At 50.7% G+C, this 130,389-nt stretch overlaps 42 protein-coding genes across 42 annotated transcripts in view; 22 read left to right on the top strand and 20 right to left on the bottom strand.

Moving 5' to 3' along the window:
* BDW70DRAFT_166592 (putative general amidase) overlaps nucleotides 1-1,112 on the top strand; it is a gene marked incomplete at its 5' end in the record, with an annotated part of 1,861 nt that extends 749 nt beyond the window's left edge. The window contains 3 exons of the mRNA XM_073742029.1: nucleotides 1-661; nucleotides 710-794; nucleotides 843-1,112. The exon at nucleotides 1-661 is cut by the window's left edge and continues 749 nt beyond it. Coding sequence (XP_073597601.1) covers nucleotides 1-661; nucleotides 710-794; nucleotides 843-964 — 868 coding nt within the window. The 3' untranslated portion in view covers nucleotides 965-1,112. The remainder of the gene's footprint in view (nucleotides 662-709; nucleotides 795-842) is intronic.
* A 516-nt stretch (nucleotides 1,113-1,628) lies between these two features.
* BDW70DRAFT_166596 (beta-glucosidase) lies at nucleotides 1,629-4,212 on the top strand. The gene is made up of 5 exons (XM_073742030.1): nucleotides 1,629-2,210; nucleotides 2,275-2,994; nucleotides 3,043-3,197; nucleotides 3,256-3,662; nucleotides 3,747-4,212. The coding sequence occupies exons 1-5, from the start codon at nucleotides 1,686-1,688 to the stop codon at nucleotides 4,151-4,153; spliced, it is 2,214 nt and encodes a 737-aa protein (XP_073597602.1). The 5' UTR covers nucleotides 1,629-1,685; the 3' UTR covers nucleotides 4,154-4,212.
* Nucleotides 4,213-4,410: 198 nt separating this feature from the next.
* Nucleotides 4,411-5,540, bottom strand: BDW70DRAFT_158403 (cytochrome P450; the record flags this gene model as incomplete). The annotated part of the gene is made up of 5 exons (XM_073740508.1): nucleotides 4,411-4,563; nucleotides 4,612-4,740; nucleotides 4,791-4,883; nucleotides 4,954-5,037; nucleotides 5,103-5,540. 5 exons carry the CDS (start codon nucleotides 5,538-5,540, stop codon nucleotides 4,411-4,413), a joined length of 897 nt encoding a protein of 298 aa, XP_073597603.1.
* Nucleotides 5,541-7,868: 2,328 nt separating this feature from the next.
* On the bottom strand, nucleotides 7,869-11,417 carry BDW70DRAFT_149001 (uncharacterized protein; the record flags this gene model as incomplete). The annotated part of the gene is made up of 3 exons (XM_073738944.1): nucleotides 7,869-8,574; nucleotides 8,620-11,324; nucleotides 11,370-11,417. 3 exons carry the CDS (start codon nucleotides 11,415-11,417, stop codon nucleotides 7,869-7,871), a joined length of 3,459 nt encoding a protein of 1,152 aa, XP_073597604.1.
* A 1,118-nt stretch (nucleotides 11,418-12,535) lies between these two features.
* BDW70DRAFT_22845 (Zn(II)2Cys6 transcription factor domain-containing protein) lies at nucleotides 12,536-14,164 on the top strand. Its single transcript, XM_073743546.1, has one exon. It carries the CDS (start codon nucleotides 12,941-12,943, stop codon nucleotides 14,132-14,134), a length of 1,194 nt encoding a protein of 397 aa, XP_073597605.1. The 5' UTR covers nucleotides 12,536-12,940; the 3' UTR covers nucleotides 14,135-14,164.
* A 497-nt stretch (nucleotides 14,165-14,661) lies between these two features.
* On the bottom strand, nucleotides 14,662-15,940 carry BDW70DRAFT_158406 (zinc-dependent alcohol dehydrogenase; the record flags this gene model as incomplete). Its single annotated transcript, XM_073740509.1, has 4 exons — nucleotides 14,662-15,177; nucleotides 15,232-15,401; nucleotides 15,468-15,755; nucleotides 15,829-15,940. The coding sequence occupies 4 exons, from the start codon at nucleotides 15,938-15,940 to the stop codon at nucleotides 14,662-14,664; spliced, it is 1,086 nt and encodes a 361-aa protein (XP_073597606.1).
* Nucleotides 15,941-16,158: 218 nt separating this feature from the next.
* Nucleotides 16,159-17,746, bottom strand: BDW70DRAFT_158407 (glycoside hydrolase family 76 protein; the record flags this gene model as incomplete). Its single annotated transcript, XM_073740510.1, has 4 exons — nucleotides 16,159-16,779; nucleotides 16,841-17,100; nucleotides 17,157-17,612; nucleotides 17,671-17,746. The coding sequence occupies 4 exons, from the start codon at nucleotides 17,744-17,746 to the stop codon at nucleotides 16,159-16,161; spliced, it is 1,413 nt and encodes a 470-aa protein (XP_073597607.1).
* Nucleotides 17,747-18,448: 702 nt separating this feature from the next.
* On the top strand, nucleotides 18,449-21,028 carry BDW70DRAFT_149004 (putative glycosyl hydrolase; the record flags this gene model as incomplete). The annotated part of the gene is made up of 1 exon (XM_073738945.1): nucleotides 18,449-21,028. The coding sequence occupies one exon, from the start codon at nucleotides 18,449-18,451 to the stop codon at nucleotides 21,026-21,028; it is 2,580 nt and encodes an 859-aa protein (XP_073597608.1).
* A 98-nt stretch (nucleotides 21,029-21,126) lies between these two features.
* Nucleotides 21,127-22,917, top strand: BDW70DRAFT_133065 (M20 family metallopeptidase). The gene is made up of 2 exons (XM_073736263.1): nucleotides 21,127-22,826; nucleotides 22,874-22,917. The coding sequence occupies exon 1, from the start codon at nucleotides 21,197-21,199 to the stop codon at nucleotides 22,529-22,531; it is 1,335 nt and encodes a 444-aa protein (XP_073597609.1). The 5' UTR covers nucleotides 21,127-21,196; the 3' UTR covers nucleotides 22,532-22,826; nucleotides 22,874-22,917.
* An 88-nt stretch (nucleotides 22,918-23,005) lies between these two features.
* On the top strand, nucleotides 23,006-24,150 carry BDW70DRAFT_133066 (MscL family protein). The gene is made up of 5 exons (XM_073736264.1): nucleotides 23,006-23,133; nucleotides 23,190-23,333; nucleotides 23,402-23,602; nucleotides 23,698-23,842; nucleotides 23,896-24,150. The coding sequence occupies exons 2-5, from the start codon at nucleotides 23,197-23,199 to the stop codon at nucleotides 23,962-23,964; spliced, it is 552 nt and encodes a 183-aa protein (XP_073597610.1). The 5' UTR covers nucleotides 23,006-23,133; nucleotides 23,190-23,196; the 3' UTR covers nucleotides 23,965-24,150.
* A 712-nt stretch (nucleotides 24,151-24,862) lies between these two features.
* Nucleotides 24,863-26,241, bottom strand: BDW70DRAFT_166602 (aquaporin-like protein; the record flags this gene model as incomplete). The annotated part of the gene is made up of 2 exons (XM_073742031.1): nucleotides 24,863-24,881; nucleotides 24,923-26,241. The coding sequence occupies 2 exons, from the start codon at nucleotides 26,239-26,241 to the stop codon at nucleotides 24,863-24,865; spliced, it is 1,338 nt and encodes a 445-aa protein (XP_073597611.1).
* Nucleotides 26,242-30,060: 3,819 nt separating this feature from the next.
* On the bottom strand, nucleotides 30,061-31,892 carry BDW70DRAFT_158412 (putative amino acid transporter; the record flags this gene model as incomplete). The annotated part of the gene is made up of 8 exons (XM_073740511.1): nucleotides 30,061-30,144; nucleotides 30,212-30,355; nucleotides 30,433-30,630; nucleotides 30,698-31,056; nucleotides 31,123-31,454; nucleotides 31,529-31,601; nucleotides 31,666-31,679; nucleotides 31,741-31,892. 8 exons carry the CDS (start codon nucleotides 31,890-31,892, stop codon nucleotides 30,061-30,063), a joined length of 1,356 nt encoding a protein of 451 aa, XP_073597612.1.
* A 2,617-nt stretch (nucleotides 31,893-34,509) lies between these two features.
* BDW70DRAFT_158413 (uncharacterized protein) lies at nucleotides 34,510-36,702 on the bottom strand (the record flags this gene model as incomplete). The annotated part of the gene is made up of 1 exon (XM_073740512.1): nucleotides 34,510-36,702. The coding sequence occupies one exon, from the start codon at nucleotides 36,700-36,702 to the stop codon at nucleotides 34,510-34,512; it is 2,193 nt and encodes a 730-aa protein (XP_073597613.1).
* Nucleotides 36,703-40,814: 4,112 nt separating this feature from the next.
* Nucleotides 40,815-42,889, bottom strand: BDW70DRAFT_133069 (major facilitator superfamily domain-containing protein). The gene is made up of 6 exons (XM_073736265.1): nucleotides 42,629-42,889; nucleotides 42,362-42,580; nucleotides 42,046-42,301; nucleotides 41,721-41,984; nucleotides 41,311-41,643; nucleotides 40,815-41,248 (listed from the first exon to the last, which is right to left on the bottom strand). Exons 1-6 carry the CDS (start codon nucleotides 42,763-42,765, stop codon nucleotides 40,976-40,978), a joined length of 1,482 nt encoding a protein of 493 aa, XP_073597614.1. The 5' UTR covers nucleotides 42,766-42,889; the 3' UTR covers nucleotides 40,815-40,975.
* A 3,041-nt stretch (nucleotides 42,890-45,930) lies between these two features.
* Nucleotides 45,931-47,152, top strand: BDW70DRAFT_166606 (Aldo/keto reductase family-domain-containing protein; the record flags this gene model as incomplete). Its single annotated transcript, XM_073742032.1, has 1 exon — nucleotides 45,931-47,152. The coding sequence occupies exon 1, from the start codon at nucleotides 46,004-46,006 to the stop codon at nucleotides 47,150-47,152; it is 1,149 nt and encodes a 382-aa protein (XP_073597615.1). The 5' UTR covers nucleotides 45,931-46,003.
* Nucleotides 47,153-47,381: 229 nt separating this feature from the next.
* BDW70DRAFT_166608 (Zn(II)2Cys6 transcription factor) lies at nucleotides 47,382-49,728 on the top strand (the record flags this gene model as incomplete). Its single annotated transcript, XM_073742033.1, has 3 exons — nucleotides 47,382-47,463; nucleotides 47,605-48,528; nucleotides 48,575-49,728. 3 exons carry the CDS (start codon nucleotides 47,382-47,384, stop codon nucleotides 49,726-49,728), a joined length of 2,160 nt encoding a protein of 719 aa, XP_073597616.1.
* Nucleotides 49,729-51,009: 1,281 nt separating this feature from the next.
* Nucleotides 51,010-53,058, bottom strand: BDW70DRAFT_166609 (uncharacterized protein; the record flags this gene model as incomplete). Its single annotated transcript, XM_073742034.1, has 1 exon — nucleotides 51,010-53,058. One exon carries the CDS (start codon nucleotides 53,056-53,058, stop codon nucleotides 51,010-51,012), a length of 2,049 nt encoding a protein of 682 aa, XP_073597617.1.
* Nucleotides 53,059-57,649: 4,591 nt separating this feature from the next.
* Nucleotides 57,650-59,471, bottom strand: BDW70DRAFT_22998 (mannitol dehydrogenase family protein). The gene has a single exon (XM_073743549.1). It carries the CDS (start codon nucleotides 59,344-59,346, stop codon nucleotides 57,838-57,840), a length of 1,509 nt encoding a protein of 502 aa, XP_073597618.1. The 5' UTR covers nucleotides 59,347-59,471; the 3' UTR covers nucleotides 57,650-57,837.
* On the top strand, nucleotides 59,472-60,434 carry BDW70DRAFT_22997 (uncharacterized protein). The gene has a single exon (XM_073743548.1). It carries the CDS (start codon nucleotides 59,598-59,600, stop codon nucleotides 60,228-60,230), a length of 633 nt encoding a protein of 210 aa, XP_073597619.1. The 5' UTR covers nucleotides 59,472-59,597; the 3' UTR covers nucleotides 60,231-60,434.
* A 4,244-nt stretch (nucleotides 60,435-64,678) lies between these two features.
* Nucleotides 64,679-66,765, top strand: BDW70DRAFT_166610 (putative MFS lactose permease; the record flags this gene model as incomplete). Its single annotated transcript, XM_073742035.1, has 9 exons — nucleotides 64,679-64,795; nucleotides 64,844-64,913; nucleotides 64,963-65,010; nucleotides 65,058-65,160; nucleotides 65,217-65,458; nucleotides 65,512-65,832; nucleotides 65,879-66,136; nucleotides 66,201-66,552; nucleotides 66,621-66,765. The coding sequence occupies 9 exons, from the start codon at nucleotides 64,679-64,681 to the stop codon at nucleotides 66,763-66,765; spliced, it is 1,656 nt and encodes a 551-aa protein (XP_073597620.1).
* Nucleotides 66,766-70,215: 3,450 nt separating this feature from the next.
* Nucleotides 70,216-75,098, bottom strand: BDW70DRAFT_166612 (phosphate transporter family-domain-containing protein; the record flags this gene model as incomplete). Its single annotated transcript, XM_073742036.1, has 9 exons — nucleotides 74,865-75,098; nucleotides 73,699-74,808; nucleotides 73,535-73,633; nucleotides 73,145-73,483; nucleotides 72,084-72,153; nucleotides 71,908-71,996; nucleotides 71,549-71,832; nucleotides 70,984-71,431; nucleotides 70,216-70,918 (listed from the first exon to the last, which is right to left on the bottom strand). Exons 1-9 carry the CDS (start codon nucleotides 75,038-75,040, stop codon nucleotides 70,216-70,218), a joined length of 3,318 nt encoding a protein of 1,105 aa, XP_073597621.1. The 5' UTR covers nucleotides 75,041-75,098.
* Nucleotides 75,099-75,644: 546 nt separating this feature from the next.
* On the bottom strand, nucleotides 75,645-76,215 carry BDW70DRAFT_158422 (uncharacterized protein; the record flags this gene model as incomplete). The annotated part of the gene is made up of 3 exons (XM_073740513.1): nucleotides 75,645-75,740; nucleotides 75,827-75,999; nucleotides 76,074-76,215. 3 exons carry the CDS (start codon nucleotides 76,213-76,215, stop codon nucleotides 75,645-75,647), a joined length of 411 nt encoding a protein of 136 aa, XP_073597622.1.
* A 5,795-nt stretch (nucleotides 76,216-82,010) lies between these two features.
* admA (ADAM family of metalloprotease ADM-A) lies at nucleotides 82,011-84,350 on the top strand (the record flags this gene model as incomplete). The annotated part of the gene is made up of 3 exons (XM_073738946.1): nucleotides 82,011-82,086; nucleotides 82,179-83,205; nucleotides 83,282-84,350. The coding sequence occupies 3 exons, from the start codon at nucleotides 82,011-82,013 to the stop codon at nucleotides 84,348-84,350; spliced, it is 2,172 nt and encodes a 723-aa protein (XP_073597623.1).
* Nucleotides 84,351-84,443: 93 nt separating this feature from the next.
* Nucleotides 84,444-85,411, bottom strand: BDW70DRAFT_149016 (bZIP transcription factor; the record flags this gene model as incomplete). Its single annotated transcript, XM_073738947.1, has 2 exons — nucleotides 84,444-85,174; nucleotides 85,243-85,411. The coding sequence occupies 2 exons, from the start codon at nucleotides 85,409-85,411 to the stop codon at nucleotides 84,444-84,446; spliced, it is 900 nt and encodes a 299-aa protein (XP_073597624.1).
* A 2,210-nt stretch (nucleotides 85,412-87,621) lies between these two features.
* Nucleotides 87,622-89,352, bottom strand: BDW70DRAFT_166614 (uncharacterized protein; the record flags this gene model as incomplete). Its single annotated transcript, XM_073742037.1, has 3 exons — nucleotides 87,622-88,849; nucleotides 88,907-89,086; nucleotides 89,123-89,352. 3 exons carry the CDS (start codon nucleotides 89,350-89,352, stop codon nucleotides 87,724-87,726), a joined length of 1,536 nt encoding a protein of 511 aa, XP_073597625.1. The 3' UTR covers nucleotides 87,622-87,723.
* A 1,751-nt stretch (nucleotides 89,353-91,103) lies between these two features.
* BDW70DRAFT_158426 (uncharacterized protein) lies at nucleotides 91,104-92,090 on the bottom strand (the record flags this gene model as incomplete). Its single annotated transcript, XM_073740514.1, has 1 exon — nucleotides 91,104-92,090. One exon carries the CDS (start codon nucleotides 92,088-92,090, stop codon nucleotides 91,104-91,106), a length of 987 nt encoding a protein of 328 aa, XP_073597626.1.
* A 2,020-nt stretch (nucleotides 92,091-94,110) lies between these two features.
* Nucleotides 94,111-96,821, top strand: BDW70DRAFT_166616 (Six-hairpin glycosidase-like protein; the record flags this gene model as incomplete). Its single annotated transcript, XM_073742038.1, has 11 exons — nucleotides 94,111-94,181; nucleotides 94,236-94,364; nucleotides 94,411-94,473; nucleotides 94,521-95,543; nucleotides 95,590-95,665; nucleotides 95,726-95,880; nucleotides 95,940-95,997; nucleotides 96,058-96,463; nucleotides 96,524-96,547; nucleotides 96,610-96,660; nucleotides 96,715-96,821. 11 exons carry the CDS (start codon nucleotides 94,111-94,113, stop codon nucleotides 96,819-96,821), a joined length of 2,163 nt encoding a protein of 720 aa, XP_073597627.1.
* A 486-nt stretch (nucleotides 96,822-97,307) lies between these two features.
* Nucleotides 97,308-97,755, bottom strand: BDW70DRAFT_158428 (CVNH domain-containing protein; the record flags this gene model as incomplete). The annotated part of the gene is made up of 2 exons (XM_073740515.1): nucleotides 97,308-97,552; nucleotides 97,611-97,755. The coding sequence occupies 2 exons, from the start codon at nucleotides 97,753-97,755 to the stop codon at nucleotides 97,308-97,310; spliced, it is 390 nt and encodes a 129-aa protein (XP_073597628.1).
* Nucleotides 97,756-99,086: 1,331 nt separating this feature from the next.
* BDW70DRAFT_133081 (uncharacterized protein) lies at nucleotides 99,087-99,362 on the top strand. The gene has a single exon (XM_073736266.1). It carries the CDS (start codon nucleotides 99,095-99,097, stop codon nucleotides 99,323-99,325), a length of 231 nt encoding a protein of 76 aa, XP_073597629.1. The 5' UTR covers nucleotides 99,087-99,094; the 3' UTR covers nucleotides 99,326-99,362.
* A 1,517-nt stretch (nucleotides 99,363-100,879) lies between these two features.
* Nucleotides 100,880-102,307, bottom strand: BDW70DRAFT_166617 (uncharacterized protein; the record flags this gene model as incomplete). Its single annotated transcript, XM_073742039.1, has 1 exon — nucleotides 100,880-102,307. One exon carries the CDS (start codon nucleotides 102,305-102,307, stop codon nucleotides 100,916-100,918), a length of 1,392 nt encoding a protein of 463 aa, XP_073597630.1. The 3' UTR covers nucleotides 100,880-100,915.
* Nucleotides 102,308-106,557: 4,250 nt separating this feature from the next.
* BDW70DRAFT_166619 (Zn(II)2Cys6 transcription factor domain-containing protein) lies at nucleotides 106,558-108,038 on the top strand (the record flags this gene model as incomplete). The annotated part of the gene is made up of 5 exons (XM_073742040.1): nucleotides 106,558-106,715; nucleotides 106,774-107,108; nucleotides 107,148-107,361; nucleotides 107,486-107,560; nucleotides 107,660-108,038. The coding sequence occupies 5 exons, from the start codon at nucleotides 106,558-106,560 to the stop codon at nucleotides 108,036-108,038; spliced, it is 1,161 nt and encodes a 386-aa protein (XP_073597631.1).
* A 1,197-nt stretch (nucleotides 108,039-109,235) lies between these two features.
* BDW70DRAFT_158431 (uncharacterized protein) lies at nucleotides 109,236-109,791 on the bottom strand (the record flags this gene model as incomplete). Its single annotated transcript, XM_073740516.1, has 3 exons — nucleotides 109,236-109,406; nucleotides 109,482-109,679; nucleotides 109,780-109,791. 3 exons carry the CDS (start codon nucleotides 109,789-109,791, stop codon nucleotides 109,236-109,238), a joined length of 381 nt encoding a protein of 126 aa, XP_073597632.1.
* Nucleotides 109,792-111,260: 1,469 nt separating this feature from the next.
* BDW70DRAFT_158432 (uncharacterized protein) lies at nucleotides 111,261-111,873 on the top strand (the record flags this gene model as incomplete). The annotated part of the gene is made up of 3 exons (XM_073740517.1): nucleotides 111,261-111,329; nucleotides 111,411-111,614; nucleotides 111,688-111,873. 3 exons carry the CDS (start codon nucleotides 111,261-111,263, stop codon nucleotides 111,871-111,873), a joined length of 459 nt encoding a protein of 152 aa, XP_073597633.1.
* A 1,236-nt stretch (nucleotides 111,874-113,109) lies between these two features.
* BDW70DRAFT_23083 (uncharacterized protein) lies at nucleotides 113,110-114,078 on the top strand. The gene is made up of 4 exons (XM_073743552.1): nucleotides 113,110-113,265; nucleotides 113,342-113,546; nucleotides 113,634-113,887; nucleotides 113,943-114,078. Exons 1-4 carry the CDS (start codon nucleotides 113,263-113,265, stop codon nucleotides 113,976-113,978), a joined length of 498 nt encoding a protein of 165 aa, XP_073597634.1. The 5' UTR covers nucleotides 113,110-113,262; the 3' UTR covers nucleotides 113,979-114,078.
* Nucleotides 113,936-115,535, top strand: BDW70DRAFT_23114 (aldo/keto reductase). Its single transcript, XM_073743554.1, has 6 exons — nucleotides 113,936-114,253; nucleotides 114,304-114,314; nucleotides 114,375-114,432; nucleotides 114,483-114,664; nucleotides 114,753-115,122; nucleotides 115,171-115,535. Exons 1-6 carry the CDS (start codon nucleotides 114,179-114,181, stop codon nucleotides 115,321-115,323), a joined length of 849 nt encoding a protein of 282 aa, XP_073597635.1. The 5' UTR covers nucleotides 113,936-114,178; the 3' UTR covers nucleotides 115,324-115,535.
* Nucleotides 115,351-117,333, top strand: BDW70DRAFT_23098 (haloalkane dehalogenase family protein). The gene is made up of 3 exons (XM_073743553.1): nucleotides 115,351-116,302; nucleotides 116,368-116,552; nucleotides 116,618-117,333. Exons 1-3 carry the CDS (start codon nucleotides 115,748-115,750, stop codon nucleotides 117,285-117,287), a joined length of 1,410 nt encoding a protein of 469 aa, XP_073597636.1. The 5' UTR covers nucleotides 115,351-115,747; the 3' UTR covers nucleotides 117,288-117,333.
* Nucleotides 117,334-118,388: 1,055 nt separating this feature from the next.
* BDW70DRAFT_158435 (tyrosinase family protein) lies at nucleotides 118,389-119,570 on the top strand (the record flags this gene model as incomplete). The annotated part of the gene is made up of 3 exons (XM_073740518.1): nucleotides 118,389-118,724; nucleotides 118,802-119,209; nucleotides 119,292-119,570. 3 exons carry the CDS (start codon nucleotides 118,389-118,391, stop codon nucleotides 119,568-119,570), a joined length of 1,023 nt encoding a protein of 340 aa, XP_073597637.1.
* Nucleotides 119,571-120,357: 787 nt separating this feature from the next.
* BDW70DRAFT_149024 (uncharacterized protein) lies at nucleotides 120,358-121,483 on the bottom strand (the record flags this gene model as incomplete). The annotated part of the gene is made up of 3 exons (XM_073738948.1): nucleotides 120,358-121,215; nucleotides 121,284-121,360; nucleotides 121,414-121,483. The coding sequence occupies 3 exons, from the start codon at nucleotides 121,481-121,483 to the stop codon at nucleotides 120,358-120,360; spliced, it is 1,005 nt and encodes a 334-aa protein (XP_073597638.1).
* Nucleotides 121,484-121,955: 472 nt separating this feature from the next.
* Nucleotides 121,956-122,915, top strand: BDW70DRAFT_158437 (uncharacterized protein; the record flags this gene model as incomplete). Its single annotated transcript, XM_073740519.1, has 4 exons — nucleotides 121,956-122,069; nucleotides 122,189-122,352; nucleotides 122,408-122,666; nucleotides 122,727-122,915. 4 exons carry the CDS (start codon nucleotides 121,956-121,958, stop codon nucleotides 122,913-122,915), a joined length of 726 nt encoding a protein of 241 aa, XP_073597639.1.
* Nucleotides 122,916-123,132: 217 nt separating this feature from the next.
* On the top strand, nucleotides 123,133-123,623 carry BDW70DRAFT_158438 (uncharacterized protein; the record flags this gene model as incomplete). Its single annotated transcript, XM_073740520.1, has 3 exons — nucleotides 123,133-123,374; nucleotides 123,421-123,450; nucleotides 123,548-123,623. 3 exons carry the CDS (start codon nucleotides 123,133-123,135, stop codon nucleotides 123,621-123,623), a joined length of 348 nt encoding a protein of 115 aa, XP_073597640.1.
* A 1,016-nt stretch (nucleotides 123,624-124,639) lies between these two features.
* Nucleotides 124,640-125,636, top strand: BDW70DRAFT_158439 (RTA1 domain-containing protein; the record flags this gene model as incomplete). The annotated part of the gene is made up of 3 exons (XM_073740521.1): nucleotides 124,640-124,793; nucleotides 124,860-125,102; nucleotides 125,182-125,636. The coding sequence occupies 3 exons, from the start codon at nucleotides 124,640-124,642 to the stop codon at nucleotides 125,634-125,636; spliced, it is 852 nt and encodes a 283-aa protein (XP_073597641.1).
* Nucleotides 125,637-125,716: 80 nt separating this feature from the next.
* BDW70DRAFT_23134 (ankyrin repeat-containing domain protein) overlaps nucleotides 125,717-130,389 on the bottom strand; it is a 5,284-nt gene continuing 611 nt past the window's right edge. Inside the window, exons 3-4 of the mRNA XM_073743555.1 lie at nucleotides 129,582-130,349; nucleotides 125,717-129,528 (exon numbers count right to left, since the gene is read on the bottom strand). Coding sequence (XP_073597642.1) covers nucleotides 125,739-129,528; nucleotides 129,582-130,349 — 4,558 coding nt within the window. The 3' untranslated portion in view covers nucleotides 125,717-125,738. The remainder of the gene's footprint in view (nucleotides 129,529-129,581; nucleotides 130,350-130,389) is intronic.

The following is a 130,389-nucleotide window of genomic DNA, read 5'->3' on the forward strand; positions in this document are numbered from 1 at the left end:
AGGCAGGCTTCCATTTGCCGGCCAGACCCCGCCTGGAAGGATCGGCATGGCAGGAGGAATAGCAGTTTCGACCGGGCCCCTTTGCACATCCACAAGAGACGCAGACCTTTTCTTCAGGACGGTGGTTTCATCCCATCCGGAGAATCTTGATGATAACTCCCTTGGATTCCCTTACCTCGAACCGCCAAAGCTGGTGTCCCCGCTGACGATCGGGATCCTCCCAGAGGACCCTGCTCTCCCTCTACATCCATGCATGCAGCGGACCTTGATTACCGCGACCCGCAAACTTGCCGCAGCTGGCCATCGGATTGTGCACTTGCCTAAAGAAGAAATCCCATCACTCATGGATGCTTGTGACCTAGCCTTCCGCTTCTTCAACATGGACCCTGACCGCACCCCGTTGCGTATCGTGAAGGATGGCGGCGAGCCCTACATTCCGTCCCTCAGCATGATATACAACGTGGAGGGCACTGACCCCGAGCCAACCTTGCGCCAACTCTACGATTTGAACGTTGCCAAAGCCCAAGTCACGGCAAAGATGCGGCAGGCCTGGCTGAAGAACAGAGTTGATGTTGTCTTGGCCCCTGCCTACCAGAGCTGTGCTCCTCTCCACGATACGTACGGCAAGAACATTTACACGGTGATTTGGAATATGGTTGACGTAAGAAACTCGTTCTACTGATAAAAAAGAATAAACTAAGCCAAATAGTATCCGGCCTGCCTCATCCCATTTGGACATGCTAATAAAGCCGCCGACGCCGAGTTTATTCGCGACGTGCAATATAGCCCTGATTGTATGATTTTTCACCGCTGCCGCATTCAAAGATGCTGATGAGCCGCAGACAAACCAGACGAAATCGAGGGCGCACCATGCCACGTGCAGCTGATAGGCAGGCGGTTGAAGGACGAGGTCCTGCTCCAACATGCAAAGGTCATCGAGATGGCCTTGGCCGATGAAAAGTAGACTCGGAATTCCCGAAAGAGATACCGTCCGGAAGAGACAAACGGGCGCGGGAAATTGCTCTGAAGGATTCAAATGCACTTTGTTTACCACCTGCAAGACAACTCTTCATTTGTAAGGGTATTAAAGTTTCCACCGGCGCGGAATGTCGGACCAGAGACCTTGTCTTGGATCCAACAGCACATTTGCCTAGCCCCGGCTGTTTGCTGTCTATTGTGCCATGCAAGGAGCTGTCTACCAGCACATACCCCAAGTTCTTAGCCTGGTCTTGGGTCGTAGATACCCCGCAAAAGCCCAGACCTGGGGCACACTATTTCACACTGCCGGCCCGAGACGATCTACAGCCAAGGCGGATAAAAGCAGAAAAGGCAGCTGGACCGTAGGGTAGTATTCGTCTGCTCGTTGGTTTCTTGTTTGTCTATTCCGCCCCCCTGCTCGTCCTATCCAACCACGACTGTGCCCGCACGCAGTCCTAGCTTAGCTAGGGACGGCGTCAGCCGTCTGCCTTTGCAGGCGCGGAGGACGCGGAGAATGCACAGTAAACCTGCAAATTACAGTCATGGCGCCACACACGCGACGGCATTTTTGTTGTACCGGTCTTGTGTGGTCTCGGCCAGCGCACATTCCTCCGGGCAGAGGTATTTAATGTCCGGAAATTGTCCCCTCTGATGGACCTGAGCTCTTTCGGGGTATCTAGTTAGGCCTTTGTGTTGCTCTGTCCACAATGCGCTCTCTAATTAGATCCGGCGCCTTAAATGCGTTCCTGGCAGCGTCCCTCGCGACGGGCCAGGCCCTAACATGGGACGAAGCGTACACTAAAGCAACATCTGACCTTTCGCTATTAAGCCAAGACGAAAAGGTCGGCATTGTAACTGGTGTGACCTGGCAAGGCGGCCCTTGTGTCGGAAACACCTACGAGCCAACCTCCATCCCATACCCCTCTCTTTGTCTCCAGGACGGACCGCTGAGCGTGCGATTCGCGAACCCTGTGACTGTCTTCCCTGCTGGGATCAATGCCGGCGCTACATGGGACCGCGAGCTCATTCGAGCAAGAGGCGTAGCCATGGGAGCGGAGTCTCGTGGCCTCGGCGTCCATGTTCAGCTTGGTCCTGTCGCTGGTGCATTGGGAAAGATACCCTCCGCTGGACGCAATTGGGAGGGTTTCTCGAATGATCCGTATCTGGCAGGGATAGCCATGGCAGAAGCGATCCAGGGGATGCAAAGTAGTGGAGTGCAAGCCTGTGCCAAGGTATGCATATTCTTCTGCTACGGGAGTGTGATATGATGTGCGATGCTGATTGTCCGGTGTCCAGCACTACCTTCTTAACGAGCAAGAGTACAACCGCAACACAATTAGCTCAAATGCCGATGACCGCACAATCCACGAGCTCTACCTATGGCCCTTTTATGACGCCGTCAAAGCAAACGTCGCATCGGTAATGTGCTCGTACAACAAGATAAACGGGACTTGGGCCTGTGAGCATGACGCGCTCCTCAATGGGCTGCTGAAAGGCGAGCTAGGGTTCAAGGGCCATGTCCTCTCAGACTGGAACGCACAACACAGTACCGTCCAGAGCGCGATTACCGGCCTCGACATGACCATGCCCGGTTCTGACTTCTCTACTCCTCCCGGGTCGATCTACTGGGGTGAGAATCTAGGTGCCGCGATTGCAAACGGGTCCGTCCCTCAAGCAAGACTCGACGATATGGTTACGCGAATCCTTGCTGCTTGGTACCTTGTCGGCCAAGACCAGGGCCATCCGCCTGTTGCATTTAGTAGCTGGGATGGTGGCGCGGCAAGTGTGAATGTCACAACGCCGGAGCACGGGGAACTCGCGCGGACTATCGCGCGGGATTCGATCGTGTTGCTGAAGAATACGAATGGTTCCCTACCGCTGGCAAAGCCGGCTAGTCTTGCGGTCATCGGATCGGACGCGATTGTCAACCCAGATGGAGCGAATGCCTGCGCAGATCGAGGATGTAATAAGGGGACTCTTGCGCAGGGGTGGGGGAGTGGGACGGCCGAGTTTCCTGTATGCCCTATATTGCACTGGGTACTTTGGTAATGCTAACTGCTATAGTACCTCGTCGCCCCTCTCGATGCAATTGAGGAGAAACTCGCCGGAGCCGGGACAGCTATTATCACCAGCACGACAGATGACGCGACTTCCGGCGCTGAAGCTGCTGCTGCTGCGGAGACGGCCATCGTCTTCATCACCTCCGATTCTGGAGAGGGGTTCGTGCTCTATCGCTTCCCTTCCTCCTTAAGGTCCTTCAGACTAATATTCCACAAGGTACATAACAGTTGAAGGCCATGAAGGTGACCGCAACAATCTTGATCCCTGGCACAATGGAAATTCGCTCGTGCAAGCTGTCGCCCGCACGAACACCCCCACCATTGTCGTCCTGCACAGCGTTGGCCCCGTGACACTGGAGACGATCCTCGCAGAGCCCAACGTCGTGGCAATCGTCTGGGCCGGTCTGCCGGGCCAGGAAAGCGGACATGCCCTGACGGATATCCTCTTCGGTGACTACGCGCCAAGTGGGAAGTTGCCGTTTACGATCGGGAAGTCGGAAGAGGATTATGGGGCTGACTGGACGACAAGTCAGGTTGATGACTTTGCGGAGGGGTTGTTTATTGATTACCGCCATTTCGATCAGTATGGAATCGAGCCGAGATATGAGTTTGGCTTTGGGCTATGTATGTTTTCCCCGTCAACCCACCTCGTGAACATCTGGCTGGCGAGTGTAGATCGAGTGAGCTAATGTATTTGCTTGTGCATAGCATACACGAGTTTCAACTATTCAACCCTCTCAACGTCTATATCAACAACGCCCGGCCCAACAACAGGCGAGACGAGCGTCGGCGGTCCGTCTGACCTCTTTGCTCCAATTGGAACAGTCAGTGCCTATGTAGCGAACACCGGTCATGTGGCCGGTGCGGAAGTCGTGCAGCTGTACATTGGATATCCCGACTCCGCTCCGTCAACACCACCAAAGCAGCTTCGTGGTTTTGACAAGCTGCACCTCGTGCCTGGTGAAAGCGATATTGCGACATTTGAGCTTACACGCAGGGATATCAGCTACTGGGATGTTGGGCTGCAGAAGTGGGTAGTAGCGTCGGGGACGTTTGAGGTCTTTGTGGGTGCTTCGAGTCGGGATATCCGGTTGACGGGAAGCTTTACTGTCTAGTCTCGCTGATGCCTTCTCGACCATTGTGAATGTACCTTAAATTAAATGCGGTATTTGGAGCTCCAGGGTTTGCAAATAAAAAGATCAAGTAGCCAATATGGTTGAATCACTAAAGCTTCTAATGACAGGCAATAATCACAGGGTACAATATCTATCCATTCCTGACTAGTGCAAATCCACTGTCAAGCATCTAGAATGCGACCCCAGCACCTCTAGCGAAGACCATCTTCTCTCTTAGATATATAACACGGCCACCCTTACGGTACGGCAGTGAAGTACGCCATATACTTCCAAGACTGGCCAGGGTTCTGCTGACGGGTATCGTAGTCGCGAACCAGTGTGGCGATGACCTTTGAGAGTTCAATCGTCGCCAGATGACGCCCAGGACAGGAGTTATACCCGTGCCCAAACTATACGGCCGTTAGTTCACGCAGCTGGTTTCAAGATAACAAGCGCACCGGCATGAAGTACTTCTCGATCCGTTTCGCCCGCTCTCCTATCAAACGATCCGGATTGTACTCTGCCGCGTCCTGGCCGAAGAGCTCTATGTTATAATGGACGACCCACGGGTTGACGCTCAGCTTTTTCTTCTTCTAATCAGTAAATTGACCCAGCATCTGGAGCAGAGAGAGCTTACGTCTTCAAAAAAGTGGCGCTCGCCGATGCTCAATCCACCCTTGGGTGCTACCCGCGCAAGGCCAAACGGAACTGGGCTGAATACGCCTAGGGACTATTTGATCTATAGGGGATGAGCTTTTGTCTTGAGAAAAGAGGGATGGCATACGCAGGCCTGAAGGTACCCCATGTTCTACGATAGGGTCATTGCATCGTCCCTGGGCTCTCTCTGCGGCGATCTCCGCGCGCAGCGTTTCCAGATACTGTGGCTTGCGAAGCATATGGTAAACAAATGACTGCAGTGCAGCACTGACAGTGTCAGCCCTGCGCCGACCGTCCCAGTAGCCACGGCTTGGACGTGAGTGATCGTCATTCCGTCTGAATGTTCCTTCAATGTCCGCTTCCAGTGCTCTACCATGTCGTTGCGCGCATGGGGATTTGTCTCACGCCGGTGGAGAGCTGCCATGGCGGTATTGAAGACGTACTTATTGGGCAGCAGATTCAGTTTGGACAATAGAGGATTGCCAAGGGTGAGTTTGTGCAGCCACTGGAAATATCCTGCTGCCGTGATATAAGCATTCAGACTGCGCGAGTTAGCGATTGAGCCGCCTATATCTTTTCCATTCTCGATGAAGCTGAAGCGCTGGGAGAAGACGACTTCGCCGACAATGTCGAAGGCTAGATAGTTGAACCAGTGGTCAAACTCGAAGGGCTGCTGTTTGCCGGAAAAATGGTCGAACTTGTCTAGCATCAGATTGATCGTCTCGTTCATTTATCTTTCAGACTTGATGACATTTGACAGAGTATATGCAGAAGCAACATTCTTCGCAAGTACCATTCGTTTCTGGGATCAGTCGTGGACATCGGTGTTTGGACTCTATGATCAGGCAAGGCTAAAACCTTATACCAGAGTGCCTGTCCAGAAAAGTTGGATATGAGCTGCACAGAGGATGGCCAAAAGCATACCTTCGGAATCGGATTCAGCAACAAGGTCCGTATAGCGTCGGGATGGCAAACGCTAACTTCATCATGTGCGATACGAACAAAGGGACCTAGCATTGTTAGAGGTGGTACAGACAGCCTGATGACTTTCCATATACCGTGTCTTTCATGCTCCCAGATACTCCGGGTGTTGATGTCTCCAACGAATATGCGGATAATATGCCACAGCCGAGTGCACGATGCCAGAAGGGCCTGGGATATCCCTCAGTAGGGAGTGATATCGTCGCAATAGAAGTACGCTGACAAGGTAAAGAATCAAAATCGCTGAGACAGTGCTCAGGTCCAGAGAGAAGATCGCAGCAATGGTGAGAGTTGTAGCCCAGAGGATTGGATAGACTTGAGCATATGAAGCCGGAATACTGGACTAGATAGAGTTAATGATACAATGCTTCATAGCCAGGATTGCATTAGCTGCGTTACATCTCGGGACCAGCGCTCGCTAGTTCGCCACTGGGCTGTCTTAGCCTGCAAGTTAGGGCTGGGCTAGAGACGCTAGACACGCAGCTGCGGGTGACGGGTCGACGGTGAGAAAATTGCTATGAGAATAGGGCGAAGCAAATAGGGCGAAGCAATGATCTTTTCCGCATAGATATTGCCTGCCAATTCAAGTTAGTCCAATATTTGGTGTTGAAAGACATGATCATAGGGTAGTTGATAAGAAACGTTAATGCACAAAAGACCTTTATTAACTCCTAGGGATAGCCATGCTTCCAATGGCGAGGGCAGGTTACTGAAAGGTAGAACCCGGCATACAGAGCAAATCCTAGATTGGAATAGTAATTATGGTCATAGCGCATGCAGAAATCTCCCAATTGCAGTATGGCGTTTGACGCCTGTAAGTGGGAGAATAAATCTTTCCAATTAGGCTTACTAGGGCCCGGACAGGGTATGCTAGATTTAGAATATCTACGTCCACAATTCAGATACTATGAACGGGAAACTTCACACAAAAGTGTCATTTATAACTTGTTACATATGTAAGCAAGGGATTTCGGATAGACCGTAGCTACCACTATCTCAATAGTTGCAGCAAGCTCTAACGTAAGTAGATGATTCGGCGTGACCATTTGGCATGCATGGGATGCAGATACGGAATACTCCTGCTCAACCGTCCCCTACCTGGAGTAAATCATATATGAGCGCCTTCAGATATCAAAGAATAGCGTTCTGAACTCGACATGGCCTTGTGCAGATGCAATAAAACGACGGCGTGCAGCTGTCACCTGAGACGATCGAAGTTTTCAAGATTCTTCACTCTTCATATTCATTCAATTTGCGTTAATTAATAGGTTTAACCAGGCTCGACAGCCTCGTTTCAACATTGGTTGGCATCGTATTTCCACTATTGTTTTGTCTACTATTGCGCTTGGAATACATTAACTGTTCATGCGCATGTGGAGTTTTTACCCCCAGGTTCACATTCGACATTCATTGGTACCAAGTCTACTAGAGACTGTCTAAACCAGCACGTATCATGAATTATTAAGAGCTTAGAAGGCTCAAGAACTACTGTGCTCAATCATCAGCCAAGCAGCTTTCAGGTCAAGGTTCAATGTATTGGATGCGTGAGAGTCTGGTTCGAACTCTGACCTCGGCTCTTTTTCGCGCAGGGGCTCAAGCCCTAAGGCGTGGACCCCTGCCACTTCGCGGTAAAGGTTATGGAAGGGTCGATCCTGGGGTTATGGCAGCTGCGCTGGATGGATGGGAGGAAGAATGGAATGGGACAATGCAAATTTTGAGGACGACGACTGAGAAGACAGGAGGGTTGTGCTGCTTTTCATACAATCCTTTCGTCAGCAGACGCCAAGCAGTGCGTCGGTAGATTATTACCACACAATCAAAAGACACAAAGACAAAGAGATGACTGACACAGGGACGCCGCCGTTCATTGCTAAGGGCTGACGGGAGCTCGTGTCGTTCCCGCAGGCGAGCGCGTCCCCTCGAGCTGCCACGGCATCGAGGATGCTCAGTCGGTAAATCAAGCATGAGTTGTGCTAAGAAATCTGAAGAATCAGGTCCATTGTGGTCTTTGATAGAACGGCTGTCAGTTATGTATTTGCATAACAAGCAAAAGCAAGCAAGAAGCGACGTAGCACCATTAGACATTATTTTCACCAAATTTTTCGATCGCAGGGCTCTGCACAGTATTCGCACGCGCAGACTCAAGCTCATCTTCCGAGTCACTGGCATCGTCATCGTCGTTGCCATCCTTCCGCCGCAAGGCCTTGATCTTCGCTCCCAGCCTCCTTGCCCCTCGACTCGCCGGCCGATAAACCATCACAACCGGCTTCCCAACAAATTTTGCAATAGCATGAAACCAAGCATCCGGGAAGAGCCTAACAACGACAGCCCACGGCAGCGAGATGGCAGCCACAAGAATGCAGATAGCCCATTGCTCATCATGGATTCGAACAATGCTGAATGCCGCACCGCCGTAAAAGGCAATCACTATCTGACAACCAACCATGATACAGTTGATCCCGATAAAAAACCAGTTCCGGTGCAGGCCGGTAAAAATATTGAACCTGTTGTCGAGGCGGCGGTTGTTAAACTCGTTGAAGATCTGCATCCACACAAAGGTGTTGAAGACGATTGAGCGGCGGACGTCATCGGGATAGTCGAGGAAGTTTTGGCGAGGCCCAAAGTGCAGAATCAGTGTTACAATGAGCTGGAAGATGGACTGCCCAATGATCATCTTCCACATTGTGATTGAAATTAGCGGGGCGCCACCTTTGATGGGCTTACGATTGAGAATCTCCTCTGTGGGCGGATCCGTCGCCAACGCAAGAGCGGCGAGAGAGTCCCTGATCAGGTTAATACATGTTATAGGGAATACGGAATAGACTTACATAATAAGGTTGATCCAAAGGAGCTGCACCGCAGTCAGGACCGACCGCATCTCACTGTCTGCCACAGAGGAGATGAAGGTCAAAAGCACGGCCGTAATGTTGACAGTGATTTGGAACTGGAGAAACTTGCGCACGGCATCATTTACGGCACGTCCCCACATCAAAGCCGTGAGAATACTGGAGAAGTTGTCGTCCATAAGCACAATAGCTGAAGCCTCCTTAGCCACTTCTGTCCCTGCAATACCCATGGAAAATCCGATGTTGGCAGCTTTGAGCGCAGGACCGTCGTTCGTCCCATCTCCGGTCACTGCAACGATCTCACCTAAAGCCCTTAACTTGGTGACAAGGATTCGCTTGTCCTCTGGTGAGGAACGGGCCAATACCTGCAAGCGCGGGAGGACCTCGTCGAACTCGGCATCAGACAGCGTACGAAAGTGCGGACCCTCCATGACAATTCCTCCAGTGTAGATACCACAGTCAGTTGCAATGGCTTTGGCGGTAACCATGTTATCACCGGTCACCATCCTAACAACGACACCAGCATGATGACACTTGGCGACAGCTTCTGGAACTCCAGGCCGGATGGGATCCTGGATACCAACAACGCCAATGAAGGACATGTCCTGCAAAAGCAGACCGAGATCAGCCTGAGATGAATCATCAGGGTCAACTGCATGCCTCGGCGGCCACTCTGAGAACTCCCGGGAGACCAGAGCAATGGTGCGAAGTGACTGCTTCGCGTAGTCAAGGATCACTTGTTCGAGACGTTCCCGCTCACTCGACACCAAGTCAACCGGGCCGCTCGGCCTCCAAACGGACGAGCTGTATCCAAGGAGAATTTCCGAGGCACCTTTGACGAGGAACCTGTACTTATTATCTGACAACCTGATAACAGCGCCCATACATTTCCTTCCAGAGTCAAAGGGCATTAACTGCACGACTGTCGCGTTGGCTCGTACTTCAGCAAGTGGGCCCATACCTAGAACATTGCGGGCAAACCCTAGCAAGGCCGTCTCAGTCTTTGAGCCAACAAATCCTGGAACCCCGTTCTCCTCGCCTTCAAATGCAGTAGAGTTGATCGCGACTGACTCGATGATCATGCATTTCTGTTGTGGGCTAAGCAAACTTGCAAATGCAGCTGACCGGCGTGCTTTTCCAGTCTGGTTCTTGTCGTCGAAGTCCTCGTCTCCGAATGTGCCAGTCACCACTGTCATTTTGTTTGTTGTCAAGGTACCAGTTTTGTCAGAACACACTGTCGTTGCGTTGCCCATTGTTTCACAGGATTTTAGCACGCGAACAAGGTTGTTGAGTTTCACCATCCTCGTCGTGGCGAATGCTAGCGCAAGAGTGACTGCCAATGGCAGGCCTTCAGGGACAGCAACGACAATTACTGTAATTGCGACGATGAGAATGTCAGTAACCTGGGATGCCTTTTCCGTACCGCTACGATCGTTGCCGGACAATCCTCCAAGAAAGCGGAAGAGAAGGATCAGAAAAAGGAAGATGGCAGAGCTTGCTCCTAGCTTTGCAATCGCACTCGCAAGCCGATCCAGCTTTTTCTGCAACGGGGTCGGCTCCATATCTTGACGCATTGCCATAAGGATTTTGCCATAGCTCGAATTCACCCCGACAGATGTGACGAGACAGGTCCCGACACCTTCGAGAACCTTGCTACCGGAAATAATGAACGGGTCCATATCCTGTTGTTTGGTATGTCCTTGCTCCAGTAGTCGCATCACTTGCTCCCCACCTGTCTTCTTGAGCTGGTCTGACTCGCCAGTAGCTGAAGACTCGTCGCACTTAACGTTGTGCCCGTCGATGAAGATTCCATCCACAGGAACCAAGTCTCCAGGTTCCAAATGTAAAATATCGCCGACCAACACCTCGTGTACAGATATTCTGACTGCCTTTCCTGATCGTATAACCGTGACTTCGCGATCCTCTTTCTTTTTGTTGAGCTTGACGAACGCCCTCTCCTTCTGGTAATCGTTGAGCGAGCCGACCATGACCACAATCACTATAGCAACACAAATGGCACATCCTTCCACCCAATCCAACGGCATTCCAGAACCAGGCTCATGCTCCACCCCGAACGTCTCGTATAGTCCCAACGCCAGAGATATCGCCGCGGCAGCCGTAAGTAAAATTAGCACTTTGTCATTGTATGCCAGCCACATCAACTTCCACAGCGGTGTCGCCTTTTTCTCTGGTAAAACATTCTCCTTAAACACGCGGATCCTGTCTGCAAATAGCTCCTTCCTGGACTGTGTATGTTTCTCGCCGCCAGCTGCCTCAGTGCTGAGCCCGGCGCTCAAGTCGGTTCGAAGTCCATTTGCCAGACCCGGCAATCCACCCAAAGCAACAAATGCAGGAAGCGACTTTGGGTTGAGTAGTTTGTTAAGCTGCCCTGGTGAGTATGCAAACGGGTTGTTGTCGACGTGAAAGTCCGCCTCGGTTCCTGGATCAGGGCGCAAAGCGCCTTCTTGCTCGTCGGATGAAAACACGCTCGGCGCTGTACTTGAAGATAGTTTCTCTTTTCCTTTCGGGACTTCGAGGCCGGCACTGCTGGTGGCCATGGTGCTTCCGCTCATCGCTCTATCCCGTCCAGTAAAGTCGCTACCGATCGCGGTCAAATTGCTGTGTGACCGTTCGCGCGTACCATAGGGACCCTGACTCGGTATATCACATTCAGCTGTGGGTGTTTCCTATACATCATTAGCGGCTGAGAGTAACACGGACGAGCAGCGTACAGAAACGCGATCGAAAGTTATCGCCGGAACAGACCCTGGCGACGCCATCTCGTTTAGTTAAAGCAGGCCAGACAAAGCAGAGCTTCCATTGGAGACAACAACCAGCAAGCTAGCGAGATTCAGGATATCGATGAACTTTTAGTAAGTGATGAGCATTGCACAGCCTCCTTTAAGTGCGGACAGGATTGGTTAGCCAAGCAGTTCCAAGACTACGGAGCGGACTCCACTCCGCGAATGCAGTAGGGCCTCGAATCTCAATCTTTGTCAATTGTGCCATCTTCAGCGACGAAGGTACAATCGGTTCTAATGCGTGCAAGGAATGCTGCGGAATATCCACCGGTCCCGGCTTCCGCCAGGGACTTGGGTAGCTCTCTGACCACGGTGCCATATGAGATCGACTAGGGTTATTGCTCCTACACTCGGCAGGACTCCGTACGACGGACGCTGTGGTGAGGAGCTGGAGCGGTGCGTTGGCCGGTTTTCTCTATGATTGGCTCTATGAGCTTCTCGAGTCAGGGTCCAAGAAACTCTGCTGGGTTTTGTTGCTCGCGGCCTATGTCATCTCTCGTGGATTCTCCATGCTGCGTTCTTGGTTGTTTCATCCCACCCATGTCACCAAGCTGCGATGTGCATGGATCGCTACAGAGGTGGCAACGAGTTCTTCCCAACTGCTGCTATGAGCCACTACCGCGCTTCAGTGTAGCTGTCCGTTTATTGCTGTCAATATCACCGGCGACTTGCCTGTTTCTTGCGTTAAACTGAACGCTTTGTATCGGCTTTCCCCCTCAAAGTTGTGCAACTTCGTAGGCCGAGTCAGGAAGGTGCACTTTGTCTTTGGGAAGACGCCAAGGGATTATCGTCTCAGCCCGCATATGGGGAACATCGGAAGTAGAAAAACAGCACCTTATCTATGTTTGGCCGAGGGTCGTGGGTCAGAATTCTCAAGGTATGACAAGCGCAGCATGGCGGTTCGTCCTCGCCATACTCTTAAAGAGTGGCCGTTATCAATGATACTTTGTACTTTCGCGTAGGGAAGCCGCCGATTGTCAATGGGTTGGTTTGGACTGAGTCGAACCTCCTGTGACACTTCTTAGTCATTTTCCTGTGCAACTTTCGGTTGCACGACCATTATCGTTGTTTTCACCCAGACAATTGGAGTACCAAGGCGGGCCGCAACCTACCCTCAACATCGCCAACACATGCACACCAATTCTTGCTTGTCGATTTTGTCCATAGACAACGGAGCCCATCCGCATCTTTGACAATATCTGATCACCGCATCGTCCTGGATTTGGCGGACCTTTCGCTGATACAGGAATAGTGAATACTCATGCGGGGGTGGACGGGTTGAGAGCTAGGAGGGTGGCAGTGCAGCGGGGGTTGAAAACAAAACCTGTTGCTCCCCCAGTCAGAGCCTTGCAACTCAGCGCATGAGGCGTGTTTGGCTCTTTTGCTTTCGTTTCTGGTACACGCTCGTCTGTCTGCTGATGCCACGACGCCTTCCGAACTCGGACAGCACTTCGACCAGACTATTATCCTTGCGCCATGAGGGGAGTTAGACATAGTTCGTTATGAGTGTATCTCGGGCGTCAGCAGAGCCAGGGAAGTCTCTTACTCAGTCATCGAGTGAGGCGGGTTCTGGCCGAGGAAAGACGGTCACATCGGCATGCGAAAGGTGTCGAAGGAGAAAAATTCGTTGTGATGGAGAGACGCCATGTGCTACTTGTCGGCGGTTTCGGATCAACTGCGTGCGAATACAGAAGAATGATACTCAAGCGTTAGAACAACGCGTCCGCCAGCTCGAGGCGCAAATCGCTGAATTCACGGCTGGGATATCGAGCACGCAGGGTCAGGAGGCAAGTGAACATTCGACACAGACATGGCCGAATATTCACGTAGCTACCGATTTCGGCTCTCCGGGACCGGCCATATCCATTGACGAGCTCGGCCAAATCCAACCTCCGACATTATCGCACTTGGAGATACCGAGTATTCAAGTCGTCGACTACGCAGATACCGTCTCGCCTGTATCTCCAGTGTCCCCGGTGTCGCTGTCCCAATCGCCATTACTTCGCCCGCTTGCTCCTACTCAATCGAGACCGTTAGACAGTGTGGACAGTCTCCGGCCTCCTGTCACTGTAGCGATCTCGCCTCCGATAGCTGCATGCCCATCACCGAACCAAAATATCATGCCCTATTTGTCCCCAAGAAGCCTGCCTGGGCCATCAAGATCGCGCAGTTCCTCAATTTCGTCGCTCGGCCTCGACGCGGATTGGACCTCTGCACCGGGCGATCTCTCCGGACTTGGCCTCGAGAGTGACCTTGACCCGAGCATTTTCGATCTGTCACCAGTCTCGCCTAACATGGAGACTTCCTGGACACCAAGCAAGTTCGAGGCCGAAATGCTGCTGGATATATTTTTCGACCGCGTTCAGAGCTCACGACAAAATCTCGCACCTTATCCCTTGAATCGTGGCCAATTGTTCGAGTTCCTTGACATTGTTTACTCCCCGCATTTTGCTCATCTCGGCGGTGTTTGTTCGGTGTCAATGGCTCGCTTCCATGTGTACATGGCGATGGCGGTTGGATTAAGGATGCAGGCGGAGGGAAGAAGCACGACAATGCACATGTTGCAGAGCTGCTATCGGCTGGCGATGGAGGAGACGCATTCACCGTCTTTTTGGAAACAAGCGTACTCGCTAGAAGCTGGGATACTGGTCATGCTATTCTCGCAGGTCAGCAGCCAGAGTTTGGCTGGAATATAGAGCCAAACAGAGTAGACACGACGAAATGAAATATAATGATACCAGTCATGCGACAAGGGTTTATATTATATGAGAGATCCACGATATCTGTTCTCGGTAGAAAAGAGCCGGATGGGAGAACCGAGCACTTGTGTTGGTCGTAAGGTCACCTGATGTCGCGTCCATTTTTGGCAGGAACTGCCTCTCCAGTTGAATGTCGGCCCTTCTACTTCATGCTCATTTCTTGTAACCATAGCTCAAATTGTTCAATAAAAGTCTTCATTATAGTATCGCGTCAACGTAATGGCCACACTGCTCTCCCTGCCGCTGTCAACTCACACAAAGACGGCCACTCTGGATACAAAATATAAAATCTCTACTTAAACACAACGTGACATTGTGGTATTGGGTAAGCCGCCAACACTACGTTAGCATTGTGGAAATCTCTTCTAACTTCATCAACCTGTCTTTCTTGGGAATACCTGGCTTCTACCGGTCTTCATCACAGAGAAGCATCAATCTGAATTGCGCTCAGGTACACGGAGTAACTACTGGTTAAAATCAACCACCATCCGCCCCGCAACAAGCCCCTTCCTCAGTCTATCAACAGCCTCAGGCAAGCGCTCTACCGGCCAAACCTCACAGATCTGCTTCAGTTTACCCCTTCGTGCGAAATCCAACGCCTTGATCGTATCATGCCGACTGCCAACCAGCGTCCCTTGTATCCGGGTGTTCCTGAAGAGCAGCAAGTTAGGGTCAACGGGGATACTCATGGTTCCGGCAGGCGCAACGCCAATACACATCAGAGCCCCGCCAACGCGGGTTCCCAGGTATGCCAATGCAGTGGGGTACGCAGCTTGTGCTGTGACGAAAACACCGTGCCCGCCTATCCCGTCCGCGACTTCAACCACGGCTGCGGCTGCATCAGGGACGGTCTTGAAGTCGATGAAGGCCTCAGCGCCCATCTTGAGCGCTAGATTCCTTTTCTCATCGCCAGTATCGACAACAATGGGGCGCATGCCCATCGCTGATGCCAGTTGGACGCCCTGGATGCCGACACCGCCCTGACTTTGTCAGTCCTGGAGACCAGGCATACTCATACGATAAGAGCGACATACACCACCACCGGGGAAAACAGCCCAATCGCCCGCCTGGAGCCTCGACTCTACCAGCGAACGGTATATCGTTGACGCGCTGCACATAATTGGCGCGGCGATCTCATCAGGGATCCCCTCAGGTATAGGCGTTGCATATCGCGCGGGAGAAACGATGTACTGCTGGTACGTGCCTAGCACCTCCCCGTGTCAATAAACCTCATGTCTGAGAGCCCACCAGAAATTTTGAGGATGCGCACCAGGAACCATCAACCCCGTATGCACAGCCCCCGCACAGTACGTTTCTTTGTCGCTCCAGCAACTGGTACAAGCTCCACACGTATCCATCATCGGCTTGATACCGGCCCTGTCGCCGACTTTGAAGTTCTTGACATTCTCGCCCACCTTTACGACAACCCCGGCGCCCTCGTGACCTGGGCTTCTGACCCCAAAGGTGCTCATTGAGATACCGAGGTCGTCCAGCATGTAGTGCACATCACTCTGACAGAGACCAGTGACATTGAGCCTTATCAGGATATCATCTGCTCCTGTAGGGGAACGGTAAGCTTTGCTGGGACTTGCTAACCGTGGATGGGAGAAAGTCGAGTGGGAAAGTCATACTTGGTTGCGGGACTGGGACATCCTCGACTTTGACGGTGAAATTTGGGCCTGGGTTATAGATGACCCCTGCTTTGCAGTGGGTGGGAATTTCAAAGGGGGTGATGGAGCTCATGCTGCCCTGGCGTGTCCTAAAGTACTGCTGGGATATAGTCCAAATCGCGCTTTTTACACGAATGCCGTCAGCAAGCGAGGTGAAGATATTTGCTTGTTATATATAGACCCGCTATACAGAAAGAGACCCTCGGCTCCCCGCTTTTCCCCCTCCCCTTCCCCTCCTCGCCTCAGCCCACTCAACGTTTCCTCCAATATGGTTAAGACGCATACCCCGGATCAGGATTTATTTTCGACTATACGGTAAGTGCCTGGATCATGCACCGCCCACTTGACACTCCAAACTATGCACCCCGCCATGAAAATCGTCACCAGTGCCGCACCCACTCGGTCCCCCGTCTCAATCTCCCTCACCAACAAAGCAGGCGTAGGCAACGGGGGTTCTGACCCCCCAGCCGGATCTCCAATACTCCGCCCCCCTTCTTCCCTGGTGACGGGCGGCTCAACCTTCTGGATAAGCGTCGACTGGAGAACCTCCAACGCCGCCATCTGGATCCCCACATCCCCACCTGCCGGTCCACCGGTATACTTCTGCTCTGTCCACTTAAGTGAGCATTCTGCGCCGTCACTGCCACCAGTACATGTTTTTGCGGCCGCAAGCGCCGAGGAACGCAGTTTGGGCATCACCATGTCGTATGTAAAAGGTGCGAACTGGGTGCTTTGTGCCATCCAGCGGGCCAGGAAGCCCTTGAATGCGCGCTGGTCGACTTTGCAAGTGTTGATGAGCTCGCAGGCGCGTTCGTACATTATGTCTTTGGACGAGGGGGAGTCGGCGAAGAAGATATGCGCGGCGTTGATTATGCCTTCTGTACGTTGCTTCCATATAGGGTCGCCGTTTGTCTACTTGCTTGTCAATACCCGGAGAGACGAGGATCGCATGGTGAAGACGAAGGGGTCCTACGTAATTATACATAGCTGCAGCACCGAGAAGATAGACGCCCGCATTATACGTCCATTGGACATGGTCGAAGTTGGTGCAGTTCCCGTCAATGCTGGCCCCGTCGTAGAACGAGTAGTCGTCCGTCATGAATCCAACGGCATGCGTCCAGTTCCAAACTCTTGTTGCCCAGTCAGCATACGTCTGGTTCCCTGTGTACCTGGCCAGTCGGGCGGCGAGGTTGAAGAAGCATCCGTTTGAGATGGTATTCTTGTACATGTATCCTAAACCAGGGAAATCAGCGCCAGAAGCCGGGAATATAGAAGAATAGGCAACCCACCCGCATTCCACGTAAAAATCTGCCATCTCAAGCCACCACCGCAATTCTCTGTATCCCATCTCCACGCCTGTGTATTGAACGTTGCCTGTGCCATGGCAAGCCAATCCGGTCCGGGGGTTCCGTGTCTGTCCCGCGGCATGGGGAAGTTCCTCTCTGCCGCACTCATGGCGGCAAATGCCCAGAAGCCTTGGTCATCGTTCCCTTCTGTCCGTGTCTGATTTGCGGGCATAAATGACCCCGTTTCACCGGCCTGCCATATCAACGCCTGACTTGTGATGCTGTTCCATCGGCTGTCACCCGTGTAGAACCAGTAGTCGATCAATGCGTTGAACATTGCCCCTGCTTCCCACCAGTAGTACGGATTGGGGAGATTTCCAGGCACGTCGCCGGGCTTGTAGCCCGTATAGTGCGAGAGCATGTTCTTCGCAATGGCGTAACATGCTTTCTTGACCGAGACTGTGGGGACGGACGGGCGGTTTTAGCAATGGTCGCGTTGGGCGGGAAGGCAGCTTACCGGTGTTGTCTAGATCTAGTTTGACCCCCTGGACAGGAACTAGGAAGATAAGCACCAGATTCCATAGTATCTTCATGCTGGACTGGCTGCGGGCGATAGCAGGCTATACACTGGGGTTGTCAAAGGGAGAGATGGATCAAGGGGTGGGACGACTGTGATCGCGGCGTTGTTGATCTCAGGCATTTCTGGGATGCGACAGGAATGCTGGACCGGCGGAATCCCACATGGTTTGTTGGCCCCGTCGAATCAGTCGAGATAGAATAGTTTCTGACAGCTGACTTACTTCATGAAGCCGGTCCCGCTGATCATGTGTGGCCCGGTGTAGGTTCGGAATAGTATTCCTGGTGCTGGATGAGCCCTAAATTCCGGCCCGGCTGGTGGAGTGAGCGGCCAGTTTCTGAACGCTGGTTCCCAGACCGCGCTCTCAAGTATATGGCTGTCATAGCTACCTTGACTGAGCGCTGGCTACCGTCTATTGGGTGTTTTTAATGTATTTCATACTTGTCCGCCGCAGTCGCGAGAGAACCAGAGACTTTGACTGGATATGCTTGCAACTTTCGAACAAGCTAGACAATGATTGAACAGACGTTAATGCAGGCCCAGTTGGATGTCTCATAGTAATTCGTCATTGCTGATGTCGGGCTCAGGCATCTGTTGTGCAACAGTTCCTGTATGGCTAGCACCTTCCTCACTCGAGAGCGTTTACGACCCCTCTTCTCTTTCCAACAGACCATCTCGAATGCATTTTCCTGACATGATCCAGCATCTCACAGTATCCATGGCCCTTAAGAACCGCATCGTGATACCGGGATGGCATATCCAAAACACCGAGGTCCTCCAGGGTCCTATCAGCGGCTGGTCTCTCCCCCATGCCGACGTCTCGAATTGGTCTCGCATCGGCCCTAAAGGGACTGTCATGGGCGGATTGATAGACAGCGGGAGGTACAATGAACAGACACTATTCACGTCTGACACGCTTTCGACGATCGAGAAATCCCACTTCCAGTCTCCGTGGCTGTTCCGTGAGGAGTTCTCAATTCCCGAGCTGGATGCAGGGCACCACGTCTTTCTTAACCTGCACGGGGTGAGCTCCAAGGCCGATGTCTTCATCAACGGGCAGCTGATGGTCTCGCATGAGGACCAGAAGGGCGCGTATGCAGGCCGTACGGAGGAGGTGACGGCCTTTATCCGTCCTGAGGTCAACTGCCTTCTCATCCAGGCATGGCCAACCGACTACCTCAAAGACATGGCCATTTCGTTTGCCGACTGGAACCCAGCGCCTCCTGACAACGGTATGGGAGTCTGGCGCCACGTCGCTATCAAGATCACCGGCCCTGTTTCAGTCTCGCCACTCCGCGTCACTTACGTCCAGGATGAAGCTAATCCGCACAACCGAGTGACCGTAACTGTCAAGACTGAGATTGAAAATCACGAAAATACCCCTCAAGATGTCGCCGTTCACTGCCAAATCGCGGTACCCGGCAATTCGCAGAACATCGCGCTGTCTCGCCGAATGTACTTGCTGTCACATAGCAGCTCAACCGTCGCACTAGAAACGACCTTGGAAGATGACCAAGTGCAAATATGGTGGCCAGCTGCTTGGGGTCAGCAGCCACTCTACCGGGTCGACCTCAACGTCTCACTTCCACCAAGCTTTATATCAGACTCCGCTTGGGCCGGGTTCGGAATCCGCAAAGTTGAATACACACTGAATGATCACGGCGACGGCCAGTTTTTCATCAATGGCCGCCCTTTCCAAGTCCGCGGTGCAGGCTATGCTCCTGACATTTTTCTGCGTTTCGACGCCGAGCGAGTTGAGGCGATACTGCGTTATGCAGTACATATAGGGCTCAATACCATTCGGCTAGAAGGAAAACTTGAACATTCCATACTGTATGGAGTAGCGGACCGTCTAGGGCTGCTGGTGATGGCAGGGTGGGAGTGCTGCGACAAGTGGGAAGGCTGGACATATAATGAGGATGTGGACGGGGTCGAGGTATGGAAGGACGAGGACTACAGGATCGGCGAGGCATCCATGCTGCATGAAGCTGAGATGATGCAAACTCATCCATGCATGCTCGCATTCCTTGTTGGCTCCGATTACTGGCCTGATGAACGCGCGACTGCAGCCTATCTTAATGCCCTGAACCGCATGGACTGGTCGAATCCTGTAATTGCGTCTGCCAGCAAACGTGGCCACCCGCCGCAACTCCCCTCCTCGGGCATGAAAATGGAGGGCCCTTACGACTGGGTGCCGCCTGGCTACTGGTGGGGAGACCGTCTTGGTGCAGCATTTGGTTTCGCATCAGAACTCAGTGCGGGTTCTGGAACGCCCGAGCTGAGTAGTCTGAGACGGTTTCTGTCCGATGTCGACCTTGCATCGCTATGGGGCAAACCCCAAGCCGGACACTATCACCAAGCGCCGCCGGGCAGTGTGTTTCATAACCGCGAGATCTATAACAGGGCCTTGAAGAGACGATACGGCAGCCCGACAAGCCTGGAGGACTATGTGTTCAAGTGCCAGGTCATGGACTATGAAGCCACCCGTGCGCAGTTCGAAGCGTTTGCCGCGCGTCAAAACGCTGCTCGTCCGGCGACGGGCGTCATCTACTGGATGCTCAACAGCGCCTGGCCGAGTCTACACTGGCAACTGTTCGACTACTACCTCTACCAGATGGGCGCATACTACGGAGCTAAGATAGGCGCACGGCCAGAACATGTCGTCTTTGACTACCAGTCAAGCAGTATCTACCTGATCAACCACTCGCTGTCTGCTGGCGCACGCCGGATTACAGCTGAGTATATCGATCTCCGTGGGAGAAGACTGTATCACCGCGAGGAGGCAGTTGAGACCACTGCGATCACGTCCAAGCAAGTCTTCTCGATCCCTGCAATCTCGACATTGGCGACGGTGGCCTTGCTGCGCCTAGTTCTCTCTGAATCTGACGTGGAAATCAGTCGGAACGTCTACTGGCTCAATGGCCGTATGGACAGACTGGATTGGGACAAATCAACCTGGTATTGTACGCCGACTACACGCTATGCGGACTTTACTTCGCTGAGCCAACTGGAGCAGGCTAAAATGGATACGAGTATTGATCTGCTCGCTCATCCAAATCCATCAATGAAGCAACTTCGAGTACGGCTACAGAACATGTCAAGCATCCCTGCCTTTTTTGTTCGCCTCACCGTGCACGATCCTATGACCGGCGAGCAGGTGCGTCCAGTCTTTTGGTCCGATAACTATATCACGATGTTCCCAGGGGAGCAAGTGACGGTGACGGTGGGTTTCGAGGCAAATGAGTGGCGGATCACCGTGAAGGGAGGCAATGTTCTCGAGAGGGAGATTACAGGTTGATTCTTGGCAGTGAGATCTGGGTATTATTAAAGAGCATAAACTAGCTGGGAGTTGGTTAGTTATACTATACAAATGACTCATCAGCTTACTCTCCAGTCTGCCCCACACTCCAAGCACGTATTAGTACACTTTATAAGCTCGTCGTTTCCCGCGGTGAAGGCTGAGAGAATGATCCATCACCAACACAGTGACAATCACCAGCAAAAACGTCGACCAACTACTCCCACCATGGCCCAGACAGCTACACTGATCTCAGAGATCCTGCGGTCCTCCCCTCTGGATCTGGTGCCCTACGAGTCTCTCTACAAGCATTTCCACGCCAGCCCAGAACTCTCCCTCCAAGAGCAGCGCACCTCTCAGAAGATTGCCGACCATCTTGCGTCCTTCAATGCGTACGAGATCCACACCGGTATCGGTGGCTTCGGTCTCGTCGGGGTTCTCAGAAATGGCCCGGGCAAGACAGTCCTCCTCCGCGCAGACATGGACGCTCTTCCCGTCAAGGAGGAGACGGGTCTCCCCTACGCCAGCACCGCAACTGTGACCGACGCTGGCGGGGTCTCAAAGCCTGTCATGCACGCCTGCGGACACGATATGCATATCACCGCTCTCCTCGCAGCCGCCGAGCAGCTGGTCCGTGTCCGCGATAGGTGGAGCGGGACTCTGGTTGTCCTCTTCCAGCCCAATGAGGAGCGTGGCGCCGGCGCCCAGGCAATGGTCAACGACGGGCTATACGACAAGATCCCCGTTCCCGACATTGTTCTCGGTCAGCATGTCATGCGGCTGCGCGCCGGGACCATTAATTGCAGAACGGGAACCATCATGGCCGCCGCCGATAGCATGAAGATCACCGTCTTCGGCCGAGGCGGGCATGGCTCCCTCCCGCATACAACTGTCGACCCGGTGCTCCTTGCAGCGCATATCGTGGTCCGATTGCAAGGCGTCGTCTCGAGAGAGCTTGACCCCGACGACGTGGGCGTACTTACCGTGGGAAGTCTGCAGGCTGGGCAGACGGAGAACGTCATCTCTGATAAAGCGGAGATCGGGATCGACTTTCGCTCCGTCTCGCTCGAAACGAGAGAAAAGATCGTGGGCGCGGTGAAGCGGATCGTGATGGCGGAGTGTATGGCGTCCGGCTCACCAAAGGACCCAATCTTCACGCCGACGAGACGGTTTCCTCCCACAGTAAACGAGGGTGCGCTTGCTTCCAAACTAGCCGGGTCATTCTCGGCACACTTTGGCGCGGATTTTGATCCGGACACCCCGCGCACGATGGTTGCAGAGGACTTTTCGATCCTGGCGACGGCCCGTGGTAGACCATCTTGTTTTTGGTTTCTGGGTGGAATCGACCGAGATCTCTGGGATGCGCTCGTCAAGGATGGGAAGGAGGGCGAGATTCCAGGCAATCATTCGGCGCGCTTTGCGCCCGCTATCCAGCCAACACTCAAGGCCGGGGCCGAGGCGTTGGCTGTAGGTGCTTTGACGTTCTTATGCCGGGGGGATTGATTGATAGGGCAAGAGGCAGCATGTCAATGCGAATGCTATATTAGAGTATCGTCTGAGAAATGCGGCGGGACATGTTCTTGTCGAGTATAACTAATTTTAACGCCATGGAGTACAGGGATGCTGATACATGTGACTTTGCCAGCCCTGGATGGACCCTGCTAATGGTCGTTCCGGACCTGGTCTGGTCCAGTCGGTGATATGAGGGCCCATGACCGTGCCCGGCTGAGAAGATTGGCTCTGAAAGCTGCGTCTGGCCTGGTATTTACTGCCTGATATGGGGCAGCTGCAACAATATCTGATCGGGTTAGATATCTGCATACATCTGGCACATATAAACCGTACCGGCCACGCCGCGTGCTTAAAAGGGACACTAGGTTCGACTCACAATCCTGGTATACCAATGTAATTAACTTATATCAAATGTCAGCTCACAATAGAACTAATTAGGCACCAACCTTAGGGACGTGAAATGCGCCTCGATGATCGTGCCAAAGCCACGTTCCTAGCCGCAACTACGTCATCATTTCATGTCCTCAAAACCCGACTCCAAACCCGACTCTAATCCCAACAGTTCATTTTTCGTCTTCCACTTTTCTATCAAAGTAAGCCATCAATATCAGTATTCCATCCATCAGATCTATTCCTGATCATTAGTGAGCTTCAAGATGCGCGGTCTGGAAGAACGCACCTCGAAGATAACCCGCTTTGGCGGCGAAGCAAAATCCCATATCCACCGCGCCTGGGACGGGTTTATTGATTTCGCAGCCAGGGATAATGTCCTTGAGGTCGCGCTGGGTCTGATGTAGCCCTCCCCATCAAACGCACTTTTCACCCCTATGGTCAGCTCGGTTGTACTGACGCGGTGGATAGAATCGCACAAGCCTTCAACAGCGTGGTTAGCTCTTTCGTCACAGACATTGTTCTCCCGGTGATCTCGCTCCTCCCCTTTATCAATCGTAACATGAACGCAATGTTCGCTGTGCTCTCGAAAGGACCAAACTACGACGAGATGGGCGGGTACAATACCCTCGAGCAGGCGTGGGATGACGGGGCGCTTGTTTTGGCGTATGGGTCTGTCCACCCCGCTGAGAGCCGGTCCTACTTTGCATACTGTCTAGTTGGATAGGTATATTAGCAGAGAATTTCAACGGCTGATAGGTTGATAGTCTCTTTCTTGAACAAGTGGTCAACTTCCTCGGAATCAGCTTGACGCTTTACACATTGGCGCAAATCTACATGTTTGCCTCGCATGACAAGATCATCAAGAGGAGCGTGAAGTGCCGCTATTGTCGGAAATGGATCAGTGAGAAGGTAACCTTTCCGTTTCCTATGCTTGAGCGAACGGCACTAATATTTGGCAATAGGCGTTACGATGTGTCAACTGCTCTAGCTGGCAAGATGGAAGGGAGGACGTCCATGCCGACTCGTCTTAGAGGACTGGGTTGGGAATAGAGTTCTTTGATGAAGGGTAGGTGCTTATAAGGGTTGGATAGTTGACAGTATTTTAGGAATGGCTGCGGTTTATTTACTTCTCTCGTCTGTTTGGCTGACATCCACAACCGAACTAACTCTGCTGAGGATTACCAGTATTTGATTATCAGGACCGTGGATGATAAAATGTATAGAACTTCGACTCCTAATGAAACCTAAATTTTATATGTTTATTATCTGTCTACCATAATAAATTACGGATCTCTAATGTACCAGTCTGATGAGGGCCTATAGCATAAACATTATAAGGACCGGCCATGCAGTATCCCTGGCATATCTCACCTACCTCGCCTATCAGGCACTCACCAGACTTGGCTGCGAATACATGCTGCCCATAGCCCCCAATCGGACTTGAATCGCGAACCTGATTTCTTAGACAGCCGAGGCGAAAACAGAACAGCGAGTCATATAGCCTGGGTAGTCCAGCCCGTATCAATGCAGTCATGGTATTATTCTGATGGATGGTTGTTTGTTCAAATACTGGAGTGGAATGAATTATAAACAAGCATTAAGGTAGGTTCAGGATAGGCCAAAGCAACTGAGATGGACCGTGTATAATATCTCAAGGTATAAATATGTAAGCAATAAAATGTTTTTAAAACCAATCCGACGCCGCGCTATGCCGTGTACTCATAACCGTATATTATCTCAGGTTTAAACCCATTTCAACCAGAAAGCTTCTATTCAAGAAACCACAGTTGGATTCTTGGAGCGAGCGTCTATTCAAACTCCTGTGCCGCCCTCTCCAAATCCGGAATCTTATCCTGGCCCACCCCCATGCGCTCCCTCGCATTGCGGTTCTTGAGAATAAACGCCCTCTTGCGCCGTCGTGGCGGATAATTAATCGGACTCTCGCCACCTGTGAAGATGATAAGATCATACATGAATCCCCCAAACAACCCCCCAAGGATATCGGCCACCCACGGGCCCCAGAGCCACCAGATATGGTACTCGGTGAACATCTGGCCGCCCCAGCCTGCCATAACAGTGACCAGGCGTGCGCCGAAATCGCGTGCTGGATTGAAACAGCCGCCGGTGGTGTAGCCGAGGGCAAGAATAAGGACAGCGATCATGATGCCGATAATGAAGGCTTGCATACCGGCGCCGGGCGGAGCATTGGAGTCATCACCCAATGCCAATATTGTGCCGATCAGGATAGCTGAGCCGACGAATTCGGTGAAGAAAGAGGCAACGGGCTGGACGAAAGGCTTCGGCGTCACCACCATCGCCTGCTTCGCATCCGTCTGGGACTGAGGGACTTGGCTTGATGCAGCGAGCTGCACGATGGCATCGTGATAAAGAGCATATGCGATTCCCGCGGCCGTGATAGCGCCGATGACCTGCGCAATCGTATAGGTGAGGCATCTGCGCGCCGGAAACCCACGCCATATCCACATGGATATTGTGATTGCAGGATTCAGGTGACCACCAGAGATACCACCAGCAAGGTAGATGGCGACCATGAACCCAAACCCCCAAGCCGCTGCGAGCGACGGGAACGAACCTGCCTGGTTGGACGAAGTGAATGTGGACAGTCCCGCGCAAAGGCCGAGCAGCATGGCAACGGTCGTCCCCAGCCACTCGGCCAGTTCCTGGCGTACATAATGCCGCATCTTGCCCCAGTGGTTGAAGAAATCCCGATTGTCATCTGTCGCCTCCTGAGCTTCCGCCTTGCCCTCTTCGTCCGCCCGGTTCGGAGGCTCGAAGGCCGGTGCTTCTTCGGCCGCCGGCGGGCGCGGTGCGTTCGCGTTGGGGCGCGAGTAGGTTCCTCCTGTTCCCTCCCCCCCATCTTGAGTATTCCCTTCTTCCGGTCGGTCTTGTGGTGGCTTCTTCCTCTTGCCCCAGCGCCCATTTCGGACAACGTGGGGCAATGGTGATGTCAGACTCCAGACTGGTGCATCCTGCGCCTTCCCATAGTTCGGATTGTGCGCTCGGTAGTTCGGGTCGATGTACGCAACACCCTGGTTGCGGCTATACTGTGGCCCGGCCAGTGAGTAGAGCGTCGGGTTCCCGCCGCTGCCGTCGGCTTGCGTCTGAAACGTGTTCTGCGAGATGGTGCGGTCGGAACTGTGGTTTGATGTGGCTGGGTTGGCGTTCAACGCCGAACTGTTGAGACCGCTGCTATTGGCATTGCCAGCACGAACATCCAGTCGCGGTCTGGTTTGAGACGTCGAAGTATCGTTGCGGTCACGCGAGGACGCAGTGTGCTGCCGCGACATGGTATATTCGCGGAGAAGGGGAACACCGGGAAATTCGAGAAGAGTTTGGGGTTTATGACACTAAGAGTCCAATGAGCTCGCAGGGTCTATACGCGTTTTATATTCCTATGTCAGTATTTTCTGTTGGATGAGGGTGGAGCATTACATCACTGGGCAGTCACCGAATCGGGCCCTATCCCGGCCAACTGACAGAGAAAGGAGTCTCGACCGGAAGAGTTTTTCTAACAGATGAGCCCAATAGAGCCCGCATTACCAGGCCATAAACATCGGTTCTTGACTTTGACCCCTTTCGCAGCGCGGTGGCCAACGCAGGCCTACCTCTTACAGGGTAATAGGCTACGAGCGAAACAATCGCTTCGGCTAAAAAGTCTGACGCAAACGATAGGTCAAGATCAACGGCCTGAGAGCCGAGTTCAGGACCTAGTTGGATCGTACTAGGATGTCAAAGTTGGTAAGGGCGAACTGTCATAAAACCCTGATTAGCTACTGATTACCTACTGTGCTGATATGCGCAGCCTAGAAAGGGACGGTAGTACCACGAAGTCAAGGAGCCCTGATATATGACGCCATCATGCTTTTGATAAGGCTCCACCGCCGACTCATCGGTCTGGAATCGTGTCCGATTGGCGGAATCCGGCCCTGAATTCTGATTAGAAGCTCGGGCGAAACGCGGCTTGCCGGATGGCTTGCTGTCATATCCTTCTAAGTTTGCCAGGGCGCCGGGATGAATTCCCCGCTACCTCCTTACTCATGGTCCAGCTCAAGGTCAGGTTTGGATCACAATAGTAAAAGAGTTTGGGAAAGGCGATTGATTAGAGCTGCACCTTTCGAAATTACCCTGACGATGGTCCCTTCCAGTTATAGACTGCTGCAGATATCCCGTCTCGCTTTAGCCAATGTGCTAACGGGCTAGGAGTTGATGTTATTGTGACATTAGCGAACCAATGAAGGATGGCATCCGCTCGTGCAGAATATGTATGCTACTGCCGCGATGAAGTCCCACCATTGAGGTTTTGAGCTCCTCTGTTCCGACAGGGGGCGTTCATTGGCGGGCATGGGCCGATGGTATTCATATCTCGGTAGGTAGGGGTATCCAACAATCCAAGACACCATATCGCATTGAATTTACACGTATCACCTACGTATCTACAAGCGTTCGGCTGGGATGGACCTCTCTACAAACGTTGCAGTGGCTCCGCGAGACATCAACTGTAGGATACACCCTGGCCATTGTATGTGCCTCTACGGAGATTTTACCAGGAGCTCTCATCATTGTAATTTCAGATACTATCAGATTTTGGTTAAATGTTGACGGTTATGTGGCATGCAGACATCAGCGAGAAACCTTGCAAGAGCAAGCTGGTCAAGCACTAGACATGGAGGGTTTCATTGCCACGGCTTATTGGAGACTTCATTAGAATGGAACCATTTTGGGGAAAGAAATGGCGGGGTATAGCGGGGCAAGGCTGCTGGCAACGTACTCTGAGTAGACAGTGTGGCATATTCTGACTCCGCAGTGCCCGTCTCTGTGCTGCATGCTTCGCATGCTTCCCTAAGAGGGCAAATTTTGATTTGGATGGCGGGATTTCGTGTTTGGAACATATAATAGGGCCGGATCCTGGGAATATATATGCTAGCAGTACTCCAATACACATCACTTTTATGCTCACCCATATTCCGGCACTGGCTGTCGTTTAGTATGTCAACGAGTAGATCGTCAAGTGCATTAATTATCTAAAGAACTAGGAGTAACTTCGATGAGCATCAACTATAAATACACACTGATCAAACGATTTCAATATTGATCCGATTGCATAGCGGGGTGGTGCAAACGGAGACACCTTGCACCTCTGAGTCTATGAGATATCCGACACTGTCAAGGCGGAAAAGAAACTCTTCATGCCTCACCCAAAGCCCTAACATCCTCGCCGTCTCACAGATAGGGGGTAAAAAAGCACGAAGAAATACATATTAACTATCTGTCCAATCAGCCGCCAAACGCTGGTTCAGATTTGATATCACCTGTTTGACAAAACTGAAATATCCTCGACTTATCCTAAAACCAGAAACAACTGGTTGAATCGGACTGCTTATAGCTCCACTTCCACATTTATCGTTACGCGCCTAGCCACCAAAAAATTATAGATGCATATAAAGTACAAAAATGGAATGATGGAGTGACCACTTCAAAACTATAGTCTGCTGCAGGCTTGAACTGATACCAGGTTATTGAACACTTGCATGTCGAAAGGCCATCAGGACTGCCGTGGAAATGGGCGAGGATTCTGGTCAATTGTGTCTGGCAGCTACGACATAAAATACTCAGGTGATTTGTCGGCTGCCCTGCCCGAGTAAATCAATAAAGCCCAATAAGTCACTTTCGAGAAATATTATTTGACAGTACGTATTAATTGGGACACAGCTGCTCTGCCGAATCACTCGTATTCGAATATTGCCCTTATGCTGTTGGGCGACACTGGCATCATGATGCGATGAGCGGTCCTTATGTTTCACCTGGCTGCAAGCAAGGCTCTGCCATTACTCAAACATACTGAACACAGTCTGTATCTTTTGTCAGTGATGATTTTCGAGATACACACCAATAGCATCAGCTGGTCCTAGTTAATAATGCATGCTCGAGAGGAAGACCATCGATGTTGCGAGCATATATCCTCACAGCATGACTATCCCATCATACGACCAGGTTCGTTTTTCAGACAAGATGACTTCATTCTTCGGCCGCTGATTCATCAGGCTGTAAACGAAGTCTTGTACTCTATCCCGGAGGCTTCTTCGCCTATGTAAAAGGGATATACCAACTCTACAGAAATAATGTCACCGACCTCATCTAATCCCATCGTGCAGCATATGATAAAAAATTTATGCGGTGATTCTGTAAATATTCAATGGCCGGCATGTAATGCTTGGAAGTTATTATTCCGTAATACACAAACTGGTTCACGATTGATCACTTCTCAAATCGTGCTCTAACATCTCGCTGCTTCCGCAGGTTTCATCATAATGAGCGAGTTCAAAAGACGTGATTAGACAATATCAATCGCCTGCTCTCGCCTTCCGCAGGGGGTTTGAAATCAATAATTAGAACGCCCTCGCAGGTCTGCAAGTATATGCTCAATCTTCCTTCGCGCTTCCAGCAGCACATAGATTTAAATGCATTGTCCCATAATGAGTCTCAGGAATAATTTAAGGAAACTTTGTAGTGTGTATGGAATAGTCGGATTTTTAATGTCGTTGATACTACTGCCCAGCAGGACTTTTTCTACACGATTCTTGTGTGAAGCTTCAGTAATATGCTTTCTAATGTAGTTGAATTAAAGAATTTTTATCTCTACTCCCTCGCCTGGCTTATAAATTACTTGAACGAGTAAGTGGCTATCCTTTCAGAAATAAGACAAACTATAGTAAATATAAGAACACTTCCTTTGCCAGCATTGCTGGAGTTATTGAAGGTACATTGTTTATGCCAAAGCCTCCTGCAACACCCTTTGGTTTGCTAAGAACATATGCGGAAGAGCCAACGGTACTGTAGCGGCTGTGGCTGAGTTTTCCTTAGCGAAGTTACTTAGAACCAGTATACTTATGTCTAGTGGAGTATTATCTCAATTAATCACTATATCTCTTATCAACCAATAGCTCTCTAGGAACGTATTGCAAATTTCAGGACTGCCTTCATTATTTCCTGTGCGTATCTGTATTATAATTGTATCGTGGTCCACAATAAATACCTGATATAGTAGAAAACGTCAAGCGTATACCCTGATCCTTACCATAGACGGGCAATATGCTCAGAACCTGCGATTATGCATTGCTGGCGCAGGAGAACGTGTTGGTAGAAGCATCATCATGAATTGCCTTGCCAGAGACATACAGACCGAGGCCGCACTGTAGTAAACAATCGGTCAGTAACTGCAGATGATATATTTGTGACGACTTTGATAAGGTTACTCACCATGCACCCGCCAATAAGAACAATCAGCACGTTTATGATAGCGAGGCAGATCTTTCTGGGCGAAGAGAACCACTTCCCGTAGTTGATGTGCAGCCAGTATACACCACCAAGTCCGTAGCTAAACCAACTGGCGAAAAGAGAGCTCTGCGATGGAAGAACAGGAAAGCATTAGTTACGGGAAATCACATAATTGGGCGGATCACAGCTGTAGCAAGACTTACGATAAGACTGAGCAGGTCGCTGAAGACCGGGATCGCGTCCGCAATAATCCAGGCAATGATCCAGCAGGTCAAGCCGATGGCAATCCAAGAGCCAACCGACACGAAATCCCTGCGATGCATGCGGTCTGTTCCGCGGAAAAGGCGGACGTAGATGTACTTGAGGCCAATGTGGCCGTTGACCACGCCGGCGCCGACAATCTGGGATTGATTAGTTGCAAATTCAGAATAAAGAGAAATAACCTAGTAGAGAGGGCGTTAGACGTACCGTAGGGATGGCAATACCGTACGCCACTTTTTTCAGCACGGGGCCTGCAGAACCCAGCGCAGGCGAATCGACCGTCTGGCCGGCATAGTAGTAGATTACGACGGCGGCAATGGTGTAGAAGATGATCTCAAATGTCTGCAGCATGTACAGAGCCTTGGGAAAGTCCCTGGGCTCTCTCATTTCAGCCAAAAGACCAAAGAACGCCACGTGGGCGCAGTAGGCGAACACGATATTGGTCACGGCGGTAAAGGCATGGAAAAGGTCGGTGTCGACGGTGGCCTTTAGGGTGGTAGCTGCGCGGCCCTGGACTCCAACACCAACCATGGTGATTATGACGGCAGTAAAGATACTGGCAAAGGCTGAACCCGTCAAAGTTGAGCCGTCAGTATGTTATATGCTCTGGAGAGAGGAACGGATGCACGTACACATGCAGGAGATATAGGTCATGTTCTTCATGGTACGGGGAAGCGAGCCGAGCATGCAGATGACGAATCCAACAGTCGTGAAAACCATAGTGCAGGTGCCATGCTCAGTAATGGTGTTCATCATGACGCTGAAGGTCAAGATGTGGCTGCCCATGATGAAGATGGAGAAGAGGAGTTGGCCAATGCCGAAGAGCTCCCGTCCGAATGCACCAAGCAAGACATCACCAGCGTCGGCCAGATTTTGGACGTGGGGATAGCGCTGATGGAACTGTCCAATAACATAGCCTGTGTACGTTGCGAGGAGTCCCAGTCCAATGATCAAGACAAGTGCGCTAGGATGAACCGTTAGCTCGCGTGGTCAGTATCGGTCCAGGGACGTCTATAGACGTCTCTCCAGCACACTTACGGAGCAAGCCCCAGCTGGGCAAGAGTCGCTGGCAATGACAGAACACCGAGCGATACTGATTCGGCGATCATAACTAGGTTTGCCAGGATTAGATATTGCTCCGCCCGCTGGATGCAAAAGAGATGCCATGAACTTACACATCCCAGTCTGCCTGTAATCGGGCCATACTTGTAAGACAAACGCTTTCAGCCTATTTGAAGCTCTAGACTTACCACCACTCCATAGTTTTGTACTTGACTTCTGCGTTGGACTCATCTCCAAATGCGTCCACGTAACGCGGCATCTGGGCCTTCTCGTCCTCTTCCCTCCATCCTGACTCTTCGCCCAATGGACCAGGGACCGTGCTGACTTTGTCATGGCTCATTCTGCCGGGTCTGAGTGAGTGCAGATGAAGTCTTCTGGGCCAAAATTCTCTTGTCTGGCGAAAATAAAACTCTTAATAGCCGCACCAACCCCGGAACTCGGCCAGATTTGCAAAACGCGCCCCGCGTGAGACAGCTTATCAACGCAACAACGCAAGATAGTGTAATAATTAATGGTAAAAAAAAGTTGCAGAAAATTCAAGCCTTCTTGTGTGTAGTTAAGCATCTCCCAATGAGAAGCTTGGCCCGGGGATCTATTAGATAACCATTAGTTAACGGAAATCGAGCTCCACCCCGACTGTAGCCGCAATAATGACTAACGCTATGGTCGTGCCTGCATAAATGCGCTTAATCAGGGGTGTCTGTGAGCATAGAGTGCATGCACCTGCGAGACACGAAAATTCTAAAACCCTAGCGCCCAACAAGCCGTCCAGTTTTGGTTGGGGCAGCCTTGAGTGGTCCACAAGGCCACCAAGTGCCAGCACTAGGACATTTCCTTTTAATCAGAAAGACGCGCACGAATTGTATAGCTACACAGCTCCTGAGTCTACGGGATCAAGGCTGAGTCTGAAAGTTTGAGTTGAGCCCAAGAATGCTAGGGCATTGGGTTTACAACTCTGGTAAGAGATAGCGCTGTCGCTGCCAGAAGGCGATACGTAATCTACCATCGCTTATTCCATGCACGAGAGATCGACCTCGTGCGATTTCTTTCAGGCAGACAAAGGTACAGCTCCTCCATGTCCATAGAGAGAGGTAGCAAAAGAAGCCCCGAACAGCAACTGAAGTGCTGAGTTTTATATCTCGCTGTGAACTCATGGTGGGGCATTTGCCGCACCATCCATGGCAGCGATACCCCTTCTCAAGTTTATAACATATACGAGCGTGGGACAATACGAACCAAAGCTATCTAGCCTATGTAAGGCGATATCAATAATCTGGTGTTCAAAAACTAATAAAGGAAACTAGAGGATGCTCTATCTAGCAATGTTATCTCTAAATATCCTTCACAAAAAAAAAGTGGCAGGTCTAATTCCATACTATATATTACACCTTGCTCTAGAGCAAGCAGATTATGCATCATTATTGCACTACATTCCCATAGGATCCTCATGCCACCTTAACCAGAATGTCCCGTGACACTCATCAGCACGAGGTGAAAGACACTGCCACCCCTCCAAGCCCTTAGCAACACCTTGAATAATTGTCTCAGTCACCCTCTCATCTGCACCTGGAAGCTCAATCAGGATTGAGACCCATATCTTGCTACCAGCCCGTGGCCGAGACTCAAAATTGCTGTAAGCAAGGACTGGAATACGCACAGCAAAGACTTCGAAGACCGTATCTTCGATGGTGTCCGATATCCTGAGTGCGTAGTCAAATGGGACCTCAGACTCCAGGAAGACTGCTCGAAATGAGACTGGGTAAATGGAGGCTGTCATTGGTCTGATTGTAGACTCGGGGTATTTGTGATGGATGGAGAGCAGTGTAGCCACGCAGGAGGGGCACATTGTTGATGGCGTAGTGCAGGGCATTCCGGTTGTTGATCGCGAGGCTGTAACAGGATTTGAATGAATTTATATCGATGCTGGTAGTTGGAAAGAGCAGTAACCGCAGGAAATAGACGATTCTAGCTTTGCTGGCAAGCTATATAAGCAGGATCGGAACAAAGACTTGTACTGCTCTAAGAAGTAACCTCGAATCCATATAATGCTGTTCAGGCATTAATTGACATGCCTTTGCTTTGTGCACTATGATTGGGCTTTGTTTAATTCACTCTTCACCGTCCTCAGAATTGCTCTGCTCATCGGTCACCCTTTTGGCTCTCACCACACTGAAGAGGCAGACAGAGAATCAGATGCACATAGCACTCATATGTCATCCTTGAGATTGAGCCCTAGTCAAGACAACGAAAGCCAAAGATAAACGAAACATTTTTCATCCAGCCAGATATTCTTCCTCAGTACTTAAATCTTGGGGGTACCGCTTAGAGTTAACGCCCATGCTACACAGTATATCTATGATCAAGCAAGGAGGGATAGTATAAATGATGTGGAATGTATGGGAAACTGAAGAATTTTTCGAACCGGAGAACATTAACTTTGTACATTTGAAGAAGCTGTCGACAGACTCAAGCCATTCCTATAATCTTATATGTCGGTGGTAACTAAAGATGTCGTTTGGCGGTTTTTACATTCAGACGCTCATATACGCTGGTAGTTAAGTAGTGGTGTGCGAAACCGTACCCCAAGACGGATGCCGCAAATTCCGCAGGTTGCTAGGTGAGAATAGGTACAGCGAAACATTCTTCGAGCTACCTCTTTTGGTCATGCTTACTCGATTCGTTTTAGAGTACAATGAGTGGGTAAAATTGAAAAAATTCTTTGCGTATTCATTGATGTCACGTCGCTAATCAACGAACAAACCCAACATCCGAAAGGCAAACAATGCACGAATAGCGAATTAATATACCAATAAAACGGTCGCGACGTTTTTCGGAAGAAAATTCGAAGGCGCAACGAGAGAGACAGGTCACTCTATAATCAAGCTCTGGCTTCCTGGAGAAATACTCGGACGGTCGACTCTAGTATGGCCATTCAGCTCACGCTCTCTAGACCTAGGTTACTCGCCGCGTTCCCATGAAGTTTCAGTAGTATGATGATGAATTGGATGTGTCCTAGCCCACCACTCCAGACGGTGCAGAGCATGGTGGGCTCTAATATGCTCCAACTTGATGAGCTTGACACTCTTCGGCAGCGACTCAAAGATCTTCTTTTCGATCATGCCAGCCCTCTCAATCTGCCCGGGGAAGTCCATAAGAATTTGTATTTCGCGGAGCTTGACGTGTGTCTTCTTGATGTGCTTCTGTTTCTTTTTCTTCTGTTTCTTTGCCCACGAGTACGGCGAATAGAACACCATCTGAATCGTCCCAGAACCCTTGTTGTCGTAAAGCCTGGATGTAGAGCAGGCTCGACAGTGGTGTAGCCCTTCCGTCGTGATGTCGTACCAGTGTCCTGATTTACGTCCTGGAATGGCTGACCGTCTAACGGCTGCATGGAGGTAGAAGTGGCGCGTTGTATATCTGATGATACGTTTGTGCAGGTTTCGGACAATGGCAATCGCGTCATCAGAAGTCCCAGTTAGAAGACACTCGACGATAACGGGGTGGATGTTGGGTCGGCACCCGAGATACCTGTCACTCACGTTAGGCCGGATGGCTTTCAGGACATTGCGACACTCGCTGCACAGTGAATTCATTGTGCTGCATTTCCGCGAGTTCGTGCTTGAGGCTGATTTCGTCTCTGTTCCGCGCTGGCCTAATGACTCGGCACTGGTCTTGTGGTGCGGCGAGGACGGGCCAAAGTAAGGTTTGTCGCGGAATGCTGGGTGGATGTTCGATTCATCTCGCGATGATGAGCGAGAATCACATCGCGCACAGATTGAATTCCGCGATGCTGTATATTCTGGGAACTGATTCTCCTGGCACTCATACCTGGGCGATATAGGCGAACGGTGAGACGAAGCAGCTGGAACCTTGGACGAATGGCTCAGCAGTATAGACAACGCCATTAATGTAGCTTCTCCGTCACCTTCCGGTTCAGAGGCTTGGTTTTGATAACCCGCAGGGGGGCGGGCGTAGACGGCTTTTACCTCCTCAATGGATATGACAGGAATCTTTGAAGAAATCCTGGAGCTAGCGACCGACGACCTGAGAGATCGTTGCTCTTCAGACTCCTTTCGAGCGCAAAGTGCGCATTTGGCTTTGGTCTGCTGCTCAATGTAATCATCGTTGGGAACGCGTGACGAGAGACGAGGGCTGGACGTGGACTTACTGCTACCCTGCTGCTCCCCTGATTCATTTTGGTTGCAAGCTCTTTTATTCTCGTGCTGCAGGATTGCTTCTCCATGGATGCAAACAGGTCTTAACAGGTGACAGGAACTGGCAGCAGAATCTATGCGAGGTCCAATAGTATCACCAGGAGACGGCCGAGACCACGCCCTCGGCTTGATACTGGCAGTGCGACGACAATGTAGTGCATCATAAGTCTCGCGATTGATCGTCGGCCGCAATTGGCAAAGGCTTGGAACTCGCCGCTTGCTAGGGAGGTCTGCTTCTTCATTGACAGGGGTGCGAAACTCGCGGCTAGAACCAGCTTTGAAGGACCTGTGAGGAACCATTTTCTCCTGATCTGGCTTGCCCAGTGCATCAAGCATGGAGCCCTGAAAGTGCGGCTGTCGGGTTGTACGGGTCCCTTCCTCTGGAAATTTATCGTCAGCTTTTGCTGCCGAATGCAGGAGGACCCAGGATAACTGTTGAATGTTTGCACCCGGTTTGGTAGAAGCCTCATTCACTTGAGGACCAGAGGGCTGTCGTCTTGGTATACTAGATTTCTGAGCTGCAAAACTCTGGTCATTGTTGTTGGGGACCCCTTCGGAAGTCGTCCGTATATTAGAGACAGATGGTTTAGCAAAAGGCTCCGTCCCCCCATGCGCTTCGTTTGCCATATACGGTGCAGAAGACTCTGCGTGTGGTGTCGGTGCGTCACCAGGTACCTCATGGTGTACGGACGGAACCCTTGTAGAGGCAATGGGGGATGCACATTGATGGCGGATGTTTCTGCCCCGTCTGCCGATGTATAGAGGCCGCAGTGAACCTCCGTCATCGCCGTTCGCAGGCGCCATGGATGGTTGTCTACGGGATATTACGGACACCCGGCCTCCCGGCTGAGCGTGCTCCTGCCGCTTGCTGATTGAAATGGGCCTGACCTGCTCCTCGTTCTCGGAGACGTCGTGGAGGTCTCCTTGTGAAGACATCTGGAATGGTTGAGAGCTACCTGTGTCAATTCTAGTACTTTCTATTAGTTGGTATCTACCATGGTAGTATGATGTGCATCAAAATGAAAGGTCTTTAAGTATTATTGATAATCAACTTAGCTACTGCTTTCTTCATATCAGTTATATAGCCATGCACATAAAGCACTATGATTGCTTTGGTTGCTTTGTATAAACTTTACACAAGTATACTCTTTCATATTTATACAAACGAGATGGCACGTATAGCAATGGAAACATCACTTTATTGAATAGATCTTGGGAGATGCTCATCTTCATAGCTTGGTTGGTCGATATTGTTCATATGCAAATAATACCCTTGCTATTGTCAGATAAGGCCAAAAGAGTCCTTCTTAGGAGTAGGGCTCAACAGGTCCTAAGGATATTCTGAGATCAGACAAGGAAGGTAGGATGAAATGCAGAAGTAACTTGACAATGTTGGCTATCTTGGTTGTTCCGAAAATAAGACACGAAGTACAAAACTAATTACATAGTAAATGAGCGTCCTTAAATACCTTGCTCCATCATATCCCTAATATGCCGGTATCATACTCCCATTATGTCCCGATCATACTTCCAGTATGCCCTTCATATTGTAGATATGACCCTAGTCCCCTTCGGGCCTTAGCCTCATATTGCCAGTATGACAGCTCCGGGCCGTCATTCTTCCGATATTGTCACACGCTGTCTGCGGCGCAGCTGGTTGATTGGCTGACGTCGTTCAGTCACTTCTGACAGCTATGTACTCCAAGACACCATAACAGCCCTTGCATGTTTCAACTCGACGTAAGCAGCATAAATTTTACAGTAACGATCTGGAAGTCTATAAGTAGATCCGCAAATGTGTGAGCCATATCCAATAGCGGGTCAAAAGCGCAAAGTACTAGATAAGAATTGAGACCACGTATTAGCCCAAAGCAGGATATACAAGGACAGCAGGACGCTTTCCTCGCTGTGCACTGGATCATAGAGAAGAGACCTAAAATAGACAGGGTTTGGAAGGCTGCCAGGAGCTGACTGTGGATTACCTCTTCCAGTTATAATACTACTCCAGCACTTAAACACAATGCATTTTTTTCCTGTACGCTGACCATACAGGAGGATTTCCGTAGTCAATAGAGACCCCGATTTATAGCCAGAAATACACTCGCTATCAATAAGACGAGCTAGATGATTCAGAAAATGGTAAGAAAGAATGAGCAATTGGAGCTCAATGCTCAGCTGGATTCACTCAGATATTCTCCGCCTTAGTACCTACACGCGGCCGAAAGGGTGGTACAGTAAATATAGTAGTGCGGGAGAGGAGAGGCGACACCATTGGTGAGAAAAATGTTTTAAACAAAAAACGGATGGCAATAAATGTGCGAGAGGAGCATTACAGACTCATACACAGCTTTTGCATTGACAAACAGTCCATCAAGCAGTATGCAACTCGGGCATAGTTCCCGCAAATTTTCGAAAGGTCGCGGGCATTCTTTCCTTGCAAAAGTTCTCCTTCAGCCACTGCAACCGATCCCTCGTGGCGTAGTCAGGCATATACTCATACTCCCAGGCGCCCATGGCAATCTTTGCGCCGAACTCCTTGATAAAAGCCTCGATCTTCTTCTCATCAAACTCCACCTCCTTCGGCACATCAACGAGGATCGAGATCGGCGTCGTGATGTCTCCCTCGTCATTCTCCTTAGTGCGGCCCATTAATCTAGTATAAGTTGTTTGGCAATCGTAACGCATTCTTTCCACATGGTCTGGGGAGCTTCGCAGAGCATGTTGACGGTGGCTTGACATGCAGAGCTCGATGGCACAAGAGGAGATTTCTAGTGCCTGAAAATGCCCTCTTGATCTTGCTCATATGTTGATATTGATATTGACAGAGAGAGGTGATCCGACACGAGCCTTCAGGAGGCGTAGAAGAGTAGGCAGAGACTCATGGTATTTCACCCTCCTCAAGCGCCATAGGCTTGTTAGGTGAATGATGAACCCAGACCATGGATAACAAAAGTTGTTTGGTGGTATTACCTATTTTCTTTGGTTCCCTGGCATCCCTGCTTTTCCGCTGCGACTTTTGATAAACTTTTGGACGAATTTGTTCTCTTACTATCCATCTGGGAATTACAAATTATTGCGCATATATGTGCTTACCCTATGCAAGGACTGAAGCATGCCCTCCGAAACTGCTGTTATATATGGAACTAGGACTTGTGATCGCAGGTGGTCAGGGTTACAAGCATCTGCTGTAATGAAAGCTGCAAATCCCTTTGATCATTTAAACGGAGCCTTCTGGGTTTTTTTTTTATGTCGTTGAGTGAAATAACCACTCTTTGTTGGTTGGGCACGCTGACCTAGGGCTACATATTAAAGCATTCAGTTTATGCATTCCGGCCATGAGCCCTCGAGCCCTCTTACTTCATCTCATGATGAATAACAAAGCTTAGAGGTCGATAATACTGTCTATGCATTTACAAACAATCAAGGACCAATGCAGCGATATATACATTGTTTAAGAGAGACGATTTTTCTCCCTCCCTCTCTTATGTGGCAATCAACCTCCCATTATTGGTAGAAGAACGTGAAATGAATCTATTGTAAGCATTGGTTGCGCTGGCAACTGATGGAGAAGTTAAGAGGAATAACAAAGCACAATGAAGATTAGAAACATGCAAGTAGAGGTATATACTGCTGAGGCCACCACCTGCAAGCAAGTAGCCGATCAGGGCCGGTGCCTATGTATCCATTCATACTCTCCGTTCTTCCCCTCCGTTCCAGACCTAATAATAGCATACTTCCGATTCCCTTGGACAACATTTTCATTCATCCAGATAAGCCTTGCAAGAGCCGCATGCGAAGAAGCATACGTCTGCACCCATCTCACGGTGCCCTCAGGCTCCGGCATACCCACCTCAACGTCAAACTCTGGGAGTGCCGCAAAGAGCTCCTGAATGTCCTGTGGCCCAAGATCAATATCAATGGGAAGATCAGCCAGGACCTTGACAGAGGTAATCATCTTGCCGTCCTTACTAGTGGGGTCGACGTTCGCCTTGACGTGAATCTGAATCGGGTGCCGGATTCCGCCCCCGATACTGTTCAGAATGGCCGCGTAAATCGTGGCAATAATTTGCTTTTCATTGCGCAGGCACGGAACGGGAATTTAATGGCTAGGTTCGTGGAGAATATTAGGGGTTTTGTCGCGAGGGGAAGCTCAAGGGACTTTTCGCGCAAGATGGATATATCTGATATATCCCTGATTGAGCGAAGGAGAGCCGTGCATTGGGGGCACATGTTCTTAGAAGATTGGCAGGGGGAGGGCATGGTAGCTATTCTGGATGTCGGTTCGTTGGTTTGGTATGAAGTAGCTTGGATACCGGTAGTATCTTGCTGTGTTGGTAAGAGCGCTAGGTTGATGACGATGGTAGTCCTAAACAGGGGATCAGAGACTTATATGTTTCCTTATCAGGCTGCAACAACTGCTAACGTAGCTCAAAGAATCCTAGATGAGGCTTGTCAGTTCGTTCAGGGCAACAAGGCTGTGGTCTGTAAAACGGCCTTCGTTTCCATCAGAGTGACCAGATCTGCTACAGGCAGAGCTTGGTCGGTTTATGGTCTGTGATAGGCTTGTTTAGGTGTCTTCATTTCACCCTTTTGTCATGCCATGAATGGTCTTTCTCGGACACGAAACTGTCAAGAGTGCAGACACAAGTTCTTCGAGGTAGCCTTTTATACCAGAGGCTAGATGCATGAAGAATCCTTGCTAACCCAGGAAATGGCCAAAGCACTTATACAAATAAATGTCACTAGTCTGTTGACTTGTTGGTTAACAGAGAACAGATTAGTTGTCGAGTCTGAGAAGGCATTTTTCATGTTCCCTACAAGCCATTGACTCAGGGCTTAAGAAGTCTCATAAATCAAGATATTATTGTCATTGTTTCAATCTTCTAAACCGAATCAATTCGATGCCAACTAAATGACTGAAGCAACCTGCAGTGATAGTTTTCAGAATATCCATGTCAAACAGGCTCTAAAATGTAGGGGCCCCAATGGCTCTATTCTCACCAAGCATCTTGTTGGCGCCATTGCACAAACACTATTGATCTATGTGACCAGAATAAAGAGACTAGAGTCATGGAATTGAATCCGCTCCGGATTTAACCTGCTTATATCAGTGACTATGAGGCTGACCCCAAGTGGGGGACTAGGCGAAGGCTGGAAGTTGGTAAAAAATATCGTGATGAATCAGGCCTTACTGCCGCCTAATTCTACACTAATAAACATAGCGAAATTGCAAGAGCTGCTTATCGGTCTTGTCAAGAACGGCAGCATCCAGCTCCTCCAGGGCGTCATTGGTGTCTACATGTCCAAGACGGTCCCGACGCCGGTTCTCCCAGATAAGATAATATCTCAAGCCAAGGGCAAGAACTAACGATACCCCGAAGCAGATAAGCATTGCTAGAAACCCTGATGGATACGACGGGGCTTCGTCATCGAAGAAGAGATGCGGGCCGGCGACATTGCCGGCGCAGTAGCCGATGAAGATCTGATAAATCATGTCAACAGAGACTTTACTTGAGAGGCTTGATATGGGATGCATATTCATACCAATGCGTTAACTGTAGTTTTCTTCGTAAACCCGCCGATATTCCCCGTCGACATGGCAAGCGTCAACGGGAAGTTCACGCTATAAGCATTCGCAAGACAGTACCCCATGAACCGGGCCCAGACATTATCGGGCGTAATCTGTCGGGCCATTGCGGCACCCCCAATTGAGAGCGCGCTGTTCCAGACCATCCAGTATGTCCGGCTGTTTTCGAACCATGAACAGCCTGCGGTGGAAAGATGGACGAGCACACCTTGGAAAACGTAGACTATAATCTGAACGAGCAGGGTATTTAGCGTGCTGAAGCCAAAGCCTTCGATTATAATGGAGCCGAACTGGTGACATTTATTAGCCAGGTTCCGGTGAGTAAGAATGTACGGGTTAGGGCTCGCTGCAAGCCCGAGGGGCTTACGTTGGAAACGCCGCCATTGGGAATCGAACACGCGATTTGGACAAGGACTAAGGCCCAGCATTTGATGTCAAGAAGAGCCTCAATGAATTGGTCCAGCTTGAATTTGTCGTTTTTTATCCCTGTCATGTTCTCGCTAACCCTTGAAACAGCCTTGCGTCGGTCGTCTGCGCTGAGGAACCGCGCGTTCATTGGGGTGTCCGGGAGCCACCAGAAGAGAACAAATGCCCAGGCAATGGTGACGGCGCCAAATATCAAAAACACCGCCTACAGTCAGAAGGTTAGTCAGGGGCTATTTGGTAACTGCGCAAGTATAAAGGGATACTACCTTCCAGGGGGCAATGCTTCGGATGTGACCAATTCCGTATGCCACGAGCCCGCCAAAGATTCCGGCGATGGTGATTCCTTGGAACCAAATGCCATGGCGAAAGGGCTGTTCGGATCTCCTGTACCACATTGAAACCACGATACTGAGGCCAGGGGCAATGGCAGCTTCAGTTGCGCCTAGGAAGAACCGAACGGCGATGAGGCCTTTGTCGTTGAAGGCCAATGCCATCAACATCAGAACGACACCCCAAATAATGCTGATACAGTAAGCACTATTCCAACGACTGAAGCGGTGAAATTCAATGGTATCAACGCACATTGAAATAGAAATCATCTTGCCAACTGGGAACCGAAGCAGCAGGATAGCTGCAGGGTAGGACGCAGCTAGGTAGCCGAAATAGTAAATACTACTCGCCCAGGAATAATCCGTTCCCTTGAGATTCAGATCCTCCTCCAGCCCCAGAATGGCTGTAAAGCTCATAGCGGATTTGTCGAGGAACTGGAACATGTATGACACGGCCATAATGGGGAGTAGGCTGGTTTCAGGGATAAGCGAAGTCGGACCACGGCTGCAGACAACATACTAGAGGTCGATCCGACGTAAAATCCTCTTGTCCTCTTCTTGACCCAGCGACTGGAGTTCAACGCGGCCTGGCACGCATTCCTTGACTGTCTCGTTGGGATCTGGTCCCTTGGCCTCATTTGGAAGTGTGTCAGCCATAATGGTAGCAAGTAGGAGCTGGATCTCCCCAGTCCCAGTTACGAGGCTGTGATAAGTCAGGCTTCAAACAAAGGTCAAGACCTAACGAGTTGAGGATGGGTTGAGTCCAGAGTGAGGTTTGCAGCCAGACCGTGCAATTTATGCGGGAAGCGAATTTCGTATCGCAGCTTTTCCCGTATTCACACGACCGTAGCACTACGTGCCAAGCACCTTATCAATGGTACTATAGGCAAGGTTTTCTAGCCCGCTCCCTAGTCTTCGTGGGGTGGTCATTTCTAGATAGCGTATAGTTTTTGGAGGTGTGGTCACACTTGGTTTGCTTTATCGCTCGGCACTCCAAGCAACAGTCACCTTCCACTCCTGCAGCCCGAGAAAATGAATCTCCACATTAGCATTCCAGCCTCATGTTGTTATTTAATAATAACCAACGTACCCCTATCAAAATTAGACTGATAGCTAGCCCTGCAGGGCCAAGAACCTCGACCGTGCGCAACGAATGACGCCCTAGTGCCAAGGTTCCCTACGGCAAGGCTTCGGCAAAAGCTTCACTCTGACGGCAGCCCCCAAAAGAGGATGACGGCTCAGACGGCAGGCTATGCGGCCGCGCCAGCACTGTGCTCAGAAAACGGCGCCTCGCATTAGCTAGAAATTGGGCTGCGGCGCTACAGGTCACTGCTTTCCAGATACCCAGTCCGACTGGTGAATTTTAGATGCAGCGACACGTGCTGCTGGCTGTAAGTCAGCGCTGCAAATGCCAAGTATTAGGTCTGTTATATGCGAGCCTCGACGCTTGGCTGGATGGGGTCGTTGTCTGGGGACTGCGAGGGCGGGAGGTACATGTCAGTCGACGATTGGACGAACAATCCAGAGTGGAAGACTTGGAGCAGAGCCATGCTGGTAGCTGATACTCCCAACCAATCCCTAGCATTCGGAGAAACGGATGTTGGTCAAGGAAGGCTGAGCGTTTGGCTAGCAGCCATGGAGCCCTAGGTAGTATGGATTTCTTGTGGGAGAATCCACTATCGTCTGCCTTGCCACTAGTGAGATAATGGCAGAGCCCGTATCTTCACCCGCGAATATGTTTAGAGAGCTGCGAGAGCAGTCTGTCGTTCTCTTCTATCGTTCTCTCACTAACCACCCAGCCTAGGCTTGGTGCCTTTCTTGGCCAAGCTCGGCGTTGCCGTTGTCTCCAACACACTATCGATACTAACCCGAATTCCATTTTCGATATCAGCAGCCAGGTTCTCGTACATAGTAATCCGCAGATAACCGTACCCATTCATATATGCTTGGGAACCGCTGCAGAAGCAATACCAAACGTCCGAGTCTCAATACAAGACTGCCACTCTCTGCAACCCTCTCCGGCCTTTTCCTATCGGTGCATTTCAATAGGTGCGGCTAGCATCCTCACACATTGAGATATTTATCAACCTTACAGCTATCAATGGTGGCCTTGCGGCGGAAATATCTGTGTCCAATACGGGCGTTGCAGCAGAGAGACTGGCATCGTCTACTTCAACAAATGTGGAGGAATCGATCAGAACTGGAGACAAGGGAATCAGCCATGCCAGGTCTGAGTCTGATTGCGCGCATGCAGAGGAAACCTGCAGATCAATGCTAGTGAGTGGAGAGGTGTATTTGATTTACTCCTAGTCCCCGCTCCCAACCAACCAGCTTCCCTGCTTCAGTCTAGCATATACTCTTGAGTACAGCTGGAAAGGATGAAGCTGAAGAATTGTGGAGTATATCAGAAACCTTCTCCGTCCGCTGCACTCCTTCAATGACCCAGCAAATACCGACTCTTTGCATTTTTCAAGTGAGAACATGGTTGCTGACTTCAAATCCCAACAATCTTCTGGACAGACCATCCCACCTCCCCTGTTACGAAGAACAACACTTCAGATCTACAAAGCTCTAGCCACGGCACGGAAGGTGATCGGTTAGTTGCACTTACCCCTGACCTAGACGAGGACTACTTTGACAGCGTCACAAACACCCTGGTGCAAATAAGGTATATGTACTTACTTAGCACCCAATCCACACTACGGCAAATAAACGATGACAAGTCAGCGGAGCTTGAATCGGCTCAGAGCCGGAACTAATGCAAGACACTCCTGTGGCATAACAGCTCTAGCAAACTACTGATTCTCCTGGAAATGATCCTACGACTGGATGCACAGGCGAGCCAGGGACGCTCGTCGTGACATGGGGACCCTCTGCAGCGCTTGTCGAATAACGTGCTCAGGAGCACAGGGCACCGGGTAGGTGATGCTACATTGCCCTGCGTCGCGGTACCCCATGCCGATCTTTTTGGGGATCAATCCGGAGCGGAGTCGTCTGTAGGGCTGTATAGACTTCTGTTCTGAGGGTGACTAGTATGTTTAAACCCGTCTCATGTGGGGCTGAGCTGTATTTCGGTCTTGATTATTCTCCATTCTATGCATTCGTTTGATTACGGCAGTGGCAACGGGCAGGACTTGCGCTGCTGCTGCAGACAACGCGTTTGAAGGTACTTCGTTCGCGGGAATTGCGGCTAGCTTACCGTGAACATTGTAGCCTTGATATACCGATCTGAAGGTCCATTATGTGGATTTTACAAGATTTACAACCTCATTCCTCTCTCATCATCTTTCCTTTCTTTCTTTCTTTTCTTTTCCTTTTTTCGTTCTAATCTATTTTAATATTCTTATCTTCTTGCTTACTGCGGCTATCCAGAAAACGGTGATCAGGAATGGCTGTAGGTGGTAGATAATATGCGTACGTCCTGGCTGGTCAGAGATATATACCGGCTATCCAAATACACTGTTATCTCGAGAAAAGGGTGGTTTTTCTCGGCCGAACATATCCTAGGATACAATGAGTAGGAATAAAAGAGCCTATGGGTGAAGAACAGGGATGACTGTAAGCGTAAATCACCACATACAGACGGTTTCTGTTGACTCGAGAAGTCTTGTAGCGTCTGGATAAAGGGTGGGCCCGGCTAAATTCACACGGGGAGACTCCACACCCCGCACATAGCCTGAATTGCCGTTGGCGGATAACCTTCCGTCTAACGGGAAGTATAAACTTTGTGAAACCCTATTGGATGCATTTAGCCGCGCTTTTTTTGGGCGTGCCGGAGATGCACCGGGACATGATCGGGCTGCTCCAGAAGAGGTGACACTGGGGATGTGCGGTAGCCTTAAGAAGGTGCCCTTCCACTGCGGAAGTGTAGGCACTACTGAAGTGTGGGCCTACCATGAGTTGGGGGGTGTTCACAAGTTCACCGTCACTAGACAAACGCAGTATGGCAAATCCACCTCGAACGCCCTTAAGCCAGCTGCTGCCGCCGCTTATCCTTGGTGGAGCGGGCTTCAGCTACCAACACACGCAGAACCCGAACGTCGAGCAGACGAGAGAGGTGGTGAGCCGCGCTTTTGAACAGGGGGTCCGCGCCATCGACACGTCTCCGTACTATGAGCCGTCAGAGGCGCTGCTAGGCGAGGCGCTCTCGCACCCAGACTTCACCACCAGATACCGCAGGTCAGACTTCATCCTCATGACCAAGGTCGGCCGTGTTAGCGCGACGAAATCCGACTACTCGCCAGACTGGATCAGATCCTCGGTCGCGCGGTCCCTTCAGCGGTTACGCACGAGTTATCTCGACGTGGTCTTCTGCCACGATATCGAGCTCGTCGAGGAGGAAAGTGTCCTAAAGGCGATCGGGGTGCTGTTAGAGTTGGTCGACGCCGGCAAAGTGCGTTACATTGGGGTATCAGGGTATCCGATCGACACGCTGGCGAGAGTCGCTCGCCGCGCACGGAAACTATACGGCCGACCGTTGGATGTAATCCAGAACTGGGCACAGATGACGCTCCAGAACGACCGGTTAGAGAGAGAAGGACTGCAGGCATTTAAAGAGGCCGGTGTCAACTGCGTCTGCAATTCCAGCCCCCTTGCTAGCGGGCTCCTGCGGGGAGAAGGCGTGCCGATCGCTGCCCTGGGGGACTGGCATCCAGCTCCGGAGGGACTGCGTAGAGCGGCACATGCAGCGGCCGTCTATGTCGCCTCCCAGGGGGAGGTGCTGGCGCGTCTTGCACTTCGATATGCCCTTCGACGGGCGCAGCACTGCTCCACGTCAGATGTGCGAGTGGGTACGATCATGGGAGGCACGACGGTAGCCGAGATTGAAGAGAATGTCACGACTGCACTCAAGGTCCTGCAACGGAGCAATGGGAGGTTACAATGGAGCAGCCAGGGGATAGGAGGGTGGACGGATAATCGCGATGCGCAGTTAGACCAGCATCTGTCCAGGGCCGTCCAGCAGATCCTAGGGAAGTGGAAGAATTACAGCTTTTCAGACGGGAAAACTGAGCGAAAGGAGGACGTGGTCCAAACGAAGCTATAGACCGAACTAGACTATTCCTTGACAATGCCAAGCGGCCGTGATGAATTCAGCAAAGAATTGCATGTCTCCCTTAGATTAACCGGCAATGAGGTTAGTCTCCCGCTATAATAAGCACTATAATAAGCACTGACAGCCCCCGCATTCCCGCTTTAATGGTTCCGCCGCGCCCCCTCCTCTCTAGAGATTTAGCGGATGGAATCGCCTTGCTCTGATGGATCCCAGTCCGACAATGCCGGATGGCGGAAGCCGACTGCGCGTCCTGCGTGCCTGTGACCGTTGCTCTCAGTCCAAGCAACGCTGTGATGGCCAACGTCCATGGTGCGTCCCATCCCATCTCAGTCCCAAATGTCCCGGTGGCTAATAGCGCCCAGCCAGCGATGCACGGGTTGGTGGCTTTTGACCCCGCACTGGCTTGAAATCTGGCGTCTAGGCTACTAATTTGAATTCGCCAGAGAGAAACACCTCGTGCCATTATGAGAAGCTCGTCCGAAAACGAGGTCGGCGCCGTCGAACGAAGCCCACTCCGTCCGCTCACAGAGCCCTCGCACCCGGTCCTCCCAGCTTGCACGACCTGATCAACCATACGGAGCTGAACCCTTCACCAGACTACCGGGAGAAAGTACCAGACGAGATGCAGCGGCGGAATACCAACTCGTTGAGCAGCCCTTCGTACACCGAAGACGATTCGGCACGAACAGTAGAAACAAGAGGCACTGGGGATAGGTCCGCCCTCGTTGAAAAGAATGACCATCTTCGGCTGGGAGGCGGCCTGCCCACGGTTGAAGGGCAGCGAGAGTCTCCATTCGCTCAACTTCTTAGCCCGTTCCCTCTGCAGGATGTTCTCTTCGGAATGCCAGGGCGCCCGAATAGCCAGGCTGCCTTCACGCCTCCGATGGTCACACCTCCAGTTGAACACTGGCTGGATAGGACAACGTCCTTTGCGCCGAGCATCCCACGGAGTATATGTCCGTCAATACCACATAATCCCCAGGAGGGGCTCGGACAGGGACTGGTTCAGGGGCAGTGCTACCCTTGCTTGCACCATCTGATGCCCTATCTAAAAGGAATCCTCTCTCCGGAGGATGCTTCTGAGATGCTGGAGATCTATTTTAACGACCAACGGAACCCCATCTTCAAAGCCTCTTCGCCATACACGCTCACCCACATAATACACCCATCGTCAATTCTCCATCCAACGTCTCCGCGACCTACATCTTCCGTCTTGCTTCTGGTCATGCTCCTTTGCGTGGCGCACACTGCGGATATCAAGATCTTTGATCCGCCTGGTGCACGGCAGCGCATCGTCCTGGACCTCTATCGTCTGGCGCTGGACCTCTTAGAGCCGGTGGATTGGGACAATTACTTCAGGACATCAGGTACGTCGTCTGCAAGGGTCAATATGGATCGCTGATTATTCTGTAGATGGTTGGCAGTTTCACCCTCGTGGAGGATTCACTGACAAGGACGGGCGCTCCTCGGTGTCTCACGCCGCCAGGACTGGGCTGATACCCGACTTCCTAGGGTCAACAGATGTCATACTCGCGATCGTCATCCTTGCCCTTGTCATATCTGGCGGCCATTTCAAGGCTGACTGTCTGAAATGGTGGTCCAAGGCCATCCGGCTTACTCGGGCCAGTGGGTTAAGCATGGAAGACCAGGGAATGCATCCGGGGAGCATCCCTAGTCAACCACATTATCCGCACAAATCACATCGCGAATGGGTGATTGCAAAAGAAGAACGCCGGAGACTGTTCTGGCTGATCTACTGTCTCGACCGCCATCTCGGCCTCTCGTTGAACGCAGCCGTGAACTTCCCTGAGGGCACATTCTGCGTCGCAGAGCCACTGCCTGAGGCGATATGGCAGAGCCTAGAGACAATACCTCTCACCTCACTTCCCCCACCTCGCCTTGGTCCTCCGTCGAGGATATCGGGTTACGGCTTCTTTGAGTACTTTCTTCCCCTGGCGACTGTGCTGGGTCATATTATTGACCTCCACCACATCCAACAACATCCCCTGCTAGGCGGCACCATAAGCCAGGCGGCCGTCCATAAGATCGAGGCGCTCATATCCCAGCGAGAGCAGGATCTCGCGGAGCTGAGGGCTCATCTCGAGAATCCGCTGCTCAGTCAACGACCGGTCGATCTATATAACACACATAGTCCAGGATCAACCGTCGACTCGAAGAAACCATTGGTCATTGCGTACAGCTCCCACATGCTCCACGTGTTTTACATCTTGCTACACGGGAAATGGGATCCGATATCCATGATCGAGGACGAAGACGATTGGATCACCTCGGATAGTTTCCAAGCATGCGCCTCTCATGCCCTTAGTGCGACAGCGGCCGTGCACCAAATCCTCACCTTAGACCCGGAGCTGACCTTCATGCCGTACCTGTTTGGTATATATTTGCTGCAAGGGAGTTTTATCCTTCTTCTGTTCGTCGATCGGATGCCCGAGCTGGGGTTCAACAAGTCGGTCGAGGAAGTGTGTGAGACCATCATTCGCGCCCATGAAGTGAGTGTCGTGACGCTAGACACCACATTCCAGGTATTTTTCCCTTCCCATCCATAGAAAGACCAGTCTAATGAGGACAGAAAAACATCCGCAAGGTATTTCGGTCGATGCTGCATGATGCGCAACAGACGGATCCACAGTTTCGGGAAACGCACAAGGCCCGGAGAAGGGAGATTTTGTCGCTCTATCGCTGGACGCGGACTTCGCATGGGCTGGCCTATTGAGTCTTGATCTCTCTGTTCCGGCATGATGGTGGGCATCAACCATGTCTGGCAGAGCCTGGAGTATTTCCCTTGCTATTTTTTGACTAACTCGTGTGGCGCCCATCTTCTGGAAGCGGCTGGATTGACCTACAACGCTCTATTCGGATTGGTCGACATGAGCGCTCTCACGGCTCCTGAATTATTGCAAAAGTTTTACGATAAGCCAAGTGCCTGTGAAGCATGAGCAACAGGTCTATAACTTGCACCCATAACCAGCAAAGTTCTCTGGGACAGCAGACGCATAACCCACCGGCCATGCCGTCTACTGAACAATCTACACCTAGCCATGGACAAAATCTCAGTGTTGCTGTGAATGGATCATTGCACATTTATTTCAAACATGTACTCCTAGACGCCAAGACCACCAGGGCACAGCTACCGGATATATCACATACTGAACATATCCGAACAGGTACTTCACAACGCAACTACCGGTGAGTACCCTACTGGTATCAAGAGGCCACTGATGAGCTTGCATCTCAGTGGCTGATGAGACTGCAACCAACCCTAGTCGATCTATCATTCCGATGCCATCGTACACACCGCGGACGCGATTCATTCAGCATAAGACCACATTTCTTGTTAGGAAGACCCAAAGACACAACCCGGTCATCCACCGTTGTCACAGGCTTATACTGAGTTTAATTCCATTATTGCACGCGCGATGGTGAGGAGCGCTCCAGCATGTCTCAGCGCTTCCTCCTCGACCTAGTCAGAACAGATGTCGAGGCGGGCTGCCAGGTAGTTTATTTCTTTTCTAATGCAAATAGGCGCTCCGTCTTTCTAGCAGTAGTACGAGAAAGCCGAATATTCCCTTTTGTCCCCATGGTATCTTAATATGACCTAGACTTGCTCAAATTTTACTGGCAAGAATAAAGAGATTCACCTCCCTGCTCATACCACGTTCAGGTAGAAGGAAATTTCCAAATCACTCGGACTGAGGCACGCCCTATTGTAGATATTGTGGAAGACTTGTTATGGATGATGCTGATGATTTTCGATCTCAATTCCGAGCACATGATACTAGCGACATGCAATGCACTTAATACTCTTTTATTTAACCTACTGCACTCGTTCAAGCCTCAAATTCACTATAAGGAACCAGCAAAGGCATCGAGTCCTCCCAGATGGAGTCCGTCAACACCTGCTTATTCCCTCCGTCTGCATCCATAATCATAACCTGCCCATACGGCTGGAATGTATCATCATACAGGGCACACTCGTATTGAAACCCAAACATTCCCGTTGAATACATAATCCGTCCATCATAGCTCCAAACAGCGTGCGCATCATTTCCCCCGCTACTCGTCAGGACCTTGAGATCTGTCCCATCCGGCTTGATCGTACAGACATCGTAGTTGTAAACACCCGTCTTGCGCGTGAAAACAATCCGCTCCTCGAACCCTGCGGGCGAAAAGAATGGGAGATTGTCCCACTCGTTCGTGAGAACTGTGATATTACGAGTATTCAGATCCAAGACCCTCAGTCCAAGCTGACTCTTATCCCCGTTCGTCGAGTTGGCGCCCCAGACACGGAAGACGATCTTGCTGCCGTCATGGCTGTAGGAGGGGAACCCGGAGTTAATGATGGAGGTGTTCGCGATAGAGGTGTTAGATACAGTCAAGACTTCATACTCAGACCTGTTTGCCGTCGCCCGCACAAGCCATCCCCCGGTCGAAGCCCGCGACTGGAACCAGGCGCCCTCACCGAAGACGAGCCACTCTCCATCCGGGGACCATGATGGCTGGAACGCGCCCGCAAGACCCTGGGAGACGAGAGACGACGAGACAAGATCACTCTTCGCATTGTCGTACGCCATCCTTTCATCTGACGCATCAGGCTTCATCGTAACGATAGACGAATTGCCCAGCTGTTTCTCTGTCATGGCAAGACGATTCTGGTTCGACATCTGCGGGAAGACATCGGTGAAGCGGTAATCCCAGTCCTCGTCCCAGGAGTAGAGCTCCTTCGCCATAGGCCGTATATCCCAGCTCGTCTTCTCGTACACTATGTATTGCCCATCTGGAGACCATGCTGGGGAGCGTATCGTTTTGTTGAGGTAGACTCCGTCGGTCGTGTAGATGCCCTCATTCGATGTCCCCTTCAGATGGTATCCGATCGTGTTGTTGGAGAGGTACTGCGGGAATGCCTTCACGCCGTCGCCGTCGACTTCAACGCGTCGATCTTTGCCGGTCTTGAAGTCGACTGAGACTATGACTGAGCTGGTGCTGTCGATTGACTCCGGTCTGTGCGCGCCCCATGTTGCTTCTCTCGTCATCTCATAGTACACGATCCGCTTTCCGTCCGGCGACCATGACGGGGAGCCCAGGGAGTATCCAGGTTTCGTGGCGAGTTGTCTGAATCCGGACCCGTCAGCACGCACGGCGTAGATCGAGAGTTCCTGCGTGTGCTCCCATCCACTGATACCGAGATACGTGTCGTCGCCGTGTCCCCGCCAGTCCGTATTACGGTCCGAACTGAATGCGATCCATCGCCCGTCGGGCGACCAGGAAGGTCGAAAGTACCCGTTCATGAGCGTCTCGTTTACCGATCTTCGAGAGAGCGGCGTATCGGTGACATTCCACCTCTTCCCAGTCTCGATGTCCAAGACCCAGATATTGGCGCGGTATCCGTTCTCCGTCGAGACGTACGCGGCTAAGGTCCCGTCCGGAGACAGCACCACACTGTCTTCCATTGACGGCGTGGAGAGGAGGAGCTGGAGATCTGAGCCGTCGGGGCGGACGCGGTAGATATCAGAGTTCCCGTCGCCAAATCGTTCACCCGTAAATGTGATCCACTCACCCGAGGGCGAGAAGGAGGCATGGTATTCGTAGATCGGATCCGACAAGAGGGGACGCTCGGAGCTGCCGTTCGCGGTTGAGATATACAGTTCAGATGTGCCGGGAGCGATGCGGTTCATGTAGAATACTCCTTTCTTGGTGGAGTTCGTCCTGGATGAGACAGATGGGGATCGAGGGGCCTGCGGGTGTGCAGGTGGATGGCCTCGTGGCAGTTCGGTGCCTGCACCGCGGGCCTCGAGACCGAGCTGGCTTGCATAGGGACAGCCTCCAAGGACGGGACTAGCGACGAGACTGAGAGGGGGGAGGATTCTGTGCCACCGCATCTTGCAGATACGTGGTTGAAGGAGTGATCAGGATCAGATAAGATTGATTAACCCCCTGATGTGACGCCTGTACAAGGTTGTGCGCGCAATTGCATTTTTTATACCAGTTGATCTGCATCTTGAATTACGGGAGAGAGGAATGTTCTCCGAGGTCCACCTGTCAAGATTATCTCGGAGTTAAGAGTAAACGAATGCCTGGGATTGATTGATAAAGATTTCACTGTCCTTGGCAGTGGGACTGGAATCTTCAGCCAATTCCCCACAGTCCTGCTGCCGATAGAAGCCACTGTCACTGCTGGCGTCTGTGAGCAAGAGCTAGTTTTGTCTTTTGAGAAGAGATGAGTTTTCTGCTTGAGGGAATTATACCTGTTTCCTGCTGGTGCATCACTGATAAGTGGCCTACTATCGAAAGCTGGTCGAGACATGGAAAGCGTATCTTAGTACCATCGACCTGCAAAAGCGCAACCCTAAACGGATATTAAGATCGGCATTTCACTCGCGGAGTCCAGTCTTGATTCAAACAAGCGTCGTCTGGGCAGTGGCATCGTCGTCTTGGCCACGAGTCCCCTATCCTATCGTGGTCCTTCCATTTCTTCGACTAGGAATTCTAAGCGAGATCTTTGCTGGCATAGCCTGGTAGACATTGTCCTCCGCCCCCCTTGAACCCGGTACGACGTATGAATGACTGGTTAGATTCATTGCATGAATTCGTATGCATCTCGTGCTAAAAGCAGGCAGCAGCGTTCCGCTCTACCGAGCAGGAATACTTGACAGATTTCTTGGGATGGCATTAAACATATGCCTAGGCAATGCTAATTTGCTATTTTCTGTATGGACGTGCTTGCAGTACCTACTTGCGGACATGAATAACACGAGTTTGCAAATTGCTCATCATAGTTTCGTGAAGGCTGACATATATGGTGATATATATCTGGTCCTCTGAACGTCAAAAGGAAAAAGTCACCTTTCTCCTTCGTCAACTTATAACAGATTACGAACAATGCAGCTTCTCCATCATCCTGAGAAAGGAAAAAATGGCTGGTTGTAGAGTCACGTTGGATTGTGGCGGGTTATGCTATAAGAGAATGTTACAAAGAAAGAGCGAACGTGTGGTAGTTGACTGGCGACATTGGAGAGTTCGAGCATGCTAGACTGAAATTGAGAAGAAGATATCGAGTTATAGCAGAGTAGTAGGAGCTAGGGTAAGTATATAGAGAAATGAAAGGAATCCATGCTTAGGTATGTCCTGCTGCGAGATAGGGCAGACAATACAAGTGAGCTGTAAGGATATCCCCAATGCCCTGTATATTTGCATCCATGTACAATTACTCTGCCTGCAGATCGGCGTGCAACCTAGCCGAATGGAGAAAACGTCTTCATCTGCGCTCATCCACTGAAAGAGGATGAAAGAGGATTAAGTACTCAGCAAGGGGCCCGCAGAGAATAACGGAGAGCTTGTGAGGCGGCCCATGCCGAGTCTGCTTTGTTCACTCATTGCATGATATCCCAACTGCAGGTGGAAAGATAAAGTGCTGCAGTTGATGGAGACTTGCGCAGGAACAACGCGCTCAACCGGCTCTGCACTGCAAGGTACCATCCCTTCGGGCCTATCGAGCGAGTAGCCGATTGCACCACCGAATTGGCGTGAGCTAATTAACGGTGACTATATGCTTATTTAGAGCTGTTCTACCGCGGTCGGAACAGTTAAGCTATCTACGTGCATCGGCAGGTGCATTGCTCATTCCTTCTATCATTAACTGGCTCAAACAACTTTCACCCTACTCATAAAGGCAACAAGAATAGTGACGGTGAGATGAGTTGATCAACATTCAATCTGTGGCCTCATCGTTACCCTCATCTGGCTCGGTACCAGATCAGGCCAACCATTTCTTTATACAAGGGCAACATCAGCATCATTGCCATGTTAACCTAGCCAACCTGACCGTAAATGCTAACGCCCTAGCAGCGCGGCAGCTATATAAAACCCTTTTGACTGCAACTTGTATCGAATTTCCAAACAATCCATTCAATACAATCCAAGTCCCCTCGCAGTCGAGTCCATTATTCATCGCTTCGTTGTAGTCAGCTAGAGAACCCCGGCGATAGGGGATGTCTTACATAGCCTTGAGGTATTATATGTCACCAGCAAGCAAGCAAGCTGCATAGGTGGGCTTGAGGTTTTTGGAAGAACCAACAAGGCTGTAGAAGTTCTTGAAACTCGCTGAGGTTGTGCACTCATTCAGTAACATCAGCCCTGAACAGGGCTAGAATGCTTGGCGGGTGTTGAACAGTGTGAAACTTGTGAGGACGTCAAAGATGCGAAAAAGGGAGTAGACCATGGAGTCTCCTCTAGATGAAGGGAGTGGACGTGGCGACTCACCTGCTGAGTACAGGCGGAGTAGTAGCTGTTTATGAATAGTGATCATTTAGCGTCCATTTCCTCAGAAATCTCGCAAACAGAGTACGACAATAACACTCGCGTGCATGTAAAGCAAATCAAGCCCTCAACATCTGCTCGAAATCAAGCGTGGCAAAGTTTGACATGATTCCATTCCCTCAAAACGTTTAATCCTGGCAAATGAAAAATCACCTATCTCCTAAAACAAATTGAGTTCAAGCAGCTGGGAGCTTAGCTTAGCATGAACGCCAGCAGTCCTAGACATTATTTTCTGATAACAAGAACGGTGGTAGGGCTAGTGGTCGTGCTTTCGCTCTCTATCCTGTCTTGCACCAACCGCCAGCACCAACAACTTCCGACCCCTAATCCAACCCTAAACGTCACAAAGCTCAGTCACAGCGACAGCGGCTTCTACTTCAGAGCCAACCGCGCAGAGTCAGCATTCCATTCCCCAAGTGCAGGTGAATTGTATTGATAGTCCGCCCCAAGTGAACGGTCTGGCATCTGAATGACCTACCTCGTGTTTGCTGCAAGTTCAGCCAGGGAGCGACGGTTCAATTTTCCAGTTAGCAAGATATTCGTGAAGCTGCTATCGGGGACAGCTTCAATCGGCGGGCTACGTTCACTGAATCTACGTTTGGCTTTGACTACACCGGGAGGATTGGTCAAATTCTACACGTGTCTTCCGCTTATGACAGAGAGACCGGGCCATTGGTCCGGAGAATACCAGGAAACCGAATCAGAAGCGGACACTCCTGATGAGTCTTGAATGAAGCAGCAGAGTCACCGCTCTCACGGTGGCTTAAACAAAAATTCATGGCAGACAGCGCCTCACTAGGCCTACCCTAACATTCGCAGTTTATGTTGAGACCATACCAGGGCTCTTTCTTTGATTTCCGGCACTATCATACCTCGTCACTCTTATCGTCAGCTCCATTCAAACTATGCCGCAAATTTGCTATGCTCGCTCCCCTTGCTCGGCCTCAAAATTTCGAACGCCATGCAACAGTCCTGTCGCTACGGATCAAGACTCCCACCGCGTCTTGTGTGATACTACCACAGATCTCCTTGACCTAGTAGAGCCGTAAAGGCGTCGGAGACGAATCTACCGCACCAATGGTTGTCCTCACGGTCCAGCGCCGACAGGAGAGCAACTTACCCTAGTTATCCCACAGGTTTCATATTACACTACCTCCCCAGCTCAATCAACACACACCACGACCCAGGGCCAGAGGCGGCTGTCCAGTAGCCCTGAATGTGTCCAAGAGTATAATTTAGAGAATATTTCAGTTACCACGTTGGTGCAGTTATACACCTACAACTGCGTCGCTGTCGCCTCTTCCTCGCCATCTTCATGGGATGGGGTTAGGAATTACGCCGACAACGCGTCGGTCTGATAATCGAAGGCCATTGCCACCAATTTACGTCTCAACTACAGCTCGTGCACTGCTGATAGTCGGTGACGTCAAATTTCCACCATCCGGTGCGGAGCCGGCAGGTGCTGACACTCTATCCTCCGTATGGACGGAGGAAACTGCACCGTGTGCCAATGCCATAGACAATAAGAGCTTCGGTGGAGCTGGTTGAAGAATGAAAACCGAAGAGGCGAGAACCACGGCGAAAAGTCGGGGGCTCAGGCTCAGTTTGAACCTATGCCTGCTGGTGGCGTTGTTCGCCTGAATTCCCTACTCCAACAATGACATCATCGCAATACACTCTGTGAGTGTCAAGCAACGACAACTACTGCAGAGCACTCCTACACAATTGGCGGGAGTAGATGCGAGAGGACGAACTAGCGAGTAGAATAAAACTCTTCTCAAAAGTGGCGGTGGAACAAGACTGGGAAATGGGCGACATGTACTAGGCAGAAGATGGTCTGCACGGTTCGACACGCGCTATTCACAGCTGGGCTTGGCTCTAGGAATGGATATGTCACTTCAGTGGGAGCCAGAGTGTCTAGGTATAGTATACTTGTGGCTTACAACAATACAGTGATAAGAGTATGAGAACGGGTGGTGGTAATTCTGGTCGGTCGAGTCGCACTGCTTTGCAGGACTCAACCGATTTCAAGTCATGTATTAAAAAAAATCCCTAAAAAAACGGCAATCGCAATCGCAATCGAAATCCCAAGCTGTCGTGTTCGTATCATACCCACAAACCCCAAGAGTAACAACAAAGAAAAAAGGTGAAGAAACCAACCCAAATAACATCGGACCCAATCTTGTCCGTTAAAGCGAGAATCCATCCATGAACAGACTTTTGTCTATCATCGTCTATCTCTATCCCAAGCCAAACAATGTCGATGTCGGATTTTGTACAAATGTCTCCGAGATTCAAAAAGGAACCAGTAATTAAACAAACTAAGACTGGCTGTTGAATGTTTAATCAACGTACTTGGGCATCGTCTTGAGCACGCCATCGCGATCGATCAACTGCATCGCCGTGGTGATCTCCTGCAGGAAGCGCTTGTCACCGCGGAGATCATCACCGAAGAGGCTCTTGACGCTCAGGATCTCGTGGGGTTCCAGCCCTCCAGCTTTAGCCTTCGCCTGCAGCTCTTCGAGCATCGGGTCCTCGATGTCGAACTTGTTGCCAGCATCGTCAACACCGTGCAGGTAACGGAACCAGGCGGCGGCGACAAAGCACAGGCGGCGGAAAGGCCCGGTCACCCAGATCGCTTCAGCGATGGAGGGCATGATGAACTGAGGGATCTTGCCGGAGGCGTTGAGGCAGATGCGCGGGAGCTGGTCCTTGATAGTCGGGTTGGAGAAACGCTCGATCAACGTGCGGCAGTACTCGTCAATGTCGACACCGGGGATCTCAGGGAGGAGAGGCTTGACTTCCTCCTGCATCATCTGCCAGAGGAACTTCTTGTATGTGTCATTCTGCAGGACCTCATGGACGTACTGGAAGCCGGCGAGCTGGCCCGCGTATCCGATGGCCGAGTGCGACCCGTTGAGGAGACGAAGCTTGTGCTTTTCATACTCTTCGACCGCGCGCAGATCCTTGACGACCTTGACGCCGACCTTCTCGAAGGGAGGGCGGCCGTCACAGAAGTGGTCCTCAATAACCCAGTCCATGAACGGCTCCGTGACCACGGGCCAGTCATCCTGGATACCAAAGTCGTTGGCGAGGGCAGTGATGTCAGCGGGAGCAGTTTGCGGCGTAATACGGTCAACCATGGCGTTGGGGAAGTGGCCCTTTTTCGAGATCCACTCGGCGATTTCCGGGTTGCGCAGGCGGGCAAAAGACTCAAGCATATGGCGCGTGATGGCGCCGTTCTTCTGCATATTGTCACAGGACATAACGGTGAACGGGTTGAGGCCCTGCTTGAAGCGGCGGGCGAGGGCGGCGTAGAGAAATCCAAAGGTAGTGCGCGGCGTCTTTTCGTTGGCAGGGTCGAGGTCAAACTGAATGTCCGGGTGCTCGCTTACGAGCTCGTGCGTGTTCTCATTGTAGTAGTAGCCAGATTCGGTGATAGTCAGAGAGACGATGTGTGTGTCTGGGTGGGCCATCTTGGCGACCACGGCCTCGCGGTCGTCAGGAGCAAAGAGGAACGAGTTGATCGAGCCGACCACGTTGGCGAAACTGCCCTTGGCCGATCGCTCGATGACGGTGTAGAGGTGGTCTTGAGACCTGAGGATATCGCGCATTTTCTTGTCAAAGGGGGTCAGACCAACACCGGCGATCGCATAGTCAGTGACGCCGTGGTTCTGCATCAACCGGTCGATATAGACGGCCAAATGGGCGCGGTGGAAGCCACCGACACCGATATGGACAATACCTTCCTTGACGGCGCCATTGCGAGGGTAGGTAGGGACCCTGATCTGGCCCTTGCCGGCGTTCAGGATCGCGGCGAGGTTCTTGCTGTTGAGCTTGAGAGGAGGCATTTTGCACAACACCACAACAGAACAATGGGGAGAGGAGATTTTCAGAGCAGAGCAAGTCCGGTCCGGTCAGGGGAGGGCAGGAGAAGAAAATAAAGGTCTGCCAGGTCGTCCCTGGAGCGCTGAGGGGGTGGCTCACCGCCGGTTTTGGCAGCTGATCACCGTGAAATGAAGACTCAACACGATTACATCACCGGTGGGGGGCAAAAAAAATTCAAAATACGTCCAAATAAGTCACTGTGAGATAATTATAAATGGAATTTGCTGGTCTTTGCGCAATAGAAGGATTAACGATAAGCGCTGCAACCTTGCGTCAGGCTCCGCCGGCAATCGCGCTCGAATTGGCTGGCATTGGTCGAGATGCTGTGCTTGCTGGTCTGGTCGTGGCTCGAAGCTCGCGTGTTGCTGCGATGCTCCCAGGAGGTGTGCTGGCCAGTGCCGTGGAAGCCGTGGCGTGGGGGAGGCTGGGGCATTCCAGAAAAACCAAAATAGTCCCAAAAGTCCCAATCTCAGTTAGTCTCAGTCAGTCCCAGTCTCAGTTTCTCAGTCCCAGTTCCGGGGGCCCGGCGAGCCCTTCGGTCTGCGCTGGTCGGCATCACGATCGGCCTCAATGCTGTCTATCCCGACCGGTCTGGCCCTGCATTATTCATTTTTATGTAATACAATTTATGCACCCGCACACACAAACTTTCTCACATTCCAGAGAGCGCGTCCAAATCTGGAATTTTTCCACCCTCCAATTCCAGCCCACCAGGGCCTGCCCTGACCTGATATCTGACCGCACCCGAGCCCCCAAGGTCAAAACAGACGGCCCGATGCATGCGGCAGAGTTTGATGATGATCTGATCTCACCGAATGCAAGGGCAGCTGAAGCCACCCGTGCCTAGAACGGACTATTTGCAGTCACTTGACCATGGCCGCTGCGCGTGACCCTGCCCCTTTCTGTTATCGGATGCGTCGCCCCCTGGTACCTTTGTCAAAGATGCAAGCTGTCAAATTCTGTTGGAGGCATGGGAGCTTAAAAGGGGAAAAAGGAAAAAGCAATTTTCATCAGATGATCTTCCTCCCGTGTTGCCAAAAAAAGCAATGAGAACCCCGGATTAATTGCGAGGCTTGGCACGCCGGTCGCGACAATCGCGGTGTCGTGGGTGAGGCCGCGGGGCATGAACAGTACGCTGACCGACGATTTACAAATAATGGTTCTCTGATCTGTACACAATTTGATTTGGCCAGTGGAACATCAACTGTACCGCCCTGCCGAAATCAGCAGTCGGTGTACATCGTTGATGGTTGATATATATTTCAAGCGGGCAGTCATCTGAACACCACTTGTAAACTTAGTGCCTTCGTTAATTTCGTGGACACTCCTATTATGGGCCACGGGAGTACTAGAACGACCCTGCACCATATAGTGGGAAAAACCATGCAATAGATCGACTCTAGCCGTTTCGACAGACGTACCAGTACTTCGGCTTGCATTCTAGTACTTTGAAACCAGATTACTGAATTCTGCAGGCTGGCAGCCATGACAAATTACTGGTGTTATCGGTGTCAGGCAGCGGGTGCTTTAGTATATCACGGCCCGTTTTGCAGAAAGGGGAGTTCACGAAGAGCACGAAGAACCCGATCTGGATGCCCAAGGCAGCTTTAAGCTTTTAAGCGGCTGCGATGAGCGCTCTCCATTCGTGGACTGGCTGGGCTCCGGAATATATATGTTGCCAAGGTTACTGCCGATGCAAGGGTCTCAAGCTTATTCTTCACAGGGCTGGCGGGTGTAACGTGGTTGCGTTGCGGCTTAAAATACCGTTCGGTAGTTCGGATATAGGAAAAATAGGGAAAAGAGTCTACGAGGGGTCGGTTTCATGAACCGTCGTTCTGCACGGTCTCGAGTATCTACTGAAGGGCCCGAAGCACCGAAGTATGAATGTATGGTGATAGCGAGTGGATGGCGCTTAGTCCATACGAAACACCACGCGTGGCCGGTGGCCGTGGCCACTGTGCCTCCTGGCCATGTCGGCTCGGGTTCGGAATCAGGAAGCGGCCCAGACGCCATCTCCCCGCGGAAAAGCCTCAAAGCTTAAGGAGTCCGAGGAGAACCGTTGTCGGTTGAGTCGCTTCTACCCGACAGTACCATGATAATCCCTGAGAGACTCCCACCGGGAGAACCGGGCACAGTACGTAAAATTTACCCCACATAGCCAGGCAATCCCAGGATCGCCAACCTTAAAAGCCAGAACCTTAACTCGAAGAAGAAACTTGACGAGCACGGCCGGCGCAGAGTCGACCGAAAACTTATGCCAGGTGTACAATGCGGAGTACAGACCTCCAGGAGAGTTGGTATTTGTTTGTTACTCCGCGTAATGCTTGCAACTGAGGAAACTCCACCGGGGATGTTACTCAACACACACCCATGCAAAAGGAGGGTAAACCCGAGATAGGAAGGTCAGACGGCAATGTTGCAGATTGCGAGGGCAGTCAACCCACCGTGCATCAAAGATGTAGCTAGGATTGGGTGCCAACGCAGCCCGATGGAGAATCTGCATAAGCAGCTTATTCGGACATGTCTTCCTGCAGAATTGCGTTATTCCCCCCGTGGTATTCTCAATCTTCTGAAATCGGAACGGTCAATTGATGGAGTGCTGGTGGAAAAAGGGTAAAAGGTAGCTGGAATTGCCGGTGATTGGTAAGAGGCCAAAGAGAGGACTAGGGCGTTCCAGTAGACGAGTCGCATGTCCGCCATAGAACTAAATGCCTCGCACTGGACGGAAAAAGGGTATATGGTATTCCACCGCTTGATAGGTCACGAGAATGTGATCGATGGTCCGAGATGATTATTGGCGTGGCACCGAAACGCTAAGTATGGCCTGTGAGAGAGATTCAAGCGCGAATAATAAATTGAATAAAAAAAAACATATAAGCATTTAGCAACGAAAGAAACTGATTTTCCGACTATGACCAGGTTGAGATCCAGATAACAACGGCAAGTATGTCCAAAGCGGCGCGCATAATAGACGAGAAGCGAAGACCCGACAAGAAGAAATGTGTTAACATGGGGCAGTCTGCACAATGTCAATGGACATGCCGCGCGCTGAGCAAAGGGAAGGGTCAAGATATATCCCAGCTTTTGTTGTGTCCCTCCTAAATTTCTGACCTGAGTGTAGAGCTAGACGCTGGAGTTTGTTGTAAGGAGCAAATGCGTATGCGGATCATTTTCTGGACCACTCTGGTTCTTTTGCTATCATCGACGGGGAGTGCCACACTGATGTGGGCGACAGGTCATCATCGTTATGCTCACACTCAAACATCTGCTACCTTTATACGTCTCAAAGAAGCAGTGCTCGTTCCGAATATGGCACGCAAAATGAGGAGATGGTCTCAAGTTCGTCGGCAGCAGAGCGAGTCACGGCGAAGGAGATCGGATTAAATGAGGACGACCGGGGTTTCTGAAGGGCAATAACTCAAACACTCACCTTCGGAATGTCAGCTGTCCTTGCTGGACCGCTTGGGAGTTTCATAGATGCCAGTGCCACAGACCGGACCTCGGTTGCTCAACGTGAATACAGTGTCTCCAGGCCCCAGTCCTTTCTTCGCGCCGCCGCTTGGCCCGATAACAAGGTTGGCGCGGTAAGGTACAGGTTATTGAGCTCAATGGATCTGGGTCTCTAGGCATTCTGGGCATACCAACACGAACTAGGGACGAAGTAGACCGTAGGCAGGTCCAGAGGAGGTCGGGAATCAGACCAGGAGCAACCGGGCCGATGAGGCGTGGACTGGCACTAGTTGGCCATTAGATGAGTATATGCTGACCCTTCTCCATCTCCAGTTTCTGTTTCGATTGCTGGAGGGGACACCGTTCATATTAATCAAGGGTTGAACGAGGTTGATCGAGGTTGATTCGTTCCATGGCCAGGCTTGACCCGAAGCACCGGGTCGGCCTGGCCAGGGCAGACGATCAAAACTGAGGGGTCGGGGTCAAGGGGTAGGGTCCGATCCAGTGACGGTCCCCTCGCGAGGGTAAATTGGGCGATGGAGATGGCGAATCAAGACACTGGAGCTGTGGCCAGCAGCTGGCACGATCTTAGCGAGCAATCCCCAGACTAGACACGCGACAGTCAACCCGCTCGGGCTGCCGACGACGAAGCAGGAGGTCATTTATTAGTGACAAACAGGAAACGGAAAGGATCGCAATCTCCGTCCTGATTTAATTGAGGCCAACTCTAACTCATTAACTCATTACCGACTGGACTCCTTACAGACAGTCTAGTCAGCGCAAGCTGAAGGAGCTAATCCCAATCGGTTTCGGAGGACTGGCCGTGAGAGCAAGAACGGTCACTCGTGGGCGAGTGAAACAGCTGCCCAGGCAAGCCCAAGTCTCGCTTAGACTGCTCTAGACCACCTATCAGTTGCTGGTGATTCGAAGCGGCCAGCGGGTGGCTGACTTAAACAGCTGTCAATCTCGACATGCCAGTCTCATGCTCGTGCTCGACATATGACAACCGGATCTCGAGCCGACATTCCTAGCACCAACGGACAGCTGAGGCAGCTGAGGCAGCTCGAAGCTTGTGTTTGAAAAGATCGGCTACTGGAGTGGCTTCCCCGAGGGTTCGTTCGGGTCAGCAGCAGCGGCTCCCACTGCACTCGGCTTCTGGCACGACTTGTGCCATCGACCCCTTGCGTTGAGCCAGGCGGTCGTCTGAGTGGACCGGTCACGATACCAAGGGCCCCGACTTCTCCTGGCGGGTATCGTCGAGTTGGGACGGGCAGCTCCGGGCTAGGGCTGAGAGCAACCTCCACCCAGGAGTGACAGGACCCTCGCGTGGGAGACCCAGAGACCCCGACTCCCCGGGCGAGCCTGATCGAACCCCAGACTCGGCAAGAACCGAGCCCACTAACCCCAAATGCAACGGGCTGGGGATAGCGACTAAGCCTAAAAGAAAACGGGCTAGGCGAGCAAGCGCCCCCTGGCCAAGATCAATACGCTCGTAAGGGAACGGAAAAAATCCCTCCAAGGACAATTTCGCCGCCTCCATTTGCTCCGTTACCTTACGACCAGTCATGCGCGTAACCGATGCGTCGTCCTTATTTGCTGGCGTGGCGAGTCTGGGGGCCAACCCCCGCAAGCCCGTCCACTCTCGTCGTGCAAGCCTGCAGGGTGCGACCACACCAAGCTCCTTGGAGCGTTTTGAGAACCGAATTGCACGGGCTGCAGCAGGGTGCATCGACCGTGAAACACCAGGGTGTGCCATATAAGAAGGAGATCTCCCCGTGTGTCCGGCGACCCATCTCTCACGCCAACGACTATCCACAGCTGACCACGAGCACGACCATCGTTCCAATGGGTGAGATCAACGAAGAGAAGCATGGTATCTCGGTTACCGAGGGGGCTAAGGTGGCCACGATGCACGGCATGACTGCGGAGAAGCCGGGGGCCACCACCAAGTCTGTCTTCAATGTGAGCACAGCGACAGTTTCTTTAGCTGGCGACGGCTGACCTCTCCAGGCCGAGCTGTTCGCTGCCGTCAACGAGACCAAGATCGAGAGATGGAGCAAGACCAGTATCCACCTATATTGTACGTTGCCCCGAGCTCGGCCTCGGCTGAACACCACTGACAGGAGCAGTCTGTATATTTGTCTCCTTCTGCTGCGCCTGCGCCAACGGCTATGACGGTAAGCTTCTGCCGTTCGCACGGACTGCATGGGCACTGACAATGTAGGCTCGCTCATGGGCGCCGTCTTCGCCATGGACCACTACCAGGCCACCTTCAAGACCGGCATGACCGGCGAGAAGGTCTCCGTCGTCACCTCGCTCTACACAGTGTACGCTCCCATCAGAAGACCATGTCTTTTCGAGTCCAGCGCAGCTAACGAATCAGTGGCTCAATGGTTGCAACCCCCTTCTCCGCCGTTATTTCCGACAATTTCGGCCGTCGCAAGTGCATGTTCGCAGGCGGATGGGTGATTATCATCGGATCCATCGTCATCGCAACGGCAAGCACCCTCGCTCATTTCATCGTCGGCCGCTTCATCCTCGGTTTCGGCATCCAGATCATGGTCGTGTCCGCGCCGGCCTACGCGGCGGAGATATCGCCTCCTCACTGGCGCGGTCGTGCAGTCGGTACGTCGCAAACCTTTGGTTACAATGATCCCATACTCATCTGTCCTATTCAGGCTTGTATAACTGCGGCTGGTTCGGTGGCTCTATCCCTGCCGCGTGCGTGACCTACGGATGCAACTACATCGACAGCAACTGGTCATGGCGACTGCCTTTCTTGTTGCAATGCTTCGCCTCAGTTATCGTCATCATCTCCGTCTGGTTCATCCCTGAGTCCCCCCGTTGGCTCATCGCCCACGGCAAGGAAGAAGAGGCGATCGCCATCCTGGCCAAATACCACGGCAATGGCGACCCCAACGCTCGACTAGTGCGACTAGAGGCTGACGAGATGCGCGAAGGTATTCGCCAGGACGGTATCGACAAGAGATGGTGGGATTGTACGTACTTTGGCCCTATCTTCTCTTTCCTAGCTGACCGAGCAAGACCGTCCCTTCCTCCTTTCCCACAACGGCCGCTGGCGATTTGCCCAGGTCATCATGATCTCCATCTTCGGCCAATGGTCCGGTAACGGTCTCGGATACTTCAACCCGGCCATCTACGAGGCCCTCGGATACACCTCCAGCTCCATGCAGCTCCTGCTTAACCTCGTCAACTCGATCGTGGGTGCGATCGGTGCCTTGACAGCCGTGTACTATTGCGACAGGATGCCCCGACGAACCGTGCTTGTATGGGGAACACTCGGTGCGCACTCCCCTAGCTTTGACTCTGTCCATCACCATCGAAAGCTAACCGCAGGTATCTCCAGGCTGCGCCATCTGCATGGCTGTCAACGCTGGTGTCTCCCAGCCTCTGATCCCGCAGCGTAACGCAGGCGAAACCCTCGACCCGACCCTCGGCCGAACCGCGCTCGCCTTCTACTACCTCTTCCAGGTCGTCTTCTCCTTCACCTACACTCCCCTCCAGGGTGTTGTTCCTGCTGAAGCCCTGGAGACTACCACGCGTGCCAAGGGTCTCGCTCTCTCGGGCTTCCTGGTCAGCGGAACGAGCTTCATTTCACAGTATGCGTCGCCGATCGCGCTGGGCAATATCTCGACCAATTACTTCTGGATTTTCGTAGGCTGGGACGTTGTCGAGTCAGCTTGTTGGTACTTATTTGGGTACGTAGCTTCATATTTCAGGCTCAATAACTGTGGAAGTGAAAGGTTGCTGATCTAAAATCGTGCAGTGTCGAGGCCCAGGGCCGTACCCTCGAAGAACTCGAGTACATCTACAACCAGCCCTACCCCGTCAAGGCATCCAAGAAGCGCGACCGCGTTGTTGTCCAGCAGGACGGCCACGTTACCGAGAAGATCTCGGCGGACGAGGCTTAGATCCTCGTTTTTGCCTTGGTTCCTTGAGCAAAGAACTTGGCTTACGTCGCTTGGCATTCGGTTGAATTTTCAGTGTTCGATTCGAGTTTCTGCGGTTGATCCTCTCCGCTGGATTTCTTGTTCGCTCGGTGCTTTGAGGCTGGGGAATGGTAGGGACGGGACTCATGCCGTGTATCATCTTACGAGATCTGAGCGCCATCAAAGCTAGCTATGAGATAATAATATGTTTAATGGCATTGGTTGACGGCACCACTGGAACTACACGCAGGTAGAATCACGAGCCCGAACTATGATGTATTCAATACGAGACGGGCTCTTTTATCTGTGGTATTGTTTTCAACTAGCTGTCCTGTATTCACGAGTATCACAAGCTTAGAGAAAGAAACAAAAGATAGAAACGCAGATATCTTCCTCCTCCCTTTTATCAACCTTTCCCGATCATACGTCAAGACTTCCGACTTCCCGGACTTGCATGCCGACGGATCTCTTTCCCGAAGTTACGAGGAAGGATCTCTTTTCCTACGAGGCCGCAATTCCGAGGCTGTCCACTGATGTTGCAGAGACCTTATTTAGAACCAGGTTGACGGCATGGCCGACAGCCAAGATCCAGGCCATAGCCTGTGACAACCTTTAATCCCCCTCTTGCTATTTTGCAGAGAGGTTCTGCTTTTGCTGCATAGCTTTTATTATATAAATACTGACCTGTTGCACAGGGATTCCAGGATAATCTCATCATTTAGCTTATATATTTCTGCAATCTGTGGCTCAAGTTCCTTGTTAGGTTAGATTTGCTTATCTATATACAATACCATAAAGTAAAAATAATGACCTCGTTATATTTGAAGTCGTGGTAATGGTCGTGAAGAGGAGGGCCTAGCACCTATGAGTGTCAGGCAAGCAACATTTTGTGATAAGGCGATAGTGCAAGCTGTCTGAACAGGAAGTTTTCATATAGAAGTAATCAACCTAAGGCCAACACTGGAATTAAATATCCCAGGCTATCTTATAAGCAAGAAAGATCACCTATTTTATGTCGATATGATAGTAACAGGTAAGAAACTATGCCTTTTCTCGACATTTACGCTCTGCCCAGCATAGGCCCGAAGCAAGTAATACTTGGTTCACAAAATCAATCTTCCCTCCACAACCACTACATAGAGAGGCTTCAGCGAGATGCCTAAATAGGTATCTTCTCAAAGGGGCTAAATACTGGTGGAACAACATCTGCTTGTTCGCAACTTCAGTTTGCCATACTTTCCCTTGTAATAAACAGAACCTCCATCCGCCACCCGTTATCTCCAGGGTTCACCGTGCGAACCCTCTTCAACTCGAAAAAGTAAAACTTTCTGTAAACTGACACTTCACCCGCGTTCTGGTATTTAGTAGGGGCATGTCTCGAAGCTGCTGTCGATCGTTGCTCTCGGATTTCCGCTTGTAGATGGCCTTTGCAGTTTCGGTCTGCCTTGCTCTCCCTCGTAATGGAGAATCTCTATCTACCACCTGTTGGTCTCGAGCTTTTGTTTTGAAAACCCCTTTAGCGTGAAAGAGTAAAGCTCTTTGTAAATAGGCAACTCACCCGCATCCTGATATTCAGCACTCCTCTTGCCCTTGGGGTCCTCAGGAACATCTCTGGCTTCGCTGGTATCTGTTACCGACGTGGTCTCTATTATTCCTTGGGTAGTTGAACATGCTGGATGTATATCCGAACGCGGACTGATTTTTTGCCGAAAGTCCCAGATCTGTATCAGTGCACCTTGTATTTCCCCCTCGTATGTGCCTGCTATTTGTCCTGTATTCGTAGAATTGGCAGTAGCAGGAGCTGTTGCAATCCTAGGTAATGAAGCCATATCTAGCACATTCCAAGATTTGTCACGAGTCCGTGGATAGTACAGGAGATACGATGATTGAAGTGCCCTGATGGTTCCGAAAGGACCAAAGGGGTAGTGAAGTTGTTGTGCTTTGGTGGTTTGAAGGCAAGAAAGAGCATGATTTGGAAGGGGTTTTTAACGCTCTTTTATCAACCAGAAATGCCTGCTGCTTGAAGGTTCGTGTTCTATCTCACCGGAAGAGTGTCTGCAGAAAGAAACTGGAGGACTATGGGTTACAATCAAAGCTAGCATTAATTGGTCGCTCAGGAGTCTTCAAAGTTCGCCTACTTTCAAGTGATAGCAGGCAAATCTCGATATTTGTGATTGGAACGCTACATGATTACATGATGGCAGCAATCATCTTCTCTTCTCATTAGACAGACTGCCGTAGGTGGAAGAGAGTTCGTGGCGCACGGCCAGTGCTTTTAACACCTTGATAATTAATCACACTTTTCTACCCCTTCCTCAAGCTACATTTCATGTCTGCAGCACTAGACATAATTCCCAGATCCACGATAATAAGTTCACTTGATAGGGATTACAATCCATTATTTTCACGGACCAAGCTATGTAGGGCTAGATGCCAGATGGTAAAGTGTGTTGCTTGAATTCCGATGAGTGACCGAACAATGCGCGAGGTCATTCAAAATAGGCACAAACTTGATAGCATTTGTTCATCTTACATGCATTACGCGCCTTGAGCAGACCAAGAATCCACCCGCACGGAATGCGCAATGTAGTCTTGGCTGTGATGCAGCGTCTATGCGCCACGACAAGCGGAGGCCGCTATTACTTGGGGGCGATATGACTGGTCTTATTCTTAAAGTTCAACGCTAGTGCACTGCAAACCCGTCAACAGTGTTGACACTCTTGTACAGTGCGGAGTTTTGTTGCAGATTGTTTAGAAACGAGTACCCGTTGTTTCAACCGCGGGGAAAATTTGACGGTAAGAAGGCCTTTGGACTTGTGGCCGGTGATGGCGTTGCTAGTGGAAAAATAGTACGGCCGGGAATCCCACCTAGCTAAATATGGTAGCTACGCTATGTAACTCAGCCATCACGGGTGTTTTACGTGGAAGACACCTCTACGGCTAGGCCTGATAATTGATATCCCGGGGCCTCAGGATCCCTTTGCATGCTTCGGGCAGGGCAGCCAGAGTCATATCAGAACTCCAAAATGAGTCTAATGCGGAAAAGGTTTAGGTTCCGGCATTTCTTTTGCCTAGCCATATGTATTGCGATATGACATAGAAATGGCTTCCAGCCTGTGTGCGTAGATATCGCAGTTGAGTAGGCGCATATCTTCCTTGAGCCAAGGTGAAGTGATTACTAATGGCTCTGGGCCAGGGAGCCGATCAGACATTGCTGGGAAGATTTGAGGGTGACGAGGTGAGGTACTAGGGATAGTGAAATGTGTTTCTTGGGAATGTTAATGCGGACAATTCCTCTATACAAAAATGATTCCACTGGCGTGGTTTCTGGTGACCGTGATGATATACAAAAGAACATACTTGGAACAGACTCGTTCCTCTCTTAGGCCCTAGTTCCTTCGAAATATAAGCCTACATGATATTTTGGATTTGCTACATCTCCATCTCCTCAACCTCCGGCCAGTCTTCCCACCCATCCTCCCACATCTCTGCCAACTTTTCCACTTTCTCACTCATTGACAGCTTCTGACTCCTCATAACCTTCTCCCACCTCGCCATATCCTTATCATCAAGCAGACACTCATTAAGCAGCTTCGTTACATCGTCCACATCCAGCCCCTCGCCGATAAACACAAGCTCCTGCCTCCTATCCCCCCACTCACCTTGGAAATCCCGCTCAATGGAACCTCTTACATCTTTATCCTCCGGCCATGCCTCGTCAGGGACCTCTGCGAACCATGGTCCTCCGCAGCCGACTGTCAGCATGGAGCCGGCCTGGCTCCATTCGCCAAAGTGGCTGGGTCGAGTCGCAAGCCAGAAGAAGCCTTTTGAGCGGAGGATGGGGCCGAAGGGACTTTTGCGCTTGTTGGCGAGGATCAGGGATTGATCGGGCTGGGAGAAGTCAGTGATTTCGGTGTCGCTATCTTCTTCTCCGGATTCTGAGGTGTTAGCGTTGGAGGAGTTCTCATCCTCTTCACCCTCCTCGTTTTCTTCATCTTCTTCATCTTCTTCGTCATCGCCATGGTCATGAGTGTTTAGGGATTGAAGGAGGATGAACTTGTCGTGAATGAGAGAGAACAGTCGACGTGGATGAAATGGCCGTCTGGCCGTGTAGACGAAGTTGTTGATCCCATACCTGCAGTCAATAGTCAGCAACCACCTCACTCACTCTCCCCAAACTTATCGTGATGGACAACATACTCCAAGGTCTCCGGCCTAGGCGCAACCCTTTTCCCGACTCCCGTCGTGAGGACACTCATCTCATGCAAACTTCTCAACCATCCCGCCCCGCTTGCAGCCTTGATAAAATCAAATCTGCCCGTCCCAATAATCTCCTTCACATCAACGCGACTATAACTCGTCTCGATAAGCTTCGCATCCGGATTCAGCATTCCAATTAACCGTCTGATCTTGTTCTTGGTCTGCTCGTCCACAGTCTCAATCTTGTTCATGATCAGCACGTCAGCGAACTCGATCTGGTCGACCATGAGATCGGAAATCGTGCGTTCATCTTCAGGGATGATCGCGTCGGACCCGTATCGGTCACTAAGGAACTCGGCTGTATTGAAGTTGGAGAGGAGATTGAAGGTGTCGATCACGGTGACGGTTGTGTCGAGGCGGGCGAGGGTGTGCAGGCCACCGATTCTGGCTCTATTGTTATCCAGGTTATTAGCATGGCCTCATGATCGCACTGCGGGTGGAGAGTCTCAGGGTGGATAAACGTACATCTCTTCCAAAACCTTCCTATCGTCTTCGTCCAACCCACTCGCGCCACTGTTACCCTCACCCTCACTATCTTGGGGCCCCTCAACTTCCAGCATAGCAGCACTAAACTCCGCCGTAAAGGTCTCAGCTACCTGCATCGGCTCGCTAATCCCCGTACTCTCGATGACAACGTAATCAACTTCTTTCTGCTTTGTTAGTCGCGCCAGCTCGGCGAGCAAGTCTCCGCGTAATGTACAGCAGATACACCCGTTTTGCAGCTGTATGAGCTTTTCTTTCGTCTGGGAGACTTTGTGGTGCGTTATCAAGGCAGCATCGATGTTGAGCCTGAATAGGTTGCTTGATCAGCTGGCTGTCTTGGAGGGTTGGGATAGGGTGGATAAATGAAGGCGAGGGACTTACGAGCTCATGTCGTTGACGATCACTGCAATGCGTAGACCGTGGGAGGGGGATTTCAGGATATGTTCAAGAAGGGTTGTCTTGCCGCTTCCCTGGTAGATCGTGGTGTCAGTCTTCGTACTGCCCGGCGTTCCTCACGGATTGGGTGCGATGGGCTTGGAAGATGCAGACTGGCGTACCAGGAACCCCGAAAGCAGGGTGACCGGGAGTTGGCGTGTTTCTCCGTCTTTGGCTATCATGACCGTTTTTCTATAGAGCTTGTATACTGAGGAATGTTTAATGACAGACCAATAGGTTGGGTAATCAGCTACTATTTTCGATAGAACCTGTGCGGTCCTTGCCTTAAATACAACTACCCTCTGCACAACGCAAACCCTAGTATTCCCCCAAGGTATCTCACGCCTCCAACAATCGTTTCATTTACTAAGAAAAGAGCCCAGGATGTAAACGGTCGCGAATTTAGAATGACATTTCCTACATGGTGATTCGTCCGTTAGGTCTCCAAGGTACTTGGACCCGGCATCGCAAGGTCCCCGTTTAGCGTTTGGGATGATAAACACATTTATCCGTACCCTTATTGGTCGTGATAGATAATCAAGGAGCATCTGAATAATGAAAAGGGTGGACCGAGGTAGGTTGTAGGATCGCATTGTTATATAAGGATAATAGGCCTGGGAATGCATAGGGCAGGCTTGCCCTAACTCCGTAACCTTGCGCACAACCCGTCCACTACCACTTGAAAGCCACATCGTTCGATTTCCCGATACTTATGCACAGGCTCATTGAATAGACCATTTAGCACATCCATCTAGGGGCATAGACCACCTGGCTAATATTCGAACTTGCAGGTGTGGGTAGGTACATTTGCCTAAGAGCCGCGGTAAACTGGCAATCATTATGACAATAGAGCAGGAATAGATCCGTACTCAAGGAACGTCTGCCTGATATCCAATGGTAACAGATCAAACACTATGAATATGGGTTTCAAGCGAGAAGTACATACATTATAACTCTATTGACAGCCCACCAGACGGTACCCATGCCCCCTAGACAAGTACAAAAATAGAAGAGACTATACTAAAACATAGTAAGAGACGGCATTAATACCAACTTGCGCTCTCCACGCAAGCCAAGCAAGCATTACAACCAAGGCTGTGCCTGGCTCATAAATACGCTGACGGTGTCGAATCCTATAAGACCTGGAGCAAGCCTGCAGCATGGCTACCCCTGGTATCCCCACCGCGGTGCATTAATAATAATTCCTGTGATGCATCCCGAGATAATTCCCGTCACAGGCAGCGTAATAATCCAGCCCATATAGATCCATGCAACCATGCGCCAGTTAATCGTCTTGTATGTCCCGTTGCAGAGACCGACGCCCACGGTTGCACCAGTGATACACTGTGTCGTGGAGACAGGCAGCTTCAGCTTCGTGGCCATGATGACTGTGATGGCGGACCCGAGCTCCATTGTGAAGCCGCGAGAGGGACTGTGCAATGTGATCCGGTTTCCCAGGTTGCGCATTATATTGTACCCGTACGTCCAAAGGCCGATGACCAGCGAGGCACCGCCAAAGGCACTGTCATCCGTTAGTGACGAGGAAACAGAATAGCTAAGGAATGGGACGTACAGAATCCAGTAGGGGACGTCAGTCTTCCCGCTGCCGCCGGATCCACTCAAAGAGGCGGTGCGCCAGATACTGTAGATTGTGGCGTAAGGACCAACGGCACTGTCAATGTCAGCATTTTGTTCTATTGACAGAGACAAGGGAGTATCAATAAAGGGTCGCCATACTTGGACAGATCATTGGCGCCGTGAGCGAAGGAAGCAGTTGAAGCGGTCAACACTTGCAGGAATGAGAACATATACTCGGCACGGTTCTCAAAGTGGTCAGCGTGGGCATGGGTCATCTCCAAGTCGCCAGTAAGGACATTGCGCTTGTTTTGCATCGACACGACGTCTTTCTCAATCCCGCGGAAGAAGAGTCGCTTCGCCTGCCAGAAGAGCACGGCCGGGTGGAAGTTGCCGCCTTCTGGACGAGGGCCGGTGATGTTGATGGCATCAGGTTCCGAGTCCGGCTCTGACGCAAGCACACGCGGGTCAGCCTTGGGTTCGATCTCGGGGGATCCCTCGGTGCTAGTGACCGGGGTGGATTTGTTCGCGGTCTCGACGTCGTTGCCAGCTGCACGCTCAGCCTGGATCTGCTCGAGGGTCTTGTGGCCGCGGTAGTAGTTCTGCACGGTCTTAACGCCTTCGGGACGAGGGGGAACTTCGCCGCGGCGGAGGACGAGGGGGCCTAGCAAGAGGTGCCAGGGGCGGATCGCCCAGTCATCGAGGATGACACGGCGGTACAACCAGGGGACGAGGAAGAATGCAGCAAGGGCACCCATGACGGCACCGGTACCGACGACCGTCCCTGCGATCTCGTTGCCTTCGAGCTTAATACGACTTGAACCGCCCTTCCATACGATGAGCATGGCGAGGAGGGTACAGGTCACGAAGAAGTAGAAGGGGATTGTGTAGAGGGCCTTGCGGGCAGGATTGCTGCGCAGAAGAATCAGGTACTTTGTGAGTAGGAAGATAATGGCTGCAAAGGCTGCGGAAATGAAGGGGGCAATGACCCAGGCGAGGAACACCTGGACGACGCCAGAGTTGATATTTCCACCCCACCACTTCACGCCGTCGGCGCCGACGAGTGCGATACCCATGCCAATGACTCCGCCCATGATCGAGTGCGTCGTCGAGACCGGCAGACCAATACGGGTGGCGAAGGTGAGGTAGGTGGAGGAGCCGACGAGGGCGCAGAGCATGCCGAGCATGAGGAGGGCGGGATTGCTCTCGAAAAGATCGACGTCGATGACCTTTGTGCGGATGGTGTCGGCGACCGTTGCGCCTACGCCGATACTGTAAGAGTCAGTACTGGCCATCCGTGATATCTTAGGGGAGGAGCGCCAGCTTACCCTCCAGCAAACTCCATGATTGTCGCCAGCACCATCGCCTGCCAGTACTTGACGGACCGGGAGGAGACCGAGGTGGCCCACGAATTGGCGACATCGTTGGCGCCGATGTTCCAGGCATCGAGGAAGGCGAAGATAGTACCGATGGCAAGGATCCAGTCGTACTGGTGAAGAGCCATGGCTGCCTAGGGATGTATACCTGGATTGATACCAGGAGCAAAAGTCGGTGGATTTAGGGCTGGGCTGGGCTGGGCTCAGGGATCAGGATGCGGATGAGGGAGTTACGCCTCGTTATATATCAGACTCACAGCGACTGGGCGTCGTATCGCGCCTCCTTGCCGAACAGTTGCCAGACATCTCTGCTGGCAATTCATTGCATGCTGCATGCCATTGACGGAAGCCTACCAGTCCGCCGAGCTGCCAAGAGGCTCCGCGTCGTTTCTTGACAAGGGCGAAGCTCACTTGGAGGCCCAACGAGACCAATCACGGTCCCTGATTAAGGAACGTGGTCCATCCTCGGGGAAGCCCGTGATTTGGGCGTCTGTATCCTCTCTGCCTCCTTCGTATGGACTCTTGGCCTGCTTGGCGTTGATACTGAAGGAAACCAATCCTAGACACGGCTTCCTGCATGCAGTGCACAATACGACTCGCAGGGGTCAGATGCTTTAGAATAGTCTCGAAGGAAGCAACAAAAGCATCATGTAATTGGTGACCCGCTGAGCAACAAGACACCTATCGCTAATTGCATACATCTTCTGGGTGCGCCTAGGTAGGTTGGCTATACTACCTGGTACGCTCGGTCGCGTGGCTCGCCTTCAGCTCCTCAATCTGTCCCTGTAACCGTTCGATATAGTCTACGGCCGCCTCGACCAATTCTGCCTATAACTCCGAGTCAGCATGCTCGTGCTACAGCATAGCGTGTAGATTGGCCGTCATCCAGAGTCTGGAGGGCGAGGCCAACCTACCTTTGTCCCACAACTTGCTGTGCCTGCATGCACACCACCGGTGCCCGTCGCCAACATCCGCGCCATGCGCTCCAAGGCTGATTTCATGCGGTCCCGCTGCTGCTTCTGCGCTTGGGCATGCTGTTTTCGTTTAAAGTCAATTGGGCTCGCCGGGGCGACCAGGACCAGTGGGCCTAGGCAGGTAGCATCCATCGTCAGACTCCGCCCACAACCATACTCTTTTTGAGCACGAGGCAGTTCCGCTCACCTTTCGGGCGCAACTCAATCAGCTTTTGATCTTGCTTTTTGCTCGGTATTGAGAATGATGATCGTTTGCTTGTGGATTCTGTTGCTGTAGTTGTGCTTGACCGGCCAAGCGATGCAGATCGATATTCAAGCTCGTTTGACATGGTTGGCATTGCTTGTGCGTGGGACTGTTCTTGGGTTGAACCTGCCAAGGGCTTCTCATTTCTTGGTCGCCTGGACGTAGGGCTGTGGGGGATATAAGTATATTGTTCTAGAGAGAGGTGATAAACCCTGACAACGTCCGTCTACATGGCGACACGACTGCATCTCTGCTTCCTACGTCTCTCTATCCGACCCAGACCGTCGCCATTTCCCCAAATCTATACGGAGCAGCGGTTCCGCGTGTGCACGTTTGGAGGCCCGCCTTGTGATTGGGTCTCTTGCGCCTCGTCGGCGTTGGTGCCATTTTTGTAGGAGATTAGGAGTAGGAGATAGCTAACAGTGGACTTGGCAGAGTACATAGGTCGTAGGAATATGCTCTTAGTCCGCCGTCGACGCGTGAGCCTCGTTCCAGGAATCCCTCTAGCTTACAGCGGTTTAGGGTTCGTGTTTGGATGACAGCGGTATCCTTCTTGGCTAGCTGGTATAGATGCCACATGAGCATCGTTGCACTATGCGTGAACACGAGGCTGACCCGCCACGGCTCAGTAGGATAGATTTGTACTTCATTTGAGAGCCTCGTTCAACTAACGAGCGCCAGCTACTCCTCAAACACAGAGGCTGAAAGTCCTCACATTGTATGGCGCTGCAGAAAACTGTCGACCTGTACCCTCGCCACTCACTGTATCAGTTTTGGCCCTCTAGAACATGCGGCGCTATTATTTCGCTGTACATGTCCCAACCAGCCGTAGGAATATCATCTATATCAATCTGCGACGGAAATTCTACTCTCTTCCTGCCTAATCAATCATCTGAAACAGGAGTTCAACCCTTTATTTGTCCAACTGTCCAGCTTCACAGCCCCAGGGTCACTATAATATGCCACGGAGCGTCATCTGTGGCGACGTAAGCTGTACATCAGGTCTCGCAGCCTAAACCATTATATTTACTTCATTGCAGCACGTGGGGAATGCTAAAAATCTATTTGATGCTTCGCATACGTACTAAATAAGCTAGTGGTATTGGCGCCTTGTCATCCCTCCAAATTGAACACCGTTGGAGGGATGTCGTAATTCTAGCCCAAAGGTGCGTGACTTTTACTATACCTACGCTATATGGATACTATTACCGCGCTGTGATGCGAGGACATAGTGGCTGATGAATCCCATCGGTTTTAGAAGATGGGAAGGTGGTGCGGCTGAAAACGCCATCAAGCTGTCCAGAAACCACGTAAATATGCCCACGGTAATTGATCTAAGCGCCAACCCCTTGGCGAGGTGCAGAACATCTGAGCGTGCTAAATATCTCTAGCTCCATTAGACTAGATGACTTGAGTTCGGTCAGGCTCCGTCCCCGGAACTGAGTCTGCACTCATCGCAGGCTGGTAGAACGCAATTTCCTAAATAACGCCTTACCGATGAGACTGGGAGAACACGGCGGCCATGCTGGATGGGTTGCCGCTGTCTAGCCGTGGTAAGTAGGTTATTTTGGCAGTGCATATGCGCAGCTGTTTTTGCATGGGAATGCAGATGGAATCTGGGGTTAAAGCTAACAGCCCTATATATGCTTTTCCGGAGATTTGCAGAAGATCTAACCATGCCTCGTCGATTATCTATACACCCTTGGCTGTGGAGTTCTCCCGCATTAGCCGGTTGCGTTTCCCCGGGGTTGATTGCTTTTCAGACGAGATAATCGTTCCAGAAACTCTATATGTCGACGGGATTATAGGGCCCATCAACTCAATAAGTTTAACTCCACTTCTTCGCCTGCCTGTAAACACGCCAAGGCAGCAACAGCACCAGCGAGGATTATGCCGGCTGTATCCACTGCCCATTCTTCATCTCATTCAGCGTTCATTCAGAGAGGAGTCTTCGGGTTAGATCATGCTCCGTATCCAATCCGAACTCTAACTGTTTCCTTTCGGTGTGCCTGCCACAACCAGGGCCTCTGGAGTTTGGTTGTCACAGGGCTATCGTCTACTGGTTGCTTTTTTCCAGTTCCGACGTCTTCCAATTCCGCTTCTTCAGGGCTGATCTCTTCCTCATGACCGTCGGCTTCCCTATCTACGGAAAAGACAAGGAAGAGGTGGGAAGTCTACTGCAGAGACCCTTAGATTTGCGTCTATGCAAGGCACATGAGCCAATTGTGCCCTTTGATTCGTCAAAGAGAAGACCTTGTAGGGTTTTTCCTTGTTGTGCGGGACTGAGTGTCCTTGTGCTAAAAATGGTGTGTTGAGACAGCGCAATTATTATTTGTGAATTAGGAGAGTTCAGCAGGTTAGTTGCTATTATAAGATGGATAGGTATTGAATTTTTGTTCTCAAAGTGTGGTTTTGATGTTGTCGCTGGAGGCCACAAGCATAATATATATATCTGACAGATATTCATGAGAATATAGGTGGAGAAGAGGTCTTTGTACAATGTGTTTCTACTTATTTTGTGGTTCTAGAATTTCGATACTTATATGCCAGGACAGTGCAGCAATAATGACATGATATGATAATGCATGTAGTCATCAATCTGTTTCTGTAGGGACACTCAGTTTCATGCTTTAGAGGCTTATGCCTGTTATTATAGGTATCCTACATGAATATTAGTGCTAACAATGGAGTCTGTACCTATTTATTTGTTGTAAAGCAAAGAATGAAAGCAACACAATGAAAGTAACAAATGTAGACAAATCCAAACTTGTCTTTTATGATACTAATCTCTGTCCAGTTCTATACACTCTGTCCTAGAAGCTGGTGTACTAGACATGACATCTGCCAGGACGAGTCGTGAATTCCAACATGAAAGTTCAGCAATGTAACAAAAGATTATTGGCTAAACCAGGGTATACGGAATGCTCCCAATTGCTAGGCAGCCCTAGCAGCCCATCCACTATTAGGTGAGGGTGATGTGAATACTGGGTTCCGGCCGCAGGCGTCACAGAATGGACTGGGATGAGTGGCCCCCCGCCAAAGCCGAACAGGACTACCATTATCAGGCAGTAAGTTGCTGGAAAGCTATCAGGCACCCCACTGGTTGCTGTGCCTCGCGATTGTTGTGATCATCCAGACCCCTTTGGACGTTGTAGTCATGAGCCGATGTGACTGCTCCGAAGCTCATGATAATAATGGTAATGCATCAGACGATCAAGGACGCAACTCAATTCAATTAGTCGCGCAGGTCTGGCGGGAAATCTCGCCGATGCCATTGTCAAAGTAGAGACGAGCTTTAAATTTCTTAGCTTTGCTTTAGACCTCACAATATTTTTTTGTATCGCTGAGTCCTCAGCGAGCCGTATGAGATACTGTAGTGGGATGTACCATTTCGGAGCCAGCTCATGTTCGTTGCATTTCCCTGAATGCCAACAGAGACACAAAGCACATTTTCTATCTGTGACATGGCATATATAATAATCACCTGTAGAGTAAATATATATGTGGCTTTGTAGACCTGCTACCTGTCACAACACTATGAAAGCACTAAGGATTCTACGAGCTCGTGATCACACTGATTGACCATCATTGCAACTGGTGTGATTTTAAAGGTCGAGACCCATTGTAGGCACAAAATAGAATCCCATCCTCCTTATTTTGTGCCTAGATCAACGGTTACTATGGATCTATTCCTGTAGTCGAGGTGGAGCCTGTCGGCCAACTTGACAAACATGCTGGTTTTGACTGGTCGATCCTCAAACGGCTGTTGTCTGTCATTCATACTTGTCTGATGTAAATATACCCTGGGCCGATGTCGAGAATCCTGGCCGTGGGCGAGATAAGATGTGACGAAATATCTCCAGTAGAACGTGGCTATGGTATCCATAGCAGCACCAGGCATCTTTTTCAGATCAGGGTGAGGCTACCTTTTTGACGGAACTTGAATACCTGTTATGATAGCGTTATCGATTGATTGAGAGGCCAATGGGCTCCCAAGCCAGAAAAATATATGAATCCGTCACAATGTCTGGACCTGAGCGGCTGGAATGATATCTGCTCAGACGGACCATCTTCGATAACTGGGTCATTCCAGCTGGCAAGCTGTTACCGCTTCATGTACAGGACATGCACCTTGCTTCGAAAGCTAACCATCATCGTCTTGTCCTGTGCAATGGAGTATGTACCCGGTAGTACAAGAGACGCTGGCGGAAATGCGAACCTTGCTACTGTTGCCGCTTGCAGTCGGAAATGAATCAACCCCATACTAGACACCAGGCTACATTAATTCTCTTCTCAGGATTGAGAGCTATGGTCGTCCAATAGCAGATCCTAGAACAGGAGCAATGCTACTCAGCAAGGAGCATGGCACGCGCACATCACCACATTCAGCGGCCAGAATGCGTAAACATAGTCCAGATCACGGAGATTTTGCGGCACAACTCCGCGGGATGGGTCACTGGAAGACTTGCTATCATTCGAAGCCATCTATGCTGATTTTAGTACACAAGCAGGCCAAGACACTTCCCATTCGAACAGCTATCGTTCTGCAAGGGTGAGGTGTTGTGTTTGTGTTTGTTGTAGGCCGAACCTGCCTTTGGATATTGGAACCGATCTATCACTTCAATATCATCACCTGGAGGACCAGAGTCGAGGCAAGAACGAGGGTTGTTGTGAATATGTGCTTAGGATTCCCGTTTGCATCACATCAGACGTTATCCGAGAGATATGAAGAGAAGGCCCTGAACAAACAAATATAAATGCGACAAAACATCAAACCTTTCGAAAAACTGAAAGTCTCCTGGGGCACGATTATTAGGTTATTATTGACTGCAATCCAGCAAAGGTGGTTAACTTAAACTTCTATGGGACTTAGGACTCTGGTCTCCGCTCTCCCAGTCTAGGAACGTACGCTAAATGAAGCCCACTTTGAAGACACTAAGAGTACGTTCCTATCGTAACACACTTGCATTAGCGCTATCAAGTAGCACCATTGGCCGTCGGCAATCAGCTGTGGCTTGTGCCCAGCCTGTGAAACGCGTCATCTGTCAGCAAATAAGCATGCCCGGAAGCTGACGGATACCGCTCGGAGGTAAGAAAGAGTGCTGCGCCTCTTGACAGCCTGGTTGAATTCAGATCTACCCCGCTACCTGTCGATCTTCCGGGTAGGGCATCGCAGGCTATCCGAGCCGATGTGGTGGAGTCGGGCTTGAGAGTTGGAAGGGACTCAGTCGAATTTTGCATGAGTTTTCTGGAAGAAGAACACCAGCGATATAACAAAGTATCTAGATAAGCTGACGGAAAGCCAACTTGCAGGGAACTTGCAGGGAACCTGAGTGAACCTTGATCTCACAAAACAGACCAGCTTTTAGGACACACTTTATCGCGAGACCCTCTCCCGAAACCACTTGACAGCCGCAACAGTTCCCGCGTCCAGGATCCAAAACTGGGCCAAATCGAGGCTGTGCTCAATCCTTTTCTTGGTCTCATCGACTCGCCCAAGGCCGGCTTCATTCAGCGGTAAAGAGCGGAGTACAGCGCGTCAGCATTGGAGCGCCCCCGATGACGAGTCCCTCTTGGCCGAGCGTCTGGCACCAACGGACTCCAGCGGGGACCGATTATTGTGATGCCTAAAGCTTGGCATTGAGCGCTCCCACGCTGAAGGGCCGCTGAAATGTGGGGGCTTAGCGGTTCTTGCTGCATGTTCTTGAACCCGGTGAGATGAGGCGAGGTGAGGTGGGCGTTCGTAAGCTACGTACTACATCTGACTGGAACCCAAGTCACTGGGGCTCTGGATGTCGTGGATCGGGTTATATAGGGCGTAGGATCTGCGGATCGTGCGCGATGTAGAGGGCATTTTGACGTGTGCTTGATGTTGCAGTCATGGAAGGTCTGGTGCTTTCCCTCTCCGTGCAGTTGGTATACATTGCTTGTATATTCTTTTCCGGATTGGTACACTGTAAGTTCATATTCTGATCAACTTACGAGCGTCTTTACCATACTACACCTTTGACCAGGGCATCTGAACTAATACCGGGATATCCCCGACAGCATACTCGGTCCGCTCCGCGTCATCCACCAACGCCACCAACGCTGTCCTCCAAGACATCGCCATCTACACCGTCGGCCAACGCATTAGCCCAACCACGCCTTTCAACCTCACTTTCACTCTCGATTCCGAAGAACAAACAGTAAAGCTAGCCCTAGAGCCAAACCATGACCTCATCATCCAGGAACCCCATATCAACTTCCATGCTGGCGGCGAGGTCCAACGAACGGAGGTTATACGAAGAGAGCATCACAAGATCTTTCGGGGCACTGTTTTCGTTCAGACAGCCAGGTACCAGTGGGAGAAGGCCGGATGGGCAAGGATCAGCGTTGTTCGGGATGGATTGAGTCCGCTGTTTACAGGGGCGTTCACTATCTCAGGAAGGCAGTATGATATCAAACTCGAATCAGTTAGACCAGGGTATGCCGCAGCGGAGACGGAGACTCGAATCGTGGCTTACAGAGACACTCAATACGACATCAACACCATCCATGCATCTACAAACCCCTCCTGGTCTAGTCCTGATACTCTGCAAAAACGCCAATTCATCCTCGATGCCTCCGACTTTGTCGACTCCATTGGCGACGACTCTGGCTGCCCATCGACTCGCCAAATCGCTCTCGTTGGGATCGCCACAGACTGCAGCTTCACGGCCTCCTTCGACAGCAGCGAAGAACTGATTCAGTCCCTTGTATCCATGGTCAACACAGCCTCCGAGGTGTTCGAGTCCTCATTCAACATCGCGCTCAGCTTTCATAACCTCACGGTCATGGAATCCGGATGCCCATCGGCACCAAGTGATGACGAGCCCTGGAATGCGGGATGTTCAGCGGGCGACCTAAATTGGCGCCTCAACGAATTTTCATCCTGGAGAAGTCAGCTACGTGGTGATGACAACGCCTACTGGACGCTTATGACCGGGTGTCCAACGGGAACCGAGGTGGGCGTATCCTGGGTGGGAGAACTATGTAATTCCGACATGGGGGCGAATGTCGTTGCGAGCGCGGCGAATCAGTGGCAGGTTTTTGCGTGCGCATCCCTATTGTCTTATATATGGCCAGATGCAAACTGTGTTCCATGCTAATATTCTTTTTCATCTATCCAGACACGAATCGGCGCACACATTCGGCGCATACCATGACTGCGACTCCAGTACATGCTCGCTTTCCGGTAGCAGTCGACAGTGCTGTCCCCTCTCAGAATCATCGTGCAATGCAGGCGGCGACTACCTCATGAACCCAATCTCGGCGGCGTCGCAGACTGAGTTCTCGCCATGTACAATCGGGAATGTATGTTCTTCGATCGGGTCGAGGAGGGTGAGCATGCGGTGTCTAACGACGAACACCAACACGCCAGCCATCTCAGCGGGCGAGTGCGGGAACGGAATCGTGGAAGCTGGCGAGGAATGTGATTGCGGAGATGAGTGTGATGGTAATGAATGCTGCAATGGCTCAACTTGTCGGTTTAGAGGGGATGCCGTTTGCGATTCTTCTTCTGGCGATGGAGGATGTTGCCGGGATTGCCAGTTCCTCTCAGCCGGAACGGTCTGCCGTGCTGCTGTTGGCGAGTGCGATATTGAAGAGACTTGTCCCGGTGACTCGGGGGATTGTCCGGATGATGAGACAGAGGATGATGGGTCGAGTTGTGGAGACGAGGGCGAGGAGCTCTTCTGCGCGAGTGGGCGGTGCACGAGTCGGGATTTACAATGTCAGGAGCAGATCAGCGGAGATAACTCGACTATATCATCCTGCGAGAACGGCGCCGATACCTGTATCCTCTCCTGCTCCTCGCCTTTCGCTACTGGCTCCTGCTCTAATGCTGGGACCGTCCTGGACGGGACACCCTGCGACGGGGGGCTCTGTTCGGGGGGTGTATGTCAGAGCTCTACACGGGATAATGCGGGTGATGTTCGGTCGTGGGTTGATCGGCACCGAGCATTGGTCATTGGTCTTTCGGCAGGTATTGGGGGTTTTCTCGTTCTTGTGATTTTGGTATGCCTTGTATGTTGCTGCTGTCGGCGGCGGAGGCCGAAGAGTATGAGCCCTGTACTGATGGAACCACCTCTCCGTCCTGCTGCTGCGGCAAGGGAGATGTATATGCCTCCCCCGGCATACTCGCCTTGGCCTGTTAACGGGGTGGAGATGGCGCCGACGGCGTATTTCCGGTACGCATGATGGGTATGAACTGCATGAGAATCATATTACACATATACGTATCACATATCTAGAAACATGGCCAGTGTTCAAGAACCATTCCCCGAAGCCACGCTATACGCTAGCTAAGGTACGCCGCCAATCCAACGGCCTCTCCCCCCTCTTCATCCTCCAGATATTCGTACTAAGCAGCAGCTCCGGACACCCTTTTAGCAACCACCCCCATTTTCTTGCAAACCCTTCCGTTACCTCCCAGTTCCCCGGCTCCCACGACGCTCCCCAGACAATCAGCGTCGCCTGGGTGTTCCTGGTATCCCAGAACGCCATGAGATCATGGCACAGCTCCTCGTCATCGAACAAGTGCGCCGCGGAGATGAGTGTATCGCGCATGGCAGGGAATGGAAAGAAATCCAGCCATGGGTGGTGTGGCAAACTCTTCTGGATCTCGGTTGGCCGGAGACTAACTGGTATTCGGTCTATATTGAGATTTGGAGACGGTGGGGCGAGGTTGAAGATTGAGATGGAGTCTTCACATATCGTCCACTCAATGGTCATGCCGATAGCGCGGATATTCTCTCTTATTGCCCTGTGTACATTTAAACGAGTTAAACCGATCAAGTGATCTAGCCGAGGTGAGTTGGTGAGGTAGCTCTGGCGTAGGGTGGCTTCAAATGAGCGCAAGTACTGCAGGGCATTGGGAGGAGCATGGCCGCAGAACATGTCTGAGCCATCCTCATACTCTCGCTGGGCTGTCCCGGCTGGGTCTCCATAGGAGATGGATGTTACCGAGCTTAATGAGGACGTGCTTGTTCGGAACCCTCGAGCACTTGCTTTTTTCCGCTGGCCTGTAAGAATCAGGTGTCTCCATTAGCACTGCAGTTGAACCTGGCATAGACTGGGCTAATGTGCATACGCCACTTCCTCTGGTTCTGTCGATTCTGCAGCTTCCTCCTCTCCCGACGATCGACGACGCCGGTCCAGTCATCGTCTGCCTTCCAGACGTGGGCCTGCTGCGGCATATGCGTGAGGGGGATGATAGGCCTATCAGGTTGAAGAGAGCTGGAAGTATTTATTTCAGCCATGGTGCTATTCGTGTCCATCGTATAAGCAGAATGCGACAATATCCAGATGTGGCTGATGTCTGTGAGAGGAACTTGGGGGAGCTGGAGGGAGATCCGAGCTCGGATATATGCGAGACGCTGATCTGATGGCGGGACGCCCAGACCTTGTTTTCAAGGAAAGCAGTTCAATTGGTCACTCTTTTGACGCTAATGCAGGATGCTTACGGGCCCACTCTGGTGGAGGTCGCCCGGCGTTTAGAGTTTCACCCGGGGTATATACATGGGACGGTCCAGATGACGAAAGGGCGCCATACCAATGTCGCAGTAGTGTTTACGTCGACTCAGGGCGTACCAGCAGTTGACGAGCTAAGCCACTCGGAGGTGACGTATGCTAGCTGCTCACCCATCCCCGTACCTCCTGTTCAGTGGAGCAAGCATACAGATCCCAGCACATCGAATTGGTCTGATACAGTCCAAGACCAAACGCGGCTGGAACTGACTTGTGATGTAACTAGTAGTTTCTGGCGCAACCTCTTCAATTACGTCTGATGTGGCTGATATCAGAGTATTGAGGGCTCCTTTGGACTTGACCTCAGCGCGAAGCGAGACTAGCACTTGAGTTAGTGGTACCAGCTTCGGTTATCAGAAGGCTTTACGGTACCGGAGAGAGCAGCATGAGATTCCTGCAAGCCTTTCAGGATAGCTGGAACGGTATACTGTTACTGTATAATGAACCCATTGCCATTAGCGCTCTCGAGTGATCGAAGCATTTCCAAGCCTGAGATGTGTAGTAGCTCACGACTCGATAGCATTTCTAAAAGCTCAGTAAATCTAGACTTACCGCTGCTTCTTTTTTAAATGTATCTATGAAAGCTTTGATTGTATCGCATAACCCTGATTCTTGCAGAAAAACCCTGCCCATCCCGTTTCTCATCTGCCCATCCCGTCCATCCCGGGTTAAGATCACCTGCATCAGGCAACCAATCAGTCCGTTGCTGTCTCACCAACGGCAACTTAGGACGGGTATGTCTGGCCCTTCAATATATAAATGTGGCAAACGCGATAACCGTGTTCTTATACAACCATTCAAACGAGGCGATATCCTGCATCCTCTGCCTCGATGTTAAGACGTACCCTTGCTACTTGCCCGCTCGTTGCTCAGTGATTGAAACCAAGTTAATTTGCAAAGCAGAAGCTGTGGTCAAATTGTTTTCATCTAGTTTTCTGTGATATCCACCCCATCGAGCTTTGCGTACGATTTGTACGAATTACCCGTCTTTCAACCGCAATTCCTACCTAACTCGGTTTGCACTGTGGATTTAGTCCGCGGATTCTGAAACCGCGGACTTCTGTCTAGTTCTTGCGTTCCGAACACCGGGTTCGACACATTGTCTACTGTCTAACGAAGAAATCTGATGAATAGACTGCGAAAATAGGCAAGTTGACTCCGAGCATTCATTATCTAGAACATACGAGATATCTGGTAAATACCGAGAACAAGTGCTCTTACCAATTCTTCCTATCAACAACAGTAGGTACTAGTCTCCCGCCGTAGTGATTTCAACCCGGCCAATGTATGGTTTTAAGGTGACGGGCCACCGATTGTGTCCATGGTAGTATAATTAAGTAAAATAAGGATAAAGAACGAGAATTGAGAACTTCTAAAGATCATATTCCACTAGGAAAAAGAAATCGTGTATATGAACGTCCTGGTTCCTGCTGGCACATTTGCCCTGCATTACTTGGGAAGAAATCTAAGTCTCGTCCATCGCGAGCAAATAAATACTGGAATGACGGCGTTACCAGATTCCACACCAGCAATGGGGAACAGAGCGGAATTTATTGTGACATAAACTTGACGAATCCGTCAAAGGCTGATCTTGCAGGTTTCCGGTGCTATTTTGTAGGTCAGGATTAGCAGAGCCGTGGTGGTTATACATGGACAAGAATTATTTTGGACCTCTGTTTCTAAGAAAGCCAAGAAAGAAATCAGTCCGTTCTGACTTGGGGTGATACTAGCCTTGATAGATTAGTGGATGCAGTAGCGAATATTAGTACATATTGTGGCGCTAGCCACACGCTATTTCGGAGAGTTATTCACCTAGGAGACATAGTGCAGATCACAATGTCCGTTCCGCGACTGTTTCCTAGCCATATACACTCAAATGACCAAGAAGAGACAGGGATAGATTCGGCATCTGACAGAAGGAAACAATACTTGCCAATCCGCGTGAGATCACAAGCATACAGCGTGTTGGGACAACAGAGAGTACTACAGAAGCAACATCCAATCCTCGTAAAAGGTCAAACAAGGACAAGTACCCAATAACAACTTAAGGCCCAATAATTTGACCATAAACATCCGCCGGAAGCGGTTGGCGAGTAAGATCATGCCCGCTGTGAACTAGCGGACCCAATCCCTCAACAACAAGGCTAGGACGATGTCTAGCCAAAAGACCAGCAAGTCTCAAGAGAGCCCATTCGACACTATAGTAAGCTCCAGGAATAGGCACCCGGAAGCCGCGAACAGTCAAGACCTGGAGGTTCGGCGGCAAAGCATGGAGCAGCATAAATCCATCGAGATAGGGGCGCGCCCGGGAGAGCCGAGTGTTGATACCCAGGGCAAAAAGGACGAGAGTCTTAGCGCCTATTCTCATATGAGTCAACGCGGTGAAATCACGCAGTCCACCTTCTAATTTGAAGATCCAGTGGAGGTTTTCCATGTGCCGGCAGTAGGGGCCGCAAGTGCGGTTGAGCTCATCAGGATAATGCTCCAGGATGGTTTCGCCACCATCGTAGTAGGTGTTCATTGACTCCTCGAGTTGAGCATCGCAGTCGAGGTCGAGAGTGCGAAGCGTGCGTTTGTGAATCAGGAGGAACTTGAAGAAGGTGCACGGATTGTAGTCGTTTGCGTCGCGGAAATGTGGATGTCCCATGCGGCCGCCGGTACAATAGGTGAACTCGCGAAGCTCAGAAACAGCAGAGAGCACACCCGCAAGGACATCGGTGCCGAACTTCGAGTGTGTGATGTAGACGTTCTTTGCGCGGCAATCGCCTACCGTGAAACGACTCTCGACGAATCTAGTGGTGTGACTGGTTCCCCAGCTCGCACCCTCAACCACAAGTGTCTCCAGGCTCGGTAGTCCCTGGAAGATCTCCATGCGCCCAATGATATCCGTTTGGTCGTACATCCGGCTACCCGGCCGAGGAGTGAACAGTTCTAATACTCTCAGTTTGCTCAGATACCCACACTGAAGTGGCGACTCATGAATAACTTTCATGATTCGACACAGAGGGAACGCATGAACGAGCACTCCGTCACGAGGAGGCTGGTCCCACGTCAGCTCGCTCGCAGCAGGGGTTCCAATGGCTATGTTTTCGATATCAGTACAGACAGTAAGGAGGACAGCGGCAATGGCTTGGCCAATGTAGACTCCGCGTTCGCGAGCAATATCAAGACTAAAGATTTGGTTAGCCAGAGATATCCAGAAAGATCTTCGGGAAGAAGGATAATACCTGTAAGCCGGGGCCATGAAATGGCTGTGCGCGTCCCTTTGCATAAGCATTTGCATCACCCTCTGCTCGTGGCGTCCCTCAAAGCCGGCATTTCTAACAGCAGATCGGAGCAACTTCACATCCACATCGGGCAGGTTGCGCTCCCAGATTGGCGGAAGAATGGCAAACGGAACATTGAGCCTGGACTGCATGTTTACCTCCAAATGGCGAACATACCTTCCAAGACGAGGCTTGCGCAGGATGGCCAGGAGCTTCTTGAAAGCGGCGTTGCAGTCAAGGAAGCTGTGTATAAAGATGCAGTGGTAGGAACGCCGCTCATCTATGTTGCAGAGGACATTACAGCGCTTGCAGGTCAGAGCGAGGGAATGCAGGTAGTGGATGCCTTCGTCTGCAACGGTGTCGACGATGTTCAGGAGGATCTCCTCTGGGATATCCTGGAACTGCATGGCTGTGACTGACAGGGTAAACAATGAGAGAAGAAAATGATATAAAAAGGCTTACAGTGATAGACCGCACTTCTGAGATGAACAAGATGGTAAGCAACAGAGAAGATACGGCCATAAAAGTTGTGGGAAAAGATAGAGGGAGCTGGTCGATGACCATACTCTTGAAAGAGGAGAGCCAGGGCAAGGCAAGTAAGAATTTTACCCTCATTGACTTCACCTTCTGGCTTAGCATAGGCATCCCTGCCTAAAAATCCTGAATTCGTAAAGTTGAATGGTGTGCATAGAAGACGGGTGGATCCCTCCAGGGTAGACTGCCCAGTGCATATAAGCAATCACAGACCATTCACAGCAAAATGGATCCCACCAATGGACGCAGTCAAAATAGCAGAAATTTCATACATTCACCAAAGATAACACACTACATGTCGCAAATCTACAATGGAACAACTTTTGCCCTAGAAGTACTATCCTCCTTCACTCGACATCCTGGTTGAAGATACCCAGTTGATTTCTATATCACCCATTTTAAGTCCCCATGTGTTCAGGATACACTGCCCTATTCACAGAATTCTGGCTTATCAAACACTTTGATTCTACTCTTGTGCATCCAGATACCAGCCTGTGAAGTCTCCTGCAAGTATGTTTCATCTCGTGGCCAGCTGCGAGAATTGTGTATTCTTCAACCCAAAGTGACTGTCATACATTAAGGCTGACTTTTCCATGATTCAACGTAGATATCCAGCTCCGTTCCTCATTTCGAGCATCCACCTGCATCAAAGAGTCTATCTCGACTTGGCAGTCATCAATACTCCCAATGACAATGTCTCAACCAGCAAAGAAATCTTACACAAGACACCTGATGCCGAAGCTCCAGCTCTTGACTGAGCAGCCTGATTCGCTGCTGACGCCACTGCTGCAAAAAGATTTATGGTAGTGATATTGCTCAAATATTAAGCGGCGAAGTCCATGCCAATGCCATTAAGGGATACGTTAGTCCTCAGCCTTAGTTCAAATAGGAGAAAGCTTGCTTACACTTTTTTCAAGAAGAATGCGCGGAATAATATCAACTACATGATCAACACAGACGAAGACAAAGCTGAACCTGCAGAGATCAAGGAAGACGTGATATAATACCGCCCCTTCATCCTCGGCCACTGTTCCTGAAAACTGGACATGATACTGTCTAAATGCTCACTGGTGTGTGGACTTGCGTGCTGAATGTTTGTATTCACTCTCCTATGTTGACTGGACTTGAACTAATTAAGGGATCATTGTATAGTACCGCTGCGTCGCATCCAACCTGTCGTCGAGCACAAAAACTGTACAGCATGTGAGCATGCAACGTTTAAGGAATACTTTAAAATATTCCTTGACTGTCAGTTATGAAAGGTTTCCCTGTCCGCTGCTGGAAAATTTGTATTTGGTTGAGGTTGGATCATTCTCGGAAAATATCGCCTTACGATGCTGAGTATCAAAAAGACACTGCTGGGATAACACGACAATGATTACTTTTTGTATGAACTCCCAGGCTCTGTTGCTGGGTGATTTCGCATATCAAAGTACATATAGGAGTTTTTAGAGGCTCAACTGTACCATAGAGGAGTTCTGCCAATAGACATCCCCTCAAACATCGAAGCCCTGAGAAGCTTGTGCCCGCTGCCTCTGAAGCCACACATGCAGCATATTTCCTAAAGCTCGTATCTCTCGAATGCAGCCTTGGCTTGAAACAGTCATATCATTATTCTAGACCGCTAATCCCACACACCCATGGAGCTGATGCTCATCCGCCGTTGATCGATCGACTTGAACGACTCTCTCGAAGACAGCTCCCTCTTAGAAGCGAACTCGATGCCGTCGACCAATGTCTGAAGTGCAACCTTCATATTCGACCCACAGTAACTGACCATTGTCATATGCGACTCGTGGAACCAGAATCGCCTGTATTTAAATTGCGTTCCCGATGCTTCGTCAACCATGCAATTTTTCTCAACGTTGGGAAACTTGACGCAGTTCTTCTTGTCGGCTCCACTAGCCGTTGGGCAGACAAGCCTGAACGCCCTCAGTGCTCTGAATTCAGTGAGACTTTTGAGCATGGGAACCCAGGCCTCGTGTCTCATGCCAATCAAGACCAACGAAAGAGTCCAGAGCGTACGGTCATGCTTCGACAAGAATTGTACGAGATATTCGCCAGATCCCAGCCATCCCGCCTCAAAATGAATCTCTTCAAGTTGAAATTCGAAATCCGTACACGACAGTTGCTCCATTAAAGCCACCGCGTCATGCCCGTGGTCAAAGTTGATTGTCAATCGTCGAAGCCTAGTCGCTGCTTGCACGAGGGATGTAGCAAACTGCACAGACGGACTCCCCCTAATTTCAGACTCAAGAACTAGGGCAGTCAGGTTGGACCAGGCATATTTGAAATTGGGCGACCGGAGTAGAACTGGGTCGAGGCGCGTCGTATCAATTTGATGCCCTGGGTTTTTGCTGAAATACCTGCCACATCCCAGAACAAAACTGAGCACTGGGATTTGACTTGCACTGAAAATACTCAGCATGATTGCCACGATATCACTTGCCGACAACGATACCCGCCAGTCCGGCTCATACTCGTCGTCAGTCGTAAGGTCGGGATCCCAGTAAGTACCCGGGGGGTCGGTTCGATGGTAAATACAAAACGACCTACAGCAGACGAGGTGCTCAATCACCGAGCGCCATCGGCGTATGATGGCCTGGGACATGATCAGTTGTCCAGACGGGTACCGCTGCCAGAATTGCTTTGTTCCAGCCGGTCTCCCAGCCGTCCATTTTGTCCAGATAACAAGACGCTGGATATTTCGCACGAGGTCTGGTCTTGTGCACAGCCCCTCGAGCCGGTGGAGGGAACTCAGGTAGAGGTCAACACTGACGGTCTCAAATCGGGATTTTCTAAAGTGCCGCAGTGTACTGAGGTAGAAATATCGACATGTAAGGCGCAGCGAGCAGATATCTTCGCTCAACCACAGGAACGAGGCGACTGATTCGACGAGTTCAGGCGGAAGGTCGTAGAACGAGACCATGATCGGATAGACTAGCTATACCGTATAATATGGTAGCCGGAAGAATAGCATCTAAGCTGTGGAAAAAGAATGAGTTAATGTGAACAGAGATATAATGCAGAGGTTTATCTGGCACTCTTTGTACTTCGGCTCCGCAACCTGCCGCTGGTTATGGTAGCAGCGTCAGCGGCAGGTCCAACCGACTAGTTTACAATCATCATCCCACCCTCTGTTCGTCCTCAGACTACATAGAGTTCCTGCATGCAAGCCGTGAATGAAGCCAATGATGAGCTGGTTGCTCTATCAGCATTGTTTCCTTGCCAAAAGCCCAGAGCCCATCCAACTTGGCCCATTCGGGCAACGTCCGCAACGCAACCCTTGAATTCTCCTTTCTGATACTGCAAACAGACAATTTCATCTGTTTTCCTACTAGGATCAAGTTTATAGTGACATGCAACATTGGACTCTATGTCGGATCCAGCGCAAACCACTCCACCTCCTCAGGGAATCATTCTATTGATTTTTCCACAAAGTTAGAAACTGTTCATGAATATCAAACCCTCCTCTCAAGAGTCTCGAGAAGACTATATCATGATTCTTTCTCTTTGTACTACTTCTGAAAGGGTAAGTCGGTGCAGGCTCTCGCAGTGCCAGGTCAAGAAGGCTCGAGGCCTGTTGCTACAGCAACTATATCGCACCGGAAGTCCAGTCCCTGCAATCGTACGAGAAGCTTGTCTTTAGAATTATAGACATAGACGTCGTCATTTCCCGGAAGGCTAACCAGACGTAACCTCCGGATTGATAATTGTTCCAAGTATAGGATACTTCGTACCAGAGTCTCCTAGCCCTCCGAAACTCTGCGCCTTCTCAGATGATGGCATATAAAGATATACCCAGAAGCCCTCTTCCCAAGCCGCTATCATCTCTGTCATCCTTAATGACGCCGCCAAGAGACCGCCATTTGATTGAACTTAGCCCTGCGGCGTCAACCGCAAACTGCACAACTTTTCCATCTTATTGAGTATATGAAGGCAACTGTTGCTGGATATACTGAGAAGTGCCTAATCCCTCAGGTGCATGGACATTTGGTCGGAGAACCCAAGCTCCTAAAGCTGCTATAGTGTCTACTGTTGTCAGGGTAAGGTGGATTGCGGGCCGCTGAGCATCTGCGACGGCCATTTACACTGAAGTAAAACGGAGACTCTGCTACCAGGGCAGCGGCCCTCTACAGATAGGCACTTGAACGAATCCGGCTCCTGGCAGCTATAACTAATCCTGGACTGCTTATACTTCTCTCTTAATGTGCTGGGCCATGCAAGGCTCTGAGCTCGCTAAGCAATTCTGGTCCAGTTAAAACTTATTTCTAAGCTTACGCGATAATTCCAGCAGTGGTAGTATTGTCCCTCCAGATCAGTGTATTTCATCCTCATTCGCATCCGAGAAGCAATTACTTCATTTTCGCTTGTTCGAATAGCTCTTTTGACATCGCTTTCCTTAGCTAGCTGATCTTCATTCTAGCTATTTAGCCTGATTAGCGCTCGGAATACCTTTAGCATAAGGGTCCCACGACATTGGTGCATTAATTCTTTTCTAGCCTATGCACGATGCGGGGACAAATACCCCAGATCGTCGGTTAAAAATGCTCCGAGACTCCATAAAACAGACTACTCGCCAATATCCTGAGCATCGAACGAAGAGAAACTAAGAAGGTACCTCTGCCAGAATGCTTCTCGCGAAACCGTTCTCGCTATGTGTCTGGGTCTTGCCCGCCACGGCCCTTGGACGAATTGATCGGTAAGTGTAGCTGACTCTTGAGTGATTAGGTTCACACACTAGAACTACCGGTAGGGAGAGTATAGTGTCCAAGTACAATGTCGTCCGGACGCAACTGATCGACAACGAGACCACCCCGCTGCAGGTCGGGAATGGGGATTTTGCCTTCAGTGTCGATAATACTGGGATGCAGGCAAGCCAACCGTAGTATCGTTCATTTCTGGGAGCTGTAGTTGATTTCTGTGCAGAGTTTCCTTCCATTCAACACGCTATCAAGCTGGGGCTGGCATAATGACTCGCTCCCGACGAACGGGTAGGTTTTGTATCGCCCCGAAACAATCTCATCTGACGAGCCCCCAGAGAGCAGCTTGACGACTATACTGGCGTTCCTATGCTTACCCATGGTCGAAACGTCTCCTACGATATTCCAGACCCTGATCTTCCTGCAGTATCCCAGTGGTTGATTGGGAATCCCAACCGCATCAATCTAGGACGGATTGGACTCAGATACAAGAATGCCACCCTTCCAGCAGAGAAGATCGCGGACCCGAGGCAGGAACTCGATCTGTGGAATGGAGTCATTATTTCGACATTCAAAATAGACGAAAAACATGTCAAAGTGGTCACGCAGGGGGATTTCGAGTCAGACGCCGTGGCCTTTGAAATTGAGTCTGATTTGATTGAGACTGGTGATCTGACTGTCGAGCTCGATTTTCCATATCCGCCTATCCACTCCACAAAATACAAGTATGAGGTTTTCGTTGGGGTCTACGATTTTTCAGACAACCATACGACCTCCCTTCTCCTGAGCCGCGAAAAGAACACGGCACATATCCACCACGAACTGCAAGAAACAAGCTATTTTGTGAGCCTCCGCTGGCCGAACTCCTCACCTCTCCACCTCGCCCAACCTCGAAACGCAACGGGTCCAGCAAAACACAGATACACACTCCAACCGCGTTCCAAGACATCGGCCCTCTCCTTCTCTGCCCTCTTTTCGCCGGAGAGATCTTCGCCGGCACTTCCATCCACAATCCGCCAGCGCAACAGCCTCGCCTGGAACAATTACTGGCAAACCGGTGGCTTCGTCGATCTAACCTCCTCCTCCAACGCAGCCGCAAATGAGCTCCAGCGCCGAATCATCCTCTCGCAGTACCATGTCCGTGTGAACAGTGCGGCGACGGCTCAGTCTCCGCAGGAGAGCGGGCTGATGAACAATGGGTGGTATGGCAAGTTCCATATGGAGATGGTTGTCTGGCACAACGCGCATTGGGTGACTTGGGGACGAAAGAAATTCTTCGATGCCATCTTTCCAGCGCTTTATGAGAGCTTGCTTCCTTCTTCGATTGAACGGGCACAGAAGATGGGGTGGGACGGGGCGAGGTATCCGTACTCCCGCGCCTTATACTGCGAGATGCTGACTCCGTAGGTGGCCCAAAATGACCGAAACAAATACGGGCGTAAGTTCGCCTGGGGGAATCAATGGCCTTCTGCTGTGGCAGCAGGTAAGCTGCTTCCTCTTCTATTGCATCCGCAGCCATGGTCAGGAATACTAATCTCGATAGCCTCACCCAATGTACCTCGCCAAACTCGCCTACAAGGCCTCTCCGACACGCAAGACCCTGGAGAAATGGGATCGCGTGATAACGGTTACAGCGGATTACTTGGCTTCGTACGCGTGGCCAAACAAGAGTTCAGGGTATTATGATCTTGGACCGCCGTGTGTTCTCCCTATCCCAAGCCCTCTTGATACCTTGCTAACTCCAAAGGATTATACAGGTCCTACGGCGTCACAGAAAACACCCCACCCACTGAGACTATGAACTTAGCCTACGAAGTACCCAATCTGTTCCCCCCTCCACGACCCCAATGCCACATATTAACTTGATTGGACTAGATAGCATACTGCCGGTACGCACTCGATGTGGCAATCTCCTGGAGAACAGAACTAGACAAACCAGTCCCATCGACATGGAAGACCGTCGCTACCAAACTCGCACCACCTCCCATAGTCGACGGTCTTTACGCCGTGTACGAAGGGCTGAATAGTTCCTGGTGGAATGATCCCTCCCTGACCGACGACCCACGGAGCCTGATCATGCTCCAGGGGATATTGCCGGATACACCCGCGGTGGACTCTGAGATCGCGAAGAAAACGGCGGATAAGGTCGATGAAATTTGGAAGGATGAGGATATCAGGGGATGGGGGAGGGTTGTGCTCTCAATTAATTCTGCACGCATTGGAGAACGAGAGCGGGCGATACGGCATTTGACGAGTGAAAGATGGATTTTTGACGATGCAGGTATGGCTTCTTATAATTCTGTCGCTATTACACGTGAGGGTGTGCTAATGGTTGGGATAGGGTTCGCGGTTAGAGGGGGTGATGGTTGGTTTTATTTGCTTCCCCAGTTCGTTGGCACTCAGACGGTCACTGACTTTATGGCTTAGGGGGGACACCACCGCCGTTCATGCCTGGGAATGCAGGGTATCTGCTTGCAAGTAAGTCGCAACATGTCGTGGTCATGGAATTCATGAAGCTGACGGGCACGGTAGTTGCGTATATGGCTGCTGGCTGGGAAGGGTCTGAGGGACATGCTCCCGGGTTTCCTGATGATGGGAGCTGGGTGGTCAAGCATGAGGGGCTGTTGAAGGCATTGTAAGGACTGTATAGTCAAAGTATATAAGATTGCGGGTGTTACTTACATGGCAATGCCGAACGGTGGTCGGCTCTCGATCCTCTAGGTCTAGTAGGTTCCACATTCATTCCCTGGAGCCTGCCTCTAGATCTTCTCGCAAATAGTATAGGCCTCTACCTCTGCAATATATATTCTGGCTGGGATAATGACGGTAATAGAAAACCCTACATAGTCTGGGTCCTCGTTTCGTCCCCGTGGCGGTCCTGGTGATTGAGTGTTTGGTCATCTGGTTCTATTTCGTAGAAACGAGGGGCCCGACGTTGGAGGAGATTGCAGTGCTCTTTGACGGACAGGACGCGGCCGCAAATATGGCTGCGGAAAAGGCCAAGAAAGCCGGCGAACCGGCCTCATATTACGAAGAGACTATTCCAGATAGAAGATAGATACTATGTTGTAGACAATCGGGTGCGGGGTCCGGTTGGAGATGAATCTGGGGTATTTAAGCGAGGTTTAGGCGAACAAGGCAAGGTCGTTCCTCACCGTTCGAGGGTCATGGGGACCACCACGAGTGTCAATGCTGAACGCTCCATTGTTGTTGGAGACATCCATCTCGCTGAGCTCAAACTTGGTTGTCACAAAGCCACCATTCATGTTCCTGGCCAGGCAAGTCAAGTATGGAGGGTTACCACTAGAGAAACCGAAATCTTTGACGTCGCTGGTAACTCCGACCAAGCGGCCACCCCATTGAAGGATTCCTACACGGCATTTAGCAATCAGGCAATTATTAAACTCAGGAGTCTTAGATTGACGCACCGTATTCGACTCCTATATATTTGGTGAGGGAGACACTCGAGTCCCAATATTTGCCGTGCTGGTCAGGTAGCTTTGCGCTCAGAATGGCATCTTTGCTCTCATTATTGAATGAGATATCTTTTGCAACTTCCCACCATTTGGCCATTTTGGAAGGATAAAAGGTGTATAGGAAGGAAACGGAAACTTTCAAAGTGAAACGCTGTCTTGTCATCACAACCCACTCCGTACCTGGATAGAAAGCGCTTTAATACCCCTCCTAGTGCGGGGTTGCTATGTTCATGTACACATTGCAAGCGACGATCTTTTGCTAGCCCGAAGGGTGACAAGATGGCGGTGTGAAGCTGGCGAAGATCGTCATTGTCGATTAGCATTTTTACACTTTTTGAATGGATGGAAATGATGCGTCTATGCTCTGTTTTCTGGATTATTGGCCGGTCTGCAACACCACGCGCGTTTAGTGCTGCTCGAATCAATATCCAGAATCTTGGAGTCTACTGGCGGCATAATAAATCAGCTTGGATGACAGCACTGATTATGGAGGAGTGGCTACGCTGGTTTGATCTGCGAATGACAGGTCGAAAAGTCGCCCTTTTAATGGATAACTTCTCTGTGCATGAGAAGGCAGTTCAAGAGATTAATATGTCGTCACAGCCATTACAAAATACCTTGATTATTTGGCTACCAGCAAATACGACAAGCAAATATCCCCCACTTGATCAAGGTATTATTAATACGTGGAGGACCCTTTGGCGTCAACAGTGGGTACGCTATATGCTTCAAGAATATGAAGCCGGGCGTGATCCTGTAACCACAATGGATATCTTGAAAGCAATCCGATGGGAAATTCAAGTATGGGAATCTGATTTATCGGCTCAGACAATTATCAATTGTTTTCATAAGGGCTTATATGCTAAGAGCGCACCTGGTGATACAACACCGGTATACGCGGATATATATAATGATGTACAGCGTCTACAAAGCATGATTGCTATCCGGGATGCAATGGATATACAGTAATTTCTAAATCCATCTGATGAAGAAATTACTGATGATCCAAATAGCATTGAAAATCGGGTTTTAGCTCAATTCCAAGAGCCACAGGGTGCTGACGCTGAAGAGGAAGATATTGATCATGAGATCGAGGTTCAAACCCCTATAACATCACACAACGCGCTAACCTCACTGCGTACACTACGGCTATACATGGAGCAGCAAGAAGAGGGCGACACAGCCCTAATTCGGCTCCTAAACCGGCTAGAGAAAAATATACAGAGACAGGAGATCCAAAACAGGCGTCAGTTTGACATTCGAGGCTATTTTTTGGGGGGCAAAATTGAAAATAGGGGGTTTCCTGGATATAACGAATTCCTGGATATAAAAAATTGAGGCGGTGAAAAGTATTATTCGTTAAAACCAGGTTTTACTGTACTTCTATCCGCGTTTAAGCCACACGCCGGCTGGTTAGTAGTATGGTGGGTGACCACATGCGAATCCCAGCTGTTGTATGTTTTTTTCGCTTTGAATTGGTATTATGGTATCTTGGTGTGCCTCTGAGCACACAATTCTTATTCATAATTATTAAACCCTGTTGGAAGCGGTACTGGGCATGTCGTCCTCCTTGTTTCGCGGAATACCGACCCCAAGGTGCCTTCTTGTCCGCCTACAAGCTGGGACGGGGTGAAGCCCGCCTGTATGCTCCTCCAATTTTCAACTAAAGACCTACCGCTTCCAGATACAAGTGATCATCTCAACGTGGGTACTGAGAGGTTGTAAGGAACGCGAACTAATAGATATTATATTATCGAGAATATGACAAGGGAGAAGCAAAGCGGAGGTCCGGAGGACCTCGCGGCTAAGCCTTCTTGGTGGATCACGTGGCCGATTGGGTCTGAGCCCTATAGGCCGGATCCGGACCGTGACACGGGCTACCTAGGCCAACTTATTGCTCAGGGAATTTGAAGTGGATAGCTAAATCGATTTGGGCGGTCTTGCGTGCTTTAAAGTAGGAAATTTACCGCATTATCCGCTTGTGCTTCCTAGCTGCATGATGGTCATGTAATGGAGCCTGAATAAAGTGATCGTTTCGGGTCCAGTTACGAGTACGTTTTGTCCAACATGTGCTCCTACAATTTCGTCATCATGCAGCATATTAAAACTAGACATGTAGCATCTAATATCATGGCACCCTATATACATCCTCCACTCTAACTGAGCTTGGAGCGGGGAGGGAAGATTAAGGTCGGTCCTTCCGGCGACTCAATCCCGCACCCGGAATGGCCACTCATTCTATTTCAGGGTAGATAGCATTTGGGAGAATACTGGACTGGTTGCATTGCTCTATCATATCCTGGTAGGACTTTTCAAGTTTTCCCAGAGACTGTATAGCCAGATTGTTGCATGGTCCACGAGTGGTCTAATCAATGTGTTCATTGTTGACTACTACTGCAGCACCAAGGAGGCCCATTTCACGAGGAGTATGGCTTGCTGGCTCTCAACGCATGCAATCAAGTCGATTATCATTTGTATAGCATTTCGGGCGTTTTTGAGATGTAGCGAATCCACGGTTGGTCAGAGGAAGTTGGCACAGAGTAGAGAGAACTAAGTGATCATTGCCAGAGGGAGCGAGCTCTTGGACTTAGTTAGAGAACAGAATGGTAGATACACAAGCCACCTTATATAGACCCTCGATAGTCGAGTACCAACTACTCCTTAGCCAGATTCGTTGCAGAAGAGAAGAAGCATCCGATGTGGCTCCATTATCCGATGATCAGGGCGGCTGGTCATTGGAATGGTGTTGCTTTTCACGGCTCAGGAGCCCGAGGGGCTTGAAGGCTACAGTAATGACTTAAGAGTAGCTGAGATTCTGTGATTTTGAGTCGATTCAGGTAATGGTCCGCTCGAGATTGAAGCAGCCAAGCTTAATTTCTAGGTGGACATAACGAAGCGGGTAGTGAGCGGCATTTTGACTCGTGGCGGACACTCGGATCACAATCAGTACGGAAGCCTAGTGCCAGTCTTGTCATTCTCATTCTCAATTTGTTTGGACGGTGGAAAGGCAATTATGCCGGGTAGCCCTGATCGGCAGGAATGTTTGCTTGACTTGGGCGCGCGAGGCGAATAGCGGGTGAGCGCTACATGCTAGGTGCTAGTCAGGTGGTAGAGTATAAGTGACAACCAGAATAAAAAGCCCTTACTAATAAGGGTTTACCCTTTTTGGTGTAGTGGCAAAATCTGACAATAAGATATTAGTAGCCAACTCACACACGATCAGTCAAACAGCCATATATGCAATATATACCCAGTTATTACAGCCCATTCGCAATCCGACCCACAATACCGCTCGTATATTTCCACAGCACGGTCGAGTAATCCGTGCAAAACGCATACCCCGTATAGAACGTACTAGCCTGGCCCTGCAGCTCATAGAGCTTCCTATAAAAACCTTCCCTGACATCCTCAACCGAAACCATTAACGTCTCGGGCGAGTGCGAGGCAAACGCTGCGATCTCCGGCTCCTGGCCGTCCTTGATCCTGAAGGTCCCGGCAGTACTCATCCGTTTTAGGTCGTCGATTATCAACGCCCGGGCCTCGGCTTCTGTCAGGTTCGCCTCGCCAACGATCTTGTTCATGAAGTAGCCCGGGACGCCGGAATACTCGAGCGCCCAGTTGAAGGGGGTTGTCGGTAGACTGCCGGGTTGGTTGGAGGGGTCTGTGTTGAGGATTATGAAGTTGTCCGGGACGGCGGTGTTGGTCACGACGGCGGCGTAGTAGTTAATGTATGTCAACTTGGCGAAGAGGGTAGATTCTTGTTCCGTGAGGTCAAAGCCAGATAGCTTTTCCAGGACAGGCGGGAACGCGATGAGCAGTTTCTTTGCGCGGATGAGTTTCTGAGCACTGGTTTTGGCATTCTGGATGACAACTTTGACACCGTTCTTGTCGCGGGATGTCTGGGTCGCCGTCGAGTCGTAGAAGATGTTGTTTGCCTCGTCAATGTAGTCAGCGGCCTTGTCAAAGAGCACGTCGGTTCCGTCCTTGGGGCGAATGTATCCTCCATTTAGGAGCGCGTCGATGTGCGGAATGCCAAAGTCCTGGATCACGTATAGAGTGGGCCTGTCGAGCATGTTGCCTACACTTTCGGCGAAGGAGAAGATCAGGTCGACAGCACCCCATAGCTTGTACTTGTGGACAAATTCCCTGAACGGGCGCAGCAGGATCTCAGGGACCTCCTCGGGCAGATCATACAGTCCCTCCGCCAGGTAATTAAATTGCTCGATTGCGCCGCGGTATAGCAATGCCGCGGCAGCGGTGGTTAGCAGCTCACTACCGGGCAGGACTCGCTTGCCAGTACGGAAATTGACGTGCTGGGTCAGGATTGTGCCTGGCAGGACAGGTTCATACTCCACATCCAGCTGCGCAAAAAAGTCTTTTGTAATCTCGTTATTGAAGTATCCCTCGACGCCGTAATTGACGTATTTCCCGTCGGGAAGGTAGAGCGTTTCCGCGTGGCCGCCTAATCTGCTTTTCTGCTCGACGAGGGCGACGGTGTGGCCCTGTTCGCGGAGCTGCACGGCTGCAAATGTGCCCGCTGCACCCCCGCCGAGAATCACCACATCGCGGTCGATCGTGTCTTGGGCTCTGAAAGCTGCGGCAGCGGTTGTGCCCAGCAGTGTCAGGGGGATAAGGGCTCCGAGACGCATGGCGGCGGTTGTGCGCTTGCACGGCCAGGCTCGCAGGCTGGGAATTCATCGCCTTTAACATGTCGGTCGGTCGGCAGGTGGAATCCGGTGTATTCTGTAAGGGCATACCACCGCTATTCCGAACCAATCAGGCGCAGCAGCGGAGTCCCAATCCAGATCAGGAAAACTTGGCACTCCCACAGCAGCAATCCTCGGTGGAAATCAGTAGTGCGGGGTCCGGCCAACATCGGGATGCGCCAAATCCTGTCACTCTCCCATTTTCGCGTCTGGCAAGGGCTGGACACTGGTGACGTCTTCTATCAATCCCCAGGAGATGGAACATTGTCCGGTATGAGTATCAGAACAGCCCGTACAGGCTGTCAACCAAGTTGAAGCAGGGATGGCAGATGTAGGACAAGCTCAAGCCCGGAGGAATGTCACTTCGACAAGCTCGCGAAAGGGTCTAAGCAACATTTTCGATACCTCGTCGGGTAGATAAAATCCACCGGTGTCCAAAAGGCAATCAAACTGCTCCTGGCCCTGTTCTTGGCCAGGTCTGTATCGGAGAAGCGCAGGTGTTGGGTCTCCCGCCTAGGGATCGTTATGCACCTCTCGCCAGTCCGGAGGTTGACCCTACCGAGTCCGATTTGCGAAAGTGTAGACTGTTCATACTCGACGTGGAGCTGCTCGAGGAAATCTTGTACAACCGGGGTCTTTGAAATAATCTCAAATTCCGTAGTTGATAAAGTCTCCGTTCGGAAATACAGTGCCTCCTGATGGCCTCCCGAGGCCGCTCTTCTATTCCACGACAGCGACTGGGTATGTGCGTCGGACCAGCTGCACTGCGGCGTACGAACTGGTGGCGCCGCCTCCCACATCGCCGGCTACGATGTCTTGTGACTGGAAGACAGACAATGCGGCTAAGCCCAGAGTGCACGGTGTGAGGATTATGAGGCGCATGACGATGACGTTGATTCGTTGCAGAGGAAGCTCTCTGGTTAACCCGGGGCGAATACAAGACCCTTCGCGACATGCAGTGGTTACACGAACGACCCCATGATCCGGCCTTGCAATAATCAATCCAAAAGGCACCAGAGCTAGCGAGCTTAGGAAGTAGCAGCTGGGAGAGCGGTGTCTGGAATGCATGAAGAAGAGGACCTGCGGCCAAGTAAGCCGACGATTCCCAGCCAGGGCGCAATTAGACGTGCCTATCTCAGGATCGTTCTCTGGGCCTGTGGTGGTGCAGCATTCAGGAAACGCCTTGAACAGATCGACCACTTATAAGAAACAGGTGTCATTCAGACAGCCCCCCAACCATTCAGATGTATTGACGAATGACCGCAATACTGATTCCCATGATTGCCCCGACGATAAACCCGTCCTAGGGATAAACCCGTCCTAAGCACAGCCGAAGTAGTACTGGAATACTCAAGACCTAGGCACGTATCTTTACTCCCGCTTAAGTATTGCCCAGTGACTGCAGCCTTGTCTTCTGAGGGCCGCAGTTACTGTAGGAACTAGTGGCCCTACTGGAGCTCGTAGGCTGAAGGAGGAGTTTGGTAAGGCACAAGGCGGTGGATGAGGGAGCTTTGTGTCTTTATACTTGTTTATGATCATCCTATAGCGGTTGCATTGCGTTAGCAATGTTTGAGAGAAGTGGCTGAAAGCAGGGGTTCTCGATTGTTAACAGCACTGCGACAGCGGTTAACTCTGTATAGCTAGGTTGACTCGAGGTTGAACCAAGGTGGGACAAGGGGTGGTCAAATGAAGTAAGATGCGGAGCCGGAGATGCACAACGCCTAAATAGGACAGCGGTGCATGCAGGCAGGTGCCTGGGTGGCTGCCTTGGTGTCGTTAACATCGTACAATGCACGGCACGTCATATCTTCGCCTCGTTGAGACTGTTTGCGTCTTGGCTACACTAAGAATTCTCCTCGAATACAGCCCCCGTTGCTAGATCTACGCTGAGGCGCAACGTCATTCGACTAATACGAGGCAACGGTTGGGGCCACACTATTGACAGGTTAAGACAGGCAGTGTCGGACCATAACGATGCACTCTCACGTTCCTTGGAATGGTCAGATTTCGAAATCACTTTTTTCTTTATAAAAAAAAAAAAAGGAAGGGGGGGAGAGACCAAAATAATGCGGAATAGAAACAGACTCTTTCGCCACTATCATACTCAATATGAAAGAGGTCCTGACTCCCCAAGCCTATTGGGCACTGTGAGCGTGAAACAAGCTAATAGAGTGCCATATATGGAGTTAAAACGACTTTCTATTGTGAGAAGCTCTACGTTATTGTGTATTCAACTTCAGTATAGGACTGATCTTCGCTTCTCAAGCCACGAGACTGATGCATATCAAACACAGAATTCAAGCTAAGATGTCTTCTTCAAGCTCCCATTAATGTTCCTTCTTTGAGCCTCTTGATGTCGGTAAAAGCTCCCTTACACGCCTTCACGCTATCCACAATAAGAACTATCCGTCATCAGCGTCTGCCACCCAGCAGAGCAGACCGCAAACTTAAAGCGGAATAACGATCGAAACGCGTTAATGTGCATAAAATACACCCGGAAGTAATACACTCTGGTCGCCAGAACTTCAACTCATTGACCAAGAACTCAGAGTGCACCAGTATCCTAGTACAGCACAGAACCGTAGCATAGTACCGTAAAGCTGTCCCAGCGAGATGTTAACCGGCAGCGGATGCTGAACTAGGCGCGGTGACGGACTCCATGCATATGACGAAGGAGTTCCAAGTGAAGTAGCGCGAGTCCAAGAGGGCGTATTCCCTCCAAAGCTGGGCGAGCGGGTGGCTGGCTGAGGCGACAGTGAGGAAGTTAAGGGCACATTAGCCTTTTAGGAGGAGACGGAGGGAGCCACCTGTTTGTGCTCATTATCAGGGTTGCCTCTTGCTATCTAGCTACAGGTACGTACATAGGGCGAACCAGAGAAACTTGGAGTACTTGGGGCTCGAGATCTGCGGGTTGGCTCTCTTGACAAGGAGAGTGGTCACGGAGATAGGGCTGTTGACGAGACGACATCGGCAAGAATCTGGTGTAATTGTCAATCGGCATCGTCAAACCCTAGGGCTTGCCGATATTATCGTCTGCTGTATCGACAAAAAAGTCTCAACACCGATACGATATCGCCAAAATCGTCGACGATATGATTAGTAATTTAACTTGGAGTGAGGGCTCGCGGTATGCATGAGAGAACATACTTCTTTGTAAAGAAGTTTTAATCCTTCCTCCTGGATAGCCTCCTACTTATCTGGATTAAGAACTATGATGTATCCAGATCAAATGCTTACGCGCCGGAAACGTATTAACTGCCGACTTCTGAACGATGGTAGTGATGAGGCCTTACCTGAAGACCGAGTTGTAGCAACAGATTCAGCTTCTTCTTCACCATATGAAACCGGGAAAGGCGCCTTTATCAATATCTCATAGAGCGAAGCCGCACCCTTAGAGTCTGCACCACAAATGATCCGCCGAGTGACGTTAAATAATGATCAAAACAACGGAATCAACAAGACAAACCTCACCAAGTAATGTGAAGAATCTTGCAAAGCACTCTATTTATCCTCCTAGTACCTTAGAGACCAGCATACTAGGCTAGTGGGAGAAAAAGTATCCAATATTAAGAGCCTTATACTGTAGTCCGTGCCCTAGCAGACCGCTTGGCCGTCAGTTGTTCAGTCCCCGGTAGATCAGCGTCCTGCAGCCCACCGGCGCCCAGTCCCTTACGTGCCGCGTCTTGGCACAGAATGGGCCATGAGTCCTTGTATCTGAACTCCCGTGCGTGTATTATTATATGATAGGTGTAGTGCCGGGACTGCCCAAAGCACAGCAGAGCATATCAGAGCAGTAGTCTTGTCTGAATGATTGCGGCACAGCACAAAATGGGATCCTCGTCCCTCTTGAGACATGATCCTCTTTTTGATTCTTAACGCAGTCTGTATTACTCTCGCTTCAACATTTAATGGTAAGCAATTTCTCGCACAAATGCCCATCCCTACTTCATAGGTCTGACCAGCAGCCATGGGGAGATTCGCTAACATCAACACCCCGAGACCCAGCCATTAACGTGACCACCTGGTTCCTGGTTGTTGTTGCCGCGCTCAGTATCCTGATCCAGTTGGGGACCGGGTACTGGGTCTTCCCTTTAGTTGGCAAGTAGTGACTACATGATAATGGCAGCCTTGGTACGCGCCCCGGCACTAACAAAAAAGCCGGAGGTTTACCACTGCCTTGAATTGTGATGGAAATGAGCAAAAACACGCGTAATCAGAATGTTTGTGATGTTTGTCGGAGTCGCCGTGTCAAGTGTCGGTTTTCCGACGGGGAAGCCTGTGACGGGTGCAAATTCCTGCGAGCGCCCTGTACGGCGAACCGACCCCGGCGGAAAAGGGGCCCTCCTAACCGGTAGCCTCCCGCCTTCTATAGATTATCCTCTTCCTTCATCAACTGATGCTTCCTATAGGCATGCCTTTGAAGAGTCATCAGGGATCGAGTTACCCCAGCTGTCGCCCGCCACAGCTCCATTCTCCCCGTCTTCAGACTCCGGCCGCTCTTCAGCCACGATCCTCTCCCAGCTCGCTGCCTCTCCTCTGATCAACATCGCCTTGGACGACTGGTTCACCCATGTTCATCCTCTCGCCCCCGTCCTCCATCAAGGACACTCCTTTAGACGCCTCGCGGACAGTGGCAGCAATGATCTCGTCATCACCGGCCTAGTCATCAGCGTCCTCGCCGCAACGGCCGCAGCTCTACGGCGAAAGGCCTTTACGGAATACCGTCCAATAACTCCTGATCGGTGTATCCAGCTCATCTAGCACCATGGCCTCCTTCCAGCAGCTGGGCCGTACTCCCTCGACTGGTGCATTGCTAAATATAACCTCGCTACTGCGTCTATGGCTCAGCGGGGACTAGGCGCTCCGTTGGCGTATCGGATGATCGGAGAGTCAGACACGGGGACGAGCTATCTGTTGTCCAACGAATTGCAAGAGACGGGATTGCTGCATCAAGAATTGTTGAAGCGGTTATGGTGTTTGCTGGAGATTACCCTGATGTTCGTCCCACCATCTGTTTATAAAGTTCCGAGTCCCAGACCGATATTAACAACCTGAACCCGTTGATAAATACGCCGACATGCTCGGTCAACCCCTCCTTGGACTTCTCATGCTATTCAATAGTCCGGCTTATATTCCGCAGCCGTACGCTGACGACGACCTTTACGCTGACCCCTCCGCTGCAGTACCACCCCTCCGGTCAAGTCACCTACATCCCCGGCCTTACGCACCTCCTATCTCTCTTCCGAGCCTGGCACACCTGCCAGATAGCGCGCCTCTATCGCACGCCGTCTGAAGTGCTTGCAGCGGCTCTCGCCGATATCCAGAATACTCTCGATACTCTGCCCCTCCTCTCCGATGGCGCGGCGGCCTCTCCCGCCCGGCTACTGCCACCCCGCGACACGATGTCCAGATTGCAAATATTTTCATCACCAGTCTTTTTGTCCGCTCAAATCTACTGCAGCAATTCGCCCCTTCAACCGCGCCGGAGTACCAGGAAGAGCACCAGAGGATTGTGAGTGACCTCCTTGAAGTCCTCAACCACCTCCCAAGGGAAATACTAGAGGCGAACGGGTACAGACTCATCCCGGAGATCAGAGATATCGGAGGTGCTTATTTGGAGGTGCTCAGGGTCCATGCTGATATGGCAGGAGAGCTGGTGGTTATTGGGGATTAGGCGAAAGCTAAATTGGAAGGGTTGCTATCTCAGCTGGGAATGCTCGACTTCAGGCGGTTTCAGGATTGCCTAGTTTTTTCCGGTTTTTTGAACAACGCGTCATGGTTTGGAATAAGCCTGGCGGGGTGATCTTCGGGTAGATGATCTTATTCGTCGATATTATGCTACTCCGTCGCCATCTTTATCTTGCCCGTCAGGTAGGGCTTAATGGTGAATCAACCAGCCAGCTGACTCCAAGGTATCTTTAGACTGGGACATCTGGCGCTGTTCCCAGCTAAAGATGGACGTGCGAGTGTGATGACTTTGGCCTAAAGAAGACCATCCTTGCTGAAGGCTAGGGCCGTCCATGAAGACATCACAATCTTTATATTGTCAAATCAAATAGGCATATCGGCTCCATTTTGTGCTTGGTACAAAGCTGAAAGGGTCTCCGTTTCTGTTTGGATTACAGTGGTGCCAGGATAACGAATTAACAAACAGGTATCCAGACAAAAACTTTACTGGTAGCCTGTCCGAAGCCTAGTTAGAGACCTAACCCAGTGCTAAGAATTTTGCTGCTAAATTGTGAAATGGTGTGGTGCTAATATTTCTTAGCGGCGTGTGATTTTTATATAGGTCAAAACTGGCTGATTTCACTCTTTGAAGCTTATGGACTATCCAGTTTTCCCGTCCTGTCAATGCTTCGAGATTATCTGTAAGTTAATTTGTTGTTCAGGTTATGCCGCAAGAATAAAGGGATGCAGTTCTAAATTGATTATACTCCGTGTATATGACATCTATAATACAGTGGCACGCGGCATTTCTTTCTTTGTGCATACGGGCTTAGTAGAATGAAAGGAGAGCTTGGCTTTGGCATTCTCAAATATTTCAGACGAATTTTTGATGGTCGTAAGAAGCTATTGACTACAGTACTCTGATGAAAGAAAAAGTGTGAACAGATCCATCATGGTATTCAGTTAACACAAAAATGAGGTCCAGATAACCCTCCTGAAGCTCATCTTATTGATGGCCGATGCTGGTCATCGCTGCAATCCCAATGGAAAAATAGGGATGTTGAAGGGCCACTTCATACTATGGAAGATAAGTACACAATAGAAAAGAACAGACGCGGCTGCATTAAGAAAAGATCAATGCGGCGCCTAGCTCAAAATGAGGTTGAAGCTTCTACACAGAGATCCGACCAAACCCAACCAGAGCCTAATGCTTGCACCTCGCGTCCTCCTGCACAATAACCGACCAATTGTCATTGTGGTCAATGACGCCGCCGGACACGTCCTTGCCCTTGTATTTCGTCAAGCACTTGTGGTAAATGTCCTGCGCTCCTTCGCGTATGTGCTGGTACAACATGGTCTTGTAGTGCTTTTTGTCCTGGCAGACATGTACAAGTCAGCCATGGCGTCGTGACAGATAGAAAGTATATAGAGGATGTGGTGGAAGACTCACCTCGTTGCACCAGCGGATGCTGGTACTGTAGAAGCAGTAGACTTCGCCGCAGGTGTCGGGTTCCAGGCCCATGGATGGTTCAAGAGAACCGCCTGGACCGCTGATGCCGCCGTTCCTCTCAATGTAGCGCAGCTGGTCGATGCCGTGTCTGAAGCCGTCGGCAGGGGCAGCAATGGCTTTTCCGGCGCAGTGGATAGCCTGGTGAGAAAGGTGATTAGAGTGTTACGTGAGATGATGACCAGGGAGGAAAGAGGTTGAGTATAAAGAATGTGAGTCAGCAGGAAAATGAAGCACTTACACCACAGGACATGGTGGCAAGGATGGATACCATGATGGCGATAACCTGAAATATGGCACACATATTGATGTTCAAAGGCGTGAACGTGTTGCCTTTGTTGGTGGAAGGATTTAAAAGATGAAGAGAAGCTCGATAGAACAGAGAGTTTCCTTAAGGATCCAGACTTGACCAAAGCAAAGGCTTTACAAGACCACGAGGAAAATGATGGTGGGTGGAAGATGGCAAGGGAGAGGCAGAGCTGGGTTATTTATGCCTGTCCTGGGCTTACTTTGGGAAGGTTTTCGTGAAAGAGTGGAAGAGTAATCATCATTGATCATGTAAATTTCACTTTGTCAGATGTGTTATCTTAAATATAATACAATTCACTCAGTCATGCCAGTAAAAAGTCTTATTGAATACAATACTCAGCTATAGCAGACTGATATTCTTTACAGATACAGGATGAGACTTAAGTAGTTTGTTTCTTCCAGTCTCTTTATCTTCTTTGGACAGTGACAGCCGTCACTGTGATCCAGCTCTTGATTCACCCATGTACTTTGGCTGGCGACACTTGTTGGGCTTCTCTTTGCTGATGTATTTTCTTTCCCAGCCCTAACTCTGAGCCTAGATCTTGTGCAACTCTAGTTGCTATACTTTCAGAAACAAGATTCTGGTAGGCACTAGTGTCGTTGTTTTACGAGCACCTCAAATGCCGTCTAAGTACATTAAAATAAAAAACCATCTCTAAATCCCTAATATAATACCACATATGCTCAACATTCAAAACCTCCGAGGTCAGTTCCAGGCGAATGACGCCTGAACATGTGTGTTCCCACTAGTCCATTATCCCATGCCTGCCGGACGCGGTTACAATGTCCTGTAGACATAGAGACTAACCGCGGAACACGCACACAGCCATGGCCTCCTGATTTTGTAATCGCTCCAGTTTTAGAGGGAAGCTCGTGATCTATGTGTAGAAGACATCAGTTAGCGGAGAGCACAGGCTGTCTAGCGGATGAAGCCAGAAAATAATACTCTCTGCTATCCGGAGGGTACTCCGTGGGCCTCTCCCATTCATGCTCGCAGCCATTCCAGCTGCCAGGCTAGACATGGGGTTTTCCATTTCTGACAATATTTGTCAAGCCAGAACTTTTCTAGAATCTCTCTGGAACTGCTCGAGCGAGTCTCGCATTGCAGAGCACTCCTGTCTCCATGATAGCTATTGGCTGCTCGATGAAACCCTCATTTCACTCGCAGCTCTGGTGATTGAGATATTCACCATGAAAACTTCTTCCTCGTCCTGGGCCGAAATTTGATGGCTCTAGATCGCAAAATATAAGACTTCAAATTTTGCTGGAAAATTTCCTTTCTTCTCTAGCGTCTCCGTCCTCAATACACTCCAAATCTCAGTACTAAGCCTCTCAAAGCAAAGGTCCTCGCTCAGTCACTATCGAGAGCTACGTCGCTTTGTGGCCTGTGGCTGTCCGAGTTCAAAGACCAATATGCGCTTCGACAACAGCACTCGATCTCTTCTCATAGTCATGGCCGTATTCGCCGTCATGGTTTCCGGTGTAAGTTGCTTATTCTCTACCTCCCTTCTATCAATCACTATCAATTAGATACAGTCCATAATAAAATTTTGCTTTCTCTAGCACCACGTCCGCTGCGCTGGCAAAGCCATCGCAGCCCCCACAAAAGACTTGAAAGACGCCATCACCTACCTTCGCGCCATGGCGGACGGAAAGCTCTGGCACTCTGGTGACATTCCCGCGCCTCCAAACGTGCACACCCTTCGCCCGAACTCTTGTGAGCAAATAGCATGTATCCAAAATGCAGAGGTCAGGTGGTGCAACGATGTACGTGATCCTCTCAACCAGGGTGATATCTGAAATAGTGTGGAACTGATGGCTAACGGATTTGCTTTGCTAGGATATTACCAAGTCTCGTAGCATGGAGGTCAAGCATATTGCCGAAGGTGCCTCCGTCCTTCTAAATGAGTGCAGAGTTATCTATAAAGGAGAGGAAGTTGCTGGTGGACTGCTTACACACCCAGACAAATGGTCTGTTATTGTGCAGGAGCCCGCGAAGTGCGAGGTCCACGTTTGGCAGGGATGAAGTTTCTTCTCCGATCTGTCCCGATGTTTCATACATCCTTGAACGATTCAGAGTTTCCTGGTTATATCTTCTTTGTTACTTTGGCCTCTTTCTGGCTCCTCGACAGTCTCTTTACCTTCTGGTCTGCTTCTGTCTTAGTACGTGGTGTTGGTTATCCTATAAAACGGATTGTACTTAACTAGCTGTTTACAACAAAGTCTAATTACAAATACTCTCGTCATGCGGTATACCGGCCGTGATTTCTCATGGCCTCCTTCCAGCTGGTACTATAACCTCTCTTGGAAGACAAACTTTGTTCGATGGGGAGGGCGCCTGCTTCGCAGTTGCTCCTCGCCGTGAACCAGCTCAAGGATCGATTAGCCACAACGTATGAAATTGAGTGGCTTGAGGGCTACAAGATGGGTTTCTCAGCCCAGTTGTCGCTTTTACTTTCAAGGTAGTGCTATCGTATCGATATCCTCAAGCTCCAAGCCAGGCCAAGTTGACAATCCTATAGTGTGCGGCTTACGCCGTAAAGAGGTCCCTATCATGATACTTGTCCTGGCACCTGCAAATTAAGCACCATGAAGCACAAATAGAAGCGGGATATTATTCTCTTAGACAATTTTGCTGCTGCATGAGCAAGAGGCTTATGAATGGTATCATGTGCCTCTCCACACAAAGGCAGTCCAATATCGATATTATCTTTGCTCATCTCCATACACTGGCTATCAACAGCTAGAATTTCACAAGCGCCTAGATGTATCGAAGTTCTCGTGCCTCGTCGAAATGCTAGTCACGGATACACCGTAGTCGACGTCCATGTCTCCAGCGAGAAGCCCTTCTCTTGCCCTAGGAAAAAAACGAATTAACTGGAGGAAGAGGCAACGCACAAAGGTCCGGACAAAGCATGCACAATATAAGATACTGCTTTTATGGGCATGCTTTTTGTAATTTATGTCAGGTTGGATATTTCCCTTTCACCTAATGAATTTCCGCAACGTCGAGTCGACCGACTCTTGCACCCATTCAGTCGATCGAAACAGCCTTTTGCCCTTTCAAATCTACTATCTCCACTATCTCCAAATAGGTGCTAGGTATGACGATATGGCACAGGCTATCTACCCGAATGCTTCCGTTTCTGCATATGTGGCGCCATCCTGAGAGCCTGCAAGCACTCAACGCCCACCTGATGACCGCTTGATGTATGTCAGGTCCACCTCTAGCGCTGATAAAACCAAGTCCAATGCGAGCAGTGCAGTATGTTCATTTGACTGTTACCTCTATCAAGTCGGGGCAACTCGAAGACGACGCAGATAAGTTATGATCCGCAGTTACCCCAGTTCGTTCGACAAGCGGCGCTGATCTCAGCTTGTCTATTATCCTCATTCCTATCTCTAAACCGTCTGAATGGTGGGTTGACTACTGGCTTCAGTCTTTCTTTTTCCTATTGCTGATGTTGCCGTTGACTTCGCAATATGCCAAATAGTGCCACCTTAGAAAGTTTATACCAACCAGGAAGAGCAGACGAACGCGCCTCTCCAAGAGCTTCGGCCTCCCCCTCAGACTGATGCGATATATCTCAATAGGTACTTGGACACCGAGACGTTGCAAGGCGTCGAACCATGCTGCGCGATGTCCCAGAGCCAGCCAATTGACCGGAGAGAATCCGAGCCCCGACCACGTTTCTGTGCGCAAGTATCCCGCTCAGGCAGCAAGCCCATTCAGCTTTTGGAATTTCACAGAGAGTACATGACTGACTGTCGTATTTGTCTATCGAGCCGTGCTGTTAAGAGCCCGCTCTCAGCTGTTGCAGCTGGACTGGCATTTAGGGCTTAATGCGAACGGCCGGGAATCTTGGCAACTCAAAAGTCAAGCCCTAGACGGCTGCTACCGTGCGCCTGAACCAAGAGACTATGAAGTTCTCTGGTTTCGAATGCGACCTTTATATATGCAGGGGCTCTTTGGTATCATGGTTGATACAGTAGTCTGTAAGACGCAGTATTTTTGCTACAAACCTTACTTTCACACTCAGGTATGCGGTACGGCTATATATTCTGGAACCAGTTGCGCGCGAATAACTGTTTTAGCCTACGCTCAACGATAGTGGATGTAGCCCTGAGTGAGCAGATACATCAAGCGATTTATCCACTTGTGCCGGGTGGAAACATCGCGCAAGCGACCCAAAAAAAGCTTCAATGCGGAGATCAGCGGAACCCCGCATGTTATCATCGCTATGACGAAATCCTCAGAAATTATTTAAAGGCTAACTGCCGTCTCCAAATCTTCTAAACAGCTTTCTACTCTTCCTTCATTGGCAATCACCATGGCTAGAAACCTTTCTCTCAAATCCACTCAAAAGCTCCTTTCGGGGTACGAGATCCCCGTTCTCGGATACGGTGTACGTCCCCTGACATCCTCGCTGCAATACTGAAGCCTAAATGAAATCAGGTCTATCAAACGTAACGCCCATACTCAATCCATATTTTCGCATGAATTGCGGCTACTAACAGTTCCCGCAGCCCAACAAACGTCGCAGAAAATGTCACGGTCGAGGCACTCAAGCTCGGATACAGACACGTACCACTCTCCCCCTGTTTATTCGATCGCATGGCTGACGAGGTGCGAAGATCGACTCCGCCGCCGCTTATAAGAATGAGAAAGAAGTAACAGCCGCGATTGCCAAAGCCGGTCTATCCCGTTCCCAAGTTTTCTTGACGACCAAGATCCCCCCCCGGGCAAACGGTTACGATGCCGCAAAGAAAAGTATCGAGGATAGTCTCAAGCAGGCCAACACCGACTACTTTGATCTGTACGTCTCGTTGATTAAATCAATACAGCCAGTCTGGATGTGAACGGAAAAAAAAAAAAAAGTGAGAGAAACAACTGACGATTAACAGGATCCTGATTCACGCCCCCTACGGAGGCAAAGAAGGCCGTCTCGGCACCTGGAAAGCGCTCGTGGAGGCACAAAAGGCCGGCAAAACACGTTCGATTGGCATCTCAAACTTCGGCGTTCACCACCTCGAGGAGCTGCAGACGTACATCTCATCGGGTGGCGGAGGACAGATCGATGTCGGACAGTACGAGCTTCACCCGTGGCTTGCAAGACCGGATATCGTGGACTGGCTACGAAAGCATGGAGCCGTCGTTCAGGCTTACTGCCCTATAGTGAGGAATCAGAGGGGAGATGAGCCGGTGCTGAAAGAGTTGGGGGAGAAATATGGGAAGAGCCCCGCGCAGGTGTTGATTCGGTGGAGTCTGCAAAAGGTATGTCGTCCCAATATGGGATCTGGGTCTCGGTGCTGATATTGCTAGGGATTCGTTCCGCTGCCGAAATCAGTGACCCCGTCGCGGATCAAGGAGAATGCAGAGGTCTTTGACTTTGAGCTTACTGAGGAGGATATGGCGAAGCTCGAGACGGGCAAGTATGAGCCTTGTGCATGGGATCCTACGGTGGAGAAGGATTAAATGTCCTCGTAATAGCTCGCAATATCCTCGCAATAGGCTTCTCATACCCCGCAGAACCACACTTCTATCAGAGTCATTGGAGCTACAAAAAATTGGCTAACTATGATCAGAGCTTATCGTATGTAGGGCACGGGGTAGATTTGGGCTCATCAGCATAATAGCCCGTGCTTGAGCCAACACGGCAAAAACTCACGTTCAACCTTGGTAGGGTGTAGATAGGGATTGATGGGACATCCTGATTCGACCAACAGTCAAAGCTAAGCATTGGGCTCAACATGGCCAAACATGTGAAGATCGTTTCACGTTCATATGAAGCTGGGATGAGGATGATGTCACCCCATCATCATGAATTCACTCCACCTTGCCTTATATAGAACATCAATCTCAACAATTCTACTCTTCTCGGTCAACAGCAACTGTCAAAATGCCACTCCACCTCAATCTGAACATCCAAACAGACCGAGTATACAAGCTCGCGTCCCACGTCGCCGAGACGGCCTCAACGGCAATCCTAACACTAACCGGCTATCTGAGCTCCTTCATCCTCTCCTTCACCACCACCCGTCTTATCTTGGTCTTCCTTCTCCTCCCGCTCTACCTGTACAAGTTCCTTCTTTCGTTACTACCAGCTACTATAAAGAACTCTATCCACCTCCTCGTTGGGCCATCCGGCTGGTCCCGGCTGATCAAGCACACCGAAACATACCGCAACGAGTCAGATACACTCGCGCAAGCACAGCTGGATGGATCATACAGGTTCAAGCCAGGAGAAGTCTTCGGCATCGCCAGGAACAGCCGCGGATGGATGGAAACGGCGCCGTGGGCCAACGAGACGGAAGAGTTTGAGGTCTGCGGTGCGAAAGTGAGATATCTTCACCTCCACGCAAGTTATAGCTCCATCCTGCAGGACGGAAAGAGAGAACATCGCCCGATCGTGTTCTTACATGGGAATCCGAGCTGGAGCTACGCATGGCGGAATGTACGTCTCTATTCTCTTTTTCACTTTCTTTTCTTGGATGGTTAGATGTTAATTAGGCCCGACAGGTCTTCCCCTCCCTGCTCAACCGCGGCCACGACGTTTACGCAATCGACTGGCTGGGCCACGGCCGAAGTGACAAGATCCTCCAGCAGGAGGTTATAACAACGGAGCTGCATATCCACACGCTAGTCAAGTTCTTTGAAGTCACAGGCTTGCGGAATGCTATTGTTGCAGCTCACGATTGGGGCGGGTATGTCAAATCTCCTTTTCTTTTTTAACTTCATCATCCAGAACGCAGAATCTAACATCCGGCAGCTGCATCGCTCTCTGTACTATCCCGCGTCTCCCCGCAGAGGCCGTTGACAGACTCTTCCTGCTCAACACTTTCTTCCCGCCCCGTCTGAGTGACTCGAGCCTGCACTACCGCCTGCTGAACAGGATCTGGTACTGCACTACCGGCCTGCTAGGCGGGTATCTACCCGAGTCGATGATCCACCGCATCCTCGAGCCATCGCTGTCCAAGGCAGACATGAATGCATTCGCCGCACCCTATGTCGGCCTTCCCCGGTCCGCAAAATCTTCCATCACCCGCTTCAGCCATTCCGTCCCTTCCCTTCCTCGCTTCGTCCTATTCCAGCTCCGCCAAACCAGAACATGGAAATTGATTGAAGGCCTCACCGGACCCGCCAACTGGGACAGCTTAACCACGCAAGCTCGGCTGTCTGCGCAGGGTGACCAGGTGCGGAGATATTGGGGGACTAAAGACGCCGTTGATAAAGGATGTGAGGTCGCGGTAGTCTTTGGGGACAAGGATCCGCTTATTCGAAACTACAAAGCCGTTCTTACGAGGTCGATCCATCCCGACCGCATGGTCGCTTGGGCACCCAGGGGCATGTGGATAATGAACGCGGGTCATTTGCCGATGGAAGGCAAGGCGGGCGAGGTTGCGGGGTTGATTGCGAGGTGTGCGAGGAAAGAGTGGTGATAAGAGTAGAACAGGATTAGGGTGTCATAGCTATAGAGTCACTCTGTATGGTATGCGATATGCCCAGATTGCCATTTGTACTTATGGTTTATTCACTTCGATCGGGATGAGTACTCAAGTGGTTTTAGCAAGAGTACTGGGTCTCTTTGTCTTGGCGTAATTAGACAGAGCCCCTTACGAAGCAAAAAAGCAAGAACAAAATATAATAAATGTAAATAAAAATGTGAATAAGAAAAAATATGAAAAAAATACGAAAAAAATAAGAAACTTATTAAGAAACTTCCAAGCAGCTAGCGCAGCCACAAGTAGTCTGCCATGATGACCGCCAGCTGGTGCCAGAATAGCCACCGTTTGTGGATATTATCCCACAAACTCATGTTCAAGTTGATCCATCTCCCTAGCTCAGGTAGAATTCGGGTAATATATCTCTGACAAAATATATCAATTGCTTGTGAGTCCGTTCTAAGCGCTACGCAGTCGCATACGCAGCGGCATACGCATTTTGCTACGTTATTGTTACTCGGCCTTGTCCTAGGGCTGGCAGTGGGCCTCGGCCGCGTGGAAACTGCAGGGCTAGACCTTCTAGAAACTAATGGAGCCAAGCTAGCATACCTCTTCAAGAATGAAAATGTACCTTAGCACGGGCATCTGCAGGACTGGAATGGAGAGATGCGCTTATGGAAGCTGATCTGGTTTCGAAGTCAAGATCATGTACGTTTTCTATAGGGTCATAAGAGCACCTTCCAACATTGGATTGTAGAAGGTATTGAACACAATAGGTACCAGACTTCGTTCCTTTTCTCCATGTGCGTCTACTCGGAAGACTTCCGCGATGTGGCTTGGTGTAGCCGGCTACGTAAGGTAAATGCTATCGGGACAGGTGGAGGCGGTTCTACGTAGCTTGGAAGGAGTCAGACAAGATAGGCTTTATGTTTGAGAGCAGCGTCTTGAGTCTAGCAGAAGAGAGATGCTCAACTGGCGGGAGCCTCGATATATAAAGGGCTGGTCTCTTTTTACTAATCTTTATACTCGACTGAAATACCTTCTGTTGTACTTCATTTTGTCGTACCCTGATTCCCAGTCTCCTGCCAACGTAACGCAATGAGACATCTAATTCAGGGTGTTATTATGGCATTGGCCGCTACGGCTAGTGCAACTGCTCGTTCCTCATCGGCAGGGCTAGAGGAGCGTGCATCGGCCTCGTACTCCATCGACAGCTTCTTCAGCGAGGGATGCACCGAAGATAGAATGACAGTGCGCAAGGAATGGCGGCATCTGACCAGACCACAACAGCAAGCCTTCCTCGACGCTCTTCAGTGTCTGATGGAGAAACCTGCGCAGTCCGGGCTGACCGCAACAACAAGCCGCTTTAGTGATTTGCAGGCTCTACATCGGGGTATGACGAATACAGCGTATGCAGATATCATCCACCACGTGGTAGGTCTACGACTCGTCCTTCGCTCCCATCAACCAGCCAGGGCAAGATGTTGGTTTCACGGAACTCATATGAATAGGGCCAATTCCTTCCTTGGCACCGCTACTACATGCACATCTACGAGACGCTCCTCCGCGACGAATGCGGCTACACCGGCTCCATTCCCTGGTGGAACGAGCAGCTTGATGCCGACAGCGGGAATATGTGGCAGTCGCCCATGTGGGGGCCTGATGCATTCGGGGGCAACGGGACAGGTTCCGACCTTTGCGTCACGGATGGCCGGTTTGCAAACATGACCCTCCATATCGGTCCTGGAGACGAGGATACCGAGTACTGCTTGCGTCGGGCTTGGGACAACGAGAACGCCATTGCCAATGCGAACAGTACCATGCTGGATATGTGCAATTCGTATAACACTTACTCGCCATGGTGGGATTGCATCTCGAATATCCCGCACAAGGGGGTTCATACCTATATCGGGGGTGTGGTGAGTCTGCTGTGCCCTAACCCTGTGTTCCCCGTCACCTACATTGGACCAATTAGTTTAACAAGTGATTTATCTCGGTTAGATGGCCGACATTAAATCCTCCCCGGGCGACCCGGTTTTCTTCATGCACCACATGTACGTCGACCGGATCTGGTGGCTATGGCAAAAGCAGGACCCCATCAACCGGCTGTACGATATCAGCGGGCCAACGTTGAACCATACCGCGAATGTAGAGCCTGCCGGTGGTTGGCAGAATGCGACTCTCCACTATGAGCTCTCTTCGTTCGGGATCATGCCGAATGTTACCATCGCAGAGGTTATGAATACGCAGGGCGGGTATTTGTGTTATGGGTATGACTGATGGGAAGGGAAGTGAAGGAAGTCAAGAGAAGTTAAAGAACCATGATACTCTAAGTCATCTGCATATGGTGTCTCCGCTTCATGGGCGGGCGTCTGCAGTCGGATATGGGAAAGAGGCCGTGATGTGACGCTTTAAACCAGCAGATTGGAGATTTTTTTCTAAAGAAGCATATGCATGTCTGAAGTTAGCGGTTGTGCAGCTTCATTTCTGCAATTTACACAGATTACACATTATGCTTGAGGCCAACTCACCATGTGAGTACAGGGCTTAACAAACTCTCAAGAGAACCCTTTTGCTCTATCTCACGCTTTTAAACCGCTTTTGGTGTTCAACTTCCTACCATTTGGCTGTCTTTTCCAGCTGACAAGCGCCAGTCAGTTGTAGGGCGAACCCTGCCACGAACGATGGACCAACCCAGCCTTTATTACACGTTCCAATTCAAAGAAAAAGGTATTATGTACTGTGGTCAAAGCAGAGTATGACAGAATACGTTATGCGAGTTTTCCCTTTTCATGCTATGCTCGATCATGCGCTAGTGGAGGAATGCAATATACAATCACTGCATGAATTGCAAATCCAGATCAGTAGCTGACTTCCAAATGCAGCCTGATATGATGGCTGGCCTTAATCATAATACTTCTGCGGCACTCCTGCGACAATCTCCTTCTCAGGACTGTCCACGATACCCGTGCGAAATCTGTGATCCTTGGCTATCCGCGCGCGTGCCCATTCTACCATTCAGCCCGTCAGCGCGCTGGAACAGGTTGATATATCTGAATGGAGAGACTCACTTCAGCCGTAACACCTTCCAATGCCTTCGCATAGCCCTTATCCAAGGAAATCCCCAACCTCTGTACCAACGGCTCTCCAGCGGCCTCATCAGAACCCTCACCTCAGGCCTTGCGAAGTAGATCAAACTGAAGCGATCCTGATCGACCTGGTCAACTGGCGGCCTGACGACTCGATGGACGGTACTCTTCAAGAACCCGGCGGAGAGGTATTCCAGTGCAACCGCAATATTCACAATGATTTTATCCGGGTCACTCCGTCCATACCGCCACTCCCCGTCCGGCGACAGAACCTGCAACCCGACGATCGGCTGATGGAAGAGGAACGTTAATGTATTGTAATCCGTGTGTCCCCTAGCCCAGAGATTCCCTGCTTCCGAGTCCTCCTTTTCAGAGCGTGGGTGGTAGACCGTGTACCGGAGGTACTCGAGTCCGGGCTCTTCGTACCGGTGGAGAATCACAAGTGTCTCCTCGTCGAGTTCAAGGACAAACGCAAAAAGCTGTAACAGGGGCAAGAGAATGTTGTTGTGTATATGCAGACTAAACTCCTTGATCTCGTCGTAGTGGTCCAATATGACTGGGGGATGCGGCCGTTCGTGCTCCTTTGTGAACTTTGGGATGTTGTATCGCTCGTCGTTTTCTCGGACGCCCAGCTTCCCCCTCGACTGTAGTTTGTAGCCGCGGAAGTCGCCAGCGGCGGTGTTAGAGATGTACTTCAATTTTTCTTCTAGGGGGAGGGAGAAGAAAGATTTTGCGATGGAGTATTGCCTGTTAATTTGCGTGGGGGTGAGGCCGTGGTTCGTGACGTAAAAGAAGCCTGTATACCACCCACTAAGTCTTGGCTTGAGACCTAAGAGCTGCGAGAAAGAGAGATAAATACTCATCTGGAAAAGGTCGTACCATGCTAGTTAATGAAGCTGAGGACTTGTTTGGCGAGAGTTTCCTTCCCCCCTGGCTGGTAGAGGAGGGACAGGTCGAGAGCCGAGAGGGTGGCCCAGTTAACTGTGGATAGTCAGCACATCAATCGGTCTGACTGCCCCTAACAAGCAGCGTACCATTCACTTTCGTTGGCGGAGGGGGAGAATATGGTTGTAGCGAGGTGGCTGTTGCAGACGCGGACGACATCGTTGGTGAGTTTAGGGTCAACCAAATCTGTTGGGGGAATCTTCTTTTACTCGCCATGTATGCTAGCCTATATATATCAAGCAATACCAAGCATCTAGCACCACGGGCCTTTGCCGACAGTCCATGTTTCCTTGAAGGGTAGTGGAGATCATTCATTAGCATGAGGCGAGGACTACTGGAGATCACATCATATCGGTCCAGTATCGAGCTCTCCCCTCTTAACACCAGGATTCCTAGAGCGCAGCAGCATTCAATCAGCGGCTGCTCGTCCGACTCACGCCGGAGACTGAAGTTCATGCAGTTTCTGCTCAAATACTGGAGTTGGAGAAGACGAAGATGCCATTTTTGCCCGTTGTCGCGTCATTGGAGTACTCCAAAACGGCAGGTACCAAAAGAAAGGTATCAAACGTATATAGCCAGAACGCTTGGTGCCAGGCTTCAAGCTTTACCAAGCATTGAACGAGGCGAGACCATGGCGACCGCAGACAAATCAGCCTTCGTTGCACAGACGCCAGTACCGGTCTCTCCGGCCCCAGAGCTACCGCACGAGGCGAAACCAGTCTCCTTTCGACGTCGCCTCCAGCGTGTTCTTTGGGATACTTTTGACTAACGCCCGAAGAACGGCGGCTGATCTTCAAAAATTGACTTCTTTATTCTGTCATAGTGTTTTGTTGTTAAGAGTTTGGTCAACGCTGACGGTCACAGGACATGGGCAAGTTTCTCCTACTTCTCGAAGAAGCTCAACCAGAACAATCTTTGTATGTGTCCAAGTCCAATTTGACACTTATTAGACGGACGCACCCGACGGACCGTCTAGCGAAACGTATCCAGTGGCTACGTGATCTCCCAAATTCCGTCGCAAATGATCTGTACCCGCGGTACGACGCTGCATCACACCTCCTTCTGACTCTTTTGTTCAACTAGTGATAATCCATCTAATCCGCCTCTCTTTCTGGTGCCCCTCCTAGGAATGCCTCTGGGTTATCGTGACCTTTGCCTCCGCAGCCGTCAAGACCCCGTACCAACTCTATGCCTGCCGTTTCCTTGTCGGGCTCGCGGAGGGACATTCTACCCGGCCGTGCACACGGTCCTGGGCGGGTGGTATACGAAACGCGAGCTCGCCAAACGGGCATGTATACTCTTCGGGAGCGCATTTGTCGAGAGTATTTTCAGTGATTACTTGGTACGTTTTCCGAAAGAGCGCTGTGAAGTTCCAATGAAGCGCTGGTAGCTTACACGTCAGAAAGCAAGCGGCCCTCTACACGGGCATGAACGGCGTGCACAGGCTCAGTGGCTGGCGGTGGCTGTTCATATTCGACGGGTTGATTACCTTTCCCATGGCAATCTGGGAATTATCGCTCTGCCTGATCTTCCGTCGAATACGCGGGTTATCTGGCTGAGACCTGAAGAGAAGGAACTCGCGTTGAGCTGAATGCGTCGGGCAGGGAAGAGCCTCGAGGACCGATCACTTGGAAGGGAGAGAAGAGGGTTCTCTCAAAATGGCACTTCTGAGTCTATACAGCCTACTATAAGTGCGTCGTGCTTCCTTCCTTTGTCCATATTTTCCCTTTGCGGGTCTCTTACCCAGAAGAAATGCTAAGTTCCGAGTCGCCAGCTTCTTCATCTGCTCAGAGAACATCGGCTGCTACATGGACTTGTGGCTGAAGAGTCTGAACCGGTACTCGGTATCCCAGATCAACACGTATCCCACCGTCACTAACGCGATCACGATCCTAACGAGTCTCCTCTACGGCTGGAGGAGCGACGTGTTCCAGATCCGGTACCCGATCTTCTTCCTCTCGCTGACGGTCTGTTTCTTTGCGAAGATAAATCTCGCCATCTGGGATGGGGTGCCGTTTGGGCTGAAGTGGGCGAGTTATTATCTTACTGGGTATGTTAGGCCTTGTCCTGGATAGAGCCCGTGCTGAGAGTAGTAGATTCGCGCAAGGGTCTGGCACAGTTTCTTGGTACGTTCTTCTGCTTACTGTCCCTGTAAATATACATAAAAAGATTGGATACCATTCAATCATAGACGATGGTCAATGAAGTCTGCGCGGGAGATAGTCTCGAGCGCAAGATCATCCTGGGTTCAACAAACTCGATCGCGCACGTCTTCTTCTTCATTTTCTTTTTCTTTTAGATAATTCTTATTTATTTTTATTTATTTTTATTTTATTTTATTTTCATTTTCATTTTTATCTGCGCCTAGCTAATAGGTTGTACTGTCAGATACGCATTCAACGCCTGGATCCCTTTAATCTCATACAACACAAACTACGCACCCAGGTTCCTAGTCGGCAACTCCCTGACAGTGGGGTTGATCATCTGTGCAGCGGGCACGCTGGGTCTTGCTGTCTCTACAGCGAAGGGACGGGCACCGGCAACAGAGTCGAGTTGGGGGCGCAGAACATGGAGCTAGGGCCAGCGTCAGCACGGCGGTTAAATTTGAAACGAGGCTTATATGACAGCATAGCTTGCTGGGCGGTAATCACGCTGCAGACTTCAAATCCTGCTTAGGCAGCACAATTCGTGTAGATATGCTAGACGCGGAAGCGCTTTCAGTGGCCAATATACCCGCTTGCATATTTTGGAGAAATAAAAGATGCATCTACGGCAGACAGCCAGCTATAGAAAGGGTTCAAGCTGGGCTCCTAGATGGTGAGAAATCAGTATACCCGACTGCATCGCATGAACTCTGGCCCTTAGGGGAAACGGAAGCCAGGGGCAGTGTTGAACATGGTTGAGGTTTAGACAGACTATCACCAGTTTCCTATTGCGCTGCCCGACTCTTGTATTAGAGATTTCCTTTCGATTCCACCTCAGGCAGCACAGTCCCAATCAGCCATGAGGATGGGATAGCTCATCTAGGCCCCTGTGTAAGCTCTAACTATACTATACTTGGCTACTGTGGATCCACAGGCTGAGCCTCCCGAATTGTGGATTCTCGGACCTGAGCTGAACGAGGAACGAACGAGGAACGAAAGCGAAAACGAATGCGAGATCCATACGAGATCTGTCTCAGTCCATCTAGGCAGCCAGAAGGCTAGGGCTTGGCGGGGGCGGTGCTATCTTCCTGATGCTGATATTGTATAAAAGAGCCAACAAATTCTTCACTGTTCAAACTCTACACACAGACAGGAACACAGTCCAGACGGAATGGCAACCGAGAACAACATCTACGGGTACAGTCCCTCCATCCCTGCAGCGGGTATCTTCATTGTCCTCTTTGGGATATCGACGGCGTACCACCTCTACCAGCTGATCAAAGCTCGAGCGCTGTATTTCATCCCGTTCGCTATCGGCGGTATTTGTATGTCCTCTTGTCCCCTGCCCCCTTTACGACACCTTCGTTTCACGCACTAAGTATCAGATGCAGTCCAAATATTAGGCTACATCTTCCGAATCCTCGGTCACGATAGTCCGGATTCTGTCCCGCTATACGCGCTACAGACGGTTCTGATCCTCCTTGCCCCGGCCCTGTATGCGGCGAGCATATATATGGTCCTTGGCCGGTTGATCGTCCATCTGGCTGCGGAGCAGCATAGCCTCGTACGGGTGAACTGGATGACAAAGATCTTTGTGACGGGAGATGTTATCTCATTCCTGATGCAGTGCGGAGGTATGACCATCGCCTGTTCCCGCGCGGAACCTTGAATGGATAGGATATAGTGGCTGAACGTCGGCGCTGATGTATGTAGGCGGCGGTCTAATGTCCAGCGACGACCATTCCACAGTTAGAGTTGGCGAGACAATAACAATCATCGGCCTGGCGGTGCAAATTGTCTTTTTCGGGTTCTTTATCATCACAGCGATCGTTTTCCACATCCGCATAAATAAATCTCCTTCCGTCATGTCCACCGAGACGAAAGACCACTGGCGCGGAAACATAACAGCGCGCAATTGGGTTACATTGCTTCTGGCCATGTACGTGGTGTCTGTGCTGATCCTGGTGCGGTCCGTTTTCCGAATGGTCGAGTTCATCGATGGCTATGGCGGGTATATCATGAGCCACGAGGTGTTTATCTATATCTTTGATGCGGTTCTCATGGTTCTGGTGATGGCGATTCTGAATTTCTGGCATCCTTCCTTCGTCATTCGAGATGGGAAGGGGTCGGCAGTAAGGGGAGATTTTGAGCAAGTGCCGTTGCGATAGACTCTTGTTTGTCTTTGCTAGTCCGGGTTCAGTAAGAGCTTCAGTTATTTTCAGTAGATTAGAATTCTTATGCATCCTTGCCTTACCATCTCGCTAATACTGTCATATATCTTCATCCCCACTCTGTCCCCGCGCCTTTATCTCCTCAGCCCTAAGGGCATCCCACAGATCAGGAAAGTTTCTGAATTTCAAGATCTCTCTCAAACCCCACTTCGAAACGACTCCCCGGACCATAAGGCCTCTGTCAACCATCCACTGCGCAATCTGAAGCCGATTCGCGTCCAATGGCACGCCCCGGCGGCCATAGAAAGCTCCAGTATCCAAAGCCAGGTGAAGAGCAGTTGGACCATGACCGCTATCGCATCGTTCCTCTCCGTGTTTAGTTTGTGCATGTGCATCAACTCCCCTGTCTAAGAGCATCTTGACGATATCCGGGTTCCCGGCCATTGTTGCCAGGTGGAGAGGCTGGGCTTTGTAGGCATCCCTCCGGTACAAGCCAGTCGGTTTTACATTATCGTCGTTCCATTGCGAAGTCTCTGCGTGCACGTCGCTGCCGGCTTCTATTAGGATTTTGGCGGTATCGGTGTGACCAAAGTAGCACGCTGCGTGGAGAGGGGTCCAATCATATAAATCTGTCAGGTCGATGCTAGCGCCCTGGGTCAAGAGAAGCTCAACTAGATCGGAATGTCCACTTTCTGCTGCATTGTACAGCAGTGGTTTCCCGTCACACCGCCATCCTGATAGCCGTGTGTTCGGGTCCATTCCATATTCCAGGAGATGTGAGGTCATTTGCAAGTTTTCGTGGATGACGGCCATTTCGAAGATGCTCTGGCGTTGCCCGTACCCATTTGGAATTTCGACTGGTTGGGAGAGGATATTGAGCCAGAAAGCTATTGTCTCAGCATTTCCGGAAATGGTAGTCTTCATAGGCAACAGTGCTTGCAGTGCGTCGGTCTTGAGGTTTGCTCCTGCGTACTGGACAGCATATCGACCGTCTGCATCTACGATATCAAGACGTGCGCCGTGGGCCAATAAATTGGTAATGAGCGGGACATTCCCTCTTTCCGCGGCCAGGTGCAATATCGTGCGCCCCTTGTCGTTAACTCTGTCCAAGGCTCCTACTTTCTCAAGGCATACGCATAAACGCGTGATGGGGTCAGAAATCTCTCCCAGTTCGCCCAGAATCCCAATCCAATGATCTTCTCTAGGACAGGTTGCAGCAACATGAAGAAGATAATTCAAACACTTAGTATCACCATGTACAGCAGCAGTGAGAATTGGATCAAAGCTAGTGCCTGAGACAGAAAACACATCTGCGCCCATGTCCACAAGGTCTTTCAGGACATCAACTGGGTCAGCTGCTCTGGCTGCGACAGTAAGCGCGGTATCGCCCTGCTCAGACCGGAAATTAACATCTGCCCCGGCCGGTATGATCCTGCTCAGTATATGTTTGAACTGAGATAGGTCTTCGTTCACCCTCTTACTCTCGGACAGCCGACACCGAAGGGCACCTAGAAGAGAATGGACCGCAGACGGACTGACCTGAGCACCATTATCAAGCAGAATATCAAGAGCGTCGGCCGCGAAGTCTGCAATAGCAGCTGAGGCTTTAGGAACAAGATCCAGACCATCAGGGATGCGAGCACCGAGATGGTAAAGCGTGGTGGTGACTTCCCACCTATTCGCCCCTAGTGCTATATCCAGCGGCGTAAGGCCCTCGAGGCTATCTTGTTCGTCTGATGAGCTACTCGTTTGATCGTCCATGGCACCCATCCCACGATGTATAGGCATGTTCAGCATGCTGACAGAATCAGCACCCTGTCCGCCTTGGATAAGAACACGAGCGGCTTCCAATAAACTTGTATTGTTTTCTTGGGCTTGATGAGCTCTGCGGTATAAACGATGCATATGACTCCCAAGACAGTGAATTGGCAGGCGGCCCTTCACATCACGAGCGTCTACTGGACAGCCAGAGCTCACCAAAAGTTCTATCAACGGCAGATATGGCCTCATCACAGCATAGTGTAAAGCCGTCATGCCCGAGTGGTCCTTTGCGTCGACCACCGCTCCGCGCGAAATGAGAAGCCGAGTCATTTGCAGAGAAAGTTCCGGATCCGACAGAAAGAGAAACCCACATGCTTGTATGAGAGGCGTCGCACCAACATGGGTGGTGGCCGGGCCACGTTCATACCGCGTGCGATAGGGGGCCCGCCGCGGTGGTACTCTTTGATTCACATCTGCTCCCCCGTCAATCAAGGCCGCTGTAGTTTCCAGGAACCCATTCAGAACAGCTTCATGCAGTGGGATCTTCCCATAAGAAAGCTTATTTGGGTCTGCGCCATTTTCCAGCAAGCAACGTACATATTCGGGGTCAGACCGACAGGAAGCTGCAAAAAGCGCAGAGTCGACGTCTGCCCCTGTTTTGGCGAGGATGCGCGCTGACGACAATTGCCCGTCTCTGATAGCAGACGTAAGAAGAGCCGTTTTCCATTCTATCGCGTCCTCTCGATACGGCTCTGAATCATCTGCATATGGTCCCGTGAATCTCGGAAGTCTGGATTCGAGTCCGTTGAACTCCTCACCCTTTGTCAGTGTTCTCCAAGGGTTTCCTGAGGCAGGCTGGTCAAACCGGGCATTGGCCCAAATTTCGTTGAACTGCGCATCCCCGACAATACCCTTCGGTGTTTGAAGGTGTTGAGCTAGGAGGGTGAATATTTCTGCATCCTGACCATCCGCAGCGACTTTGACGGGCTGGACGCTTTCAGCGTAGGCGATGACATCTTGAATGCTCATCTTGAGCAGCTCTGTATCCTTAGCCTGTGACCGGGCGTGGTGCTCGAGCAGGATTTTCACGGCCTCCGGGTGGCCGCTGGACACAGCCCAGTGCAAGGCAGTCCATCCGTGTGTACTTCTTGAGAGATGGTTGGCACCACGGTCTACTAAAAGACTAATGATCTGATCATTACCCTTGAACGCCGCCCAAAATAATGGAGTCCAGCCTTGGACATCGCGTGCATTAACATCAGCCCCGTTTTCTACCAGTATTCCGGCGACATTGGCATGATTCCGAGAGCAGGCCCAGTGAAGGGCTGTCCATTTGTGAGTGTCTGCTTCATAGACGCTCGCTCCATCGGCCAAAAGTATCTCTGTGGTACGTGCAAGCCCCCAATAGGCCGCGACATGGAGTGTGCCCAGATCTGTTGGTATTGATTGCAGCATTTCCTCCCCTAAGGACACGTCGGAGAATTCCTGTCTATACTGCAGAACTTGAAAGGCACCATTTCTGGTTTCACTATTGCGCAGCAGCTTGGTTATCAGTCCCTCCAGCTGACATTCCTCATCCGGCCCTCGGATGTGCTGACCCCAGTATCTCGCCGAATAATCCAAGAACTCTAGAGACTCGAGCCGTTTCAGCAATTCTGTGGATGCCATGCAGGGAGATATATTGCTCATGATGATGTATTGTAGACTGGTACGCGCAATGTCATGATCGCCCTCCTGTCCTAGAACGTTTCCGTTTCTGAAAAACTCATATGCAGTGGTGTGTACGAGCCCAACAGTGCCATCAACTCTATCCAGAACAACCAGGCCATGACAGGCTCGGAAGAGGACATCAGAGTTTGGCTTATTGTCAGGATCAAACTCCTCTCCCTCCTCCACAGAAAAGGCGCAGAGTATCTCTTTCAGCTTCAGGCGTCTTTTAGCATATGTTACCCAGCAGAGCAGTCGTCGAGCCAAGGAACTTCTTCCTTTAGACTGCGACTCTATTCGATCCATCGTTGCCTGGAATGCCTGATGGATATTTGCATGCGGTTTACGAAGCGCCTTTCGTATCTGATTGATCGAGGCCAGATCAAGAATATCGTCAAGGAGTAACCTAGTAAGGAGAAACCTGGATACATTAAAACTCGGAGCATTCGAGGATCAAGAGTCAGATGTACATACAGATTGCCGGAGCTCGAGGCGACGTCCCCTATCATCTTGTCCTCTTCCTCAACCTCGTCGGAGAAGTCGCTATCTCGGAAACGCGACTCGATGTACACTTTGAGGTCACCGGGGTTTGAATCAACTTCAAGATGCGTTGCCAATGTCATCTTCTTCCGAATGTGAGGTACATCTCGACTCGTGATTAATAAATTGATGCCCGACGAGACGAGATTCGTGATGTGCGACAGAAGCGAAGTTGGTTCTCTCAATTCGTCAACCGCGTCTAGTACCAAGTATATTGGTCTCGTTGAGCTCGCCGTCGCGATCAGCTGCGTCACTTCGGCGGCCTGTTGAAGCCTGCCAGGATCTTTACATGACTCCTTCAATAAACCCAACACTTCCGCACTGCCCTGCTCGATGATCTGACGCAGCAGATAATGAAGAATGTCAATAACCCGCTGCTCATCCTGGGATGAGAAGTCGCAAAAGAAGTATAGTACTAGATAATCCGGCGGCGTGCGGGCTTCGAGTAAGTGGTCGATTACACGAGAGGCAAGGAAACTCTTTCCAACGCCAGGTGCTCCGTAGCACCATAGGAAGCTTTTGGAGCCCTCTAACCATTGCCTGACTGAGTCTTTGCCCAGGAACCAGCTTCCTGTCCCAGGGCATGGCGACGGTCTCCGTCGTGCCGAGGCGTTCGGAGCAGGCAACCACGTCAGGAGAAGACTGCGATCCTGCTCCTCTTTTATAAGCGACACCTTGTTATAAGTTGCAGTTCCAGTCGTGCTGTTGTTGTTAGCTAGATATAGAACACGGGATAGGGCTC

This window comes from Aspergillus foveolatus, assembly GCF_047715535.1.
Source record: "Aspergillus foveolatus strain CBS 279.81 unplaced genomic scaffold BDW70scaffold_14, whole genome shotgun sequence".
Taxonomy (NCBI): Eukaryota; Fungi; Ascomycota; class Eurotiomycetes; order Eurotiales; family Aspergillaceae; genus Aspergillus; species Aspergillus foveolatus.

Coding starts and splice junctions, on each gene's coding strand:
- BDW70DRAFT_22845 (XM_073743546.1), top strand. CDS start 12,941: ATGAGTGTATCTCGGGCGTCAGCAGAGCCAGGGAAGTCTCTTACTCAG.
- BDW70DRAFT_23098 (XM_073743553.1), top strand. CDS start 115,748: ATGCCACTCCACCTCAATCTGAACATCCAAACAGACCGAGTATACAAG. Junction 116,303..116,367: donor GGAGCTACGCATGGCGGAAT/GTACGTCTCTAT, acceptor TAGGCCCGACAG/GTCTTCCCCTCCCTGCTCAA. Junction 116,553..116,617: donor GCAGCTCACGATTGGGGCGG/GTATGTCAAATC, acceptor AACATCCGGCAG/CTGCATCGCTCTCTGTACTA.
- BDW70DRAFT_22998 (XM_073743549.1), bottom strand. CDS start 59,346: ATGCCTCCTCTCAAGCTCAACAGCAAGAACCTCGCCGCGATCCTGAAC.
- BDW70DRAFT_133065 (XM_073736263.1), top strand. CDS start 21,197: ATGATCCATCACCAACACAGTGACAATCACCAGCAAAAACGTCGACCA.
- BDW70DRAFT_22997 (XM_073743548.1), top strand. CDS start 59,598: ATGGAATTTGCTGGTCTTTGCGCAATAGAAGGATTAACGATAAGCGCT.
- BDW70DRAFT_166596 (XM_073742030.1), top strand. CDS start 1,686: ATGCGCTCTCTAATTAGATCCGGCGCCTTAAATGCGTTCCTGGCAGCG. Junction 3,198..3,255: donor ACCTCCGATTCTGGAGAGGG/GTTCGTGCTCTA, acceptor ATATTCCACAAG/GTACATAACAGTTGAAGGCC. Junction 3,663..3,746: donor TGAGTTTGGCTTTGGGCTAT/GTATGTTTTCCC, acceptor GCTTGTGCATAG/CATACACGAGTTTCAACTAT.
- BDW70DRAFT_133069 (XM_073736265.1), bottom strand. CDS start 42,765: ATGGCTGACACACTTCCAAATGAGGCCAAGGGACCAGATCCCAACGAG. Junction 42,581..42,628: donor TTACGTCGGATCGACCTCTA/GTATGTTGTCTG, acceptor CCCTGAAACCAG/CCTACTCCCCATTATGGCCG. Junction 41,985..42,045: donor GAAGCATTGCCCCCTGGAAG/GTAGTATCCCTT, acceptor TTCTGACTGTAG/GCGGTGTTTTTGATATTTGG.
- BDW70DRAFT_133066 (XM_073736264.1), top strand. CDS start 23,197: ATGCGCGGTCTGGAAGAACGCACCTCGAAGATAACCCGCTTTGGCGGC. Junction 23,334..23,401: donor GAGGTCGCGCTGGGTCTGAT/GTAGCCCTCCCC, acceptor CGCGGTGGATAG/AATCGCACAAGCCTTCAACA. Junction 23,603..23,697: donor GCGCTTGTTTTGGCGTATGG/GTCTGTCCACCC, acceptor ATAGGTTGATAG/TCTCTTTCTTGAACAAGTGG.
- BDW70DRAFT_23083 (XM_073743552.1), top strand. Junction 113,547..113,633: donor CCCCGACCACGTTTCTGTGC/GCAAGTATCCCG, acceptor TTGTCTATCGAG/CCGTGCTGTTAAGAGCCCGC. Junction 113,888..113,942: donor AACCTTACTTTCACACTCAG/GTATGCGGTACG, acceptor TAACTGTTTTAG/CCTACGCTCAACGATAGTGG.
- BDW70DRAFT_133081 (XM_073736266.1), top strand. CDS start 99,095: ATGCGAATCCCAGCTGTTGTATGTTTTTTTCGCTTTGAATTGGTATTA.
- BDW70DRAFT_23114 (XM_073743554.1), top strand. CDS start 114,179: ATGGCTAGAAACCTTTCTCTCAAATCCACTCAAAAGCTCCTTTCGGGG. Junction 114,665..114,752: donor AACACCGACTACTTTGATCT/GTACGTCTCGTT, acceptor GACGATTAACAG/GATCCTGATTCACGCCCCCT. Junction 115,123..115,170: donor TTCGGTGGAGTCTGCAAAAG/GTATGTCGTCCC, acceptor TGATATTGCTAG/GGATTCGTTCCGCTGCCGAA.